This window comes from Rhineura floridana, chromosome 8 (genome assembly GCF_030035675.1).
Source record: "Rhineura floridana isolate rRhiFlo1 chromosome 8, rRhiFlo1.hap2, whole genome shotgun sequence".
Classification (NCBI taxonomy): Eukaryota; Metazoa; Chordata; class Lepidosauria; order Squamata; family Rhineuridae; genus Rhineura; species Rhineura floridana.
The window spans coordinates 118871572-118996118 of record NC_084487.1 but is presented as its reverse complement, the minus strand read 5'-3'; the positions used below and the strand labels follow the sequence as shown (position 1 = coordinate 118996118).

Genomic DNA, 124547 nt, shown 5'->3' with positions numbered 1-124547 from the left:
GGAAACTATTGTATAGTTTGATTTCTGACATGGATCCTACCCAGATTTTTCTTTAACAAGAAAGTGCTAATCTAATCTATCACTTATTGAATGGTAGATGTATGCATAACTCACTGGGGTGCTGAAAGAGCTGTAGCCCTTAGAGAGAGAAGAGAGAGCTAATGCATTACAAATAGTAATGCAGAGATAACATGCACTGTGTGCAAAGTGCTATGTCTACTCTTCTAGTGGATAATTCTATGCACAGCCTCCTTACTACTAGATATTCCAGATGCCAGTTACGATTAAAAGATTTGGGACAAGCTCTGGTGGTGGTAGTGATGATAACCTTCATACAGTGATTTAGAGTGTCTAAGCCATATCACATATTCTTTGTAGCGTAGCATTATTCAGGCATATCAAAATCTTTCCGAACTGAGTGAATGAATAAAGAACAAAACAGCAAATGCAGTTCAGTGTACCTCTACTTCACTTATGCACTGGTAGGATGCAGAACTAGCAATCACTGATTGGGAAAAAAATCTCAATTTCTGATTGCCCCATCTTAAAAGGCTATTGCAAAGTTGGAAATGGTGCGGAAAAGGGCACCCCAAATGATCAGAAGGCTGGAGCACTTTCTCTATGAAGAAAGGATACAATGTTTTAGCTGAGAAAACAGACAAGCGAAGTGAGACACGAGGGAGGTTTATATGTATAGTGTGGAGAAAGGGAATATATTTTTTGCCTTCTCATCATACAAAACTTGGGGTCTTACAATGAAAATTATTAACAGAAAATTGAGGATAGACAAAAAAGCACTTTATTCATACAATATATAATTAGTTTACGTAATTCACTGCCTCATGAAATGGTCATGACCACTAGTTTGGGGACAAAATGGACTGCCTTCAAGTCGATCCTGACTTATGGCGACCCTACGAATAGGGTTTTCATGGTAAGCGTTATTCAGAGGGGGGTTTACCAGTCCCTTCCTCTGAGGCTGAGAGGCAATGACCGGCCCAAGGTCACCCAGTGAGCTTCATGGCTGTGTAGGGATTCGAACCCTGGTCTCCCAGGTCATAGTCCAACACCCAAACCACTCATGACCACTGGTTTAAATGTCTTTAAACAGGAAATAGACAAATTCATGGAAGATAGTTCTGTCAGTTTTTAGTCATGATGCCTATATGGAACCTGCAGGTGCCACTGAATATTTTTGCTGTCTAGTAACAATGGCACAGGCTATTGCTGTTATGGCCATAGATGTTTCCCTAAAGCGTTTGATTTGGCTACTATGAGAAACAGGGTGCTGGACTGACAGCACAATTCTGAGCATGTCTGCTGAGACGTAAGTTCCATTTCAATAGGAGCATAAAGGATTGCAGACTAGGAGGAACCTTTGCTCTGATCCAGGAGAACTCTTCTTATGATCTTATAGGAGATAACTACCATAGTGAGGGGGAGACGAAGCATATAGAAAATAGCATCAGTTAGTGGATCAGGGGTGGATGATCACTTCATGTTATTGTTGACAAGGCTGATCTTTAGGAAGTGTTAACATGACCATTATTTCTAGTGGCATGCCATAATGGAACCCTGTTGTGTGTTCAACGCACATTCTCTTTTCAGCCTACTTTGACTCAACATCCAAAAGCACGTTGAAACAATAAAGAAGACAGGCTTCAGTAACAATGGCATACTCCATCAGTGGGGCTCTGCATGGGAGCTATGTTTATATCTCAACCTTACAAAGCTCAGCCTAAAAGCTCTGTACTAGTGACTGGCCCTAAAGCCCATTACAGTTAGCTTGGTAAGCCTTCCAGAAATGTCTGGTGAATATAATCTCAGGGTTTCGGAACTGTAGTATAACCCATACATAGTTTAATGCACACAATACAATGCAGCAAAAAAAGAAAAATGACCTAAAAAGAGATTCAACTTAAATAGCCACTTAAGAAAGAGAAATTACTTAACAAGAATGTAATTGCAATAATACAAAAAAGACAAAACCAGCCTTATTGACTATAATTTAAAATTATGTGAAAATAATATATAAGATTGTATGCTATCTTAATGGTTTGCATTCTAATAGGTAATAAAATCCATGTTTCAATTAATGTTATCAGTGCATGTCTTTCTTTACATCATTTATAATATCTAAGCTTAGTCAAATACTACCTCCCAGACATGGTCACCCTAGTTCAAGGTGAAAGGGACTTCAGATATATCTAATGTGAAGCTATTTGTCTCACTGCTATGAGTAAACTAGTTATCAATTCTAAATCTTCCCCATTAGTATTTTTCAATTCATCTGCACAAAAAGAGTCACTTTTTGAGCTGAAGGGATATCATACCTAACTTCAAGTACCTCTTTGCCAAGTTGACTGTCTTTTATGGCAAGGCCAGAAAACACATAATGAATCTGTTTCTAAGCTTGACACCCAACATCTGTCCTCATCAGGGCTGTAGATTTTCTTTAAGCAATTTGTGATGGATTGGGGGAGAGGGCTTGTAGAAGCCCCTCTTTGAGGACAAGAGTTCCCTTAAAAAAATAGAATTATGAGACCAGACAGGATGAACCTTTTGCTAGTACTACACCCCAACATTGTGCCCTTCAGATTATGTTAGACTACAGCTCCCATCATTCCTGATTATTGGCCATACTGGCTTGGACTGATGGGGAGTTGGAGTCCAACAACATCTGGAGTGCACCCCATTAGATCCTCCTGCCCTAGTCTGTCCAGCTATTTGGGAAGTTTCTGAGCCCTGTTTCCCAGGTCCCCTCCCTATAGCTCAGCTCTAGAAAAAAGATACATGTTGGATTTATGCTCCCAAATCCCCATGGGCACAGAATTTAACAAAACCTTGTGAAATATCCTTCTAACACAAAGGGTAATTTTAGCAACTCTAGAGTCTACCTCATGGAGAAGATTCCAAAGAGAAATTTCAATGAAGCCAAACATCAAAGTATAGGTAATTTTATTAGAGGAAAAGAGAAGGGGACAATCACACAAGCTTGCAAATGAAATAGGTCAGTCTAACTTAACTAGTTAAATGTCTGGCTTCAGACCTGGGTATGGTATCATAAGAGCTGTCTTCCTTTTGTCAGGAGAGAGAGATGGGAAAATGCTTTGTTTATTCTCTATCTCTGGCGCTTTTGATACCATCCACCATGGCATCCTCCTGCAACAACTCTAGAGGCTGAGGGTTAGAGGCAGTGTTGCAGTGGTTCTGCTCCTACTTGCAGGGCTGTTACCGAAGAATAGCTTTGAGGAACTGCTGTTTAGACTACTGGCATGTGTGCTATGGGTCCCTTGAGGGATCATCTTGCCCTCCCCCCCCCATGCTGTTTAACATCTATATGACAGTTGGGAGCTGTCATTCACGGATTTGGAGCATGAAGTTATCAATATACTGTTGTGCGCCTCCCCAATCTCCAAGCGGTGAGATTTCAGGGGTCTCTGCGCTCGCCCTGGGTTTGGTTTCCTTGGGAAGATGGTCAGTGGAGACTGTGGTGTCTTTATGAAATATGGTTTATTTATTTACACACATTCCAACCAGAGCTTAGGATGGAGGAGTTCAAGGCATCAGCAGTCCAATATCCAGCTTTTCCATCTGGGTTGCAGGAGGTACCCCAAATGCCATGGTGCAGAGAACCAGTCTCTCTGCCTGCCTTCAGTCTCCAAGCATTCTCTAGACACAACTAAAACTACAAGCCTCTGCTGTGCTCCAGGAAGGGGGGGATGCTCTCCTGAAGAGTTTCAATGACAAAAGGGTCTTTCTGGCCCATTCACCAGTTGTTGGGCACCTGAAAGACTCATTGGCAAACTGGCCACTCTATGAGCTTAACAAAAGAAACTCATCTGGCCAGCAGAGCCAGCCCCTCCCCCAAGGCACAGGATTCCAAATCAGAGGCTGGAAGGGGACTCGGGAATTATCCGTTCCAACCACCAAACTCCCAACACTATCAATGACATCCAGCTCTGTCTCTCCATTCAATCTGAATCAGGAGAGGCTGGTTCAGATGCTGAAATATTGGTTGGGAGGTAGCAATGGGTTGAATGAGAGCCAATAAACTTTGAAGCTAAATCCTGGTGAGAGGGCACTCAGGTTTGGGAACTGGGATGTCAATCTGGTCTAAACAGGGTACCACTTCCCCTGAGAGACTAGGTATGTAGCTTGCAGGATATTCCTAATTTCTAAGCTGTTGTTGGAGGCACAGTTGGCCTCAGTGGTTATGAGGTGTGTTTATGCCCAGCACTTCTAATAGAGCAGTTATCCATACTCAAATAACCTCCCAGATTAATGCAATGCACTACCCTTGAAGATGCTTTGGAAGCTGCAGCTAGTGCAGAATGCCCCTGCCCACTTACTGTGTGGTGATGGTACAGCAAGAGATCATATCATCCCTGTTCTCAGAGCACTGCCCTGGAGGTATGTGAGCTTCTGCACCCAATTGAAATGTTAGTACTGGTGCACAAAGTCCCAAATGACTTGGGGGGACTTAAGCACTCAAGAAAGTCGAGCCGGGCTGGAGCTGGAGCTGGAGCTGGGCTGGGGCTGGGGCCTTTCGGCGGGGCTGGGGCCATGGCCTGTCCCTGGGAACACCATGCTGTTGCGATGATCTTTTGGTGAATGCTGAGGGCGGGGGAGCACCCTTGCAGCCGCCACTATCTTACCATCTGACCTCTGTCTGCTTGCCCTTAATATCAGCAGTATTTACATCTTAATGCATTTGTTGTTGGCTTCTGAAGAGAACTTCCCTGTTAGTCGCGACTTGAAGGGGTTTGTTTGCCGTGCCCCACCCCCCTGCTGAATGTACTAGATGTTGGATGCTGAGATCAAGAGGGGGTGTTGTTTTTCGGTCTTGCATATGGACTCTCACTCACACCGGTCTTTGTGCAAGGGTGGGAAGACTCATATCACGAGTTTCCATCTGAAGGCGCACTTCTTGGACTATACAGATGAGAAGCCTTATTGTAACTGAGTTAGTCTCTATGTTATTGTTTAGCTTTCTTGTTTAGTGTTTGGTGTTTTTGATGTTTTATATGTTTTTTGCTTTGTACGTCGCTCAGAGTGGCTGGGTAGCCAGCCAGATGAGCGACTAAGAAATCGAATAAATAAATAAATAAATAAATAAAGAGCACCTTCTCCAGTATCTTCTAACCCAAAATTTGCTGTCTGGGGGAAAGGCCCTACTCATGGTAGGAACAGTATAAAAAAAAATGGGGCTGAGAAAAGGCGTATCTCATTGGTGGTGTCCCAACTATGGAACTCTCTTCTAAGGGAAATCAGGCAGTTCCCCTCTTTTTTTGCATTCAGGAAACATATAAATACTTTTGCTTGTATTTTTCCATGCTTTTGGCCAATAGTTTTACGAAGTTTTTATTTTGCTAGTTTTAACTACTGCCTGTAATATGTTACAATGTTGTTTTGAATTGTTTTATGTCTTGTTATTGTTGTAGGCTGCCCTGAGCTGCCTCTGGGGAGGACAGGTTATACATTTGAAATAATATATAAATTTATTGATCTACTTGAGCAGAACATGCGCAGAGTTCCTTGCAGAAAAGAGGATGTGAGAGAGAACGTCTTCTGGCGTTTGCTCAGATGTTTCAAGGAAGAAAAACTAAGGATAATTCTTGCATACTTATGAGAATCTGGAACTACTAAAAGCTGGCCACCTTCCTGAGGATTCTTTTGTACAATAGTGAGAGAAGCCCCACTTCTGTTGTCAGTGGTCTAGCTGGCCAATCAGAAATTAACTTAGAGGCCAGATCCACCTCTCTAATTACTCTGAAACTGTTAAAAAAGTCCAGTTGCAGCTCCACACATTTAAAGCACATTGCTTCCCCAAAAGAATCCTAGGAAAGGTTGCTTCTTAAGAGTGCTGAGAATTGTAGCTTTTTGAGGGATAAACTACATTTCCCAGGATTCTTGGGGGAAGTCATGTGCTTTAAATGTATGGTGTGTACACAGCTGAACAAACGACATGATGGATGGCTGTTGCAAACTTCCCCAAAGAATGGTCAGCTCCCAGCCACTCTAGGTGGTACTGTTGAGCTACATTGAAATACAGAGGTTCATAATAACAGCACTGGTGTAAGGTACCATCTGAACAGGATCTTGTAAGAATTTTTCTTGAAATTAGCAGATATAATACTTTACATCTAAATTTTTTACAGCAGATAATAAATTTTCTGCTCTAACAAGGTTGTAAATGGACCCATACGTCTGAAAAGGGAACAAAATGATGTTTCTTACTTGCAGACACTGCAAATACTAGAGACCTATGCTCTTTCAAATGATGTCTCAATTTGTCAAAGGATTGTTACTTTGCCAAAGATTTTTATCCTTTTCAAATTGATCCGACAGAGACATCTCTTATGAGCTCTATAGTTAAGAATTGTTCAGTACAAAAACTGAGCAAGGAGATTGTGATGGTGTAGTTCTACTTGCTACTGCTTTATTTCCTGCCATGTGGCTGTAGTGATGGGCCTGCTCCATGTGAGGGAACATTTAATATATGAACTTGGGCTATGATCACGAGACAAGTAACAGCCCTAGGCTGCAAAAGCATTCTTCCACTTGGTCCTATCACTCACTGTATAAAATTCTCCTTTAAGAATCCTTCACCAGCTTCTTCTGAATACAAGCGCAGAGCTTGGAAAAGTTACTTTTTTGAACTACAGCTCCCATCAGCCTAATCCAGTGGCCATGTTGCCTAGGGCTGATGGGAGTTGTAGTTCAAAAAAGTAACTTTTCCAAGCTCTGCGTAGTAGCATTCAGCTCCTGCTGGGGTAAGAATATAGCATTAGATGCAAGACTACTTGTGCCATCCCAGTTCTTCATAGGTTAGTAACTTGTACACAATTTTGGAAGGTGATAAGCACTTAGTTGTAACTAAAGTACTGGTTCATAAACTCTGGTTTCAGAATAACCAGAGGACCCTGCAGACTACAACAAAAAATAACAGAGGAAAATATTAAAGAGGCAGAAGAGCCCTTGAACACTATATGTTGAAAAAGCAATGCACTAGCATTAAAAATTAGAATGAAAAGCAGCTTTCCTCTTCAAGTCGTACAAGCAGCTGCAATTAAAACCTTGGCACTGTGTTTGTTTCTCTCACATGCATGGATAGTGTTTGTTGTTTGGAACACAGCCACAGAAGACAAGTTCAGCTTTAACCAGAAGCCTCTCAAGTGATCTTCCACTGGTGGCCATATGGTATGAAAATCTATGAAAATGTGGTGAACCAGTAATGTCCTTATTTTTTCCAAGGAAAGCAGAATCAAGATCCACCACAGTCACCATATTTCAAGAGCCACTCAAGTAGAGAAAATATAAGGTTCAGATCTGTCCATTTTTGTTTGATATGGGAACATTATCCTCAGACTCTAGACATAGTCAGTGCTGAACAAACTCAGTATTTTCTTTCAAGCACTCCTGTACATTCCATAACCTGATTGCTGCCAATGCAGCATTTGAGAACTGGAACGGTACTTCTGAACATTGAACATTTACATCTCAACTCGGCAGCACCCAGACAGAACCCTTTTTGAAAAAGAATGCCCTCTTGTCTAAACCCTTTTCCCGTGGTGGTGGTAGTGGTTGTTATTTTTTGGTAAAACAGCAAACTTGAATAGATGACTCAAAACTGAACTCTCATCTTTACCAGAATTGCTTTATGGTTCAAAGGGCCCATCAAATCCAGTTTTCTGGTTACCAGGAATAGGGTTGGGTTTTTTTATTTGCCACCATTTTGGAATGCTGCCCCTGGGGAGGCTTGCCTGGAGAACTGTCTGATACATTTTTGTGACCGGGTGAAGACTTTTTTTATTTCTTTGGATCTCTCTCTCTCCCCCTCTCTCTTTAAACTGCTTTGGCTTCTCTTCTAGTTTTAATGATAATTGTTTATTAATTGCTTATTGTTGCTCACACGTAAGCACTCATTCCCCAGGTTGCATGGAAGAACCATATATACTGTACATTATTTTTAAAAAAGAGAAGTTGTTTTATTCTCACCTCTGGTGTACGGTAGAAGTAGTTTAAACATATATTTGCTGCCTTGATTTCAGGGTACATAAAAAGGTTGCGTCTGTCTTCACTTTCAAGTTGTCTGAGACAAAAGTGCTCATCCTGGACACATGCTTCTCTAGTCCAAGTGAAAACTCATGGATGTCACTGACTGCTAATAAGAGAGACAGTTAACTGTTAGCCCAAATCTGATATTTAATTTTAACTGTTGAAAGGTTAAATATAAATGTCCCCCATCATGTGGGCTATATGGTACTCAAAACACCTGTTTCTCAAGATTGTTTTTCCTGTAAATAGTTTGCTGATGAGGGAGATTTAATATGAAGCATTCACTGAATTGCATTGTTAAAGCAAAATAATATCACAGTGAGATTGTCACATTTACAAAGGAATCAGGCCTTCATAAGAAATCACTCACACAGATCATCATCATCAGTATATGACAATTATTTACACCGTGGCTATTTGTCTCCTCTAATAAAGTGTATCCAGATTTTACTAATCTTGGTACATTTCTACCACTTCCACCTTCCGCCTGAAAACAGTGAGGTCATAAAAGTGAAAAACTTGCTTTTCCATTTATTAGACGAGCTTAGTTCAGTAAGTGTACCTATCTACCTTTTCTCTTAGACACAGGTTCAGAGTTGCAGAGAGGGTGGGGGGAAAGACAAAGTTATTACTCTCATGCTATGCTTGTCTGCTTTCCAGAAGCATCTTGCTGGCCATGGCTGGAGATTTTCAGAAACAAAATATTGGATTAGGTGGTACTTTGGTCTGATTCACAAGGCTGCTCACCTTGTGACTTCAGATGCAAATGAAAACTGGACTCAATCAGACACAAATATTGCCTCTCCTAATGGACTGAAGTGGCAGCTGCTGCTACACTTGCCATCTATATGCCTTCAGCAACAATGTAGGCTTCTGATCATTCCTTGCATCGGTCAGTGCTTCCTCATCACCATTTTTGCAAATAAGATGACTTGTCTCCCGAGATATCCCCACATCGCTTGGTTGTTAATAACTCACTTACTCCAGAGTGCAATGTGTGTGCCGACGAGTGTCACAGAACTGGCATGATACACAATTCTTTCCACATTGATGTTTCCATGCTCACTTGAACCTGCCTATAGAGCAAGGACAGGAGCTCCCAAATCAAGTGCCATCCGAGGTCCCTCCTCTCTCCCTCCCACCCTAAGGGAAGATCCTCACTTTCTGCTTCATTTCTTAGAAGAAGAACAGGACCTTTTTCTTTTTCTTTTTGCAAGCACCTCTCCAAAAGTCACAGTGACATTCATTACTGTGCCAGCTGGAACACAGCAAAGATGGACTGCAGACAAGTGCTTTTTCTTTTCTGTCTCATGACTTTTGGGCTTCTGATTGGTATGTATGATTTGCAGTAATATCTATGAGGAAAGGTTGAATTTCAGCAAAGAATAATCTAAAGCCTACTCTGTTGCTATAGGGTAATGGATGGCAGCATTTGCCAGTTTAATGAGACTGAGAGACTTCCCCATCAGGTTACTTATTGCTAAAGGATTTTCAGCATCCAGCTACACCAGGAACTATTTTTGAACTGTGTCCAGGATATGGATTGGATCTTAATGCATTTGCTACCTGAAGCAGGTTGAAAAGCGTAACTACCTTAGGCAGATTATAATGAAAGGTTGGCAGGGCTTTAGCAGGTAGCAGTTTTAAATCCACATCTGTGATTTTCTCCAAGATATTCTATACTAACTTTTTCACTAAATTCAAAAGCTAATTTGTACATTTGCCTTGTCTAGTTCTTGAAAGAGGTGATACTGTGGCTGTGGGTTCCAAGAAAGCAGCAGCTGGAGAATTGAGGAAGGGAAGTAAGTTTCAAAAGTCATTGCTTTTGGAAAGGGAGAAAGAATATGAATAAGACATATGCTTGTTTTTAACACTTTTATAAATAACCTCCACACTCCCAGTTTCTCACCAGTGGTCAGACCCATTTGTTTCTCTGCTTCCAGGTGTGAAAAAGAGAATCTTCATGCAGGAATCAGATGCCTCTAACTTTTTCAAGAAGCGAGGCAAAAGATCTACCAAGTCCAGAGACGAGCTCAATGGTGAGACTATTTGGAAGATGATTATGGAAAGCTGAGATTTATTTAATGTTCCTTTCATCTCTTGGTGTGTGTTTTTTGGCAATTCCTAAATTGTCTGCCACACTGTGAAAGAATTTATTAACTGATCAGAGAAGAGTGGTTTTGGATCAGAAGAGATTCCTCACTTTTCTGATTTTGATACTAGGGCACACACGTATGCATTGGTTACTCTGTCCATTACAGTTGAATAGGATGATTCTTGATAAATAGGCGGTAGGATGTGAAAGGCTGGTGCAGGGATGGGAAAAAATGATAGCAGAAGGGTTAAAAAATGTACAGATTAGGCATCAGTAAAGGAAACACAATAAATTTAAGTCTGCTAATGGAAGTTAGCATTTGAAAAAAATTCTTGGTGGCTGGGGTTTTCATTTAATTTCTTAATATGCATATTTACTGGCTGAATTTCTAAATTAGCCAGGATGTTGCTCTGAAAATGGAAACAGCATTATCTGCCAAATGTATTTGAAAGTGAGGGGTGTTTCTTAACTAGTTAAACCATATACTGGTCTAGGGAGTAATTAGGAAGATATAGTGGGAGGTACAGGACAACGTGGTGAAGTTGCTATACCTAGTTGCAATACAGAAAGACCTGCTCTGACTGCTTTTGCAGTTTACTTACAGAAGAAGGCTGAACAGGCAATAGGTCTCAAGCATCAAACTGAAAGACCTGTTTTATTTGTTTATTTATTATTTGATTTATATCCCGCCCTTACTCCCAGCAGGAGCCCAGGGCAGCAATTTCAGCCCTCCTTGGTTGAACTGCAAACAGCATTGAGAGAAATGCACACCTGATGTCATTTAAAATAAAAAACAACCAAACACCCTTTTTATTTCTCCTGCAGTTGGGAAGGGCAACCAATCTACATGCCCAGCTAATGTCTAACAGAAGGCAAAGCCTCACAGATCACTCCATGGTAATGACATTCTGTTAAGACATACTCATTCAGCTAGCATGAAAGGTTGAAATTTTTAGAGTTTTAAATTTAAGGGCTTTAAAGACTCTTGGTATTCTGTTTCTTATATGATCCTCTGTATATGCTTTTTGTAGAGAATGTTGACTATTCTGTGGATTAAAAAAAATCTAAACTATAGTGGATACAGCTTACAGACCTATAAACATAGTATTATACCATGGCTTCCCCCAACTAATTTTCTGAGCTGGTTGAGATGCGTATGTCAGATGTCCCTCGTTGTTGCACAGAACTATAGGGGGAGGAGGAATGGCTAAGAAGCAGTTTAAGTCTGTGGTGTAGAAATGCCGTAAGAGGTATTGCTTGAAAAGTATAATGATTAATTCTGCCTCCTAGCAATAAGGGCTGGCTCAGACAATGTTGCCACCTTGGGAGATGAAGTTTTTTCCATCTCTCTCCCCTCCCTGGGTTTTTGCAATTTTGTCATTAGCTCAGTAACATAAAGCAAGTAGTGTGCAGCACTCCCCCAGGGCCAGCATGTAAAAACATGCCTAGACAGCTTAAGGGGTAAGCAGCCAGATCTTCCCCTCCAAGTTCTTGCACGCAAATGGCATAGCATAGCATAGCATAGAGACATATGCACACACAGTGAGGCACAAGAATGATGGAGCCTGTAGTTCATTTTCTCAGCATCCCCAGGACATCAAGCAGCTGGAACTGACTACTAAACAGGGGTGGAAGGATCTTTCCATTTCAGATCTCTCATTTTCTCATTTTTTTCAATCTTAAGTTCTGTTCTCCACTTTCCTGCAGCAATTGGCAATTAAAAAAAAATCCTAATGAAAATTCTGCAGCATTTTAGGGCAAATTTCTCTAAATACATTTTTAAATGTAATTTTGCCACCCTGGGCTTCTACTGGGAGGAAGGGTGGGATATAAATAAATAAGTAATGTGCAAATTTTTGCAAGCAGTTTCTCCTAATGTAATATTACTTTTGTATGTTTTTCACTAATATATGTATTCTTTTGTGCATACTTGCCCCTAATATATGCTTTTGCTTTTGGAATTGCTTTTAATATGTTTTTAAACCTTCTTTTTAAAAAAACATATGTTTTTAAACCTTTTTTAAAAGATGTTTTTAAAGCTTTTTTATTGGTTTTTATTTCTATTTTTAAAAAAATGTTTTTAAAGATGTTTTGTTTTAATATATTTTAAAGTCTGTTTTTATGATGTTTTAAAGTGTTTTTAGTGCTTTTGTTTGCTGCCCTGGGCTCCCACTGTGAGGAAGGGTGGGATATAAATCAATCAATCAAACAAACAAACAAATATGCATTTTTGTATACATTGTTTGACTGGAGAACTGCATCACAAAATCTGGATAAGTGTGCATTTTGAAAGATGGCTGTGTTTCATTTCTCATATTGTTTCAGAAAGGGCAAATTTGATAGATTCAGATTTAAATGAAAACTGACCCCAGTTTCTCCCGCATCTATACCACCAAACATGTCTGCCACAAAAAAACCCCTTAAGAAACAGTTCTTTTCTGGTTCTGAGATAATCATATACTAGACAAGACTCTCTGTTTTCTTACCCATCATATTTGCACAGCCAGCACATAAATGCATGAAAGAAAAACCAAACATGTGGTTTACTCATTGTGCAGCATGCCTTGCCAGAGCCTGAACCCTTTCCTTTGCATCTCTTCCCCACTGATCCATAACCTCAACTCAAGAGAATTCTATTATAATACAATTATTTGTTGTTATGTGTCTTCAATTACTACTTATGAATCAGTCACCTCCAATAGCATCTGTTATAAACCACCCTCTTCAGATCTTGTAAGTTCAGGTCGGTGGCTTCCTTTATGGAATCAATCCATCTCTTCTTTGGCCTTCCTCTTTTTCTTCTCCTTTCTGTTTTCCCCAGCATTATCGTCTTTTCTAGTGAATCATGTCTTCTCATTATGTGTCCAAAGTATGATAACCTCAGTTTCATCATTTTAGCTTCTAGTGATAGTTCTGGTTTAATTTGTTCTAACACCCAATTATTTGTCTTTTTCGCAGTCCATGGTATGTACAAAGCTCTCTTCCAACACCACATTTCAAATGAGTTGATTTTTCTCTTATCCCCTTTTTTCACTGTCCGACTTTCACATCCATGCATAGAGATCGGGAATACCATGGTCTGAATGATCCTGACTTTGGTGCTCAGTGATACATCTTTGCATTTGAGGACCTTTCCTAGTTCTCTCATAGCTGCCCTCCCCAGTCGTAGCCTTCTTCTGATTTCTTGATTATTGTCTCCATTTTGGTTAATAACTGTGCCAAGGTTTGATAATCCTTGACAAGTTCAATGTCCTCATTGTCAACTTTAAAGTTACATAAATCTTCTGTTGTCATTATTTTAGTCTTGTTGATGTTCAGCTGTAGTCCCGCTTTTGTGCTTTCCTCTTTAACTTTCATCAGCATTCGTTTCAAATCATTACTGGTTTTTGCTAGTAGTGTGGTATCATCTGCATATCTTAAATTATTGATATTTCTCCCTCCAATTTTCACACCTCCTTTATCTTGGTCCAATCCTGCTTTCCATGTATAGATTAAACAAATAGGGTGATAGAATACACCCGTCTCACACCCTTTCTGATTGGGAACCAATCGGTTTCTCCATATTCTTGTTGGCATGAGGCCTAGTAGTTTTCCATCAAGTCTGCAAAACTGTAACTAGGGGGGAGTTATGTCTTTGCCAGTCTGGGAACGGACAGTGAAGGCCGTTGTTATGGTAACCATCAAGATATAGACTGGGAAAGTTCTAACAGAGTCTGTGAGTTGTGTCCTTCTGCATCATGCCTCTGACCTGAGAGGCTGTCTTACTTTTGCTTTCGGAGAGAAATGTGCTGTAGAGCTAGAGGGGGGGGAAACGGCTGAAAAGCCTTAATGTCTTAATAAAAGACTCTTAACATGCTCTGAAGAAGTTTCTTGCTCAACTTAACTCCAATGTAATGTATGCTGTTTCACGCAACAACGCACACACACCAACAGGGGTTATGGGCCCAGATCCACAGCGCATTACACGGGAGTAAGTTGCTGGTCTGAACGGCAGACGGAGTTCCAAAGAGGGTGTGGGCGTTTATAATCTTGGCTCTATCGGATTCTCAACTGATGAGTGTGAGAGATGAGCCGTCGGCAAAACAGATGTGGGACGCGTTGCAGGATTTGACCCAAGAATGGCAGCGGAGACGGGAGGCGAAAAGAGCCGAGTCTATGGAAGCTGTCAGGAGGCAAGAGGTGAAAAATGCCGTGCCGAAGGATAATAAACAGGAGCAGCAACAGAGGCTGAAGGCTTGTTTTATTTGCGGAGATCGACGGCATCTACAGCGGGAATGTCCAGTCAAGCGCAACTCCAGGGACGGAGGCTTGAAGCAAGGCAGTGTGAACTTTGTTTGTAAACAGAAGTCTCAAGATTTACGACCTGTTAATTGGCTTCTTGACAGTGGGGCAAGCCATATATTAATTAAAGACAGAAGTTTGTTTTGCACTTCAGAAGAAGTGCAGGATTTTGTGCAACTTGCTGATGGATCACATAAACGGGTAGAAGCCCGTGGACTGGTGAAGTTTGACAAGCTTGGGATAATGTCAGATTGTTTGTTTGTTCCTGAATTGGCTCATAATATTTTGTCAGTGAGCAAACTGGTGAGTTGTAATTATTCAATTTTGTTCCACAAAGACCAATGTTTTGTAATGAGGGGAAATAAAGTGTGCATGCAGGGAAGCCTTAATGATTCACAGTTTGTAATAAAGAGCAGTCAAGCAGGGTGTGCTGTGTTAAATGCTGAGGCACAGGTACATCAGGGCTGCGTCCATGAATGGCATCAGAGGCTGGGGCATGCAAACCTTGACACGATAAAGAAAACCCCTTTGCACAGTGAAAACATGCGTTTAAAAGACTGTGGACAGTTAATGGATTGTGATGCATGTAATCAAGCTAAAATGACTATTGCACCAATAAACCAGGAGGCTGAGAGAACCACAACAGCTCCCTACCAGCTAGTTCATGTTGATTTATCAGGGCCAATAAATGCTTCACGAGGAGGTGCGAAATTCTTCATGGTACTGGTAGATGATTTTTCAAGATTTTGTCATGTTTTTCTGTTAAAGCACAAAAGTGAAGCTGAGCAGAAGCTGAAACTGTTCATTAAGAGAATCGAAACTCAACACGGCATCACGGTGGGGGCTATACACTTAGGCCAGGGAGAAGAATTCATGGGTAAAGCATTGCATGAAGTGCTGGCAAGTAAGAAAATAGCACTTAAACCTTCCACCGGGGTTGCAGAGAACAAAAACAGGGTGCTTGGGGAAGCAATGAGAGCCATGCTGATGGATTGCAGTTTAGGGAATTCTTTCTGGGCAGAAGCAATTCTTTATGCGAATTACATTCACAACAGGGTGTTACACAGTGCTATTGGAATGTCTCCTTATGATAAACTTACTGGCAGAAAGCCTAAAATAGAACACATTCAAAAATTTGGGGCAAGGTGCTGGATCCACATTCCACAGGGAAAAAGGAGGGGCAAGCTTGCACCCAGAGCACAGCAAGGTTTTGTTTTGGGATTTCAGAATGCATATTACAGAGTTTGGTGTCCAGAAACACAGCAGTTACTTCTGAGCAGAAGCATTAAAGTCTCAGAAAAGCCTTGGGATCAAAGGCAGACAGTTATTCTTACAGGGTCAAATGACAAACAAACACGAACACAATCACAGACATTTAAGCCAGATTTTGACATTAAAGTGGAAGGTACACAAATTCCTCTCAGAGATGCTTTGAATGAGCTCATTTGTGGAAAACGCAGATCAAAGAAACGAAAAGCTGAGGAAATAGAAGATCCTGGGCACGTGGTGCCAAGCACAAGCACAAATGGGGGGAGCAGAGAGAGCCGAAGCTCTGGTTCCTTTAAGACGCTCTACAAGAGCAAATTTAGGCAAACCGCCTGAAATATTTACCGTGGGGTTAGTATCCAGTCCTGGAATGCATAAACTGGTGGAAATGGATGCTGACACTTTGTATTTGACATGTGTACAACCAAAGTTTGAGTGAATAAAGTTTTGAACTGTACTGAGATGTAATTTTGAACTATACTGAACTGAAAATGTATGATGCAATGTATTGAAATGTATTGCAAGAGGTATTGTAGAAATGTATTACTGTATGACTATGTATTGTGGAGATGTATTGTGGAGATTTTTTTGTAATTGACAGACATGATGGGAAAAAGGGGGGCTTGTTGGCATGAGGCCTAGTAGTTTTCCATCAAGTCTGCAAAACTGTAACTAGGGGGGAGTTATGTCTTTGCCAGTCTGGGAACGGACAGTGAAGGCTGTTGTTATGGTAATCATCAAGATATAGACTGGGAAAGTTCTAACAGAGTCTGTGAGTTGTGTCCTTCTGCATCATGCCTCTGACCTGAGAGGCTGTCTTACTTTTGCTTTCGGAGAGAAATGTGCTGTAGAGCTAGAGGGGGGGAAAACTGCTGAAAAGCCTTAATAAAAGACTCTTAACATGCTCTAATGCTCTGAAGAAGTTTCTTGCTCAACTTAACTCCAACGTAATGTATGCTGTTTCACGCAACAACGCACACACGCCAACAATTCTGTCCTTACAGTGGCCTCTTGTCCAGAGTATAGGTTGTGCATCAGGACAATAAGATATTGTGGCACCCCCATTTCTTTTAAAGCATTCCATAGTTTTTCATGATCTACACAGTCAAACGCTTTGCGGAAATCTATAAGGCACAGGGTGATTTCCTTCTGAAATTCCTTGGTCCATTCAGTTATGATCTCTGGTGCCTCTTCCTTTTCTAAATCCAGCTTGGACATCTGGCATTTCTCGCTCCATATATGGTAAGAGCCTTTGTTGTAGAATCTTGAGCATTACTTTACTTGCATGGGATATTAAGGCAATAGTTCGATAATTACTGCATTCCCTGGGATCCCCTGTCTTTGGAATTGGGATATATATTGAACGCTTCCAGTCTGTGGGCCATTGTTTAGTTTTCCATATTTGTTGACAGATTTTTATCAAACTTTGGACAGATTCAGTCTCAGTAGCTTGTAGCAATTCTATTGGTATGCCATCTGTTCCTGGTGATTTGTTTCTTCCAAGCATTTTAAGAGCAGCTTTCACCTCACATTCTAAAATTTCTTTTTCTTCATCATATGCTTCCTCCATGAATGAATCTGTTATCCTTGCATCTCGTTTATAGAGTTCTTCCAATACCAATTATAGCTATATTGAAAAACAACAAAATCAATGCACAGGATCACTGAAGTAGCATATTAGTAATCTTTTTTTAATACCTTTGACTTCAATCATGCAAGGAACAGCCAGTGTGATGCACCTTGATAAGGGATAGTTGAGCGGTGTGGAAACCCTCATGTAGTTTGAGGCAGCACCCTGGACAGGTCCTAAGCCTTCATTCCAGTACAGATCTTCCTACCAGATAGTGACAGACTGACATAAGAGGAAAGGTTCCATTCTCTCTTTTAAGAACATCACTCAGAGGTCAGTCTTCACTGAGCTGTTTATAGAATCTGCAGAATTCAGCATTGAAGCTTTTGCTGGATCGGACTGCTACAGAATAACAGAATGCAGGTATTGGTTTGCATATAGGATTACTCCTCACCCCCAAATAAAATCCTGCACATTAAAAAAAATGTACTAGCATTGTCTGGGAGATGGCCAAGCAAAACATTTATTCCTGACATGCTGTTTTTCTACATATCAGGAGTACTTTCTAAGAACATAAGAACATAAGAAGAGCCTGCTGGATCAGGCCAGTGGCCCATCTAGTCCAGCATCCTGTTCTCACAGTGGCCAACCAGGTTCTGGTTCTGTGGGGGATTATCTATCCATCCATCCATTAAAAAAAATAACTGGGTTGTATCCAACTAAATTCTACTCAGAGTAGACCCATTAAAATAAATAACCTCTGTTTTTCTTGTTCATTAATTTCAGTGGGTCTACTCTGAGTATGACTAACATTGGAAACACCTTTATGCTTTCAGTCAAACAAAACCTTTCCTATTTGATTCTGCAGACTGTATAAACTGGCCCTGAAGGGCCACAAAATGAGGAAGCATTACATTCTTCCCAGCACCATTGCCTATGCTCTGTTTGCCTTAAGGATCAGAGGACCATGCCACATATTACATATTATAAAAGTAAATCCAAGTTTCCCATAAAGTGTATGGCTGCAGCTCCCTGCTGAGGCAGCCTCCCTGGCTTCCCGAGTATAGCTGAACGTAATGTGTTTGCGAACACATTTGCCACATTCACAATTAACATTGAGGCGTATGTGCAAACATTTAACAGCCCAAACCCATAGATGTTCATTCACAAGTAAGACCCACTGAGTTCCATGGGGCTTTCTCCCATGTACCTGCACATAGAATTATAGCACTAGGTGCATACCTAAAAGTGTAGGGTGTGAAATGTTCCTTGCAGAGTCTTCGCATAGAACTATGAGAAAGCACTACCACTTTTCCAACAACATTATATTATGTGATGACTTTTGCTGAGCCTCCAAATAAGTTGGAGTAGAATTGAACACTCCTTCCCCGAGTTTGTGTCTCAGCAACAAATATACTGCAATGTAAACAATTTCAAGCTATTGGGGTCTCATCTGATGTGTCATTGTGATAGCTGCCTTTTAATGATCAACTGGGGTCATGAAGAGTGTCATGAGTATGCTGAAGTGCAAGTATTCCAATATACATAGAATTGCCTGAGGTATCAGAAGGCCACTCAGTTCTAAATCCATGCCACAATGTGGAATCATTTACACACTAAATCCTCTCAGATTAACCCCTCGCAATTCAGAATGCGTTATGTTAAAATCAGAATACAGGTTTATAAAAGGTATCGCAGATCAAAAACCTCCTGAGGATGAAAGTGAACCATGCAAGCCATGCTGCTCACTACAATGGGAAGCAAAATAAGGTGGCTGGTTTGGAAACTGTTAAATATTACAAGTTTGGATTGTTTTCGCATACTTATTCCGAAGACACATAACTCTTGCTACGTAAAGGGGTTTTTTGGATTTTACTTGGATTAGCTTTCAAATAGCTGGGGTTAATCCAATAATTGGATAGTGTTAGTTAATGTCATTTTCTATTTTAAAATATAAAAGTATATTGGGACTTGCACATGGCATGTGAGCTGGAGGCTATCCATTTTGGGTCCACAGTAAAGCCAAAGAGATGCCACTTAAAGACTTACAGTCAAGAGAGGTGATAGAAACTTTATATTGAAGTGATTCAGTAACAAAGCATCCTCCAGTTCCTTTTAAGGCCTGCTGGCTAATATTATGCATACCTTTTAATGCAGCGGAGACCCGCCAGATGCTGGCTGCAGATGAACAAAGGAGGGAGTACTATAAGGAGCAGAGGAACGCGTTTGAGAACTTTGTTGAGGAAGAGCGTGATGGTAAGACCACAGGGGGTTTAGCCATAACAACAAAAGGGGAGTTAGATGTTTTCCATGATTTTGGGGCACCTTTGATCATTGCAGTTCCCCAGTAGAGCAAAGTTTGTGTATTGATATCCTAGCAATCTGCAGGGCACAATGAAGAAAGGGGAAGATTAGGGGAGGCACCACTGTATCCCTTAAACCAAGGAATGGTCTTCCAGATGTTGTTGGGGTCCCACCAGCCCCAGCCACCATGGTCGGGGACGATGGGAGATGTAGTCCAGCAACATCGATAGTGTGTGCGGCTACAGGTTAGCCACGCGTGCTTGAAATAAATGCCTCCTGGATGCTTCCTTAACTTAAATTCTGGCTTGGAGTGACGATAGTAGGGTTCACTTGAAGTCCAAGTGTTGCTAAGGAAGGAATCTTTCTTTGCTTTCAGGATACTGTTGCAAGAGGCTCCATTTCATGAGATTTTATCTATAGTTTTTTAAGATAATTGTTCTTAACATGTGAGTTACTTAATACTGCTAGGATGCACACAACAAGCTCCTTCTTGTCTAAGGTTGCCAATTGTTCTGATTTCGTTAGGGCTGTTCAAAAGAACACAATCATGTCTTGAATTTTAAAAGGAACTCTGAAAGCATTTTGAGAGGTGGGCAGAGAGAGAGAGAGAGAGAGAGAGAGAGCAGCTAAAGTCTTCTAAATATTACCTTTAGCTGTTAAGTTCCAGTATCTTGTGCATAGGTAGTGCCCTGATGCGTTTATCTGCTGTCCAGAGGCAGTAGCTATTTTGTTAAATTGGCAAGGGTGGCAGTTCTGATTCAGTTTCGACACCCCTGTCAAAACGAACATTTGGATGGAGTTTTCTATTGCCGTTATCTGACTGTAGCTTTTCTCAGGCCCCATAAAAAATGCCTTGAATTTCCTGACACCTTCCCTCCCTCCAGCTCCCCAAAAAGCAATATAGCATGATGCTAATCAGTACCATCCTGGCTAGTGCTCCTCTGGATCCAACCAGTACTGACTGAACACCTGACAGTGGATCCTCTTCTGGCAGTTATATTACTAGCCCAATAGTAAATACAGTTGAGTTTTTAAATGCACCGGAGCCCTACAAGAAAATGAAATTAAGCTTGTTTGCTCTCTCCTACACTATGAAGTGCACAACAGACCATGGCTGCCTCTGCCATGCACCAGGGTGAAGCAACCTGCTCCAGGCAGTACCTGATAGATTTGTATTTATTTTATTTATAAGATTGATATCCTGCCCATCATCACACGTAGAATGGGTCACTCAGAACAAAAATATAAGTAATACAATTTTAAAACCCCAAACTGCAAAATATTGCAATCCTTCAATCCAGATGTACTATTATCCAAAAGCCTGCCGAAAGGGAAACACCTTCAGTTGGTGCCAGCAAACATACAGAGTAGGGGCCATTCAGAGATCCGAGGGAAAGAGGACTCCACAGTTGGGGTGTTACTGCCAAGGAGACCCTCTGGGGAGTCGTTGCTTTTTTTTTTTACCTCTACCAATAATGATATACTCAAAAGGACCTCCCTAACTGACCTCAGAGCCTGGACAGGATTGTATGGGGAAAGGCGTTCCTTGATGTACCCACGTCCCAAGCTGTTCAGGACTTTGTTCCTTGGCATTACAGCCTTGAATTGGGCCCACTGACTAACAAGTAGCCAGTGCAGATTTTTTTAAGAGCCAGAGTACCATGGTCCCTTGCCGATGTTCCTGTTAATTCTCTAGCCCAGCCTTTCCCAACCAGTGTGCCTCCAGATGTTGTTGGACCACAACTCCCATCTTTCTTGACGATGATGGGAGTTGTGGTCCAACAACATCTTGAGGCACACTGGTTGGGAAAGGCTGCTCTAGCCGCTGCATTCTGTCTTCAAGGTAGCCCTAGAGCAAATTGCAGTAACCCAAACAGGAGGTTACCAGGTGTCATGGCCCCGTCAGAGGACTCCTCAGATGAGGACGACTCGGGAGTAACAGCAGCAGACCCAGGAGCAGCAGACTCAGAAGGAGACACGGAGGAGCCTCCTGAGAATCCAGCTCCTTCTCCTCCTCAGCTGCAGAGCACCCCAGATACAGCAGAGTCCCTGCAGCCAGACACAGACAGTGAACAGGATACTCCCCCCTCACCTGCAGAACGTAGACAGCAGAAGGTCAGGCAGAAGAGAGGCAGGCCTGTCTCCTTAAGGCCCAAATGCTGAGGACTCACACCTGCTGTCAACCTTGCTCTTGATACGGCACACCTTGGCTGCAGCTTGTTGCTGACTGCAACGTCAGGCGTGGCTTGTGTGTTCCTAGTTTCCTGGCACCCTCTTTCGGACTGACCCCTTGGCACTTGATCCCGGACCTCTACTGACCTCACTTCTGGACTCCTGACTCGGCAAGTACGCTTCGGACAAGCCTGGCCCTTATCAGCTCCCCTCCTCCTAGACCTGGCAGATTTATGACCAGACTGCCGGCTAAGGACTTTGCTTCCCTGCCAACCACCCAGGAATTTCCAGCCCCCCCACCGGCACTGCTGATGCAGTATAGAGCTGACACCAGGCATGGATAAGTGTGGCCAGGTTATTCCTATCTAGGCACAGCCAGAGCTGGAAAAAGAAACTCTGAACCACTGAGGCCACCACAGTAGAACTGAGGAACAATTCTGGGACTTAGGCACACCATTCTGCCACTAACAGCCATCCAGCTCCAAAGAGGTGATGAAACTGGAACTAATCACAGGATAGGATACCCATAGCATATTAATATTGCCTAAATAACACACCTGTTAAGAGCATGGCCCTTAATAGCTATTATTTCCCAGCTTTGCAGAGCTTGAGTGAACATGGAAAGCCCTTAGCACAACATGTTAAACCAAACTTTTTTTTGTTAAATGAATTTGACTGTGTTTTGAGAAGGCTATGTTGATAACTCATCAGGCAAATCTGAAATTGAAAATGAGAAACTCAGTGGAAAACCCAGTGGGAGAGATGAGAAGCAGGACTTCTATCAGCTTTGCTGAAAGACCAGCTTCATCAAGCATCTCATGCCCCTGACCTATTTCCAGCTGCTCATTATACAAATTATAATTTAACTTTAAAAATTGGCACCTGAGTTTGTTTGTTTTCCTCTTTCCTTTTGCAAACCTGCAGGTAGGGACTGCCCTGTTTTAACTGAAGCCGTGCTGGGAGTCTTTTTGGCTGAAAAGTGGGGTACAAATGTTCTAAACAAAATAAAAAAATAAATAGGGAATAAATATCCTAATAAATAAGAAATCACACTTCCTTTAAAAGGGCAAGAATTCACATGCAACTTGCTTATTAAATGGCTTATTAATTGAAATAAGGTTAGAATAAGTGATGCCAACTTTTTTTCCTAATCAGGCTTCTGTGTGTTTAATGGGGTTGCCAGTTTTACTGGTTGCCACTGCTTCTCTGCAACAATTGGTTAATTAGGTGACATCAGTACCTAATGCCCTACAAACACGTTAGATCATGGGCAACTGGTATGACATGGAGTGGCTTCTGAATTCCTGAAAGTGAGCATCAAGATCCGTGTGAACAATTGCCTTATGTTTTGATTGCTTCTCTCAACCACAAATGAAAGTACTTCTTCCTATACCGATGTTTTCCTTCTAACGAAATTATGTTGCTTTTAACAGTACAGCCATGTCACAGGGGCAGGGAACATGAATATGAGAGGACATTTTCAGTCAGATCTTGTTCTCTGGCATTCCAAGTACTGACCAAAGAGAATGCTGCTCTTTCCATGGACTGTGCATGTCTGGTGTGTTAACTAAAGTGAAGCAGACAGGAAAATCCAGGTGTTTTTTCAGGGGTTCCCTTTCCCTATAATGGTGGATATTCTTGAAAAATACTGGTAGTGCCAAATTTCTAGATATTTTGAAGCTAGAGTAGCGGGAACTCATTTTTGTCCATGATTTTTCTATTCTAACAGCACAATCTCGTCCTTTTCTTCTCAGAAGTAAGCCCAACTTAGTTCAATCAGACTTACTCCCAGATAACTATGTATAAAATTGCAGCCTTAGAATATGAAAATGTGCACATAAAATTGTAATGTTTGATGTACTTATGAAATTTAAAAGGATGGATTTCTTAGTTTGAACTTAGTATACCATAAAGATTTTATTGTTATTAAATTATTAAAATTAGTAATAATTTAAATCTTAAGGTCTTAAAATGTGAAGACCAGAAAATCATAAATAATCAGGGACCTCACTGGTTTGAATACCCACGGATAACATATGTAACAAAGCTGCAACTTTTCCCATTTTTTAAAAAAGCCAACAAAATAGATGTTTGATTTCTATTGTATACATTTCTAAGAACTTTATTGTAAAATATAGCAAGTGAAGAACTTACAATAAAATGTGTACAAATTTGGAGGGACTCCATTTGGAAATAACTGTGCATTAATTTGAGAGTAAAATTTTTATGAAACATATATAATCAATACGAATCAAGTTATAAGAAGATCGATTTTGACTGAACATCAGGAAAAACTTTCTGTTACGAGTGGTATGACAATGGAACCAATGACCTAGGGAAGTGGTGGGTGTGACGTTCCCACCTTTGGCTCCCCCTGTCAGGTTCCCACCTGTTTGTGGCTACCGCCTTTCACTAGGCACCACCTCAGGACACCACCAGTCAGGATCGTCGTTTTTATTTTTTCTCACTCCGCTCTAGCACAGATCTCACAAGATCCCACTGCTAGGCAGCACCACCAGCCACTCCCTGTAAACAATACTGCTAGAGACTTTGCCTCAGTCTCTCTATAGCTTATTGTTACTTTGTGTCTGGGTGCCCTTGTTGTCCACAATCCCCCTGTATATTTCTCTATAAAGCATACAATCCTGGGTTGCTCTGGATACTTGACGATGTTACAATTTCTTCCTTCACCGCTGCCACCATTAGATACAGTTTCCCTTCACCCTTGGTAATTACCCTGCCCTCCCTTCTGGTCTGTATATCCCCAGCCAAGGATCAGGCCTTTGGTAAACCAAATAAAGTATTTATTTGATAACACTAGGAAATAACAAGATTACTTTAGGAATGTTTAACAAGCGTATGGTTTCATATAGTGTCACTCTTTATGTTTCTGGTCGTATATATACTGTCTAAATATCAGCCAAATATAATCCAACCCTCAACCAACTCATCCAAATAACTCTCCACAAACGACTCTCCAACCACTCTCACCAACCGACCACCCTCTCAACTCTCATCCTCCCATTTATACCTTGAATTGTCATGGGTCCTCACTTGTAGATGGTCTTAAAAATATACTGTTGGTGAAGAGCTTAACAAATGCCTCAATATTTTACAGCACTTCTCTATGGTTACATTTGCACATCATGATAAACTATGAAGTATGGTTCATCCTTTACTAAACCATACTATGCACAAGCCCTCCTGGGTCACTCCTCTGTTCTCCCATTCGGACAAACAAACCATGGACCGGCTGGCATGACATTACATCCAAACCCACAATCATAGCTCATTTGTGTGAAACAAACCACAATTATGGGTTGAGATGTAACACTAAGCCAGCCACTCTGTGGTTTGTTGCCCTCCTAGAGGAAGTGAGGAGTGAAGCAGGAGGGCTCAGGCTGCACGTACTTGCATGGTTTATCAAAGCATGCGTCATGGCTTAGTATTGCATGTGAATGCAGCCTATGAGGTAAAACAGGTGTTGAAGGCCACAACATAGTCAATATTTTCCTCAGTTTTCTTCTCTCTGTTGATAGGTAGAGTGGGGGAAATTGACATTCACTAGCATGAACAATCAGTGTATTTTTTCCATAGAATCAGGATCTGTTATTAATATCTGTTATCTCCATATGTTTGTTATGTTATGTTTTATAAGCCACCTCAACCCTGGGAAAGAGGAGGCTGGATATAAATAGATTTGTGATGGTTGCAGTACGTCCAATTCATAAAAAGGCATATCTACGGAATATATATTCATTTTATACCCATTGCTACCCCCAAAGAATCTTGGGAATTGTGGTTTAGTAACTTTTTTTTTAAAATCCCAATACCCTTTTTGTACTTAGACAGAAGTCCACTTCATACTCTCATACATACATCACAGAAAAGTCCTGTGGGCTGAAACATGTAAGGAGTATTACGAATGGCACATACACATTTTTTATCTGGAGTGCTTGTATGAATCTGCACCATGAAGCTATGTAATCATGCTTCCTCCACCTGACTCTGGCCTTGAGGCTGCTCTACAAGGAGAACTGGGCCTTAGTCCAATCTCTGTTTCAAGAATTTGGGCTTATCCACATGAGAGCATAACTTCATGCTAAAGATGCTCTTTTTACCTCTGTTTTCTGTTTACACCATCTACAGTAAGAGATCAATGCCAGCTGCAAAGTGTTTTCTAGTCACACGTGACGGAAAGCATCAATCACAGTTTCCTAAAGACCACGCCCTCTAATTTAACATTTCCACTCCCTCTGTTTATCAGGCAACCGAGCATGCTCAGTTTGTTCTACCAGTAAGTTTCATTTAAAACAACAACAACCCAGAAGTGTATTTTCACTGGTACAATACAGATGAAATACAAATCTTTGAGCAGTGTTATGCTTTTGTGCACAAGTTAGGGGGGGAAATAAAATATAGGCACTGTTTGCAGCAACATAAAAGAAGCTTGCAGAACGGGAGAGAGAAGCAGAAGTTTCTCTTCATCCCACAGGAAATTAAATGAAAGAAGGGAGGAGGAGGAGGGAGTGGGCGTGGAGAGGGGAATGATTGACACACCCACGTAAAAGCATCGGAGCAAAGCGTCTGCAAGCCCTAGAGATAGGGAGTGAAAACTTTTTTTCCTTCCCTTTTTGGATTATCAGAGGATTGAATTAACATGGATTTACAGGGGAGAAACTGTGTGATAGCTTCTGTTTGCCAGTAACATCATGTGAACCATGCAAATTAAAAGGGAATGCAAGTAGCAACAGACACACAGTAAAACACTGTGTAGATGAGCCCCAAGTCTTAAACCAGGCACCTTGTTACAACATGTGCTCTTGGCAACCTGAGTGTGTGAACTTGCCACCCACGTGTCCCATGAAACACACCTTCTTGAGAGGAGGGGGATCTTTTGCTAGGGATAAAACAAGTGCTTTGCCCTGAAGTGTGCCTAAATGGTGCATGTATAACCCAAGAAATGCAGCTCCAAACCAAAATAAAGCAAACCTTGATTTTATTGAGAGAAAGAGAAGAATAGCATTACAAAATTACTGGGTGCGTGGCAGCTTAACCATTAATATCCTAACCCATTCATAACTTTAAACCAAAGAGATCCCATTACTATAAAGAGTGACAGGTAGGACAGATGACCTATTCTAGGCCCAGGAGTGGGCAGTTGAATACAGCTGGAGTGAGGTGTAAGAGCTCTGAACTGAAGTCAGGAAGGAACCTGCTTGCCCTCAAGGATTGGGCCAAGGCTCAGGCTCCCTTCCTGGTTCCGTTCCTGCAGTCTTACCTTTTACATGTGATGGAGCGCAGATCACCATTTGCCCCCTGTGATGTTCCTGTATTAATGTATATATGGTAAGTGTTGTTTGTATAGAAGATATGTGGTAAGTGGAATGAAAGAGGGGGGGAGTAAATGAGCAGTAGAATGCTAGATGATTGGCTGAGTGTTTGGATGGCTGAGAGTATAAATGGAAGGATGACAGTTGAATCTAGGTGGACGTGAGTGGGTTGTTTGAGAGGTGTTTGGTGGACGTTAGTGGGTTGTTTTGGTGGAGTTTGGAGGTGGGTGTGAGTTGGTGTATGTCAGGAGAGTGTGGAGAAAGAGGGAGGTGGAGTTCGGATTAGTAATAAGTCAAATATCACAGTAATAGATGAAACCATAAGCTTGTAGATCACTATCAAAGTTATCTTGTTATTAATGTTATTTAATAAATACTATTTTGGTTTACCGAAGGCCTGATCCTTGGCTGGGGTTTCACAGACCAGAAGGGAGGGTAAGGTAATAACCAAGGCTGAAGGGAAACAGTAACAAATGGTGGCAGCGGTGAAGAGGAGAAGATAACATTATAAGTATCCAGAGCAACCCCGAGTTATGAGTTATCTGCATTGATACAAGGGGGTTGGGAACAGCATAGGCACGCAGTCACGAATGTAACCGGATAGAGAGACTCAGGTAAGGTCTCTGGGAACATTGGTTGTAGAACGTGACTGGTGGTGCTGCCTAGCAGGGGGATCTATTGAGATCTGTGCTAGAGCGGAGAGAGAAACCATAAAAAAGGACAGTCCAGACTGGTGGAGTCCCTGGTGGTGCCTAGTGAAAGGCAGTAGCCACGAGCAGGTAGGAACCTGACAGGGAGAGCCAGGGAAGGGTGTCACACCCCCTTCCTAGATTCAAGCCTCTTTTTAAAAGTCTTTTTCTCTCTCACACCCCTGCAAAGGTGGGGCCTGGGTATAAGGTGATTGTGTGTGTATATGTGTGTGTGTGTGTGTTTCTTGCTGACCCTGAGAAACTCAGGCTACTTTTTTGAACAATGGAATGATTCTGCTGCTCATGAGGGAACTCTGCCAAGGAGAAGATAACTTTATTTCAGTTTCTCTTAGTTATTTTTGTTGCTTCCAAAACGGCCTTGTTGTCCTTCCACAATACCTCAGGACTGCATAGCCAGCCATACGAAGGGGGGGGTATAGGGTGGGAGTTATAGTTCCAGGCCTTGCACCTCATAACAACCTCAGCTAATCTGCTGGTTTTTCTGATGCTATCCCCAAGCCTGGCATGGTCAAAAGGCTTTTGGAAATGTCTGTATCTGCATTTTTAAAAAGTTTGTCCATGCAGATACATAGAACTATCAGTAAACAGGCAGTGTAGCTTTGTTTGTTCTTTTTAAAAGAGCTTTTAACATTTTTCTCTCCTCTACAGAACAGGATGAGAGAAGCCGAGAACAGATTGAGCAGTGGCGTGAGTACCATTATGATGGCCTCTACCCACCATATCTATATAGCCGGCACATCGTTTAACGCAAATGGGAAGAATGGAGTCCACAAAACAATACAAACTGGAAACCTCTGCTGAGCGTGCAATTGGCAGTACTATTATCCTATTTGAAGTCATGGTCACATCGATCTCTCTCTATTGGCCCTACTTCATCAGTCCTCATATTAGTATCGACATGGCTCAGAGAGTGCTGCTTTGCCTCCATCATGAAGCACTAGTATGTAGACGCCTCTAGCCCTCAAAGAGCGGGGCAACGTTATGCAGGCAAGATTGCATCTTTCAGCCCTGTACACATCTAAGCAGCTCCTTTTAGAATAGGGGTAGCTAACCCTCTGGTTGTGGGGGCTGAAGCGGCCTGCAAGCACATTTTTCTGGCTCTCCAAGATCCCATTGATTGTAGAGACAGCAAAAAAGGGGGGGAAAGTACCTCCCCCCCCAATCTAGCATGCTGTTGGAGATGCAAATCACCCCCTTCTCAGTCATCAACTTGATCATTTGATGGGTGGGAGGGGGTGGTCACCTCTCCTCCTTAGCTGATCTGCAAAGATGAGGTGAGGGGTGTTGTGTGCCTGAGTACAAGTGTGCATGCCCTGTGAGAGTGTGGAGTGGCCCACCCATTGCTGGCTTGCAGTTCCCAGTGGGTTAGTCAAGGGTAAAAGTGGCCTTTGGGATAAAAAAGCTTAACTACCCTTGGTTTAGCAGCATTCTAGAATAAGCACTGTATGTTGATGGGGCCATTGAAAAGAAACTATGCCAGCTTCTGCTGTATCTAGAGCATTTCAAATGATTTTAGGCTATGGGGCAAAGAGTACTGTCTTACCATTGTATTCGTTTATTAAATATATATTCCCCTCTTGCAATCTCTTTCCTTAGTTACATTTGTTTATTACTACATTTATATTCCACCTTTCCTCCAAGGAGCTCATGGTAGTGCACCCGCTTCTTCCCCTCCCTAGTTTTTCCTCTCAACAACCCTGTGAGGTAGGTTAGGCTGAGAGACACTGACTGGCCCAAGGTCACCCATTGAGCTTCAGGGCCGGGGTGGGACCTGATCTATCCCAGCTCCTAGTACAACACTGTAGCTACCCCACCACACTGGTGCTCAAATAAGTCTTTTACTTATTTATCACTGCGTTCAAGTCATACAAAGCATGTCCTTCACATAGAAAACTAGATGTCAAAGAGAAGCGCTCTAGCCTAGCTTTCTCCCCAACATACCTGTTTTATACGTGTAAGGAATTTATTTGGATGGAGGGGCATTTCATCATGAAAACTCCCACCTGACATCTCAAACTGTTCAGCCCAGGCATGGGGTTACCACCCCAGCAAGAACAAGCTCTAAATTAGGTTTGGACACAATGTCTGATGGCTAAACCTCAGACAAATTTCACAAGTAGGCACTTTTATAAGAGACGGGGTGTGTGTGTGGGGGAGAGACATGCTGGTATTATGGTAACAGGGAGGCACATATTCCTTCCCAGAGCATCCACCAGAATTTCCCGTTCTCATCTAGGGCTGGGGGAGAAATTCAATTTAAATCCACATTTGAAGGTGAATCTGCCAAAAATGTGAACTGAAACACAGCCATCCTTCGAAATTCACACATCTCCAAGTTTTGCTGTGCAGTTCCTCCCCCAAGTAATGTATACAAACGGTCATATATTGAGGAAAGCGTGCGTACAAATGCATATATTAATGAAAATAACATGCAAAATGCATTATATTAGAGAAAATTACTTTGCAAAATGTGTTTACTAGGAGAAATTCACACGAAAATGCTGATGAATTTCTATGATTAAAAAAAACAAATTGCTGCAGAACTGTGGAGAACTAAATATAAAATTGGAAAATGGAGTAGCTAAGAGAACTGAAGTTAACAGATCCATCCATTCCTATTCTTAACTTAACATTATACTGAGTCTGGCACCAGGCTAGCCAGCATCTTGTCTCTTGATGCAGTAGCACCTGCTGTGCTAAAGCAAGGCAGCCATGGCATGCCCTCCAGTTGTAAACCAATGCTTCCTATTTATTTATTTATTTATTATTTCAATTTATATACCGCCCTTAGCGAAATAGCTCTCAGGGCGGTGAACAAACAAAATAAAATACAATATATCATAATAAAAATACAAAAACATATACAAACAAACAACGAAAAGCACAGCAAAAACAAAATAAATACTACAAAAATTAAAATACAGATTAAAAGATTAAAAATGTTAAGAAGATTAAAATGCCTGGGAGCATAAAAAGGTCTTTACCTGGCGCCGAAAAGATGGAAGTGTAGGCGCCAGGCGTACCTCTTTGGGGAGGCTGTTCCACAACTCAGGGGCCACCACAGAAAAGGCCCTAGATCTCGTAACCACCCTCCGGGTTTCCCGATGGGTTGGTACCCGGAGGAGGGCCTTAGATTCTGAACGAAGTGAACGGGTAGGTTCATAGCGAGAGAGGCGTTCCACAAGGTATTGAGGTCCCACGCCATGTAAGGCTTTATAGGTCAAAACCAGCACCTTGAATCTCGCCCGGAAGCAAATAGGAAGCCAGTGCAGACGCACTATGTACATATGGTGTTTTCAAGATTTATTTATTCATTTACAGCTAATGAGAAGAGCAAGAAATGTGAAAAGCTAATATTGTTAATTGTTCCTCTGGAAAGAAATCCAAAAAGTTCTGGGCAACTCTGCAAAGCCTCTAATGAAAACAAAGTTTGATGAGACATGCAGTTATTATGGAAGGAGTAGAATTCATCTTTGCTTTTGATAGGGGTGCTTGGCAGTTGGCGTCTAGAAAATAACCCAGCAGATAAGTAAACATTTCTTACCTAGAAATTCCATTAGCAGCTGGCCTACTGCTATTCCAGCAAGAAAACAACACAGCCCTTTATAAAGCACATTTTTAACATGCTGCATCAAATTCCAAACACCTTTATCTTAATGATTTGAAAGAAATGCCAGGCTGGTAATTTCAGTGCCCTTTATGTTACTCCTGCACTGATCTTTCAAAAGCATGCACATTGTTCTTTCTTCATTTCAACAATCCCCCTCCCTGCCCACTCCGTCTAGGACATTAGGTCTCCACCTGCAATTCTAGGTCAGCACCTTATTTCTCATGACCTTTGCACAACCTTCATAATCCCACTATCTTTTGCAGCGACAACTCTCGGGCAATTGCAATTACAAGATCAAAATCAATGGGGTCAGTACTGAATCCCCCCAAGCTGCATGACCAGACTGGCTGCAGAGTCATTTCAAAATCATGCACCTCCCAACCCCCAGGGTTAATCCAGTAGGTTAAAAAAAAAAAAAAAAAAAGGATGTGTAATGTATAAGAAGAGGTGCCTTTTCTTTTCTGTATTTTAGGGCAATGTGCCTGAAAGGGAATGCTGAGCAGCTGCTGTACTCAGACCGAGAGGACAAGAAATAGATACAGAGAAGTGCTAGCAAATGTATTTTTTCTCTCCTCCTTCAAGCCAGCAGTTGCTTTGATGCCTCCTCAGCCTAAGATGAAGTTAGGTTTTAAAGCAATGATGGTGTTGCTGATTTCAGCAGATTTGCTTAGATATTTCACCACAGGCAATTCCACATCATATGGGCACTAGTGGGGAAGGAATGTCCCAATTGAAAGCATTCAGATGTGTAGCACCTCTGAACAGTGAATGCATCATGACTTCTGACTTGCATTACACTGGTCAGGAAACAATTTAGAAATCAGGGTCATTCCTCCTTCCATCTCTTCACCTTTGCTGTAGCCAGGACCACCACTGCCCCCGCCATTTCTTAAGCAGCGCTAAGAAAGATGATGTTATTGAATTCTTCAGCAGTTACCCTTCACGCTATCATCTGTAGACAAAGCACAGTCTTCAAAAGCTCACAGCTAAATACGGCACTTGGGCAAAGTAAGATATTTTACCTCATTCACAAGTTCCAAAAGAAACAAGGGGAGGGGGGGAGAAGAGACATGCAAAACAATCTGCCACAGATTTTTATCATTGTTTATTGTAATATTACATACTGGCCTGTTTCGGCCCATTCCATACATTTACTATGCAGCATATACATAAGGTTCCAAGACAACTAGGTAAGATTTTTAATCACAACACTGTAGTCCTCAAGAAATTCCAGTAACATACCAAGCAGTTATACCTTGTTGAGTCACTGAAGTCACAAGTAACAAAAGGAAACAATTTTGATATTAATTGTAAATATGGGCAAACCTGAAGGGATACAAAGTAAGTGGTGAAATATACATGGGTAAGATTTTTGCAAATTCACAGCTCAAGCTACCAATCCAAATTATGCCACAAGGGAAGATAGGAGAGACAACTCAGGATTTTTTTCTGAGCTTATCCATTGTTTATGAAGTTTTAGTTCCATTTCACATGACTGTTATGTTCTAATTTTGGAGATCCCCTTGCTTCTTGCTGAGTTTTCACAGAAAATGATGTTTTAGAGTAGACAGTTCACTCTCTGAAACATTCTGCACCCTCCAAACTACTGATAAAAGCATCTGGGCATGATACAAACTTGAATAATTTTTAAATGTTAAGCTAGGGCAAAAGTTTGAAAACCAAATGCATTAAAACAAGGTAATTTGTCTTATTTAAATCACAAAATACTTCTTTCTTCTTCATTAGGAAAAGTAAGACTTTGAATGATAATTATTCCAGGTGTGTATTTGGGAAGATGCATTAGTGTGGTGAGCATATTACCAAGACAAAGTACAAGTAGCCACAGTTTGGTGCTAGTCCTAGAAAGAATTATTTTCAATACAGATAGTTGAGAAACATCATCTTTCCAGGTACTGTGAAACCTTGCTCTCTAGACAAAGCCTGGTAAATGTTTTTTGTGGCGCTGCTGAGGTAGTTTCAGATTAATAGAGCTGGATGTGGCCACAACCATATCTGCAGAAACTTTCTGAGAAAGTGCTTCTATTACACTTCCATTTCAAGGAAAACATACAATGTGTGATCTAAGAAAATAGGTACCTCTTCTGAAATCAAATGAAGGGTAAATCCTAAATTATGATCAGGTTCACCCATTCAGCATTTCAGACTGAATAAAGAAAGCCCAAAGCAAATGATCATTCAGACTCCACAGAGGAAAGATGGTTAGGTAACTAAGGCTGCAATCCTAACCACATCTACCTCACTGAATCCAATGGGGCTTACTCCTAGGTAAGTGGAGTTATGACTGCTGTGTCTTTCAGAAGGAACTTGTCCTTCATTTTGAAACTCTGACCCACTGCACCTTACTAGAAACAGGAGACAAATTCAAAAGGCAAGTGCAAAGGAGAGAAAGAACTTTTCATAGTTATTTCATGCTGTTGAGGAATTTGGCTTGTTCTTCCCCTCTTGGCAAAAGAGTTTCCGCGCCGATCTTGGGACCTTTCTTCTCCTAGAAAAGGGAAATTTACAATGAGGCTGTGTTCCGATACAGTAGAATAAATGACAACTACAATCAAGAAGCAAAACACAGGGATTTAACCTCCTTCAGGTACAATCCACCGAAAAGTTCATCCAAGCAAGCCCCATACATTTCAATGAAGCTCACGCAGGAGAACTTCCCAATGGATTTATACATGTAAACCAATAAAGCCATTTTATGCTTGATAACTAGTGTACAATAACAATCCCAAAAGTGGAACTACAGCTACAAATGCTTCTGAAAAGGTGTTTCTGCATTTTAAATAAAATCTTGCCCATTATACACTCAATCAGCGTTACCCCTTGAGCCTTACTATCCAAGTGCAGTGTCTAGTACACTTGCACAGCTGGAGGAAGTCCGCTTCCCCCTCCTCAGGCTGCTTGTTCACACGTTACACAGGCACAAGTTGTCTTGACACATGTACAAATGTTTGGGTGAAAAAGTGCACATTTGTTGATTTGTACAAATCAGCTATTGTATATGCACATACTTGACACTCACTGAATGTTACATGTGAACAACTGTACAAGTGTACCACTCAGTGATTTGTACAAGCTGTACACTGGCTGAAGGTAATGTGTGAACAATCCTAAAGAGAACTCTGCTGAAGTTGTTAGGTATTCTGTGGCTACAGAACCAAGGGGAAGGATCATCTCACCCTAGTTAGACCAAGGGCTGTTGGGAGATTGCAACACACCCCAACACAGTTAGTACATATATAAAAGTCAACTGCCACAGGGCAACAGCTGTTTTTGGAGGTACTCAGGGAACATTTAAGAAAATTGCATTTCTTAGTTTTCTCGTATGCTTAATGTAGGTCCATTAATTTCAACAGGTCTACTCCAAGTAAACCGTAGTTGGCTACAACCCCTGGCCTGGAAGACCTCTTCATCAGGCCCACAGACTCCCCTCCTTGCTCCACCCCCAACAGCAATTAGCTCTTAAAAGCTTCTCTTTGTGCCAATGGGAGCTTTTAAAAAGCCTAATTGCCATGCACATTCCAAGGGCTTTACTTGAAAAGCAGTATATAAATATTTTAAAATAATTTTCTTAGGGGGAGTTGTAGCACACAGGGACCATTTTGGGGGGGCACAGCAGTGTGTGGGGCCATTTTCAGGGAGGATCACAGAAAACAGGGAGCATTAATCCTTCCCTCCTCAGCTGCAGTTAGGCTCCTCCAATTAGACTTTATAAAAAGCTGAGCTCTCAAAAAAAGTATGTCATATTGGTCCCAGGAGGCTGGTCTACAGAGCTGAGGAGAAAAACCAAAGGAGAGAAGGAGATGAAAGAGAACATGGACTGGACTGCCAGAGGGTGGGCATGTGTGTGAGAGAGAGAGAGTGAGAGACAGAGAGAGAAAAACATGGGGGTGTCTCTGGCTCCAGCTTCACCCACCACTGACAAGTTTATTTATTTGTTCAATTTATATCCCACCCTTCCTCCAAGGTCAAACAAAAACAGTTAAAAACACGCTAAACCATCTTAAAAACAAAAGACTTTAAAACTTATTAAAACAAAACATCTTTAGAAACATTTTTTTTTAAAAAAGAAAGGTTCCTCATGATGGAATGTGACCCTTGGGCTGAAAAAGGAGCATAAAGAGATAAAATGCAGCAGCTTCTTGAGAATCTGAACGCTGGTAGACAGTCTTGGGTTTACTCTCACCTTGAGCATTCCATCACGTTCCCATTTAAATAGACCACAATTGCTAAAAAAAGGAAGATAGAAACATCAGGATCAGTTCCAGTTTCTTTTGGGAGTAGCAGCGCATCAGATGGTCGTAATGTCTCATTTCCTTAATGAACATTGCCATTTAGAGTCTAAGCAAAAACCCTAAGCTCCACTCCTTTATGTATCTGCTCTGCCATTACTCAAATGGGCATTCTTGACACCCCGATCCAGTTCTGCTTCAGTTACTAAACTATGTGCAACTAAGTTAAGAGTGAGGGAGCACTGGCCTGGTTGCCTTGGTAACAGGAACACATTCCCTCTTTTCCTGACACCAGCTCCTTCATGAACAAAGGAGTCAAAGGGGTGCAAAGGGCAACGGGGGGGGGGGTGATGTCTGCAAAAATCTCCCTCCCATTTTGCCAAGCACAAATGATTGTAGAAGGGAGACTTCTATAATGAAGGGCAAACCAATTTCTTGTTTAGTCTAGGAACCAGCCATCTTGCTAGGTACAATGCCTGCAAACAGCCCCCAAATCCCTTCTTGCCTTCAGTAGCATGCAAAGCATCACTGCTCATTAGAAGGACCACTTTGATGATAAAATAAGCACTTACATAAAAAAAGCCCTCAATAAATAAGTTAGTCTAAGTGGTGAGGCAAGGTGAAACAAAGGCAAATACATTCTATAGTATACATTCTATACAACAGCTCCTCTTACCTGCAGTGTTTTTTTGGCAGCTTATCAAGAGATATTGCTCTGTTTCCACACTGACACTTGAAAAATCGCTTGACACCATCATGCCAGTGATAATCGTGATTTTGTTCCACACACGAATCCAGGAGTTTGAAATAGGTATATTTACACTTTAGTGTAAAAAAAGAGAGAGGGAAATAGAGAGGGAGTCACACACTTTAACCAAGAAAATGAACGCTCTCCAACTTTTCCAAAGTCACTGTTGTAGTGAAAGCCTGGCACTCTGCTGCACAAGAAGAGCAAGTTACTCTAGGAAGCAGGAGGAAGCAGCTCTCTGTGATATTGCACCTGAGAGGACAGCCCTTTCTGCTCCCGATACTGGTCCCTCTTCCTCTTTATGACCACCTTTGGTGCCATGGTATACTTCCCTGTCAAAGAGCAGATCACATCATAGACTTCTGCATTAACAGTGAGACTCAAAGGACCCAGGCATTGTAATGGTGGAAAATGTCCACCTTCTACAGACATAAACACAAATGAACACGCCACATCTTAATACAGCGAAGAGCTACATGTGGCAGACAGAACGCTAGGCTTGAACTGGGATGATTTGGCTACTGCAAAGTTTGCTCTCTCTCACTCCAGCCTACCACATAGGGTTGCTATGATGTTAAAATGAGGTCAACTCCTGGTTAATTGGGAGGAGGATAGAATAGCAGTGTGAAAAATATATAAAACTTGACCTCGGCTTATCATTGTATCCAACAGGACTTGAATACACAGTTTTGGACTGATTGGACGTGCTGAACTAGGACCTGGGAGGCCAGGGTTCAAATCCTCACCCAATCATGAAGTTGCAGGGTGACCTTGGACCAGTTACCGTCTCTCAGCCTAACCTACTTTACAGGGTTGTTGCAAGAATAAAATGGGAGGGGAGAACCAGGTATGCTACCTTCAGCTCCTTGGAAAAAAGGAGGAACGTAAGTGTAATAATGAATAATTAAATAAGACCGGGCCTTTAACTGTGAATATTCCTTTCTAGAGACCAAGCTGGCCTGTGTATAAGGCCACAAACCAAGGTGGATTCAGCAAGAACATTGCCCCTCCTTTGGGTTTCAAGTGCTACAAATGCCAGGGCCGGTTTTAAAGGGTGGCCAGGTGGGGCACTGGCCCAACGGCCCCTGGAGCTACAGGGGCCCCCCCAGCTGCCTCTCCGCTCCCCTTCTGCGATCTGTGGCCCCCCCCATCTACCTGTCTGCTTTCTTTTACCATTGCCCTTAACGAAGATGGCAACCGCGGTTTCCCTAAGGTACTGAAGCCCCTGCCGCCATCTTAGTTGATGGCAGAGATGCGCACACATAGCATGCACGTGTACCAACAACAAAGATGGTGGTGGAGGCATCATCCCCTTGGGGAAACCGCGGCCGCCATCTTCATTAAGGGCAATGGTAAAAGACAGCAGACAGGTAGGTGGGGGGCGCAGCTGGGGCCCAGGGCAAGCTGATGCCCAAGGGCCCCAGCATTCCTGGAGACGGCCCTGAAAGAGCCACAGGCAAAGTAAACCCTGTTTCTTAGCACTAGAGGGGTGTGGATGCGTCAGTATTTTTCAAATGGTATGGTAACTTTTGGAAGGCTCACCTTCTGCTGACCTGGGCTGTCTTGGTTGCTTACAAAACTCAGGTCACATCATGATATGCCCAAGGGAGCAGCAGGGTTCCTCTTTCTGCTCAGGAAGTGGAGTTTAGCCCCCAGCATGATGTGTTGACATTCAGGACTGAATTATTTCAAAGTGTTTTATGTTTGCATCACAATTGTACAGGAGTCTGGAGTATGTGCAGCTGTGGCTTTAACCACTGAAGTGTGTTATGGAGTGACGGATAGGGAAGGTTCCAGTTCACTTCACATTTTGGAACACACCTACTCATTTTGTTCCCCCAACCCCTTGGACCCACACGCAGATCGCAATGTAGTTCTTCAGATTCAGCTGCGTCATTGACAAATTGATTCATGTACACTGTGCTTATGATGTGATCTGAGGGCTGATTGTTCCTTTCTGTAACATTTACAGCTGTTTAGAGCAGTTAATACCTCCTCCATGGCTGTGTGATTAAAAAAAGAGCTGTTTTAAAAGGCTTGTAGGGCTGCTAGCAACATTGTACGGGGAAAAAAAGGTTGCTCCTTAGGAATGTAAGAAGGCATCCATTCCCATTCTACCCTGTATTTATTGTGTGCAACAGTGTTTCAGTTCCGCTGCAGTTTGTCATCCACCAAAACCTGCTACAGTAGGGCCCCACTTTTTGGCATTCTGCTTCTCGGCGTTCCGCTAATACAGCGCGAGCCTCATCTTCCACCCCCTTCTTCTCCTCCTCCAGGAGCGGTGGCGCAGCCTCACGCAACAACAGAGCAGGTCCCCACTCACTTTTGTTTGAAGGCCTGTTCTTTTGGAGTGTGTGTGGGGGGGAAGGAGGCTGAGTGCGATCAGCTGTAATGCACGATCAGCTGTGGAGCGGGGAGCAGAGCGTGATCAGCTGGAGCGCGGCGCTTCAGGGGCCAAAGGAGGCTGAGTGCAAACAGCTGGAACGCACAATCAGCTGTGGTGCGGGGAGCAGAGTGTGATCAGCTGGAGCGCAGCGCTTCAGGGGCCAAAGGAGGCTGAGTGTGATCAGCTGGAGTGCATGATCAGCTGTGGCACGGGGAGCACAGTGTGATCTGTTGGGCTACTGTGACTTATGTGTTTCTCACAGAAAGAGATCCAAGAGAGGAAAAGCAAAACCTGAAGCAAAAGGGTTAAACAGTGTAAAAGCTGTTGCCAGGCTGCCCAAGGCCAGCAGCTGGTTGACAAGGGCAACCATCTAGATAAAGAGCTGAGTGCACGGCCAGTTCTGGTGTGGGGGATTTTGTATGGAGAGAGAACTGTGTTTCAATGAATCTTAATGTCAGTAAAGACTCTTAAGGAATACTTTGCCTGGTCTGGATCATTTCTAACCAATCTGCATTGGTACCAATCTATGGATCACACTCACACGCTACACGCACGCCTTCAGGGGCCAAGCGCTGTCAGCTGGACTGCAGTGAGGCGAGGCTGAGTGGCGGCGCAGCAGGCTTTGTGTGTGGAGCTCGCTCGCTCTCTTTCTGGGGACCCCCGGAGGGTGTCGATGGGCTATGTCCCACTTTTTGGCGATTTGGAACCTAACCCGCCATATGAGTGGGGCCCTAATGTATTTGTCTTGCTGCCCACTGTATGTAAATTACATAAGTTGCATAGTTATTACATTCTTCCACCCCCCATTCATTTCAATGCAAAGGAAATTCAATGCAAATTGGGAAAAAGTAATAAGTTGCATAGCATTTGCGGACTGAAAGTGACATCAACACTGAATGTCGATTGTATTCATTGGATTGATTTCCGTTACAGACATGGGATGAATAAACAAGCATTGGCAATGTCAGCTCCCATTTGCTTTAGTCAGAAATCTCCGACACCCCTACTGCTCTCGTAAGTACATGGGGTAGCCATATTTTTCTTCATACAAATTCCCCAGGAAGGAATTGCAAGTACAGTGTATAGTCCTTCCCTGGGAGCATTTTAGATTTTTTACTGTGTGGTCAGGGAGTGCTCTAAGCATCTCTAAAACATTAAAGAAAGAAAAAGGCACCCCACAGATCTGCCCCAAAATTTTATGGAAATTGGTTGATCTGTCCATCCCCAACTAGGGTATAAGTGTACCGCTTGTAAGAATTGTGTATGCTCTGTGTCAATACTGGTTCAGAGCTCATTAGTACAGGTTGCTCAGGGTCAGAACAAGTAGTTACCCTGATGATGTTCAAGCCAGACTTTGGGCAACAATTAAGCAGCCTCTTCACTCACTGTTTTGCAGGTTGCAACACGGCACTTCACTTCTCTGATACTCCGCATTTTCTCTTCCATTTGTTCCTTTTTCACCAAGGGCTCAAAATAGCGTTCCTGCAGCTCAGCTTCAAACTGTGACAGGAGAGATGAAACTTATGTTGGCTGTTTACACATCAAGATTAAAGTCCATGTGACTTGTGTTAACTTAAAAAAAAAAATTACATCTCTGGGATAGGAAGGAATATTCAGAAGCAATAAACAGTTCATCTCAATTGAATCCTTACCCTGAAATTATAAAATATATAGTAAAAAATAAACATGCCATTGTAATTTTTTGAAACTGTTCAGGCTCCTTCTTACCCTAAATTAATTTTCCTTGGTCCCCAAGTCTACCACCATTTTGATAGATATCAAATAGAACCAGTTATAACCTATTCTTTCCTCCCAGCCCATGAATAAACGCTACTACAGGCGGGCCCTGCTTATACGGCAGGTTCCGTTCCGGACTGCTGCTGTAAAGTGGAAATAGCCGTAAAGCGGAACCCATTGAGTATAATGGGGCGCATCGCATGAAAATGCCACAAAAGCAGCTTTAAAATGGGGAATTTCCCCTAATTGAAAGCCGCCGCATTAGCGGAACGCCAGAATGTGAAGCGCCGTTAAACGGGGCCCTACTGTATCAGAATATACTTCTGGTACCCTGCTTTTTGCTTCAACCAGGAATTGTGTGCTATTTCATGGTAATAACATAATGATACAGGGCACAGAATTTAGAATATTGAAACTCTCAGCCTTAAAAACAAAGTTTCCAGCCCTCAAGAGAAACATAAATGTATGGGGGCAATGACAGATGAAATCTGAAAAGTTGGGCAGAGGAGAAAGAAAGACCGGTTTACAATGCCATTCATAAACCTTTTTCCTATCCCACAATTAGCAGAATGATACAAACTAAGCATGTACAACTTCTATATTTTTTTTATAGGTGGGAGAATCCAGCTTATTCTGTTGCAACTATTTGCTTTGCCTTAGCACAGAATTTTGTTTTTAAGCATGGGTCTGATATAGCTCCTCACGAAAATCCACTTAAAGGCAGAATAAAGACCAATTCCAATACAAGTTGTAACAGTCATGGGAACACTGGGTTTATCCAATATGACCATTCAACAAGGGGGGGGGGAAGGATTTATGCCCCTTTGTGAGGAATGATGCAACCATCAACAAAATTCCAGCATAAATCACAGACCCTGTTCATGAGGTAGCTGAAAGGTGGTAAGGAAAAGGAAGTGAGGAGAGAGCTTATGGAAAGTTTAACAAGAACCCAGGCTGTAAAAAGTGATTGTAGAAGCAGTAGAAAGCTAAAGGAATGCTCTATTCTAGGAGAGGCTGGGAAGGACCTGGGGAGGAATTTGAGGAGCTGCCTGCCTAACTCCAACTTTGTCATGTGGCTCTGCCTGTCCCAAGTGGTGTGGTGGGAGTTAACCCATTGTCACCCAGAGGCCTTCTGCACACCAACAAGGGACACAACGGAAAATATAGAAGCATATTTGAAAACTGTCAGTGGGCTTTGGGCATGACAAGGCAGAAGAGCCAAGAGTTCTGCAGCAGGATCAAAAAGCTTGTTTGTGTCATCCTAAGAGGATCTTGCTTAGGAAAACGATAGGAGCAGAAAGAACCTATGCACCTTTCCTACTGAAGATTCTCTTTGGGCTGGACAAAACCACCACAAGGATTAACACAGAGCACCTGTGCATCAGGGCTGCCTGTGCTTCTTTCGTAACATCCGACCCTGCCTCAGAAACCTAAGTGTGCTTTGGGAACAGCTTTTTATGTCAGAAACCTCCATCTAATCTGTGTACCTTAATTCTATTGACCTCTGGCTAACTTCTCTCTTCCTTCCTCCTCTTCCGGCGAATAAATCTACTACTGCCTAAGTATTGCATCAGTATACCAATCTAGCCACGGTGTGGAACAAGCCCACTCTCAACTAGCTTTGGCTGCTATCCCAGCCTCACGCAGGCAGCACATCCACATTATGGCCTACACACAATAAAACCTGAGAACTGAACGTACACATACACATGCAGGCTGTAATTCACGTGGATATGCACAAGTGATGGAGGCAGAGAAGGCACACTGCTCCATCCGATCGGCTGTATCAGAGTCGTCTAACCCAGCCCTCCGGTTTTTGAGTCTGCTGGCAAATCCACTCATATGCCTCCTGCAAATGACTAATGGGTTCTGACTGGACATTTGGAAACATTTTCATCCCTGAAATACACTCTGTTAGGGCCGATTCAAGCATTTATGCAAAACCACTTGCCTTTTCATTGCTTGAATACCCAACATTTCCAGCTGAATTTGATTCCATAGAAAAGCATTGCATTTGAGATGACCTGAAAGTTCTAACTGTGGTATCTACCCTGCGATGTCACATTCACAGGGGCAAGTTGTGAGGTAGTGTCCAATAATGTTCAACAGGCACATGTGCAAAAGATGCATACATATACAAAAGGACTTCAAAGAGACTTTTCTAATGAATATAACTGAATTAATACACCTTTTAAAAGGAATACTACACTTTTAAAAAGGAATATTGCAGAGCCTTTGATTATTAGAACTTGGTGTAAAAGGTCTATAGCAACAGGCATCTCCAGAAGAACTGAAGGGAAGTGATTCAGTGTTGACTCAGAGGAAGAGTGCCATCTACTGAACCAATAGCAACATCACTGGTCTTTTTAAAAACACAAGATTCAGTTGTTCAAGATGAAAAGCATATATTTGGGACATTGCATGTTATCACTCAACCTTGGCTAAATAGAAAAAGATACGCCTCCCTCTGCAACAACAAACAAACAAGGCAAATATCTAATCACCAAAATGAAGTTGTGTAATCACTTTACAGATGGGGAGGGAAACCTTTTTCAGCCCGAGGGCTGCATTCCCACATGGAGAACCTTTTGGGGCTGGAGGCCAGTGGTGGGAGGGGCCAGAGGCAAAAGAGGGTGGAGCAACAGGTGACTTTACCTTTGTACAGTAGAAGTCAGAGGATTCTACATACACCCACACATCTCTCCCAGGGCCAGCACCAGCATGCCCTGGGCCCCGGCACCTGCCCACATTCCCCACCTACCTTTCCCTTGAAGTGAATGCTGGCCACGCTGTGCACACATGCCTGCCATTTTTTATTTATTTTATTTATTTATTTAGTTTAATTTATATACCGCCCTAAGCCCGAAGGCTCTCTGGGCGGTGTACAAAAAGATAAAAACAAGCACAATGTATGAATACAATAAATACAATAAATCAAGAAACAAAACAAACAAACAATAAAAGAACCAAACAACGTCCAAAATACAAAATAATGATGAAAATGCTATTAAAACACACTTTAAAATGCCTGGGAGTATAAAAAGGTTTTCACCTGGCGCCGAAAAGATAGTAGCGTCGGCGCCAGGCGCACCTCATCTTAGTTGATGGCAGCATTTACTTCAAGGGAAAGGTAGGTAGGGCGTGAGGGTGGGTGTTGCGGTCCTGCACAGTAGTATGAGGGTGGCTGAGAGCTCCCTCTCTGCAATCTGCGGCAGGGTCAGGAGCGCCCCGCTGCTGTGGATCATGAAAGGAAGCACTACCCACCCACCCACTCTAAGGAGGGGCCTTTCAGGAGCCCTTGGCCAGGGCCTGACCTGGTCACCCTCTGGCACCGGCCCTGATCTCTCCATTCTCCGTCTAAGCAAGCAAGCGGCACTATCTCAGTTCAAGGACACATTCCATCTGGAAAAAGCACTCAGAGAAGGTGCAGAACAGGGCCACTGATGGGTGCAGCCTGGGGATAGCTGAAGGGCCAGATAGAGAGACGGGGGATGGGACTAAATGAGGTCCCCCAGGCCTCAGCTTCCCATCCCTGATTTACAGATTTGCAAAGAATTTCTTTTTTGCCCTAGTCAGGAAAACATTTTTCTGTATTCAGACTCTTCTCCTTTAATCAGTTACTAGACTTTCCAGCAGTCTGCTTTGAGAAGGTGGCAAGTGTTAAAATGTCACACTGCTAAGTGTTGTTGCCATTGCCAGTATTCTCCTGCCACTTCTCCCCTTCTTTCACTCCTGCATTGGCAGCTGGGGAGCCTGGGAATGCTCCAGAGAATCAGATTTGGCCTTGGGGCAGTCTATTACAGTCTCTTCTTCTGCATTAAAAATGGTGAATGCTGCCTTTCTAGGAGTGCAATTCGACACACAACACATGAGAGATCAAGAGTAGTGTCTCTCTTACGAGTGTTCTCAATTGCAAAACTATTAGGCACGTAACTTGAAAGCCACATGGTCCTGTTTTCTGCCGCTGGGCAGGATACATCCGCCCGTTACTTGCAAAGACAATTCCAACTACTGATTTCAGCCGTAGTTAAGCTAGCCTTGATTTTGCTAGTCGGATGGTTTAAAAAGAGCTAAGAATTTGTACTGTCCCGATTGCCTGATATTAAGCATTGACGCCCAGGTATTCTCAACCAGTCCTCTTGCAGACAATAGGTGCTTACCTCCTTAAGGACACCCATATGCTTGGATTTAGCATTCAAGATCTCTTGAAATTCATCGGACTCCAAGTATGCAAGCTGCTGGCGCCGTTTTTTTGGGGCAGGTTCTGCTGCATCAACGTCTATAGAAACAAAGAGAAACATAGACAGGCTCAGCCATTAAGTCCAATGAATATTCTACTTCAGCACACAGTAGGGTAATGCACTCTCTTGATTACAACTGCTATGTAGATATCATGCCATTAAAATCAAGATCTTCCACCTTCTTACCTGCGCCTCTGGCGTATTGGATTGGTATGCTCCAAACCAAAAATGGGATGGCTATCATCGTATCCTACCTGCAAAATCCCTCAGGTCATCTGGGTAGCCACTTCTAAAGGCAAGGGTTAGGTTAGATGGGCCTTTGGTCTGCTCAAACAGGGAAATCCTAAGACTATGTTAACAATATACATTACATAAGCTGCAAAGTCCCTTCATTTCTCCAGCCATCCCAATGACTGGACCCATCAGCAGAGAGTTTTGTGGGGTTTTGCCTGCATCTCAACTACAGGTGTCATGAGGCTTGCCAGCTGACAGAGGAAAGGGGAATAAGAGGTCTGTTTGGCGCAGGGGCTGGTTGGTCAAAGCTAGTGTTAGGAAAGGAATTTTCTAAAAGTCCTTCACTAATAGTAAGGAATAACGAATTCAAAATATGCATAAATATCTACCTGCAGGACAAGCTATGAAAAAGTAGTGAGTTATCTTGAGGGGGCTTTATGTACATGTTATGAACCAAGCAGGCTCAAGCTGGCTTTAAATGCAGCAAAATAAGGGAAAGGAAGGCAGGGTAGCGATGCTGAAGCCAGGAGTCCCATTCTATTTAGTTACCTCAACCCTACTCATATAAAAAACAGTGACAAAACTTCCATGTATTTCCACAGAGCAAGCCTGTAGCCCAGGATTCCACATCTAACGTAAGGCCTGTGTGAGACAAGATGGAATCCCACTGCCAGTCCAGTCCAGTCTGCCTGTCCATCGCCTCAGGCAGCAACTTCAAGCCAAACCATTCAGCTTAAAAGCAAACGGTGGTGTCAGATCGCAGAGGCCAGCTTGTTACAATATTGGGTCAGAGCCAAGCCACCTAATTTCAACACAAGTCTGTGGTGAAACAGATTGACAAAGGTAACCAAGGTCTATACTTTGCATACCTTCAGATAGAGGGATATTTTTCTCAACTTTCTCGCAAATCTCCAGAATATTAAGATCAGATCGTTTCCGTTTTATGCTGTTTGGGTCCACTTTAGCGAGAACCCGGCCTTTTGTACGCAGTTTATTTATAGCTGCCATCTAAAAACGACAAAATGAAAACCTAATACATGGAGCAAAGGTGACTTAAAAAAAATCCCCAGAATTATAACGAAGGCAAATAAAAATAAGTAAAATATAAAACAAAAGTCAGTAGTTTGTCCGATTATTCTGTCTCTCTGTAAATTCCATAGTGTGCAGTACAGAAGTCCCAAGATACTGGTCACTGATTTTCCATGTCAAATCTTTAGCTATTGGCGAGTTCCATAAACTTGCATAGCTTGCTGCTGTAAGGTCACTAATTAAGTAAAACTGGTATGAAAAGCCAGCAAGGCTCACTGGAGCTAAAAACCAAACTACCCCTTCTCGCCTCTCTACTTTGCTCGTTGAAACTCGGGTATATCTTCCATTGGGCAGATCAGACGTTTAACAAATTGCCATGAGTGATCCTATCAGGACACAGAGAAATCCCAGTGAGGCATAACAGAATCCTATCTTCCCTCTTTATCGTGTGACATGCACACATGGGCACTTGGCATGCCAGGCTGTAACAGGTTAAGGGAAACCAGCACAAGGGCACCTCTCCTATCTCTACATGCTCTGGAGGGATGGAAGATGACAGGATGCTGTTATGCCCTATGTGGATTCCTCAACTTATGAGCACAGGGCAGACAGCAGGACTAGACTGAAGCCACAGAGGTGGCTGAATACAGTTTCCAGTGTTGCACTTCAATGCCCTGCACAGCTCTTTGTCCCACTCCATGGGCTGGTTCAGACATAACAATCTTGGTCTAACAAGCCATAGTTTATTAGTCTGAGAACAAGGTGGAGGCCACAGGCTCCTTCTTCCCCTTCTCTTGCATGCTAGAACAAATAATGCTGGGGTTAATTAGACCACTGTTTCCCATTACATCTAAATTAGGAAACAGTCATTTAATATTGGACTACAAACCATGATATGAAACAGGATCTGTTTAAAAACAGAGACAGTGTTCCAGTAGGGCTATAACAGGAAACTGTGGTTTGATAAACCATGATAGAAGTGCGAAAGCCAGGTATGTGAGAGAAGGAGGAGAGTGAATAGAGCATGTGGCCACAGCACTCATTCTTGCCCCAATAAACCATAGTATATTAAAGTGAAATTGCTATATCTGAAGTTGCCTCATCACTAGCAAATCATCATATACTAGGAAAAAGTGAATAAATAAAAATGTTTAAAACAATGCAAGATAGGAGGATAAAAATAAAATTGTACTCTCAGGGTTCTGCAACTTTTGCAAATTTCAATTTGAATAACTTATACATGTTTCAGAATTCTAAGAATTTTTAATATATTTTTGTATTTCTATGCTATTTCTCAGCTAAATTGGCTGAATGTCTATTAAAACTGAATTTATAGAGGGTTAAAAGTGACAATCAGATCAGTTTGAAATAACGTCCCATTATTGTGTCTTTTGGCAGTGAGTATGCCCAGCCCTGAAAAACTCCCATAGTTCTTTATGCGGCCTAAGAAGTTGGCAATCAAATCACAAACTTTCACCACCCAGTGGTTGGTCTCCAAGCTAGTCTGGAATGATGAATTTAGAAGCTTACAGCAGCTTGACTGAACACTACACTATTATTCTGTATCCTATCCTGGGGGCAGCATTCAATAAGAATCTGAGGAGCTGTTACCTTCTTAGCTTCTGCCAAGCCATTCAGTTTGGGTGCTGGAGGAGTCACATCATCAAAAAAGAGAACATCATCTCCTTCAGAGAAGCCTGTGCCAAGTCTGGGAGTTTGGGGGCTTGATAATTTGGCAGCTTTGGGAAACTCAGCCCCTGGAGTTGGAGACCGTAGCACACATGGTTCTGCGGAAGACGGTACTGCTGGCATGTTCACACTGCTTGTATTTTGAAGAAACCTTAAATGAAAGGACAAAAGGCATTATGGTTGTGTTTTGGGGTGGGGGTAGGAAAATAGAGTTTCCCCACAAAAATTCAGACTGTGAAAGTAGTCTTAAGACTGGCTTTCAGACTGTGTTCTGGTCTTGGGGTCCTTCAGAAGCTTATCGGGGTTTCTCAGTGAGAAGATTGGTAATGGCAGACAAGCTGACCTGAACGACAGCTTGGTCATCAATTCAACGTGTGTCTGCATATGACTGTTGAGTGTGTTGTTAGCAGGCCACACTTTTTCAACTCGCACATGGCACAGAATCCTTTGCAATGCATTGAGGTTTCGTGGAAGAGCTATGGGAAGTGGAGGTAGAAAGTTTGAAAACCAATATGGTAGAAGAGGTTTCAATACCCCAAGGAAAGAGGGTATCTTGCTTTCATACAGCCATGGGAGCTTCTAGTTTGGACAATCTCCAACACACTTCTATGCAGTGGGGGAGGGGCTGGGGGAACAGCAAGGAAGTAGCACATGAGCCCAATGCCTGCTCCCAGGTTCATTGCAAGAAGAGAGTAAGGGGCAAGCAAACACCCTGCCTCCTGACCAAACATGCCATGGTTAGAAACTAAGCAGGGCAGCATCAGGGAGGTCTTTCCACCTCCACCACCAGTTCACACCTGCATCCAAATGAATTCATCTCACACGAGACCAGGTTTGTAAACAGACACTCTCCTGGTCACCTATGATGACGAAGAATTGACTCAAGGTGACCACGTCGGGAAGCTTTCAATAGTTGAGGGTCCCATCCCTCTCCCCTGCCTCCAATCCTGTTTAGCTACACAGATAGGCTGGAGCTAGCAGGATAGTAAAAAAATAATAATTAATGGTCGGCAAGCTCTCCCAACCTTGATTAAGATAAGGCCCAAATTAAGTTTGGTTGGATGTGGATTGGGCTTGGAAGTGCTCCATGTGCCCCCAACTGCCACCGACAAGCTCCCAGCCCAGCCCTTTTCCCACCCAAACTTGAGTTTGCAAGAAGTCCTTGGTACTGGAACAGGTTCAGAGGAGGGCAACAAGGATGATCAGGGGACTGGAAACAAAGCCCTATGAGCAGAGCCTGAAAGAACTGGGCATGTTTAGCCTGGAGAAGAGAAAACTGAGGGGAGATATAATAGCACTCTTCAAGTACTTGAAAGGTTGCCACACAGAGGCTGCCAGGAATCATGGCAGAGAGATGTAGTTCCCATTTGTCCCCCGTACACCAGCCTCTGGAAGTTTGGAGCAGACTAGTAACTTTTGCAGACTTGTTTGCAAAACATAAAACCATTAGCTCTACTGCATTATTCAAGATTGCCTGCCTGTGTCCTTGAACTGCACGAATGTCTCGTTTGCCTGAATGGAGAGGGTGTTGGTCTCAGGGCACGCACACACAGAAACCTATGACTTTTGCATGGCTGGAATATAGCCGATTGTAGCAAAAGCAAGGGATAAATCCATTTCCCCACTCACTTTTGCCTCTGGCCCCACCCAACATGACCATGCGATCCCCGCAAGGCTGCCCGGAAGGGAGTGCAGTTGGAATGAAAATGTTTGTCACCCCAATCTCATAAGACAGAAGGCTCTCTGAAGGTTTTCTCATATGTGGTACTCAACTCCCAAAAGACTGAATAAAGTCTGTAATACCCATCTGGGCTATTGAAGAGTGGCAGTTTAAATGCCAATTTTATGCGTACAATCTATATCAGTCGATCCACTGGTCTTTCTGCTTTGCTATCTGAAAAGCTCTTTACTTTGGAGGAAGTTGAACTGGTGTCAAGAATAATTTGCTTGGGGGAAAACAGAGATTGCTTAGAGATAAAAATGTCAGATCCTCTAACAAAAGTGGAAATTCACTGTGAGTTATGGACTGTTGGACTTTCTGAAAATAACAAAATTTCATCTGGCTTAGAAATGGCGATATCCATGTGAAATGGACAAGGCATGATATCCAGCTAAGTCACACTCAGAGGCAATTGATTTCAGTGGGTCTACTCTGAGTATGAGAGAAATGGTAGTAACTTATTCACTTTTGGAGGCCGCAACAGGGATCCTCACTGGACTATTTTCTCACCATCATTGTCAAGAACGCCTGGTTTGTAAGGTTATCAGCTAAAATAGTTCTGTGGCAAGGAATTGTGGGGGAAATACTTTGCCTGACTCTGGAAGGCCATGAGACTGTCAGTTCTCACAGGTGAACTGTTAATTAAGCAGTAAGCAAGAACACCTGCTTATCAGTTTGAGACTGGTACCTCAAGGCCACAGGCATGGGAAGGTTCCTTGGAAGGCTGGAGAAGCACGAGACTGTTAGGCGCAAAAGCTCCAGAAGATTTCATCATCAGAAAAACCCCTGATTGGCTAATTAATTCCTGGCTGTTGCTGGGCTTTTCCCCATAAAAAACAGAACCAAGACTTTAGGACTTTGTTGCTACCTGATGTTGGGTTCCATCTTCCATCTGCTATCCAGGCTATACATCTCTGAGATGTGGAACCATGACATTACTCTGCTGGTTTACCTATATTGTGTGGGTATAGATTAGGCTAGACAGCTTTGTTATTTTTATCTGTGACTTGAACTCTTTGCCTTTTGTATTTTACCTAACCCTTGGGGTGTTTGGTTTAAGGAATTATTTTACTGTTACATTTTTTGCACTTATATTTTATTTGAATAAAGCTACCTCTTATTTACCAGCATGTGTTCATTTCAGGGGGAAATTGACTCTGAATTAGCCACAGACTACCGTATAGTTGGGTATTTTGCCTTAAGGCTCCAGGACAAGGAGTGCATCTTTGGATCTTGTCTTTTGGAATCCTTGGCAGGTCTATTTCTGGCACTTTGGGTTTCCCCTTGGCCCAGAGTGGGTGACCAGGATTAAGGGGTGGGGGCTGTCTATCTACCTTGCAGGGTTGGTGTTGGTTTAACTCAGCCCTGGTAAGGGAGGCATGGGTTGTGCCTGGCTGGGATCAATTGCTCTGGGCTTGGGAGTTGACCCTGGTGGGAACTTGCGAGTTCTTGACAATCATAAGCTTATATGATCCTCAGGGAGGGATAGAAAAGACTCTTATCTGAAACTCTGGAGAGGCACTGCCAGTCAGCAAAGCCATAGAGCAGGGGTGAGGAACTAGATTTGGCTGGTGGGCCTGATCGTGGGATCCCCACCCCTGACAGGTCACTTTGACAGGTGGGCAGAGCCCCACCTACTTATCAATCACCTGACATCACTATGATGTCAGGTGATCCATTTTTCCTTTGCAGCACACCCAGCCAAGCGGGGCTTGAAGTTATTGCCAATCAGCAGATCAGCACCATCTTCAAGCTCTACTTGCTGCAGGGGTCAGAAGCGCACTCTGTACTGCACCTAATCCTGGCCATGGGCTTGAAGTCAGTGCCTATTGGATGATCAAGCAGTAACAGTAAGCCTCTCTGCAGAGCTTGGAAAAGTTACTTTTTTGAACTACAACTCCCATCAGCCCCAGACAGCATGGCCACTGGATTGGGCTGATGGGAGTTGTAGTTCAAAAAAGTAACTTTTCCAAGCTCTGCGTCTTGCCAATGAACAATTGAAAGTGCACTTTATGGTTCTCAATACTGCATTGGCAGCTGTGTCTCTACCTACCCAATACCTGATCTCACATGCGATATCAGGAGTAGGGTAGGCAGTTTGGTGGAAAAGGGCCTCATGGGCCAAACTGCGACATGTGCCGGACCTAATCAGACTCAAAGACTGGAGGTTTCCCATGCTGATAGACAATATTGAGCTAGACGGACCCACGGTCTGATTTCATATAAGGCGGCTTCCTATGGTCTATTTTGTATTTTTAGAGGGTTTCCCCCTTTTTTTCATGATATGCCAACTTCGATTTTCCTTCTATTTTTTAAAAATTTGATTGTATATTGTATTTTATTTTATAAATCACCTTGAGACTTCCGTGTGAAGTGATCAACAAGTCAAAATCATCACCACCACAACCAGTTCTATAAGCTAGATACTTAATATTGGTTTTGTAATAACATAGGGTGGGATCCAACTAAGTCATACTCAGAACAGATCCACTGAAAAGCAATAGGTTTGAGTTACTTAACTGGTCCTCATGTACTTCGAACAGAACTAAAAAGAAGAAGGTTGGACTATGGAAACAGGGTCCTCGCATGACAATCCTATAATGGTTTTACCTCTTTTGCATCTCTTCAGATCTCCTTTTCCTTGCTTCCAGCATTTGGTGCTTCTGTTGCTTAAGCAGAGCTGACGCAGGGATGGACTGGAAAGCCGGGCTTTGCTTCCCAACTGACACTGGGGAGGAAAAAATAAAGTTGCAGATGAGTCAGCTTTTGCGCAACAAGAGTCAAAATGTCTCACATTTTCCTTTCAGCCATACCTGGCGCACTGGCTTTGGCTAGATGTTTGTTTAGGTTCCGTGCTCCAAAAGAGGGCATTGACAGTAGTTCTTTGAATTCCTCTGAACATGGCAAAGGTTGCTTTGACAAGCCTGAAACAGAACATACACTGTAACAGACTCAACGCTGCATGTTATACACATCTACTCTTTATTGCTTTCTCTTAAAAGAAATACCAAAACAAATTTCTAGCCCTTATAGCTGCTAGGTGGGCAATGCCTGGTAAAACTGCAGAAACAGGTGCGATGGCTAAATAAAATTTCCACTGGTTGGAGACACTACGGCAACACAGCTTCAAGTAGCACAACTCTAGCAGTGTACTCATATGTACTGTACAGTCAAAATTATAGCATTAGTTGTGCACACTCAAAAGCCCCAAACTAGGATGAAATCAGTGCACAGACTAACCCTACTTTGCAGATTGGGAGCCTGCCTTGGGATCATGCACTTTTTTGGCCTTAGCCAGACTCAGGGATGCCTTCTCCCTCCCTCTCTCTCCAAAATGTTCCATCTCTCTTCCCTTGCAAATATTAACCATGCTCTTTTGTTAGCCTGTGCACCAACAGCAACCACGGTTAACACCAGCCACGGTTCCTTCATAAGCCACAATCTGAAATAGGTTAGCAAATCATGGTTATGAGGGCACATGACTGGCATCAACCATGGCTGTGCATCAGTTACAAAGCCCTGGTTGAAGCTGATAGAGAAAGGGAGAGGGGGAAGGACTGTACATGCTTAAGGCTGGCTCCCAATTGCAACTCATGGTTTGCAGGGTGCTACTGTTACATTAATACTAGGCCCGTAAAATGTTGCACTGAAGAACCCTCCTGAGTAATCTGGCTGTGGGCCTAATCTGCATCAAGGGTCTTCTCTCCTTCCCACCCCAATTTTTCCTCAGACATCCACAGATCTCCCCATCTCCCATTATCTTGAGATCTTGGTCTATGGGTCTCACTCTCATGCAGTGATATATTATAAGTGATCACATTCAGTCTAGAGAAACTCTAAGCAACTGGACTGCTGGTCATCTCAGCCAATAGTTGCCTGCCATTATGATTTTAGCAGGTGGATGGAAGCTTAGCTCATTTGGGAGACTTAATGCATGTATTATTATTCATTAGACTTGTTACTCGCTTGTTACCCAAAGGTCTCCAAGCGTCTTACAACATGTTATAAATACAAATACATAATACCATGAAAGCAGAACAACCCCCGTAACAGCCACAGGAAGTCTGACATGCACTAATAACAACACATCATCTCAATCTATCAAATGCCTGGGGGGAAAAGATGTTAGGTGCTCTTGCTTTTTCAAGACACTTTACAGCAAGGGATCATTTAAGAAAACAGAAAAGAGTTACCTAGCTTTTGCTTGGCTTCCTGCACAACGGCATCAACTCCTTTCACCACCAAATTGGACAGGGTGGTTTGGATTTTCTTCTTTGGAGCAGCAGCTGCCGCACTGAAGGGAGGAGGCAGAGCACAAAGGAACAGGTTGAAAAAGGGCCACCAAGCTCAGTCTAACCTTTCCTAAATTCGTTCCCGGGGAAGAAGGAGGGATCCTGGGCTACGAAGTACAACAGGCAGCCACTATTTGCTACTTCTCATTTTTCTAATAGGAAGGAACCCTCCAACTAGGCTGAAAAGAGGGGAAGGCATCATCCTTACAAGCCCTGAAAGGGCAAGGTGTGTGTGTGTGTTTGTGTAGATTAGATAGAGAGGGAGGGAAGCAGGTTCACAGCATGTTAAAACCAATAAACCAATACAGTAGGGCCCCACGCATACGGCGGGTTACGTTCCAGACCCCCGCCGAAAAGCAAAACTCGCCAAAAAGCGGAACTCTTGCCCAACCCGAAAAATGCCATAAAAGCGGAACAAGCACCGTATGAGTGGGGCCTTAGTTTAATTGAAAACCGCCGTATTAGCAGAACGCCGAAAAGCGGGGCCCTACTGTAATTAAGAACTCTCAGCCATACCAAATATTTAAAACAGCATGGACCAGCAGCTAGACATTCTGGACCAGCACAAGCCCACAGGGGTAACTTTAATACAAGATCCAAAAAGTACAGTTAAAAGGCCTTCACATGATGCCTAAGAGAGGAGGTGCTGGGGAAACATCTCTGGGGAGGGCATCCCAAAGATGGGGCACCGAAAACTCTGAGAGCCACCTGCCATATCATGTTATCAGTAACTAATCCAAATTAAGCAACCTTGACTATGCACCTCAGGAGTCCGAGCGCCTTCACTGTTCTTAACTCCTAATCCGTCTGCAGAGCCACTTTTCCCATGAAGCTGTAGTTTAATTCCCCTCCCCCCATTAATTTTACACCAGTGGAACCGAAATTCCTCTTATGCATCCCCATGCCGCCCTTGCCTCTTCCCACTGCCAAGTTCTAGACTATAAGCTCCTGGTGTCAAGAGAGACCAGGCAGTCTTTCCACAGATTTGCCTCGTCTAGAAAAACATTCTAGTCACAGCTTTTGCTCTTTGTAGGAAGAGAATGGTAGCTACCCTGGGTTCAACACAGCAGACCGTGGCTATAAAGCAAGAGCACAATTGTGCTTTTAAACCAGGGGTGGGGAAACTCAGGCCTTCTGGGCCTTTTTATCTGGCCTTCAGAACTCTCCTCAGACCACACTCCCTCATTGGCCATGCTCCACACCTTCCCTGTTTTTGCTTGGCTTGAATGTATCCTTGAACTCTGACAATGACACTTGTTTGGCTGGATGGAAGATAGAGAGGGGTGAGCATGTATAGAAAGTACCCTACTGTACAGAGGTAAAACTGACTTTTGCCTCTGGTCCTGCATGCCACTTGCTTGTGGCCCACGGAACATTTCCTCGGAGAGAATGCAGCCCTCGAACTGAAAAAGTTTTTCCGCCTTATTTCAAACCAATTTAATCAAGCTCTGTTCAGAAAAACGTAAGTGAACAACATTCAAAATCATCAGGAAGGGAACCTCCACAAAGAATGCATTTTACCATCTTCATCTGGTAGCCCAACTACGCCCCTATCTGGACAGGGACGACCTCGCCTCCGTTGTTCATGCTCTGGTAACTTCAAGATTGGATTACTGTAATGCGCTCTACGTAGGGCTGCCCTTGAAGACAGTTCGGAAGCTTCAGCTGGTGCAGAACGCGGCTGCCAGACTATTGACGAGGACCAGTCGGTCTTCGCATATAACACCTATTCTGGCGCGTCTGCACTGGCTCCCTATTTGCTTCCGGGCGAGATTCAAGGTGCTGGTTTTGACCTATAAAGCCTTACACGGCGTGGGACCTCAATACCTTGTGGAACGCCTCTCTCGCTATGAACCTACCCGTTCACTTCGTTCAGAATCTAAGGCCCTCCTCCGGGTACCAGCTCATCGGGAAGCCCGGAGGGTGGTTACTAGATCTAGGGCCTTTTCTGTGGTGGCCCCTGAGTTGTGGAACAGCCTCCCCGAAGAGGTACGCCTGGCGCCTACACTTCTATCTTTCCGGCACCAGGTAAAGACCTTTTTATGCTCCCAGGCATTTTAATCTTTTAATTTTCTTAATCTTTCTACTTTTAACATGTATCCTTCTTAATTTGTGTTGTATTTCGTTTTTGTTGTGCTTTCTGTTGTTTGTTTGTACAAGTTTTTGTGATTTTTTACTATGATATATTGTATTTTATCTTGTTTGTTCACCGCCCTGAGAGCTATTCTGCTAAGGGCGGTATATAAATTGAAATAATAAATAAAATAAATAAAATCTTACGCTGAAGCTGCATAAGCTGCTGAGGAAACCCCTCCGTAGTAAAAGCCATCTTGACAAAGCCTTTCTTTCAAACCGAGGTTCTTCTTTGCTGTCCTTTTTGGAGCCCGCGAGCCCGAGAAGGTAGACTGCAGCTCTGCCCGCTTTGAACTGAGCCGTCGGTACTGGGATTGTACATGATACTGACAATATTCACATTCGTTCTGAAGGAAGGGAAAGACAGCAAGGCGGTCCTTACGTACTAGTCACAACAGAGCAAAATATGAAAAACAAGACATGCTTCCATTTGTAGCTAACACCGGGCTCTGGTGGGAACCCTGGGAAATCAACAGCCACCAACAAGCCGACAAACGTAACTCCAGTGGTGCCTGATAGGGTGGAAGTCAGAGATCCCAGACAGGAGGTGGAAGCAGAGCCAACGACTTCTAGGTTTGTCTCCTTCCGCTTCCCTGCTGAGTTCTACAAGGACAACACTGAGACTGAGGAGGAGGAGGATGCTGACTTCCTGGAAGTAAGAAGACAGGCAGGTAGGAGCTGGATGAGGGCAGACTGAAGCTGGTGGGGCAGTCCCCTGTTTGCTCCGATGGACCAGCCTCTGCTGCATAGCTCACTCATCACCTTTGAGATTTCTTGGGGAAAATGACTAACATAGTCCCCCAATGTTGCTGGACTACAGCTCCCATCAGCCCCAGCATGGCCAATGGTCAGGAATGGTGGGAATCGCAGCCCAGCAACATCTGGGGACCCAAAGGTTGAGAAAGGCTGGACTAACGCATTAAATATATAATAAGATTATTAAAATATGAAGACCCAGAGCTCCTTAAGGCAGACAAGAGTACATACCCACGCCCCGGCAAAATTTTCTCAATGAGAAAGATTTTGATCAAATTGATCTCCAGCATGCTCCATTCCAAACCTGCAGCCAAATGGCTGCTTTTTGCAGCCTTTCAGGGTTCTGACAGCCCCCTTCCTCTGTTCTCCCCCCCCACAGCCTGAAAAGCTGGGTGTATTGAGTGCTTGGCATACAAAAAGGGCTAACCTACACATGGCTATTACTACACACACCTCAAAGCTTGCATCTGCCCTGACCTCCACAAAATTAGCAGTCAATTCGTATCAAAGCAGAATGGGCAGTTGACCAGTGCTGGTACAGAGGGAGACTTGGAAACAGGAATGCTTAAGCTGGCAGGGCAGGTGGTCTGGTGTGTTTTGGCATATAAGGGGAAGGCAAGCAGAAGGACACGGGAAGATGGCTGCTGCAGGAGGATGTGCAGGCCCGTGTCTTTGTGTGCGAGAGTGGATAAAAGAAACAAAGAAGCTGACAACTGGAAGCCAACGTGGTATTGATCACAGGATTTTGGCAAGCACAACATGGAAGGGGAACATGAGTTTCAGAAATCTTATTACTGCCCCCTCTTTTCCATCAAAACCAGGCAGTTTTTCAGTGGGGGGGGGGAAATGGTGAGTGTGATCTTTAGCCATTTGCTGAGTGGGTAGTGTGGCTCACCAACCTATTTGAGGGCCAACAGCCATGCTATCCATCAGGGGTCACCAACATGGTACCCATGGGCACACAGAGGCCTTCTTTGGTGCTCACAGGATCTCCTCCCCTCTCTGAAGTTAGGCTTGAAAGAAGCATTCTACTACAGCCAATAGAATAGGTTCTGGTGTGTGGTGCCCACAACAGCTTCTCCCGTTTGCATAAGCTCCCAAGTGCCCACTGAATGAGCTTTCCCCAGGCACACCCATCCATGAAATGGCGGATGAGATATACATACCAGGTTAACCATCTGTGTACAGGGCTCACCATTTTTCTTCCTAGCTTTACAGGTTCCCAAGTCCATGGCCTCACCCAAAAGTAAGATCTTTTGGGGATGATCAACAGATATGCACACCTACCAAGAAACAATACAACAGGTTCCAGTATGCAAAGAGCTGGAGACTCATCTCAAGGTCATTGGCTTTCACTGGATATTCTGCTCAAGTGCCATCACTGAGAGAAATTTTGTGTAGCAGATTTTATGAGAAATCAGAAGAGGTCCACAGGTTTTGGGTCTGCTTGGTAGCCAAATAATTGTTTTTAGAAGCCAGTGTGGCTTGGCTTCACTGTTTCCTGCTCTAGAGAGAGAGGGGAAAAGTGTTGTCCTTTATCTAGCAAGTTATTGTTTTTGTTTTAATAGGGGAAGAGTGGTAGGTAGTGCTTGTATTTGTATCAGTCCCACCCCTCTGCAACTCATGACAATGATGCAGACCCCAGGACAAGATTTAGCCTGGTGCCTTTTTAGGAACAGGGACTCTCTGCCCCGCTTCATTGCCATTTTTTTTAAAAAAATTATTATTATTATTATTTATTTGATTTATATCCCATTCTTTCTCCCAGTAGGAGCCCAGGGTGACATTTAGTAAAAAAGGCTTTTAGTAAAAAAAACCCACACAACGTCAATCTACTAAATAAATAAAAAGCTTATTACTGCTATGCTGGTGCATATTTCCCTGCTAGTCACCAGAAATAGGTTTATGGTCAACAAAGACAACCCATCGACCATATTGGTAGACCCCTGCCTTTTCTCTCTATCATCACCTCTCACCCACAGGCTAGAGAGCTGCCATCAGCTGAAAAGAATGCCGTATTTCCTCAGAGTTTTGTTCCTTTGGCTTTAAGAATGACAATTAAGAAGATCATGGATGTACAAGAAGGGACTTTATCTTTAGACATGTTTCAGAAAATAATGAATGGGATTAAGTCAATAAAACAAGAACTAAGAAATAATAGTCAAGCGTTGAGAATTGAATTTGACGAAATGAGACAGGAGCTGAAAGAAATTCAGGATTCTATGAGAAAGGAGAATAAAGATAGATCTGGAAAACCAAAAACGGATGAAAGAGAAATTAAAGGCAAGGTTCAAACTATGGAGATTGGATTAAATATGGACATGGAAAAAGATTTGGATTTCCTAGCTGTGATGGATCCTGGAGATAAATATTACGCTTTGGAACTCAGCACTGTCCCTGAAGGAATTGAAGAGATTGGAGATAAAGATATTATCGGTTCAAAAAAATTCCTGGACTGGAAGGACTTGATGGAACTTGAAATGGAGAAAGTTAACAGAATTAATCCCTGCTTTGTGTCAATGGAAAAATCTTCAAGAGATGTGCTAGTGTATCATGTAAAAAAGAGGAACAGAGATGCGGCTTTGCAACAATACTTCAGTGATACGTTTGGAATTGATGGCAAGAAAATATCTGTGATAAAGGAAATTCCTATCAGACTCTTATTATATGACTATGACAGCAAGATTATTGGGTGCGTAAAGAAGGAAGATGGAACCAATACGGATAAAGGAAGAAGAGTGATCTGTAATTACAGGACTTAGTAGACTTGATGAGTTGGATTAATTGACATGTTTATCTAGAAAAAAAATTGATGGACATATATCTCAAGGATTGGAAACTTCTCTTTGACTTTTTGTAGAAGAATAAAATGATATGATGTTAATGAGATTTAAAACCAATTAAGATAACCGCTGGAGGAAGGTGTTTTTATAATCTATTAAGAGACAGGCTTGTTATATATTATAGATTTATAGCTGAACTATGACAAATAGGAAGTCAATATTTTTTATATATTTTTTTCTTTTTTTATTGTATTAGTTATTGATTTGTGTTTTTTCTTTTTGTATTGTGTTGGTTTTGAAAATTTGAATAAAAATTAATTGGAAAAAAAAAAAGACTTCCTGCAAACGTTTGTTACAGCTCTGTGTCCTCTCAGCCAATCTTGACAACTGCCTTCCTCAGCTAACTGCCACCAGGCCATGTTTCTGTAACAAAATTTGAGCTTTAAGCCAGCCAATCAGATCAGAGCTACGCTATTCAACTATGTCAAGGATGGCCACCCCCAATCCCACTGGGGTGGGCAGAGCCCAGCACTCTGATGTGAAAGCAAATCGCCCCCTCCATGGTCTTCAGGTTGTTCATTTGATGTACAAAGCAGGGCTGCAGGCGCAACAGTGACCCTGATGCTCTGTAAAGCTATCTGGGCTAGGGGTGGAGTTTGGAAAGCTCTGTAAATGTTGGTATTCTCCATAAACTTTATAGACAGGTTTTTACCTTGATATGTGCCCTCCCTACAGGGAAATACAAACTGTTCCGCAGCTGACTTCAGCTAAGGCAGAACATTTTCTGGCCTTGAAGCCACAGACACACAAGACTGAGTCACCATCAAGCGAGACAAGCGTCTGCTACTTCATTTTAAGACCTAGTTAAAGAGAAGCACCCAAAGGCTTCCTGTGTGATAGAAGCTATTGCAGCTGAGGAGTGGGAATAGTTATACAGGAAGACACAACAAACAAAGGATTTCCTCATCTTTTCCACACTAACCATGTCTACTCAAACACATTATGCAAAATGCATGAAAAGAGTTCCTTATGGAGAAATCAAAAGGCTGTAGTAAAACTCCCGTATTTTTAAAAACATGTTTATATGTAGAGAGATATTGACACACACCTCATCCGATCCTTCTTTTGGTTTCATGAGATTAGCATTGAGTAACCCTATGACCATGCCTTGGTCTGTCTTCCAGTGATCTTTGTGAACATCACCGAACAGAAACAATGAGACACATCTGCTGAAGTCACGTAGGTCATTCAGTCGCCAGATGCTGAAGGTTTTCCCCTGGAAGCGACATGCAGAGGGCGAGCAAATAAACACGACAATACACCCACAATTGTTTTGAGTCACCCTTAAAATTATTACCATTGTCACAGAACATTATACACACAGCGAAGTGTGCAGTTTGAAGAAGGTTAACAGCACAATCCTACGCATGCTTACTCAGAAGCCAGCCCCACTGTGTTCAATGGAGCTTGCTCCCGAGTAAGTGCGCTCAGGATTGTACGCTAAGTGTACAGAACAGCAACTTTAAATGTTGTAACCTGCTTGCAGCTTCCATTGTTTGTTTTCAGCCAGATACTGTATACATTTCAAATGGTTCGTTTTCAGAAATATGCTGAGGGACATTGAAAACATTTTTGTAGAACATGAAACTAAGCTTTGAGTTTTAATACAAAAGGAGTGCACAGCACAGTGCCAGATTCTCTTTTTGTAAAAATAAAGACAACAAACATGTGCACAGCATGTTTCGAGCATTTGAAGTACTTCACATGCATAATCCCAGTAATCTTTACAGCAGCTCTGTAAGTTAGGTCAGCACCATGACCTCTTAGAATAGAGGTGGAGACCCCTTTTTCAGCCTGAGGGCTGCATTCCTTTGAAGAGAACCTTCCACTGCACTATGGGTGGGGCCAGAGGCAAAAGTGGGTGGAGCCATGGATGGGACTCTTATCTTTGTACAGTATAAAATCAGGAGACTTATAGACACACCTCTCACCATCCAGGCAGGCAATGGTGATCAACACCACATTCCAGCCAGGCCATAGCAGTCAAGGAAGGCATGCAGCAGGATTGGTCTGGGGAGGTTCATGGCCTAGGGAGAGTCCCAAGCGCCAAACAGAGAGGCCTGGAGTCTGCATTTGTCCTCCAGGCCTGAGGTCCCACCACTGTCTGAGAAAGAGCCTCCCTGGTCACAAGTGCTGCCCTTTGGAATTCATTTCCCTGAGAAAACTCACCAGGCGCTTCCTTGTTATCTTTTCAGTGCAAGATGAAGACCTATTTATTTCCCCAAACCTTTGATATCTGTTAGTCATTTTAAGGAAGATGAATTTGCTGTTTTGAAATGTTCTATTACTATGGATTTTTATGGCTATCTCTATGCTTGTAAACTGCCCTGAGAACTTTATTATTACTGAAGATGCAGTATATAAATGTGCAAAATAAACTTAAGATTGCAGCAGGACGTAGGCCAAGGGAGAGTGGCCTGCTACGGCAACGTCAGGTGTTTATGCGGCAAGGTACTACCTGGAGACTTCTCGGCTCTCAGGTTACACTGTGTCAATATGCTAACTCTTTGGAAGGAGAGGATGCTTCTGAACAGCACAATCAGAACTAGCCTCCATGTGATAAACACTATCATTCTGTACAGTTAGGACAGGGGTGAGGAACCTGTGGCCATCCAGATGTTGCTGGATACCAACTCCCATCATCCCTGACCATTGGCCATGCTGGCTGAGGCTGATGAGAGTTGGAGTCAAACAACATCTGTAGGGCCACAGATTTCCCATCCCAAAGTTAGAAGAAAAGCAGTTCTGTGTTACAGTTTTGATCTAACTGCCTGCAATGACAAAGGAGCCCTCTAAAACATTAACGATCTACTCATTTTATAACACATAAGACATCACAAAACCTGTATTCCAAGATGTTCATATATTATAGTCAATATGAACAGGGTGGTTTATAACAGATGCTATTGGAGGTCACCGATTCTTAGGGTCGCCATAAGTCATAATTGACTTGAAGGCATATAACAAAAACATAGCATTTCACTAAGAAGAATTGCAGCCCAGTTACCTAGCTGGCACTGAAAGCAACATGGAACATCTATAACCAAGATCTGTAATACACTATAGCAGTGAGAAGCTGTCTCTGATGTTCTAGGAAAGATCTGTTCACACCTCTAGCCAAATGGTTTCTCAGGCATATGGAGAGGACTGTTCCACATGTGATGGCTTTTACAGCACCACCACTACGGTGGGGAAGAGGGTGCAATTCCAGATACACAATAGGAATGTAAGCTTATTCAGACATTAAGAAACCAAGAATTTTGAGATGGTAAATGCTAGTATATAGAACCCAATTTTCACTTCAGTAAAAATGCCATACTTGAGAGGAGAAAGAAAATTATGAAACAATTTACATTATTGGAGCTCTGAGGAGTAACTTTCTTAATGATGACTCCAAATGTTACCCAGTCTGTTTCCTCAAGATTCATTGAAGCAAGTTTGTCTTGCAATTGGGAAAGTCTAATAAACTTCCGGCCTGTCATTTTTCTTTCCATCTCAACTGAGGATATACGGGGTTTTCTAAAACGAAAACAGAGGAAACTGTTAGAAAGACAAAGCCATACGGAACTTGATATCACGTCCTGGAGGTCAGTGCTCAGGGCAACAAGAGGGTGTTCATCAAGTCACTGTACACTAGTCAGAGTAAACATTTCCAGCCCAGAGAGAGAAGAGGAGCAGAGAGTTTCAAAAGTGTACAGAGAGCCCAGAATAAGGCATAGAATGCAAAATTCTTGAGCATCTCCACTTTCATTTTTTAAAAAAAGGACACAAAGAAAGGTTTCTAGCCCTTAAAACAGAAAAAAATATGAATGAAAGCATGTGGACTCTGAAATCTCAGAAAATGACTTCTAAGCTTTTCAGTGGCTGTTGTTTAGTGCCCTGAGGAGTCCCTTGCCATGATAAAATTATGCAAAAGAAGAAATGATGTACTTAATTTGCATCTCTTGTGCAAATTATCAAAACCCATCTTTTCTTGGTGCAGACTTTTTAAAAAAAGAATTAATTTTAGCAAGGGTAAGTACTACTCTTGGGCCACAAACCATACTCAAAGAGCAAACCCAACAAATTTCCCAAAAGCTCACTGACCTTAACCTGAGCCCAGAGAAGGTTTCAAAAGAGACATCTTGATTATTTACACCAGCGCTTTTTGGCAGTTGAGATCTCAGACTGATGCCTACATCAGGTCTGTTCCCAGTCACGGACTTAAGAGGCTGAGGCAACAAACCTGAAGCTGGCTTTGAAGCATGGCTTTTATTCTCTGTAAGAGGAACAGGAAAAAGAAGGAATAGTCATATTTTGTGAAAACACAGTCTCTCCTTATATTTTAGACATTATGTAAAAGATAGAAAATTCTATCAGGATCAGAGAGTTCATTTAGGCGTGGTAATGCAGGCAATTTGTCACAGTAGATTTTAAGACTGCAAATCTTCATAAAAGATAGTTGCTGAACTTCTTTCAGAAATTAGCAGTTGTCATAGAATCTTGGCAGAAACAGTGTCTCTGGCCACAGAACAAAGACAACTAATTCAGCACTAAAATATTGTTTTGACCTTTCCCCCTGAAAGCTAGTCATCTTGAGTAACAGAGGTCAAGCTAGAAGCAATGGCTCACAAAAGTCATGATGGCTGTGTACTATCAGTAGTTTGAGTATCAGTTGCTGGGCAGAACAAGCAGGGCACAAGCTGTTGTGCTCATGTCCTCCTTGCAGACTTCCCATAGGCATCTGGTTCACCACTCAGAAAACTGGATGCTAGACTAGATGGGTCTTTGGTCTGAGTTGGCAGAGCTCTTATGTTCTTCCTCAGCATCGGTCCTTCTTTGACACACACATCATTTACAGATATGCAGGCTTCCCATGCTCAGCATAGTTCCAATCTCCATTTTACATTCTTGTTGCAGAATTTCTTGTTGCCCATTTCCTTCAGGGAAAAAAGAACCACTCTCATATACTAGCTCAAAAATATAAAAGGCCCATATTTTAAGTAAGCTGGCAAAAAATACAGCTCTTAAGAAACTTCACACTACATTTGTAATGGAGGACAATTTTTGACAACTATACCCGACAGTGAAGGTTTCGTCTTCTGGCCATGGCCTTTGGGTGGAGGCTGCGCAGGACAGTTGAGCTGGGCCAAGAAAGAAGGTGACTCATGAAGCTTCCTTTCCTTTAAGGGGGCAGCAGGAGATTTGCCTGATTAACAAAACAAAGAATATTTAGAAGACTTAACAGTGCACTCTTATACGTACTTACTCAGAATAAATAATGGGGCTTATGATGTACTTCAGTGCATTTTTCGACTGCAACCATAATGGTTTATTTGATAATAAATGAGGAACTGACCCCAACGGTAAAACAGTGCTTGCATATTTAGTTAGATTTGGGTGGGCAACCTATTGGACTCCAACTCCCATCAGCCCCAGCCAGTGGGGGCAATAGTCAGGGATGATGGGAATTGGGAGTCCAGCAACATCTGGAAGGCCTCATGTTCCCATGCATTTGAGCTAAAACACAGAAGAAACGAAGCATCTTAAATAAAATGTCCTATGTACTAATAACAAACTCAATTCTCCAAGTGCCACTTCTTATGCAGCCAAAACAGCACCACCCACGAAACGGGAAGAGGGATTAGCGTGCTTGGGGGAAACCCCGAGATTTGCAGGCATACAAAAAGATGGTAGGTACCAAGTTTTTGTTTTCTAGCTAGAGTAGAAATACAGTGTGCCTCCAGATGGATAAGCTATATCCTCCATTTTGAGGGAAACATTTTCTTTCTTTGCAGTCTTTAATAATGATTGCCATGATAATTTAGCAATAAACCTGAGCTTGAATGCTGAATAGTTCATAAAGCAAACTGCCTAATTACCAGAACTTTTCTTGCTAGGGGCAGTATTAGCAGACTGTTCTATTGCTGTCATCTGTAGCTGTTCCTGTAGTTTCTTCATTTGTTCTTGCAACTTCCTCAACTCACCTAGGAGACAAAAAGAATAAACAGACATGAAAAAGTAGATCCCATCTAAATAGGTCCAATGAAATGCTTCCGCTAGTGCAAGGACTTTTGGATGCGCAAAAGAACTTCCCGTCCTTCTCCTTTCCCTGAGCCTCCCCTTTATCTGTTGGAGTTTCCCCCCAACTTTCTGGAGCAGATTTGGGGAGAGCATGGAGGAAGATGAGAGGGAGGGGAAGTTTGTTGTGCAAGCAGAAATCCTTGTGCTTGCGGAAGTGCTTTGCTGGCATCGCCCGAGATTAGGCAAACAGTTGTCTTTCTTCAACAAACACAATTTAGACAAAAATGAGAGCAAACAGGTGTATTCCACACAATCCGTGCAATGACAGAAAACAGGAATATTTGAGTCTGGTGACTCTTGTGATTCTTTCCCCATGCTCTTAAAAAAAAAGGTAAAGGTGTCCCCACACTTGTAGTGCGAGTCGTTTCCGACTCTTAGGGTGATGTCTTGCGATGTTTACTAGGCAGAGCGTATATATGGGGTGGGATTGCCAGTTCCTTCCCCGGCCGAGCAGAGCGTTACCGCCGCTTACCACTCTGCGCCACGGAGGGTCTTACTTGCCTTCAAATCAAAGCTTTTTGTTACAAAGTGTAGAAGGAGTAGCGGCTGGTGGCTTCATGTGAGTGGGGCAGTGGAACCCGCTCTGAGATTTAGTCCGAACTTTCAAGGAACTGTCCAAGGTGCTGACATGGAGTCACCAGCCACCCCTGCATAGAGGTACATCTTTTGAAAACAGAGAAGCTGAAAGCACAGCACAGAGAGCTTCCCATGATCCAAGCACACAACATCTGGGCTCTGAACAGCTCCAGCTCCATCAGCATTGCAGAGCCTCCTACCTGCTACTCTTTCTTCCACAGCCTCAACTCTGGTCAGCTACAAATCCAAACAAATTTAAACACTGAAATCAACATAAACTTAAGAACCCACTTTTCACATCCAAGGAAAAAGACAAATGTGGGAGAGATGGGAGAGCACTGGGCCACGGCTAGATTAGATTATGCACTGAATCCCTTTTGAATTTGCTAGATATGCTTACGACAAAAGCCTCAAGCTTGACAATGAGAGCAACTTTAAACCATCCAAAATATGATGGTTTTACCTTGCAGATGTTGATTGGTCTTCTCCTTTGCCTGATCAGCAGCTAGAGAATGAGGTGTTCCCTGCACAGCTTTCTCCTCCTCCTCCTCCTCTGACAGGTCACCCACATCTCCAAACAACTCAGCCACATTCTCTTTGTGGTCACTGGATTCTCCCTCATCAGCGTCCACATCCTCAGTGTAGGATTCATCATCTTCTGCATCAAAGAGCTCATTATACTCATCTGGCTCTCCATCTGCAGCCACATTAACTCCATTCTCTTCAGACTCCTGCTCTACAGCTGCCTCATTCTCTTCCAACAGGGAGGCTAACAGGTCTAAGTCATCATCACCTGGAAGAAAAGGGTCAAACTTAGCAGTGCTCAGATGGCAGAAAACAACAAATCCAAGCTCAAACACTATGCAGGGTACACTGAAGCATATATCTAATGACAGCACTAATTAGAAAACAGACAGCGCTCAGAAATTCTACTTGCTCTGAAAACAAATGGGGATACAGCACAATGGCAGAGCACATCAGGTCATTTCGAACAGGAATTCACAAAGTTCAAATTAGCCCAAATCCCTACATCTGCCATAGCGCCGTCATTTATCTGGCTGCGAAGAACAGCATGGGGGCTGCTTCTAAGATTACTGGCAAGGACCTTGGCAAGTATTAACCTTCTGTTCCCAACTGGTTTGTCAATGCAGCAGTGACAAAAATTTCAAGCCTGGAAGAAGCCGTATGGCTTTAAAAGAGGACTACACAAATTCATGGAGGATCTGGCTATCAATTATATCCATGTTGGTCCTAGATTACTTGCGGTACAAGTGTAGGTGTCAGTGCCATCAAAAATAAATAAATAAATATCTAAGCATGGAGCCAGCCTGAAGCTTAGGATAGTTAGATAGCTGTCTCAAATGAGGAACAGGCATGCGATGTAAAGGGCTGGTGTGTCTTATGAAGAGGTAGAAAGCATTGATCGAGATTAGACTCATGAATGCAATCAGTATGTTCAGATGGGTTAGCCAGCAGCCTTGCCACAAAGCCATTCATATCACATTAGGAAATATTATTTATGGGAGGTTTACAAATGGGGGAGGGGCAGAGAAGCATGAAACAGAACAAAATGAAGAAAGAACAAGGAGGAATGAGAGTAAAAAGGGATAAGAAATGAGGGAAGGAAAACATTGTTTGGCTTAAGATGTTCAATGTTGATGAACAATATACAAAACTATGTACTTCACTCTTCCCACCCACAGATCCATAACAAAAATTAGCATATAGTCCCTTAAATACAAAAATATAATAATTCAGGGGAGGGCGGAGAGAAAAGATTAAGTTAGCTGATATATATCAGTCCAGATATACCTATCTACATGAATGAGAAAATGAATGAATAATACTATTATTATTCAAGTCATTTAGCTGTAGGGTACAGAGCACTTAAAGACTCATCTTAAAGCAGTCTGTAGAGCAGTCCAAGACCAATAATGCCTGTTAAGACAAAATTAGGTTTGCAGTTCACATATGAAAGGAAGCTGGATGGCAATGCTCCATGCAAAGTACAACTAACTTCTTTCCGAATAGGAAAGATTAACAGTTCAGATCCAGTAACTAGAGCTGCCTCGCTTTGAAGCAGGGAAGCCCTTCAGGTCCTCAGCTGAGGATTGACTGAAGTTATTGTAGATGACTATCTGGCATACTGAGGCTTTAGTTTCATCCAGATCAGAGGAGAGCGGCAGGGGGAGGATCTGGTGGAGTCATGTATGGCATTCTAGATATAAACCTGAAGCTCAAAAAACACAAGTCAGCTAGGGCGGAATCAGTCAAATTGTCCACAAAATGGGATTTGAGGGATACAGATATGGGAGTACCAGTGAAACAAAAGCAGGCAGTTAGTCATATACAATACCAGAGGATTTTTTTAAAAAAGGAAAGCAGGGTCCTTGATTTCAGTTTGGTTGTTTTCCTTGTGGAAAGAAACAGTTGTCAGCTGTCATTGGGGTGCTAAAGCAGTGGGCTGCTTTTCATTTACTGATTTTTATTCAGAGAAGCCAATTAGCACATAATGATGATTAAGGTGCTTCTCCCTGGCATGAGTATATTTATTACTATTATTACCTTCACCCTTCAGCAGTCTGATCCTATTTTCTCTCCATGAAAAGAACCACATTACATTGTCCTTTTAAGATTGTGATGTATGATTTTCTGTTCTTAACTGCAAGACTACAAAGGCGTGGGGTGGGGGAGAGAATTGGGTCATTTTCTAAATCTGAGACTCTTGATTCTGCTTTCCCTAGCCTCTTGCTGCAATATCATCTTTCAATTCTGTATATCAGAACCTGTGACACTCCAGATGTCATTGAACTACAACTCCCAGCATTCCTGACCATAGGCTATGCTGGCTGTGCCCGATGGGAGTTGGAGCCCAACATCATCTGGAGGGCCAATGGTTTCCTATCCCTGCTACAGTGAGGATTTTGAGGTAGGCCATTTAAGTTCTGAAAACTTTTTGATCAAGATCATTTACTGATGCTAAGCATATATGAAAATTTAGGTCCAGTGAATGGCTGAGAGTACCCAATGCTGCAGAGTTGCTCAAGCTAAATGTACCTGATCAGAAATCTGAATGGAAGAGCACAAGTCGCATGTAAGAACAGAACAAATTTAAAAGTCATAAAGATTCAAAACTCACCATCCATATTTTCACCAGCAGAGACTTAAGAGTTCTTCTTGTGTCCAAGAAAAATGCAAGAGCAATAATACGAAATGAGACCTAGTAAATAAAATTAGTTTCTGTGGCTTGTCATAAAATTAAAGGAATAGCAAAAGTTGAAAATATCACTAACATTCAAGGCTACAGAGAACTAAGACTTCTTAGCAGAAAACCAGAAAAGAGTACATCACACAAAGATAAAGTGCTGGGACTCTCGCCAGTGTTGCACTGTCCAAAGTAACAGGCCTTTTCAGCAGAAAACATGGCAATAGTAATATCCCCAGAGTTATCTATTCACAGAAAACTAATTTAGTATAATAGCTGAGAGCAGGAAGTCCCCAGTTCAAGTGCCAGTTCAACCACAAAGCTCAACCTTCTTCCAACTACACATTATAGTACCAGGCTTGTGTGTTTAAATCTGGTGTGCCCCCTAACATTTAAAATGAAGGGAGAGCGTTTTAAGAACAAAAGGGACCTGCAGATCAGAGTGCAGAAATTTCCCCCACTTGCTGCCTCTTACCTTTACTAGGTGCTTTCCCCTCACCTGGATTCACATCTGGTACTGATGTCCGGCTGAAGGAATACTGACGTTAGCGGACAGGCTACAGAGAAGGTAAGCCACAAGTGGGAAGGAAGGGTTGAGCAACCCCCCAATACATATCTTTAAAATCAGATACCTCCCCATCCCCACACTTTATACATGATTGGGAGCAGACCCAATTTAACCACACGGATACGTTGTTTAACTGTTAAGCAAGCTACTGTCTGTCTATGCTTGTTATTATCCACAGCTGTAGGATTTTCATGAAAATGGAAATGGACTGCCTTCAAGTCAATCCCGACTTATGGCGACCCTATGAATAGGGTTTTCATGGTAAGCGGTATTTAGAGGGTTTTACCATTGCCTTCCTCTGAGGCTGAGAGGCAGTGACTGGCCCAAGGTCACCCAGTGAACTTCATGGCTGTGCGGGGACTTGAACCCTGGTCTCCCAGGTCGTAGTCCCCCACCTTAACCACTACACTACACTGGCACAGGATATGATTTTCATACTATACACTAGAGTGCAACTTTCTGTAGTTTAGGGTTGGGATGCTGATCAACTGACTATTTCGTATTTGAACTTAGTGAATGATTCCACAAAGCCATGCAATCTCTTGAGTAGGTGGTGGCCATTGTTTTCACTTCCCTGTTCATAACAGAAGGTCATAACAGGACTGAGAGCCATTTGCTCCCTAATTGTAATGGAGAAATGCACAAATCATTTAGGAGGCATCCATTTTTTGCACTGTAACACTATACTTAAAAACTGTCTTGTATCTTTATAGTTGCTATGCTTGATCTTTTTGTTACATTTTATTTTTAAACACATTTTAGAACTGTTTGATATATCCCTAACATTTCAACTGTTTTAATAGTGTTCACATATGAATAACAATTTATTACAATAGTTTAGAATTTAATGTCAGTGGTGAGTGGGCTTGCATGTCCCAATGAACCCTATGAGCGATGCCGTCGGGAGTCATGTACTCCCAGCAGGGTCACCCATGGCAGTAAGGTTGAGGGACAGGAACCAGACAAAGAACGATCCAAGAATGTCCTCAATGTCAGAACAGGCGGAGGATAACAATGTGTATGTTACAACAGCTGTGAAGGCGGATGAAGGCTGCAGCAGATAAAGGACTTCCAATTGTCATGGTACCCATGCCATTGGATCAAAGCCTTTTTCTGTCAAGATTGTGTGTTGATCGTGGTGCACCGATCTCCCCACATAAAACAAATTCATGCACAGGTGTCTTCCATAACAAAAGTCCCATGGCAATTGGCAACGGGGGCAGGACTGTGAAATCCAGAAGCCCCTAGTCATGGTCTGGTACATCGGCGGTGGATACAGATTCAGACGGATCCATTGTTAAAGACTATATTTTGGAAGACAATCTTACTTGGTCATGAGTGATCACCAAGAAAGACTGTTGTCAAAAGGCAGGATGGAAATCTTCAAATAACTTTTAAAAACTGGAATTTGATACATTTCTGCATCAGTTCTAATAAATTAAAGTTTGACTATTTGCCCATAACTTCACAAAATTTGACTGGGTTAACATTTTTTAAAAACAGGAGTAGCATTTAAAAACAAAAACAGTCAAATTCTCATACTGACTCCAATTCTTATGCTTCCATGCAGGACTTGTATAATTATCTATGGGTATTGTGAAGGCTGTTAGTGTAGGGCAGAAAGCAGGGAAACCATTTTAAAATTCAATTTCATTTAAATTTCAAATGTAGCTACTATATTTTAATTACAGAAGCAGGAGAGGCAAAAGCCTATTTAAGCAGTATGAAAGAACAGTTAAGCAGCACCCCAGCTACACCCCAAAACTCATAGTCTGTGCTCCCTCTCATATCATTAAACTACTTCTTTTTCATCATACATCCCCGTGTTCTTTTCCATGTATTCACACAATTAATTTAATTGTAACAAATTAAATTAGTAACAAGCATTGTTAAATTATAACGAGTATTATTAATAAGTATTAGATCCCAGTTGTACTCAAATCGTAAACCATAACCCCTGGCTTCTCCTCCCTGTAACGACGGACTCACTGATCAACTCCACCCGAAGTAAGCATTCTCTTTATGGGTAAATCCAGCCTGTAACTACCGAATTGCATCCCCCTGGGTGCAACATGCCCTTCCTCCATTAGGATCCTTTCCCTCCACCTTGTGTTTCAAACACCTTCTTCCCATTTATAACCAGAAGCGTCTTTCTAGGAGGAACTAAGGCTTTCTTACCTTTTAAATCTCACCTTTAAAGTCTACGCCCGCCCGCGCTTACTGCTCTTTTCTTTCTCAATCACCCGCCAAAATTCTAATTTGAGTTCCGTCCATCCTCCTCTACGCTCCGCCCCACCAACGTGATCAAGTTATCGCTCAAACCCGGAAAGTAAACTATAGATCTTCCTATCTCTATCATACTACGGGGGGGGGGGGCGCGGCGGAACCGAACAGAGTTGTACAATGCGCATGCTTAGAGGAAGTTTGTTGGTTCGCTCCGCGGTCCGCAGGCCCATAAAGATAGGAAAATAAGAGAGAGACTAAAGATTTCTAGAGAAGAACCTTCCTAATTCCTTAAGAACTTAAAAAAAAAAATCCTCTCCAGGGCGGAAGTGCCCATAAGAAAAAATGGAGAAATCCAGGATTTTATAAATAGTTGTGTTTGTACAGTAGCGTATCGCACTGCTAAAACAAAAGTCAGCAGCAAAGTGGTCTTATTTTAAGTGGAAATCTTTTAAGAATTACCTCGCCAATGTCAGTATAGCAGTCCATTATCCCCATACTGCAGGGAGAAGGGCTGAATTTGTAGCTGAGACTCCTGCAACGTAGTCCACTTACTATTTCAAGTTAGATATATTTTGATTATTGTTAGTTTGCATAGATCCGCTTGAGTGTGCCATGCATACACTGGAAGCTGTAGGGATACATGGTGGGATACATTAGCAGCTCGTGGAGGCTCTCCTGTTTTGTGCTATTCCAAAGCACATTTTGGGGTGGGCGCTCCCAGTTACTTATTTTTTTTGCAACATGTTTTGGCTATTATTGGTTTGCATGGATGCCCCTGAGTGTGCCATGCATGCAAAAGAAGCTCTGAGCCCGGCAGGATCTACTGGCGTCTTGTAGAGAACACGCTCTTGTTTGCTTGGTGTTATGATTTGTGTGGGACGGTGTAAAAGCCGGAATGGGCCCTTAATAAAAGAAATTGATGCCAAAAACACTGGGATGTGTTAGAGACGCTTAAGAACAACATTTAGGAACAAAAACCATTCCGATAGGATTTTTATTAACCCTTTAACAACCAAAATGCCCCCCGGAATGGAATGAAACAGCCCGGAATGGCAACTTCCCAGTGAGCCAGACCTCTGAAATTCACAAGTCCCACATGGCTACATGGGATGCACGCAATAAGACACAAAACTTCCACGCAAACCACATTCTGATACCCATTCCGGGCTATAATATGCTTTTATGTAAAACAGCCCGGAACGGCGACTTCCCCGCGAGCCAGACCTCCCAAATTCACCAGTCCCACATGACTACACGGGATGCATGCAGTAAGACACAAAACTTTCACACAAACAACGTTCCGATACCCGTTCCGGGCTATAATACTATAAACAATATAGTACATTGTTGTTTTTCTTTCCTAGCAAGGTTTTTGTAGTAAGCTATACTAGTATTGAATGCAACTACAGATAGCTTTTGGTGCTAGAGAATAGCTGCAGTTTACTCTTCTTCCCACTAGGGGCACTATAAGATCTGTTGGTCTCTGCAGAGACAGGATGATCCCTTCTTTTTTCAGACCAAAAAGGCAGCAGCCCAGGTATGCTATATTTGTACTGTGGAGGTGGCTCAGTGGCAGCAAGCAGTGTCTTCTCTCATTACCTACAGCAGAAAAGCCATGAGTGTAGTATACATGCGTAAGTTTGAGCAACTTTCACCATATGAAGCTCTTGAGATTTTGGAAAACCCAGTAGCAGGGAAAATATCAACTCTCCCAGCTGCTAAGCCAAAATGTGGGCAGCTGTTTGTCTATAGCTACGAAGGCCACAAACATAAAAAAGATGACTGGAGATGCGATCAGTACAAATGGATTCAAAAAGGAAGGCATTTGTTGCCAAGGGGGATCCTCTGGTACGAAAGATATACTTTCAAAGACTATTTAACGCAGAGCAAGTGTTGTTTCACAGATACGCATATGAAGTGCCTGATGGAAGTGTAGGCAGAGTAATTGTCCATTACCTTGGACAGGATGAGAGACCTGAACCATCTGTGCCTCATGGAAGTATGAAAAAATATCCCCTGAAATGTCAAAGAAAAGACTGTAAATCAAAGACTATGGAAGGTCTAGCAGATTTAATTGTAAAGCAAAACCACATATTCTTACAAGCACAGTCTGGCTGTTTTCTTATCAGAGGATTACGTGAGAAGGAATATGTGGTGAAATTATTTCCAAAAGAAACATGTTCTTGCAACAGTTCCAGGACATGCTATCATATTATGGCAGCACAGATGTCTGTAGGAAAAAGTCTTCATCGGACAAAGGCGATGTATTCTCTGAAGAAATTGAGGATGAGTGGACGAAAAGGAAAATCTGGAAGAAAGAAACCTAGACAGAAAGATGAGTTAACCATATTGGCTGCATCAGATTCCCTTCTGATGCACGGTTATACTACAACTGATGCCTCCCAACAGAGAAATGAGAAAAATGAAAATCAAGCTGCTAGCAAGGAAAGGCAATTATCATCCTTTGCCTTTGATCTTGAACAGGAAGCCCCCTATTTTTCAAGTACCACTCAAAAGCCTACTCAAGGAAAGCTGATGGGGAAAAAAGAACATATTCCATGGGAATCTATAACATGCTATCCACGCATGAGAAATTCAACCACACAAAGGGTCTACATCAATGCAGATGACATGAAGTCTCTTCTGAATCAAAACTGGCTAGTTGACACTGTAATTGAGGGATTCCTAATTACTAGAACAAATCTAGAGACTGTGACAAGTACAGATGTTGACGTGTGTCTTCAGCCCATTTATTATGCGGTCCATGGAATTACAGGGATACACAACAAGTGTTCATAACTTGGGCACAAACTTGGATGTTGTGATGAAGGACATCTGCCTCATCCCCACCAATGTACACAGTTCTCATTGGGTACTAATGATTGTGTTCTTGAAGTGGAAAATTATTCTGTATCTTGATTCCAAACATGGCATCTGCACCAAGTACACCAACATGCTGCAAACATTTATAGAGATGCAGTCAGCTTCAGCAATGAATTGGTCTGAGTGGATCATTCATGCACCTCTTGACATACCAGTTCAAAAGGACTCTTCCAGCTGTGGGGTGTTTGTATGTCTTTTTGCACATGTGTTGTGCAGTGGCTCTCCAATCCCTTTCCCAGTAGACATGGTCCCTGTACGGCAGTGGATTGCTATGGAACTGCTCAGCAAGAATGCATTACTTCCACAACAAAGTGCAACTCAGAGACAGCAGCAGAGAACAAAGGAACAAATAAATCAGAAAGTCATGACCAATTTCAACACTCCTGTCTCAAGAAATGTGCCTAAAGGATCATTGTCTACAATTGCATTCTTATCTTCAGCAGTACAACAGTATTATAATTCATCTTGGTCATTGTGTTTAATGGGTAATCTGTGCAAGAAACCCAAGGAGGACACAATGATTCTCTGCCAGGGAGTCTGTCAGGCTGGTACCATCTGTCCTGCCTTGAGATAAATCAAGCTCCTCGTGGCATATTCAAATGTCCAAAGTGTTGTGACAAATGAAGAATCCATGCCACAGGCAAAAATGTTTTCTTCTATAACATGATCTTGTCTAATGTTATATGATTATTTTCAGTGTTGATAAATACTGTTCTATACTTGAAATGATCTTGCACGCCTACCTGCACTAAAGAGTACATTTGTGTCCTATTTATTTTGCAAAATGTTTACGAAAATATTGGTTGAGTTGCTGCTATTTATATCATGTTACATTTATATCCTAATGTTGTTTTAGAATATATACATATTTACACATATTTGTATACATTGTTTTAGTTCTTGCTATGTGTGTTTATTTTTTACTGGATTCATATTTTTCCAAAGAATATAGCTAATGATGCTATATGTTCAAATATCTTTAGAAGAATGAAAAATCATTACAGTATTTGAGAACTACTCTTTATAGTTATATTTCTTTATTTGTGTCATCGTAGCCATACATAGAACAGGTGTGCTAAACCTTTTCTGGGTGGAGGAATGGATGCTTGCCCCACCACTTTGTAGGCCAGATAATGTCAGAGGGACTGACCTCAACCCTGACATCCGATTGCTTTCTTTTGTGATTTTGTTGATATACACTGGTACAGTGGTGTGGCATTTTCGGCAAAGGAGGTGGTACAATTATTATTATTATTATTATTATTATTATTATTATTATTATTATTATTATTATTATTATTATTCCCCAATGTAAATAGCAGGTGCAGGGACTAAAGCCTCCATGTCAGGACCCCACTAGGGATCAGCTGCCCTGCACCTTCAATTTAGTGTTGCAAAGCTCATCGTGCAATTGTTTATTGCATGATTGGTATCTCATCTAGTTTGACCTTAGACTGGCAGTGGCTGTCCAAGGTCCTGTTCTCCAGCCTTCTTGCCTGAGAGCCTTTTGACTGGAAAGTTCTTCTGCCTCCACCTCATGTGCTCTGCCCAATGAGTGGGAGTCCCTCCCACAGGTTCCAGACTTTAATAACCTTGATTTTGAAAGTAGTTGTGTCAGAAACTCATTTCACAGAAAGCAAACTGCTGAGGTTTGGCCCAGAACTTGAATACAAGGCAGAGGTGGAGTCTGAGCCCAAGCACACAAGAGCACTTCTTTGAACCCAGTTTTTTTCCCTGTGATAGCACATCTATTTCACAGAAGGAAAACTCTATTTCTCTCCCCCTTCTGCCAGCCGACTTGCCCCTCCAATCTCTCTTTCTCTCTCTCTCCCCAGGTCACCAGCCATTCGCAACCCGGTAGCAGCACCAATAGTGCTGCTTAGTGGACCTACAAACAACAAGAAAGGGTATCGCTGATCACCCCTGAGGTTCCTGGCTCATCCTGTGTTATCTCCCATTTCCCAACAAAAGGAGACGCAGCAACATGTGTGGTTGGTGAATTTTATTTTTTTTTGTAATAATTTTTATTATTCAAATCTTCATAAAACAAACACAACAAAATCAAACAACAAAAACAATACAACAAAAATAAAAAAGAACTTGACTTCCGATTTGTTACAGATCAGCTATAAGTCTATAATATATATCAAACCTGTCCCCTAAAACATACGAAATTCACTTTTTTCCATAGTCTATCTTAATTAATCGTCAAATCCCATTATCATCATTTCATTTTTTCTTTCAACAAAAAGTCCAAAAGAGGCTTCCATTCCTTAAGAAATGTATCTGTCGTTTTTTCTCTGAGAAGGCATGTCAATTTGTCCATCTCAACTAAGTCCATTAATTTCAATAGCCATTCTTCCATTGTTGGTATTGATTCCATTTTCCACTTTTGTGCATATAATAATCTTGCTGCCGTAATCATATATAATATTATTCTTCCATATTTCTTTTCCTTTTGTTTATCCATAAAACCCAATAAAAAAAATTCTGGCTTTGACTGAATATTTATCTTTAAGATTTTTTGCATCATCCTACCTATCTGTGCCCAAAATAATTTTGCCTGTTTACACGACCACCACATAAGATAAAAAGATCCTTCTTGTTGTTTACATTTCCAACATACATTAGAAACATTACTATACATTTTTGACAACTTTTCTGGAGTCATGTACCAACGATACATCATTTTATAAAAATTTTCTTTAAGATTATAGCATAATGTAAATTTCAAACCTTTTTTCCACCTATTTTCCCATTGATCCATTTGTATATTATAACCAAAATTTTTTGCCCACTTGACCATACACTCTTTTACTTGTTCTTCTTCCATGTCCATTTTCAATAAAAATTTATACATTTTTGCAATTATACATTCATCATTTGTACACAAACCTATTTCAAAATCAGATTTATTTATTTCAAACCCATACATTTTCTTATCCATTTTGTATCTTTCTAACAATTGTAAATAGGCAAACCATTGAGAACTATATCCTTCCTTTATTAGTTGTTCTCTCTCTTTCATTATATATTCTCCATGCACATTTTCTAATAGTTCTTGGTAAGTTAACCATTTCTCTTTTCCAGACATTTCTCTTCTATAAAATGCTTCTTGACTTGAAACACATAGTGGTATTTTCAAAAAAACCCTTGTTTTGTATTTATTCCATATTTTCAACAAAGGACGTCTTATGAAATGATTATTAAAATCCACATTAACTTTTACTTTATCATTACCATAGATATCCATGCCATCCCCACTTCAGGTTGTGACCCTCCAAATCCAATAATCTTTTGTTCCTCAATACAATCCATTCCTTTATCCAGACTAAGCAACAAGCAGCAAAATAAAGTCTCAAATTTGGTAATCCCAGTCCTCCTCTTTCTTTGGCGTCTTGTAATAATTTAAATTTAACTCTTGGTTTTTTCCCCTGCCAAACAAATTTAGAAATATCTTTTTGCCATTGTTTAAAAGGTAAATCAGAGGATATTACAGGTATTGTTTGAAATAGAAACATCATTCTCGGCAATACATTCATTTTTATTACAGATATTCTACCCATTAATGACAACTGTAATTTATCCCATCTTAACAAATCTTTCTTAATCTCTGTCCATAAATTTTCATAATTATTATGAAACAACTTTGAATTTTTATTAGTCATAATAATACCTAAATATTTCACCTTTTCTTCTATTTTAAAATCTATCTTCTCCATTAACTCTTTTTGATCCCTTAAAGATAAATTTTTCACCAACATCTTTGTTTTTTGGTTGTTGATCTTAAATCCTGCTAATGGTCCAAATTCTTTTAATTTAAAATTCTTTTAATTTATCCGTCAATACTTTGATTCCTTCCAAGGGATTTTCTAATACAATTATCAAGTCATCAGCAAATGCTCTCAGTTTATATTCCTCTTTTTTTATCTTTATTCCCGAAATCCTTTTGTCTTGCCTTATGTCTCTAAGCAGCACTTCTAGAACCAAAATAAATAAAAGAGGGGACAGCGGACATCCCTGTCTTATACCCTTTTGTATTTCACATGAGTCCGTTAAATCCCCATTGACAATTATCTGTGCTTTCTGTGATGTATAAATCGATCTGATCCATTTTATAAAATTATCTCCAAAATCCATTTGCTCTAGAACCTTAAACATAAATTTCCAATTCAAATTATCAAATGCTTTCTCAGCATCCAAGAAAATCAAAGCTGCTTGTATGTCATTTCGTCGTTCTAGATATTCCAACACATTCAAAACATTCCTGACGTTATCACGTAGTTGTCTTTTAGGTAAAAACCCCGCTTGATCTTCCTGAATGAATTGTTGCAATATTATTTTCATTCTTTCTGCCAAAATCATTGTAAAAATTTTATAGTCATTATTCAATAAAGATATTGGGCGATAATTTTTTGTTTTAGTTAGGTCCTGCTCCTCTTTTGGTATTAATGTTATATTAGCATTTTTCCAACTATCCAGTATCTTCCCCTCTTGCAAAATTAAATTCATTGTACATTGTAAAGGTAACAAGAGTTCCTCCTCCAAACATTTGTAATACGCTGCCAATAATCCATCCGGTCCTGGTGCCTTTCCTAGTTTAATTTTACTTATTGCATCAGATATTTCTCTTAACGTAATAGGACCATTAATAGCTTGTCTCTGAAAATCTGTGATTTTAGGCAAATTCTGTTTAGATATATACTCTTCTATTTTTTCAGAAGGAATTTCCTGACATTTGTACAACGTTGAATAATATTGATGAAAAGCTTTTTGGATTTTTACATTGTCTGTCAACATCTCTTCTCCTTCTTGTATCTTTAAAATGAGATTTTTTTGTCGTTCTTTTCTTAATTTATATGCTAACCATTTCCCCGGTTTATTTGCAAATTCAAAAATCCTTTGTTTAGCAAAATTTAATTTCCTTTCAATTTCTCTAACTGTCAACATTGACACTTGTTTCTGTAACATTTTAATTTGATTTATAATGAAAACTTTAGTTGGATTCTTTTTCAATTCTTCCTCTTTCTGTTTTATTTCTTCCAAAATTAATTGCATTTTCTGTTGTTTCTTCTTTTTTAGTTCAGAATTACATTTAATAAAATATCCCCTCATAAATGCTTTACTTGTTTCCCAAACAATATTTTCATCTGTTCCTTTGTATAAATTATGTTCAAAAAACTCTTTTAATTTCTTCTTACATTCTTGCACTACTTTATCATTCTGTAATAAAGATTCATTTAGTCTCCATCTAAATCCAAGACTTTTTTTTTTAAAGTCAATATCACAGGGTTATGATCCGAAAAAGTTTTTGGTAATACATCCATCTTGGAAATGTCTTTCACTAAATTTTTAGACATCCAAATCATATCAATCCTCGAAAATGTTTTTATGTCTTTCTGAAAAGTAAGTAAATTCCTTTGCATTGTCATTTATATATCTCCAAGCATCCAACAATTCTAAATTTTCCATCAATTCGAAGCAGATCTTCGGCAATTTGCCCTGTGTCTCTTTAATATTTTTCTCAGAAAGTCTATCCATTTTTGGTGAAATTACCCCATTCCAGTCACCCATGACACACCAATGATCATATGCAAACTCTGATAATTTTTCCATAAGTCCTGTATAAAACCTTGTTTTATCTTCATTGGGGGCATAAATGCCCACTATCAAAATTTTTGTACCCTGTATGGTGATTTCAACTCCCACAAATCTGCCACTATCATCCAATAATATCAATTTAGGAGACAATTGTGAGTTAATATAAAGAACAACACCATTTTTTTTTGAATCCTGCCGAAATAAATTCTTCACCCAAATTTTTACAGATTAAATATTTAGAATCTTTCTTCTTGATATGAGTTTCTTTAGACAAATTATATCCAATTTTAATTTTTTCAAATAATGAAATACTTTCTCTTCTGCGACGTGTTAGCTCCATTTATATTCCAAGTTAGATATTTGTAATCCATTTTTAAGCATGTATTTTAGAAAAGTCTGTACCTGTTGCTCCCTTTAATTCATCATCATCCTTTTCTTCCTCTACCTGTTTCTGTTGACTTTGTTTCCCAGGAATTATGTCCATGTCTTTGAGTTTGTCTTCTTCCATGTCTTTTGAAGCTTTTCTCAAGAAATCCCTTGCTTTTTGAACAGTATTCAATTGATACTTCTGTTGTCTAAATGTAAAAATCACTCCCTCTGGAACATCCCATCTAAATTGAATTTTACATTGTTTGAGTTTTTCTGTGAAGAAAGCGTATTCTTTTCTCTTACGTAGAAGTCTAATAGGAATTTCCTTCATCACCTGTATTTCTTTACCGTCAATTTTGAAGACATTGTTAAAATGATGTTGCAAAACCATATCTCTGGTCCTCTTTTTTAGAAAGTAAACAAGCACATCTCTTGGGATTTTTTTCATTGTTGCGTATCTGGAATTAATTCTATAAACTTTATCTATTTCAAATTCCATCCGATCTTCATCCCAGTCCAAGGATTTTACCAAGGCATTAACAATTTTCTCTCTGATATCTTCACCTGTTTCCTCAGGAATTGCACGGAATCTCAAGCAATGTTCTTTGTCTCTGAGTTCCATGACAGCAATATAGTCCAATTTTTTTTCCAATTCCACATTTAAAATATCTGTTCTATTCTCTAAGGTTTGCACCTTATCTTTAACATTTTTTACATCCTGTGTTAGTTGCCCAATGTTATCTTTAATCTCATCCACTTCTGTTTTGATATGATCTTTTAAATCTTTAAAATCCTTTTTCATATTGCGAAATTCATCTTTAAAATCTTGTCTGTCCTGTTTCATCTCTTGTTTCATCTCTTGTTTAAGATCATTAATCCCCTCCATAATTTTCTGGAACATGTCTATCCCTTCCTGTGTATCAGTTGAGCCTCTTCGCTCTAAAACTTTGGCTGCTTTCCTGGTTGTCATTCTTGAAAAAAAAACCTTTTCTATTATTAGCCAATGTTCCCAAACTTAGAGGCAAACTGTTTCTTTTTTTCCCCCAACAACAAAAGAGTTAATATTCCAGGCCTGGTAATTGATCTAACCAGCACGGTTCTTATCTCCAGCACATTCAGGAATGTAAAACAAATCCAGTTCTCAGCATCCAGCAGTTAGTAACATACACGAACAGCAGATTCGTTCAAAAAAATAATCCATAAAAAAAGGAATAAAAAAATAGTCTCAGATATATTTCCTTCAAATAATCAAATCATCTTATCTAATAAGTTGCCTCTCATCCGTTTTAATCTTTATAATTCCAAATTTAGCCAGCTTTTTGTCATAAAAAAATAAAACAAGTTCTTTGAATTGCTCCCTTCTTCCTTAACTTTATATAAAGAGAAAAAAAGTGTGACTCACCCAAGTTTCTGAATTGCTGATTCGTAAACAAGTCTCTTTTACGGTAGTAATTTAAGTCAAATGATAAGATTTAGACAGAAGGAGGCTCACTCGTTAAAAACGTTTTTTGAAAGAAAAAAAAAGTCTCGCTTATTTTCAGCACAGCTTGTTGGAAATCCGGACTCCGTCTTCCGCTGCTAGATATGCCTTCTTATCTCAGGGGATTCCTGATCAAATCCAGCCATCTACAGCTCAACGAAGTTTCTTGGATAATCTCTTCGGTTCCCCTTTATCTTGGAGAACATTTACGCCAGTCAAAGATTCCTCTTGACTGGCTTTTAACTGAAAAAAGCTTCCTCTGAGACAGAGCTCCCTCAGAGACAACCACCAGCCAGCACTCCTTCCGGGAAGTCGTGTGGTTGGTGAATTTTGGTGGGTCTGGCTCATTGGGAAGTCGCCGTTCTGGGCTGTTTTACGTAAAAGCATATTATAGCCCGGAACAGGTATCGGAACGTGGTTTGCATGGAAGTTTTGTGTCTTATTGCATGCATCCCATGTAGCCATGTGGGACTGGTGAATTTGGGAGGTCTGGCTCGCTGGGAAGTCACCGTTCCGGGCTGTTTTACGTAAAAGTGTATTATAGCCTGGAATGGGTATCGGAACGTGGTTTGCGTGGAAGTTTTGTGTCTTATTGCATGCATCTCATGTAGTCATGTGGGACTGGTGAATTTGGGAGGTCTGGCTCACTGGGAAGTCGCTGTTCCGGGCTGTTTTACATAAAAGTGTATTATAGCCTGGAATGGGTATCGGAACGTGGTTTGCGTGGAAGTTTTGTGTCTTATTGCATGCATCTCATGTAGTCATGTGGGACTGGTGAATTTGGGAGGTCTGGCTCACTGGGAAGTCGCCGTTCCGGGCTGTTTTACATAAAAGTGTATTATAGCCTGGAATGGGTATCGGAATGTGGTTTGCGTGGAAGTTTTGTGTCTTATTGCATGCATCTCATGTAGTCATGTGGGATTGGTGAATTTGGTGGGTCTGGCTGATTGGGAAGTCGCCGTTCCGGGCTGTTTTACGTAAAAGCATATTATAGCCTGGAACGGCTATCAGAACGTGGTTTGCGTGGAAGTTTTGTGACTTTTTGCATTAATCCCATTGAGTCCCATTGATAGATTGATTGACAGAAAGATGTGTAACCTCCATACAAGCAAATCAAGATGAATGCTCATTGTTGTATAATCTTCCCTTTATTTAACTGTAAGGCTTCATATCCAAGCCTCAGTTAATGTTCAGGTAGGATACTCTGGAGAATTATCAAATAGCATTCCAATCTCTAGGGGAGTACAGAAAGATAGTTTGTTGTCCCACCCCCTCCCCCATGCAATTTGTACATAAACAATATTGCTACTATCCAGAGCTGCTGATAGTCCAGTTTATCTGAGGGATAGGTGAGTTTCTCTCCTGCTGTATGGTGATAATTCAGTCTTCCTTGTGTCCTCCTCACCAGTGGGATTAAGGAGGATAATAAGGGATTTTTATATTTACTGTAACTCTGAATTATTAACAATCAATTATGGTAAGTAAGGCACAGATTATGGTTGTTAGGAAAGATAAGAGACAACATAGGTGGACTATGATTGGGAATCAAATTGCGCAAGTTAAGCAATAAATATCTGGGGATCACCATCAGTAGTACAGGATCCTTCAAAGCCCATGTGGAGTCAGCTACAGAAAATGTTGGGTGAACAATTAAGGGATGGTGAAATTTTATTTTGGCAAAGGAAGCCAATTCAGTAGCGGGGCAGCTGCTCTGTGGAGTGCGGTTCTGGGATAATCTTATATGGATGTGCAAAGGATTTAATCCAGTCCCTTCTTGGTTTCTTACATTCACATTCAGTACATTATTTCACATTGGAAGACACTTAGGGTTTGTTTCTCTCCATCTCCTACTAATCATAACTATCCCTATGGTCCCTGTCTCCAAGATAAAAAAATTATTTGAATAATAAATTCCAGGAGGAGTTGCCTATTTATTTATTTATTTATTGCATTTGTATACTGCCCCATAGCTGAAGCTCTCTGGGCGGTTTACAACAATTAAAAACATTAAAAACAAATATACAAATTTAAAAACACATTTTTAAAAAGCAATTTAAAAATACATGCTGAGATGCCTGGGAGAAGAGGAAAGTCTTGACCTGGCGCCAAAAAGATAACAGTGTTGGTGCCAGGCACACCTTGTCAGGGACATCATTCCAGAATTTGGGGGGCACCACTGAGAAGGCCCTCTCCCTTGTTGCCTCCAAGCTTCCCTTGGAGTAGGCACCCGGAGGAGGCCCTTTGATCTTGAACGTAGTGTGTGGGTGGGTTCGTATCTGGAGAGGCGTTCCATCAGGTATTATGGTCCCAAGCCGTGTAAGGCTTTATAGGTCAAAACCAGCACCTTGAATCGAGCTCAGAAACATACAGGCAGCCAATGCAAGCGGGCCAGAATCGGTTTTATATGTTCGGACCATCTGGTCCCTGTTACCAATCTGGCCGCTGCATTTTGCACAAGCTGCATTTTCTGAACCGTCTTCAAAGGCAGCCCCACGTAGAGCGCATTGCAGTAATCTAATTTCGAGGTTACCAGAGCATGGATAACTGAAGCCAGGTTATCCCTGTCCAGATAGGGACGTAGTTGGGCCACCAACCGAAGTTGGTAGAAGGCACTCCATGCCACCGAGGCTACCTGAGCCTCAAGTGACAGAGATGGTTCTAGGAGAACCCCCAAACTATGAACCTGCTCCTTCGGGGGAGTGCAACCCCATCCAGGACAGGTTGAACATCCATCATCCTGTCAGAAGAATCACCCACTAGCAGCATCTCAGTCTTGTCTGGATTGAGCCTCAGTTTATTAGCCCTCATCCAGTCCATTGTCGCAGCCAGGCACTGGTTCAGCACATTGACAGCCTCACCTGAAGAAGATGAAAAGGAGAAAGAGAGCTGCGTGTCATCAGCATACTGATGGCAACGCACTCCAAAGCTATGGATGACCACACCCAATGGTTTCATGTAGATGTTGAACAGCATGGGGGACAGAACTGATCCCTGTGGAACCCTATATTGGAGAGTCCAGGGTGCCGAGCAATGTTCCCCAAGCACCACCTTCTGGAGCCGACTCGCCAAGTAGGAGCAGAACCATCGCCATGCAGTCCCTCCCACTCCCAACTCAGCAAGTCTTCCCAGAAGGATACCATGGTTGATGGTATCGAAAGCCGCTGAGAGATCAAGGAGAATCAACAGAGTCACACTCCCCCTGTCAGGGCCGGATTAAGCTGAGGAGGGCCCCTAGGCTGATTGGTGTTTGGACCCCCCTATCCCCGTGCTTCACTTACCTTTCCATTGTTTTTTGCAGTGCTCGCAGGTTTGCCATCAATCAAGATGGCGGCCGAGGTTTCCCTAAGGAGCTGAAGCCTCTGCCGCCATCTTTGTTGATGGCAGCAATGCGCACATGTAGCACGCATGCGTGCCATCAGCCAAGATGGTGGCAGAGACTTCAGCCTCTTAAGGAAACCTCAGCCGCTCCAGGGGCCCTCAGGCCAGTGCCCCACTGGCCCCCAAGAGCTCCGGGCCCCTAGGCTTCAGCCTACTAAGCCTAATGAATAATCCGGCCCTGCCCCCTGTCTCTCTCCCGACAGAGGTCATCATACAGGGCGACCAAGGCTGTTTCCATGCCAAAACCAGGCCTGAAACCCGACTGAAATGGATCCAGATAATCAGTATCATCCAAGAGTGTCTGGAGCTGGCCATGTCGCGCTGCGATAGTGCGTGTGTGGTCCAATACAACACCAAAAGCAGGTTCAGGTATAGAAAAGATCCAGTCACAGGCAATGATTTCTTTTAAGAGTCTTTACTGAGACATTTAGAGTTACAACCAGCTTCTTCCACATAAACGCTACACCCCCACGTCCTTTCGGTTTCTCTCAAGCCTTAAGTAGATAAGAGTGCCCTTGTATTGGCACAGCTGCCACAGACGGCCTTGGTATTCTCCCTAGCCAGATTAACCCCATAAGATCAGGTTTTTCAGTTGCTTTCCTCTCTGTGAGGAACACACACATAACCTGAGAGCCCAACAGGCCAGCCACCACTTGTTCAAGGACCTTGCCCAGGAATGGAACATTTGCCACCGGCCTATAGTTATTAAGATTTTCTGAGTCCAGGGAGGGTCTCTTCAGGAGTGGTCTCACTACCACCTCTTTCAGGCGGCCAGGGACCACCCCCTCTCGCAGAGAGGCATTAATCACTTCTCTGGCTCAGCCAGCTGTTCCATCCCTTCTAGCTTTTATTAGCCAAGAAGGTCAAGGATCCAGCACAGAAGTGGTTGCACGAACCTGTCCAAGCACGCTGTCAATGTCCTCAAGCTGTACCAACTGAAACTCATCCAAGAAATCGGGACAAGGCTGTGCTCTGGATACCCTGCTTGATTCACCTGCTATAACACTGGAGTCTAAGTCCTGGCGGATGCTAAAGATTTTATCCTGGAAGTGCCTAGCAAATTCATTACAGCAGGCCTCAGATGGTTCTACCATGTCCCTGGGGCCAGAGTGTAACAGCCCCCGGACAATTCTGAAGAGCTCCACTGGGCAGCAGATTGATTATTTGATAGTGGCAGCAAAATATTGGTTTTTTGCTGCCCTCACTGCCCCTAAATACAGCTTACCATAGGCACTTACCAGTGTGCAATTGCATCCACCAGGAGTTTGTCTCCATCTACACCCAAGCCATTTCCTATATTGTTTCATCGCTCTCAGCTCTGGGTTATACCATGAGCCGTATGAGCTCTACACAGGAGAGGGCTCTCAGGAACAATCATGTCAACCACCCGGGTCATTTTTGTATTCCACAATTCAATCAGGGTTTCAACCGGAGCGCCAGCCCTATCAGCTGGAAAACTCCCCAGAGCCCTTTGGAAACCATCCAGATCCATTAGTCTCTGGGGGCGGACCAACTGAATAGGTCTCCCACCCTTGCAGAGGGAAAAAGCCGCTGTAAGTCTAAACTTCAGCAAGCAGTGATCTGTCCACTGATGTAAGGCCCTCACATTCAAATCACCATCTCCATGTCCAGTTGCAAAAACCAAGTCTAGAGTATGCCCTGCTTCATGTGTTGGGCCAATGGCATATTGGGACAGTCCCATGGTTGTCATGGAGACCATGAAATCCTGAGCCGCCCCGGATAAGGTGGTCTCAGCATGGATGTTGACATCCCCCAGAACCAACAGTCTGGGGGATCTCAACAGTACACCCGAGACCATGCTTATGGAGAGCAGTGGATCCCTTGAACCTCCATTTTTATTTTATTTCCTAGTTTTCCCAATGGATTAAACTACTAGCCAATCAGGAGCCCCTCAGAAATGCATTGAAAGTTCTATAGCCTTTGGGCAGGATAATAAATGACCTCCTCAACCAATCAGATGCATGCATTTGCAACCTGCCTGTTGCTGTTCTCTGAGGTTACTTTGCTATTCCTTCATTTGTGCAAGCAGGCAGTATGTAATGCTTAAATATACTTATGAGGTATGACTGTGCTATGATTACTATTGCAATCCTGTTAATTTTACTTCGAACTAAGTAAGCCCGACTGATCATTAAAGTGGATACGAGTTTTGAAGTGAATCCCTTTGTGTGTGTGTGTTGCATTTTGGATTGTAAGTTCCTCAGGGCAGAGACCTGTCTTCTTGACAGGCACCTCAGGGCGGAAGGTAACAGCTCAGTCATTTGGTTGTGTTGCATGCTGCTTTATTATAATGGCACAATAAATGTATTAGTTGCTGTTGAACAATTATGTTATCATCACCACCATCATCATATGTCATCATCACTATAATCTTGAAGGACTCCTTGGCTCCGTACCCAGCGGTTCCCCCCAAGTCTAGGATCTGCCAGCTGCCACTGGAAAACAGTTCTTTAGGACCTCAGGGATTCTACTGCCTGTTGTCCAAACAACTCTTGAGTCACAGCTGACTTCGTTCATTGTCCATGCACAAGTGACATTGATTTGAGGCAAACCAAGGAAGGACCAAGAGAGCCCCCTAGGCCTGGCTGGCAAGTTCAGAAGTGGCTCTCAGTCCTTTTGATATCCCAGCTTTTCTGTAACACAGATATTGCTCATTGCCTGGAAGGTTTTTGGGGGGGGGGGCAGGGAGAGGAAATGTTTCTGTCACTGTCATCCCAGGACACTTTGCTGCCAGAAATGGAGCTCAAGTGTTAACTTCCCATCCCTGTGAGGGCCAGCACTTCCAGTCTTGTTGCACCAGACAGACATCCACTTCTGCTTTGCTCTCTTCCTTACCCTCAGGGTGCCACCAAAAGAAAGTCCGTTCACCCAAGTTCATGGCAGGGGTGGCCCTGGGAAGTCAGACAGCCAAGGCAATGGTTGGCATTTGTCCGGTAGTCTTTCTGAGCCCTTCACACTCTTTCTTTTCAGTTGCTTTGACATCTGGATGGAAGAGAATTCTGTCTGTGGCAAAGTACTCCTGGATGAGCTGCTGCCCGGAGAAGAGAAGCCCACAGCACTCCGTTGGCATGAGGTGGGGATGATGTTCCCAAGACTTCCTCTCTCATTTTGGGAAAACGAAGCGTCGCTCATCATTGCAGCAACAGAGGAACTTTTATTTATATTTGCCTTGAAGTCTGCACTGAATTCATTATCAGGCTGCAGCACCCTCTTGTGTCTTTATGCGGTCCCTGCTCTTCTCCAATGCCCCTCCAACCCTTTTGTTGTCCTCATGGAATAACCTCATCAGAATAAGACCTTGGCGTCATGAAGGTGTTGGCCCAGTGTGTGGTAACTGTGAGAAAGGTGAGTTCCATGATGGGGATCATTTGGAAAGGGGTTGAAAATAGAATTGTGCCAATATCATCAAATCTATAGCGTGACTACACTTGGAATACTGTGTAAAGTTCTGTTTGCTGCACCTCAAAAAGGGGTACTGCAGAACTGAAAAAGGTTCAGAAAAGGGCAAGCAAAGTATCAACGAGTAGGAGTGACTCCCTCATAAGGAAAGGTGACAACATTTGGGGCTTTAAATTTTTTTAGTTTAAACCAGGGATGGGGAACCTGTGGCCCTCCAGATGATATTATTATTATTATTATTATTATTATTATTATTATTATTATTTATTGCCTGCCCTTCACCGAGGGCGGGTTACAAAATCTAAAATACAATATTAAGAAGAATTAAAACACATTTCTAGACTCCAACTTCCATTATCCCTGACCATTAGCCATGCTGACAAAGGCTGATGGGAGTTGAGTCCAGCAACATCTGGAAGGCCACAGGTTCCCTACCCTGTCTCATTGGAGAGGGGGGGAAGCACCGTCTGGTGGACAAACACACCCACACCCACCATATGGCATCTTTCCTGGAACAAAAGTCGATGCAGATCCCTTCTAGCCCCACGTTCTACAATCATACCCACCCAAACCATCATAATCTAACAAGGCAACTCAGAGCACAAGGAAGGACAAATGCAAAATTGGAAAAATGTTGTTCTATTATATATATAACAGACAAAATATATAAATATAAGAAAAACAATGTAGTCTACAACCATCCACATAGAACAACAATGGTAGCTCCTAGGAGTCAGTCTGGGGGATTCAGATATCATAATTGTACAGTTCCAAATTTTCGGTGAAGATTTTCTCTGGATGGACTATAAAAGAAAAGAGACTATATAATGCCAGCTTTATTTATTTACAAAATAAAATGTATTTCTTTATTCAAAGGTTCCAGGTTAGCAATACACGAAATTTAATATTTTATTTAGCAGCCAGACTCACCCTTGCAGAGCTGCTGGCCTCCCCATTCCCCTGTTACTACCGACATAGGATCGATGGATCACTTCCAGCAATGGCTGCTGGGCTCTGCCATTTGGGACCGGCAAACATGGCACCTCACAGTGATGCTCCCCCCCTTTAGGACTTGGGTTTTATGTTGCGGATCCTGACTACTGCTACTGACTGCAGTTTGGCTCCAGGGGCTATGTCAGGGAAAGAACCACGCTTGCTTTACGCAGGGCTGGGATTTCAGGACCCTATGGTTCCAGAGGTCTGTCACAGGCACGCATCTTACACCTAAGGTGCTAGATGCCAGTTGGCGTTATTTTGGAAAGAGAGTCCTTTCAGCTCCTTCCGTGGTGTGGATGTTAGTTACCTTCTCTGTTTCTTGGCCACAGACAGGCCTGCTGGAGAGGAAAGGAAATGCTCAGTCAGAAGTCTTTTTATTATAATGGTAAAAGAGAATGTGGCAGGTGAAGCAAGCCAGAGTCAGAATGTGAGGGGAAGCAGGAGTGGCCCCGGACTAGCTGGCAGTAACTGGCGCAGATCAAGGGCAGATCTAGGCTGAGGTTTCTGGTAAACTGGGAAACATCTTGCCCCTATATTTCTTTTAATGTTTTAAAAGTGTATTTACTTAAACAGAGGCAAAATTATTCAGTTTGTCTGTCTATTATCTGTATAACCAATGTTTTTGAGATCAGATAAAACAGTTAATAGATTTGTACACAATAGATAGGATATTTTAGTCTGATTTCAAATAAAAATGCATTAAAATGTTAATAATTTTTATTATTACAAATCCATAACAATCTATTATGCTGTCCTGCTTTAAATGCTAGTACCACCACATCCAATACATAAGGAACTAAGAAAACTCTTCAATGAATTTTAGCCTGTAAATACAAAATACTCTAAATCAAAAACACGCTGTGCTCTTAAACAATGACTTTTCTTGGTTAAAGTTTTGAAAATTCTGTCACTAGTTCTTTTCAATCCATTTTCCAGCTATTTCATGTTCTATTGACATTGTAGCAAATCCAACAAGTCTCTTTTGAACCACTGTTGAATGTAGATGCTTTTTCATTAATTTTAACTTTGAGAAGCTATGTTCCCTGGAGATTGGAACAAATGTGGAATTGGAAAAAGATCTGGAGTTTATGGATTTTAGAAATAAAATCTACTGTTTGGAATTTAACGTTATCTCTGAAGAAATTAATGAAGATATTAGAGATAAAGTTATCAATGGCTTGGATAATCTTCTGGACTGGAATGATGTGATGGAGCTTGATATAGAGAAAATCTATGGAATTAACTGCAGCCATGTGACAATGGAAAAACTCTTAAGAGATGAGCCAGTGCATTTTGTAAAAAAGAAGAACACAGATATGACTTTACAACAGTATTTCAGCAACTTATTCAGAATGGATGGCAAGAAAATATTTGGGATAGAGGAAATTCCCATCAGACTCTTATTATATGACTATGGTTACAACAGCAAGATTATTGTGGAATACTGATAATGGAAGATTGGACACTGAAATTACTGGACTTAACAGGACTATTGAAGATGGAAGATGGAACTAATAGGGATAATGGAATAATGGCTATTGAAATTATTGGACCTAACAGATTCTGATGAGATGGATTAATCGAAATGTTTATTTGGACTATGGTTATGACAATAAGATTATTATAATTATTAACGAGATGGATTAATTGACATGTTTATTTGGAGAAAAATTGATAGATATATTTCTTAAAGAATTGAAACCTCTCTTTGACTTTTTGTGGAAAGAATAAAGTAATGTTTATGAGATTTGATGATTAATTAAGATAACTACTGGAGGAAAGTGATTTTATAATATGATTTAAGAGACAGGATTGTTATATATTGTAGACCTATAACTGATTTGATATGTGACAAATGGGAAGTCAACATTTTATTTTTTTTGTTTAATCATTTTTGTTTTGTTTTGTTTTTTGTCTTTGAATGTTTTATGATTTTGTTTTCTATGTTTTATGAAAATTTGAATAAAAATTATTGTCTAATTACCAATTACAGATAACAAAAAAAAAAAAAAAAAAAAAAAGAGAAGCTATGTTCCCCAGTAGGGGAACTGGCAAAGTTAAAGGAATCCGTAGAGCTACAAAGATGTTTGGAAAACTGTCTGAGTTTATTTTCACAAATAAACTTCATTATTTCTTCAGGAGTGGAATTTTTAAGTCATCTTGACTTTGTGGACACTGCCACAGGTAGGGCAGGACCAGTCACCAAATGGCTGCCATGGGGTGTGAACAGTCCCAATGTGTGGTGTAGTGGTTAGAGTGTTGGACTATGACCCGGGAGACCAGGGTTCAAATCCCCACACAGCCATGAAGCTCACTGGGTGACCTTGGGCCAGTCACTGCCTCTCAGCCTCAGAGGAAGGCAATGGTAAACCCCCTCTGAATACCGCTTACCATGAAAACCCTATCTAAAGGGTCGCCATAAGTCGGAATCGACTTGAAGGCAGTCTACTTCCACTTCCACTACGGCAAACAAAACATTCACAGAAGGCCTAAAGACAAGTGATTTGCCCAACAACCTTAGTAAAAGGCTGAGGTGGGGCATATGAGCCCCCAAACATAAAGCCACTCCTTTGAATCTTCTGCTCCAACATAACATCCATTTCATAGAAGGCAAGTCATTTCCCCAAATCACCTCTAAATAAAATACACCACCCATACCCACACCACACCATCTTCCTCCCACACATTTTCTCTCCCTCCCCCAGCTCGACCTAGACCCTCCCATTTCCCCCTCACCCCCAGTAACTACATTTCCTTCTTCCACTCAGGCACAAGTGCTCACCTGCTATCTCCACTCCTCTCCTTGGAATCCACATGCTGTCCTGCTGCTAGTGTCATCCCCCCCCCCAAGCAATTCCTATTCGGAAATAGCATTCTTCATCTTCCTGCTTCTACTTTTTAAAAAGTTGTCTAACAAGAGGTGGAGAACCTCAAGCCTGCGAGCCAAATACAACTCTCCAGACCTCTCTATCTGGCCCCTGGGACTCTTGATATTCTTTTTATATTCTTATGGCTTTGGGGTATCTGAGCGCTAGCTGGCCCCCATCCTATACCCTGAGCTGCAATCCTAGCCTACTCCTCCCCTCTTTCCCTTTCCCCAAACAGGGAATCTGCTCACCTGGATAGAAGGGGAGTTTCTTTCATCTAATACTGTAACTTAGGGTCATCCAGTATCATTGATGGGGAAGATTCAGCACAGACCACGCAAAGGGCTTCTACGCATAACATTTTAGTAACATGGAATTCACAGGCACAAGATGTAACGAGGACTACTAGTTTGAAGGGTAGTAAAGGGGATTACACAAATTCATCCAGGCAAGGAGAAGTCTTCCTCTGGCTATATGAATGATAGCTCTATTGAACCTCCAGGTTCAGAAGCAGCAACAGGAATGGCTATCGTTTCTGGGCTTTCTGGAGACATCTGGCTGGCCACTGGACTAGATGGGCCTTTGCTGTAATCCCACAAAAGGGCTCTTCGCTCTTTTATGCAGATGCAAACACCTACCTGTTTTCCACAGGGGCTTCGTCTCTAGTGCCTTGTGGGTGGATTTTTGTGCACATGTCGGTGTGCGAAGCCCTTTTCACTGCTATGACACCCCACATAGAGGGCTTCCAACATTCCACCCCAAAGAAAAAGGAAGCATTTACAGCCTGTAAAGGCATTCTCAGTGTAACCTTTTTAGGATAACCCTGCCCTCTGTGGAGAGGGAGGAGGCCTCTAGGAGTGTCCTGGAAACATCAAGGTGTAAGAGAAGATAAACATAAAAATGTTGGTCAGCCCAGAAGTGCAGTGGAATCTTGGGCCACATTCAACAGTCATGGCTTCCCCCAAAGAATCCTGGGAAGTGTAGTTTGTGAAGGGTACTGAGAGTTCTTAGGCGACCCTTATTCCCCAACACAGACCTGCAATTTCCAGAGTTCACTGGGAAGAAGGGCTAACTGGTAAACCACTCGGAGAATTTTAGCTCTGTGAGAATAGGAGTCTCCTAACAACTCTCAGCACCTTTCTCAACTACACTTCCCAGGATTCTTTGGGGGAAGCCATGACTGTTTTAAGTGGAATGATAGTGGAATAAATGTATAGTGTGAATGGGGCCCTGGTTGGAGTCAAGAGTGACTGGAAGGCAGGTGGAGAGAGATTAAAAATGGAGGTGAGGGAATGAGCTGGGAGGGAGAATGGAAACACAGGAAAAGAGCTTGGAGGGGCAAAGCTCTTCAGCAGAGGAGTCAGCTAGCTTAAGTCAGGATATAAGAATGCTAATCTTGTGCAGATATACCCAAAAAAGTCTAGTTCAGGAGGTGGTGGAGGCAGGCATTGTGTGGAACATGAAGAGAAGCCCCTGGATTCAGGAGAGCAACTGGCTTATTAACCTCCACGGAGACCAAGGCCATGCAGGGGGCTCTGGGCCCTCACCCCAGGGTATAAATAGAATCAGAAGAAATCAGACTTACAATTTGAACATGATGACATTTGTCCTTGGAAATATAACTCTTTGCAACAAATCCCCCAAAGCCCAATCTAACTATCTAAATACCCACCTAAATTGCCTCAACCCCTAATCCTACCCCTACGCCTAACCCTAAAGATCTATAAAAATATATACAAAATATGAAAATATAAATAAAATATAAACAAAATAAATAAAAATATAAACAAAATAAAAATAAAGAAAAATAAGCAAAATAAGGCATAAACAAAATATAAAGAAAAAAAATTAAAAACCTCTCCTGTCTGATGCTTTCCCGCTCTCTTAACCTCCACTCCTGTCTCTTCTCCTAACTCCCAAAATGGATGCCTCTGGTTGGCAACTTTTAAGTCAGCAGCAAAAGATGTCATAAAGGAGGGCGGGTCACTGTTACCTTGACAACCCTACCTTGGCCCTGGATATTGATGCTTTTTCAGAACTTTGAGGCACCTGCTGTTCTGTCTGCCAACTTCCTGAAATACCTCTCTTCATGTTCATCTCTGTCTCTCATAATTGTGTTTTTTCTTCATTGAGCAACATTTCTAATTTATTTAATTTCTTACATTTATACCCCAAAGTGGTGGCCTCATGGTCTGAGAGACCATCCCAAATTCCTTTTAAATACAATAGATATATGTCCCAAGCTGAGGGATATCTGCAGCACAGTACTAAACAATCTGCATTGCAAGCAGAAGGTCCCAGGTTCAGTCCCTGGTATCTTCAGGTAGGGATGGGAATCTCCTGTCTGAAACCCTGGAGAGCTGATGCCAGTCAGTGTAGGCAACACTCAGCTAGATGGATCAATTGTTTGCCTCGGTATGAGGCCACTTCCAATGTATATTCCTTTTTGTCATTTATCTTGAAGGACAAGCAACCTCTACAAGACATGAGGATTCATTCCTTTCTTTAACATACAATATAGACAAGCTCTTTTTTTAAAAAATAAGGCAAATACAAAAAAAAAATCTACCTCTGCAATAAAGCCATTGGTGCTCCTCCACAAAAATCATCCCCCCCCCAAGCAATTCCTATTCGGAAATAGCCTTCTGATACAGCGGCATAACCCAGCACCCTCAATTTAGCCTAATTTTATGTTGATCGTGTATCCAGTTATGAATCTTATTTCTGAGGCTCATAATTCTTACTCATGTATCCCACTACACAAGTTAAATCCCTTAGGCTGTGTCATGCTTTTGTTGCAAAAATGCTGTTCAATTTCCCTGGTAGGCTGTCTCCAATAACCAACCAAGAATGAGAAGTTAGTCGAGGGTTCAACTAAGTTTTTATTCTCGAGAATAGAGACACTCTTACTATGCTTATGCATCAAAGTAAATTGTCTGGCCATCACTGGCACAGGTCTGCTTTTATACATTATTTTACTATGTTTTTGCACACTATGTTTTTTAGAAGATGCAACAAAATGAAACTTAGAAAAGGCTACTACTTTTTGGCTGTATGTCATTCTCATCTGTATCAATAATATCTACGTCAATAACATCTACCATTTACATCAATAACATCTAACATCCGCGTCAATAAGATAGCAAAATATGTATGACAACTACGTCAATAAGATAAGATACATATTTTCAAGCTAACATTGTTCTTCTAACAAGATACAAGTATCTAAGCTAACCTGTTTTTCTTTGCCAGTTTGTCAGCATATTTCATTCCAAGTTTTTATAAGGCCTTGAGACCTCTAACATAGCTATACTTTGGTTCAGCATTACATATCAATACATATTTTAAGTATAATTATATTCTAAGCATAATTATGACCTGGATTTTCTCAACACTTTCATTAGGTAGAATACGGCCTGCAAATTTTTCTTCTCAGCAAGCCAACTGGCAAGAGCCTTGTCTTCACAGTTAAAAAAAAATAGTCCATCAGAAGATCTGGAGGCCTAATTCAAAATTCTCTGTCACAGGCTCATTGTATGGTACTGAGTATGTTACTCGGATAATTTTCAATCAAATGGGTATGCAACTAGCCATGGCTTATGTTAATTGGAGATCCAATCAAAGCCCATTTACATCATGCCAAATCTTGGCTAATGTATTAACTTTCCCTGGATCGTTCAGTCATGGTTTGATCGGCTCAGCAGCAACCCAGTGGAACAAGGAGTAAAGCATAACCAATAAAAAGCAGACTCAGAGTTGTAACCAGGGTTGTGGAATCAGTTCGTCAAACCTTCAACTCCGACTCTGACTCCTCTATTTTTCTACTGTCCGACTCCTTCATAAATGGTAATTGTATATTAATATTTTGAAGCCGGAGTCGGTACATTTCTACCAACTCTGACTCCACCCAAAATTGCTTCCGACTCCAACTCCACGACTCTGACTCCACAGCCCTGGTTGTAACTGAAACAATACATTGGTTTATTGATGTACAAACCTTAATGCTATTATAGAAAATAAAACAAGGATAATATTTGAAACTGAAGCAACTTTAAGTAATTTAGACAGTAACTTAAAGCAATGTGATATTTGTATAAGCTAAATACTTGTTAACAATGGCATGAGCTGATAATAAAGTAAGAATATGAACTAATAGCATTGACAAGATAAATTAAAGATAGTATTGGCAAAGCAAACATTGTATTTATATTCCTCCTCCCTCCAGTCAATCCAGTTTTATATTTGCTCTAAATCCCCTAGCATATTAGATCAAGAAAAGTCATAGCTACCATTCCAAGGTACGTGGCTAGGCCTGTACCTTTAGCTAAGCTAACCGTGCCAAGCAGAGCAGACAGACAGAGAAGAAGAGTAATTGAAACGACAACACCCCCTCCCCATAATAAGAACTACCCTAAAAGACATGAATACTTTTATATCAATCAGGAACTGGCCCAGGAGGCTGGACTTTTCCATTATGTTTCACGTTAGTTTCTGTAATTATGTGGGTGGACTCACATAATATGTAGACTAGGAATTACCATTGTTGGGCGAGATCTCAATGGCTATCTCACTGTGGCACCTTCCCCAGGTAGGACATGAGCTGCAATTGGACTCTGAATCAAGCGGGGAAGGAAAACACATCCAAACACAATAGAACTTTGATCAAAGGTTCTAACTGCCCCAAAGAAGCTCTCAGTCCAACCGAGAGTGCAACCTTGGTCAGAAAGAAACTTTATTTAGGAAGAAGCAACAATTTATAGACCACTATAAGACAGAGTCATCAAACAAAGCTGTAAACAGACGTAATAAAGGAACAAAAGGTGCGTTTTCACTCTTCCTGTCTTCCTGTTCTTAAAGTTATCACCCCCTTCAAACAGACACTTCGTGACCAGTGGTTAAATGCTTCTTTGAAATGCGTCTCTAAAAGGAACATTCTCTGCCTTCGTCCTAGATAAAGTAAGGCAGTTTCAACAGATTATAGACGTCATTGCTTTGCTAAGAATTAACACATACTTAGCACAAGCCTAAAAGTTTAGGGAGAGATACATTTTTTTATAACAAACATAAACCTCAGAAGAGGGAGAATTTTCCACGCCAACACCATAACCTGTTTCGGAAGGGGGAAAGAAAAGTAACTGAGGCCCCTTCATCAGTGATTCCCCAAGCAGGCCACTTTGACGCACTTCAGCACTGGCTTGCAAAAACATGTTATGCTTTTGCTTTGGTTTCACAACTATTTCCTACCACTCTTATCAGGATGCCAAGGATTCACATTCTGCTCTCCAGGAAAGTTTTTGTCTCTGTTCATTTTTAGCTTCTGACAACTAATTGTTTCCTACATTCATTCATTTCGAAAGCTAGGTGAAAAGACTATTAGTTGGTTAGCCTGAGTTTCTCTTCCTTGGGTAGCACATATTTCCAGGGCTGGCCCTAAGATAAATAGCGTGCTGGGCAAGAAATGCCTTTGGCGCCCCCCCCCATGCTGAGTTTTGCAGGGCCATCCAGAGGGCTTATGGGGCCTAGTGCAGGTGCAATGTTGGGAGGGTTGCTGCTGCCACCTACAAGGATGCATGTGTGTGTGTACAAATGTGAGAATTATTGAATGCACAGACTACATGTGAAAATTATTGTCTGCAGCTCCTCCTTGCCTTGGGATCAAGAATGACAGATGTGCTTCATTTTTTTCTTACTTGTGGATAAGACAATAGGGATTGGGTTGTGCTTTCCCCAAGTACCTCCTACAAATTCCGATCCCCTTCTGGCAGAGCTTCTTTCCGATTCCTGGGGCTCGGTCTCACAGAACTTCTGGTTGTGCCCTGCTGCTGGACCTTCTCCACTATTTACTCTGGAAGGATTCCTCCCATAAGGTCTGGCCTCACACCATTCTTCCACCTTTCCCTGTGGAAATTGCCACAGGAAATTACTCTCCAGTGGCACCTTGCCCGGAAATTGTAGGAAGCATTCACTCCCTCACTCCTTGAACTCTTTCTCTGGTGGGCCTGGAGTTCTTTCTGTGACAATAACAGGCTGCCCTGCTCTGCCACAGAATCCCTCCTTAAAGTCTGCCCTGTTCCTTCTCTCCTTACAGTCAACTCTGTAACCTGGTCTGCTTGGCCTGGGCCAATCATAAGCCTGCTTGAGCAATCTTATCTCTGTTGTTGCCCAGACATGTGAGAGGCTCACATCACATACCCATTGCTCAAATCCTTGATCTCTCAGCCACTGTGCTAGAGTTTGCGCATGCTCAAGCTTGAAAAGCTACATTCTGTGCCGTGTCAGTGCAACATGGCAGAACTTTCACAGGATTTACTTTTAATATTTTTGGTTGTATAGTAGTTCCTATTTTTTGGTAAGCCCTCTGTTTAAAATATCCATTACTTTTATCTTTAAAAATGATAAAGGAAGGTTATAATTAAAAAAAGGTATTCAGCCGACTTCTTACAGCTTAATTTTATTACTATATAGTGCTTATAGTGTTTATAGTATTTAAGTGCTTGGTAATGTTGCCTCAAAGTAAAGCTGTGTCCCACTTATTTTTACCTAGTACAAATGACATCAATGTGGAAACTGGAAAAAAACCCTTTTAAAGCTAATTGAAGAAGGATCATTTTTGTAGTTGGTACCCAAACCACCTGTAGAACCTTGAAAAAAGGGTTAGACACTTGCTTTTTTGCCACCCTAGCTCACTGCAGACCATCGATTAAAAAACAGCAGCCACTGAGTTCAGCTTGCCGCCCCACTCAGCTTGCCCATCCCTAAGGTTGGCCCTGTATCCAGAGTCTGATTAACTAAGCTCACTAGTAGCATTAGAACGTTAACTAACAGTTCTTTATTTCCTCGCTCGGTTCCTAGCTGCCTCACCACTCTTGTACTCTCCCGCAGTTGTCTCAGAATCTTCATCTTCATGCCCATCTTCTTGGGAAGGTGTCATCTTTTTAGATCCCCAAATTCTAGCTCCCACATTGGCTTACAGGGCCAACATTTAGCTTGTGGCTCTCCAGACATTTCTTGACTCCAACTTCCATTAGCCCCAGCATGGCCAATGGTCAGGGGTGATGGGAATTGTAGTTCAACAATATCTGGAGGGGCAGATTCCACACCCCTGGTTGACCAGTTACTTAAATGGTTTATGCCAACCCATAAACAGTTCTGCAGTGAAAACTTCATATATAGTGTAAGGTTATTCCTAGAAAGCAGCAATATGGAATTGGTCAAGGAATACCATGTTTAGTTTATGCACGTGCTGGAGCCCTTCTGTCTTCCACCTAATCCAAATTAGCCCCAAATCACAAAGGCAACTCACAGCAAGCAACAAATGATGGGATTAGTTTAAGACTTAGAATCATAGAATAGTAGAGTTGGAAAGGGCTTATAAGGCCATCAAGTCCAACCCCCTGCTCAATACAGGAATCCAAATCAAAGCATTCCCGACAGATGACTGTCCAGCTGCCTCTTGAATGCCTCCAGTGTCGGAGAGCCCACTACCTCTCTAGGTAATTGGTTCCATTGTTGTATGTCTCTAACAGTTAGGAAGTTTTTCCTGATGTCCAGTCAAAATCTGGCTTCCTGCAACTTCAACCTATTATTCCATGTCCTGCACTCTAGGACGATCGAGAAGAGATCCCGCCCCTCCTCTGTGTGACAACCTTTCATATACTTGAAGAGTGCTATCATATCTCCCCTCAGTCTTCTCTTCCCCAGGCTAAACATGCCCAGTTCTTTTAATCTCTCCTCATAGGACTTTGTTTCCAGTCCCCTGATAATCCTTGTTGCCCTCCTCTGAACCTGTTCATTTGTCTGCATCCTTCTTGAAGTGCAGAGACCAGAACTGGACTTTGTGAGCAGCTTTTCCCCCCCCCAGGTTCCTGCTGCCAAACGTGAAGAAAAATCATACGAAGAGTGTTTTGCAACATTATTTTATTTTTCTTGGATTACAGTAACTTAGTTAGCAATTGTATCATTAAATCATCTTTTTCAAGCATAATGAAGTCAGGTAAATTAAAAAAAATGTTAAACAACATATCAACATGATAGGTATTTTAGGACCAGTTAATTTTATTCTATTGTTTAAACAGCAAAGTCCACAAGCCACTGAGAACTTTAGGTCATTAAGGTGCCTTTTTTGGGGGGGGGGGTAGGATTTCCTCCCCATTCAATTACTAAAATATATTATTAAATCAGTCAGTTTCCAGATTAGAATGAAGTGAAACCACAAATGATGTCAGCATAACTTTTGCATCCTTGATATTCCCTCTCAATATCTTTCTCAGTTCCACTCCAAAGCTATGCAAGTCATAGCTTTCACCATCTTGAAAAGTGCTGGGCATGCACACCAGATCAAGTGCAGCCACATTTAAGCACGTAGCAAACACATATTCTAGGAGAGTCGCTGCCTTGTAAATATGATCTTGATAACAGTTGAATTCAAGCATCTAGCTCTTCAGCATCTTCTTGGCCCATCTCTCCTCCTAACTGAGCTAAGTTTCGTCACTTTCATTTACATATCTGTACCATATGTAAATACTTTCATATGTGCAGGTACATGTAAGTGCAAACATGCATTGGCAGACACATGGACATACGAGGCACCTCAGATTATGCAACTACACACATTGGTACATAGGCTTAGTCACACTTGAAGGTGCCCACAAGTCTGCAAAAATGTTCACACACATGTTCATGCACATACATAAATACACATCCTCATACTCAGTAGTATTAATAAATACCTTGGATCAAATAAGCATTGGAGTGTTAGTATCCTCAGCTTTAGCCAGTTGGAAGGAAAAAAAGATAACTGGCTTTTTAAAAGAAAAAACACACTATTTTTCCCATGGGTAAATTTCCAATATATAACAAAACCCTAAACATTCTTATTGAAATAAACAGAACAAGACTATTACATTTCATAGATCAGGCTCTCTACTAAAGGGTGGGGGTGGCCATATTTTGCTTAGAAAGTGCAGTTCTCATCTTTGAGAATTTTTGAGGTCAGTACTTAGATGATACAGTCCATAACATGAATCTGAAGTGTGTCCATATCAGGAACAATCATTCCACACTTTGGGCAAGAATGTACTGGGATATTCCTTTGTTGCTGCTGCCAATCCCAATCTTCTGTTCCTACAGACAGAAATTTCACTTTTGAGAATGAAAGGAAAAGACAGGAATATTAAAGTATGTTAATTAAGATGGTCAGAATGTCTTGGTGAAAAGTCAGGGTTGCTAATCTGAGCTCATGGACACATTTGGAATTTTGAGAGCGTGCTGTGGGCCCCACTCCCTCTCATCATTTTTCTCTCCCCCACCAACAGACAGAATGAGATAAAACATATACACACTCCTTGTGCTCCCATTGGATCTGAAGAACATGCCCAACTCTGTGTTGGACCATCTTCAGCCTCTCTCCACGATTTTTCACTGTCCTAGCATTCATAGTTCCTCAGAACCTCACAGGATGACTGAAACCATCTACAGTAGAGCCCCGCATATATGGCGGGTTCCGTTCCGGACCCCCGCCGTAAAGCGGAAAACGTCGTAAAGCGGAACCCCATTGACTTGAAATGGGCCGCGTCACGCGAAAACGGCGTAAAATGTCGCAAAAGGGGGAAAAAACCCTTTAAAATGGAAAACGAAAGCTGCCGCATCAGCGGAACGCCTTAAAGTGGAACGTCGTAAAGCGGGGCCCTACTGTACTGTTATAAAATTATACTCACTGTAAGCACCTATTCATTACAAAAGTGTACACATAAAAATGAAAACACAGAAAAGAGATGGAGCCCTACATAAACTGATTGCTCATTTAACACTATGCTCCAGCATTCAAAAAAAAGTCCTTGCACACAAAAATGAACTCCCTATATACAGCCTGAAGCCGTACAGCCCAGAAGTAGATTTATCTCTTAATCTGCTGTTTGTGAGACCTAGGCCTATGCAAGAGCCTCCAAAGTTTCAACATACAAGCATACCCCGCTTTAATGTTTGCAATGGGACCGGAGAGTATACTTTAAGCAAAAATAAACTTTAAGGGAAGCAATTGTCTTCACTTGTACTGCACGCAATCACCACTAGATGGCAGTGACGTCATGCCAATAAAGTGTACGTTATTGCGACGCGCACAAACGTTAAGCGGGGTACGGGGACGAATGGAGCATGTACGTTATAGCGAGGCAACGTTAAGTGAAGCGATGTTAAGCGGGGTGTGCCTGTATATAGCTACATGAGGAACTATTTTTGGATGTGTCTAATAATCCTCATGGTAGCTTCCTGAACTTCTGCAAGGAGACACAGCCAATGAACGCTTAAAGTCAACCCACAGCTGCCAGAATAGGTGTGCTTGCAAAGAGAAGGTTCTAATGAAACAAGTCTGAGTTTGTTGTGTGAAGCAAGGACTGCCCCTGTGGCAAGTTCCTTAGTTTACCCTTTTAATTTTACCTCCTTGAGAAAAGTGAGATTTGTCCTGATCTGATGGAAGTCTAGTTCTATGACGAGTTTGCATTTCTGCCAGCGTGTTCCTGGAGAGAGAGAGAGATTGTTAATAACACGTTCTTGTTTTCTGTGCACAGGCTTTTTTGGTCAAATCAGCATAGCACTGAAGAACTGAAAATGGAGAGAAGAAATGTTCCAGACAGAAACGTTTTTAAAAAATTGGTCACATTGTCCCCCCTTTCCCCCCCCACTAAATACTGAAAACATTTCAATATTGGAAAGTTTCCCCTGATCCATCTCTTACCTCCCGAGATCTTCACGGTCTTGCTTTTCTGCCAGCAAGTATGCCAACTGCGTAGCTAATTGCTCCTTTTCCTCATGGATCTTCTCCCGTGCTTCTCTTTCAGCATGGAAGTCAGAACAATATACCTCCATCTAATCAAGGAATAAACATGAATAATTATCTCAATTTACTTTTATACATATTTATTACATTTATATCCCACCTTTCCTTCAAGGAGCTCAAAGTGGTGTACAAACATGGTTCTCTCCCTCCTGCTTTTATCCTCACAATGACCCTGTGAGGTAGATGACTGGCCCATGGTCAAGCAGTGATTTGAATCCTGCTCTCCCAGGACCCAGTCCAGCATTCTAACCGCTGCACCATACTAGCTCTCTTAACACACTAAATGAGTCAATCCAAATTAATATACTGCTAGAATTCTGGACTGAAGCCATGGTGGCTATAATAGCTAAAGCAGGTTAAGGATTCTTCCTCAGACACATCTGTTTACATAATCAAGACTGTAAAATCTAGAAAAGCAGAAAGATTGAATAATCATAGCACTGATAAATTGGATTTATTAAAAAACCAAAAACTGCAATCAAATACTAAATGCCTGATTGTATAGTAATATTGCAGGCAAACCAGAAACAATTGGCAGTTATCTTACTCAATGTGGAAAAAGCTTTTGAGCATGTGAAATAGAATTTTTTCTATAAGATTCTTGAATCAGAGTCTTGATGAATGTAATCTAGGAGGGCAGTTTAAAAACTGGATTAACTTAATAAGTGCTTTTTTGGTTAAAAAGAAACAAAAGGAAAAAAAGAGGTTCCTGTACTCTTATGTTGGTAAAAGTGCCATAGGTAGCAAAAAAAGTGATGCTGGTATTCTGTTCAAGTGAGTACCTACCATCAAACAAAAAACACTGACTTTAATTTACTAAAATCGTAAGTAAGGGTCTCAATAACTGGCAAAAACTAGTAACAAAATTTAAACAGCCAAATAATCCACAAAGAATTGCCAATAAAGTAACATTTCAGAAAGATAAAAAAGGAAGCCTAGAACACTCAATATCACACAGAACTATTATGCTACAAAACTAGCTTCTCTGAAGCACAACCAGTGAAAATTTTACCAAAAGTACTTTTTCTATTTCTGTATATTCCTTTGCATGTGCCATATCACATTATTGTTAATTGGCAAAAAATGTGTTCCAGCTTTGTATGGGCACGAATAAAACCGAGAGTTGTACAAAACACGCTACTAAGGCCAATAAAAGACACTGGGTGAGAACTCTTATCTATAAAAGAAATATTGTGAATCAGTAATGCTGACTCATGCTTAGTTTAACCCAAACAAACCCTAGCAACACAATATAGTAACAGAACTAAAAAATGTACTGTGAAACTGCAATATATTCAACAAGGAAATAAACAAAACAAATCCTGTTTAAAGTCTGGAACAAATACAAAAGTATTTTAAGCCAGAGCTGCCACTACTCACAGTCATTTATTATAACACAGAATTACAGGACCAGACCATATTGGGAGATTTACAGCTGTGGAATGATTTTGGTTTGACAGAAGTGAGGGAAATGCTAAAAGATGGTATCCTTAGATCTAATGCAGAAATATGTAATGAAATGGAGCAACAACCTCCCCAATTGTTCCAATACTTTCAAATCAGATATATAATTAATTTCCTGCTGAGGAAATATGGTCCTCAGATCTAATGAAACTTGAGAATTTAATGATAAAAGGACAAGTGCAACACCTTTTAAGTAAGATCTATAAAATACTTATGGGTATGGATATACTTTTAAAAACTCATCTCAAAGTAATGGGATAAGGAACTAAGACAAGTCATCCCAGAGGAAACATGGAAATGGTATGGCAGCATGTTTCACAATAGACTATGTCCAAATTTAAATGAAAAGTTTCTACAAATTAATATTCCATGGTACTTAATACCTGACAGGCATTGAAACATATAAGGTGGTGGCACAGATTCATACTGAAGGTGTAAGACAGCTAACATCAATATGCTTTATATCTTCTGGTCATGCCTAAAATGCAGTTCTGTTAGAAAACCACCATAAATGAAATTTACAGTAACGACTTCTGAACTTCTAGTAGCAGACCCACTGATCATTCCATGCAGGTATGATAAAGATGCAATTTTATTGGCGGATACAGAACTGGTAATTTGCCTGCTTGCAGCCACATGTTATAAATGGGGGAAAAGAATATTTGCTCCCTTGCTGGGAGCCTGTATAATAAGGAGACAGGAACTAACCTATCTGGTTAGCTTGACTAAGGGTGACAGAGGAAACCATATATCTTATTTATTAAAAAATGGAACAATTTCTTCACATACTGGTGCAATAAGACACAGAATAATGTTCAACCACATTGTTGGAAACAATATAGTAATGGCTTAACCTCACTTCTGCTCACTCAAATGAAATATTTATGTATTTGATTTCTCTCTACACACACACTTTTATATTAGTATTTATTTGTTTATCTATATATCTAAGATCAATTCTTGCATGTCTATTACAATCAATAAAAATCTTGAAAAGGGGGGAAATAAATAATGGGTAATACCCAATGTTACTCATACTTAAGAGCAGACCCACTGAAATCAATGGACTTAAGCATTTTATGTCCATTAATTTTAATTGGTTTACTCCCAAATACAATTCAGCTGGATCTCGCCCAATCATCATATTGACAGGTGTCCATACCATACCTGAGCTCGGAGGATAGCCATGGTTTCAAGTTCTTCCTCCTGCTTGGCAATGGTCTGCTTCATTTCATCTATCTGGAACTGTTTGGCAGCCAGGGCTTTCTCTGCCAGATCCAGCCTGTGAGCTAGTTCCTCTGCTGTAGCCTTATCGACCACTTCGGCCTGCAGTGGGTTTAAGCAGGCCGGGGTTGTGGGGAGAGAACAAAGTGAAATAAGAGCCATCTGGTAGCCCAAAGCCATGAATCAGCTGCTGCAGAACAATCAGCTGCTTTTAGTGCAAGAAGCCTGGACAGTATTCAACTAACTTGTCCCATCAGTGCAAGGACTTTTGGCTAGGCAAATGAACTTCCTCTCTTCTCCCCATCCACCCCCCCCATCAATCCATTCACGGCATGCATGGGGAAAGAAGGGGGAAGTTCTGTTGCACAAGTGGAAATCTTTGTGCTAACAGAACAAATGCACCGGATAACCCCCTTTGCATCCAACTTTGCTTCACTTGCCTTGCAAATAACATATTAAAGAATAATAGTGTAATGTTACCCTGCTGTTCCAGACTGAGGAGATTAGGAACCATCCTCAGGAAACCATTTAGACTAGAGGGACCACAGCCACCCCTCCCAACTTCTGCTCCCGTATCAAGAAATAAGTTTATTGGGCAAGGAAATGCTCTAAAGCAGACCTCAACATGTTCTGCCCTACCCCTCCTGCAGCTGTTGACCTTTATCAATTGCTTTCTTTCCCCCCTTCCCCCTTTTGTCTTCCTTCTTTTCTCTCTTCTACACTACTTAAATTGTAAGTTTTTAATAAAACATGGACTGGGAAAGGTCAAGGAATTGAATGGGCTGAGCCTCAGTACTGTCTACCGTTGTTATTTTTAGGCACTCTAGTTGCATTTTATTTGTATTGAAAATGTAAATGGGGAAAAATGTAGCCTGTGCAATGCCACTGTACCATGCAGGGAGATGTGCCACAGCAGTGCTGAGTGCTCACCGAGACCAGCATGTTCTGAACCTCTTGAGCCCCTAAGAAAACCTCAAGGAGAAAAAGAGCCATAGCGCCTTAGAGCAACCTTACTGCTGTTGCCTGCCTTGATTAAAGAGCTCGTATGTAACAGCCAAGATAGTTCCAGTACAGCACTTCAAATCACCAGTAATTTCTACAGCTACAGAGTATATGATAAAGGTACTGAAAATCTAGGGGTATGCATTCATTTCTTAAATGTATGCAAAACGAAATGAATCCACAACCACCCTGATTCAATTATAATTCATTTTTATGAGAAACAAATGAAAATCCCTTTGTTCTCTTTCTCCCATTCCTTTCTCATAGGAGGGACTCTTGAAACTGACGAGATGCATATTGATCCATATTATTATATCCATGGAACACATGTGTGAAAAAACTGTCCAGTCTGAGGCATAAAGCAATGTGGAGTTTAGTGAATGAAACCCCTTTTTAATTGCTTATAAACTGGGCATCCTTTGTTCAATCTTACTGACATTTGGCAGTTCTGATGCCTTAGGGAGATTAGTACAACACCTAATAATTTCATGCCATTTGGATGGAAAACTCAAATTACAGGCATCTGAAAACAGGCTGCATCTCCACTGTAATCAATGTAGGAACAACACAAAGGAGAAAAATGAGAAAGGGTATAAAATAGTAATGAGAAAATGAAACACAAACAGGCCAGCCATAAACTAAAAAATACAAAAATTCTCAAGTGTGCATTCCTACTGGAAACTGATATGTTAATGGATAAGAGTCTTAGCATGTTAAGTAAAAATGGCCAGCATTTATTTCATACTGAAATATTTGGCAAATATTCCCTAACATCATAGATCAAAATAAAAATGTCAAAAGTGTTTCATTTTAAAAACTAACAATATCAAAAAATTTAGCTAATGACGTTAAAGAACAACCTTTCAAAGGATCACAACTATATAGATGTCATTGTTTTCTATGTGCAAAAGAAGGAACATGCTGCATAAGAATTCAGGAGTATAACCAATATTAGTCTGGGTTAGAGTCAGAGGAGACCCACTGAAATTCATAGACAGGACTAACTTAGGTCCATTAATTTCATTGTGTCTACTCTGAGTTCAATCTCGTTAGATACAATGCACAGCTTTCAAAATCCTGGGTATTCCTTGCATATTAAGAGTGCACATCCTATGTATATTTGCTTGGAAGCAGATCCCACTGAAATCCACAAGACTTACTTCAGAGTAAAGATGTTAGGGTTGAAGTGCAGGTTGTTGCAGTCACTCATATGGTGTCAGTATTCTAAAGTCCTCAACTGCATGTACATTTTATGCTTTCAGAATATGCAGGCTAGCTGGAAATCACTAAGTGGTTGGTCAAACAGCACACTGTTTATTCCCCTTCCTTACATTTCACTAGGATTCCTCTTTAGAGCAAAGCTTACCTCTTTTTCTTTTAATTCTTCAACTGTTTGCATTGCATTGGTCAGTTCAGATACGAGCTTGTTATAAGCATCCTGTAGTGTATTAAATTTCTGTCTGTTTGGAGACAAGAAAGGTAGATATGAAAAAAGCTCTTTCTTTCTAAAAATGACTTATTTAATAATTTTCCATTTCATTCACTTGTTTCCTACCAATAATCTTACAATCCTTCAATATAATATTGATTATTTCTCAGTGTAATAAATTTCAACAACAAAAATATATACAGATCGTCCCGGGCCTTAGGACAGTGTTACACATTGTATCCAATAAACCAGGACTCATTGCCTGAACAGAGAACTATAGCAAATCCTTGTTTCCTGATGAGTATCGTTTTCATATTTTCTCTCTCTCTCTCTGTGCATGTGTGTGTATGTTAAGTGTGTACCTAGTAAAATGTAATGGATGAAGAGGTCCTTATACCTTTTATACACACAATGAGTAACTAATGTAAGGAGATTGCAGCTGGAAAACTTAATCAGCACCAAAACTTTGCCTAAACAGGAGGAAATTCTACTCTGGTCAGATTCTTCTCTAGAAACTCAGTTTAGCTGATCAGTAGCGAAACACGTGGGGATAAAAAGGGAAATGTATCACAGTCACACTGGAGACGCAGCTTTTCTCACTACCCTCTTCTGAGCCCTTACTCACTTTTCATCATTTGTTTTGGCTTGCTCCAGCTTGATCTCCGACTGCATGCTCTCCACTTGAAGCTCTAGCTTCTTAATGGTGTACAACAGCTGCTGCTTCTCATCCATGTCTCCAGCACTTGCACCATGTTGTCTTTCAAGAATCTGACATCTGATGAAAAGAGGAAAGAATGTAATCTGTTTCACAGTACTTGCTCATGACAGCAGATGTCACACAACACTAACTGTCAAAGGTTTCAGAGCTGCTCCAGTTTATGCAGCAACTGCATTTGTCACATAACGTGTGGAGATGCTCTTAGTAAAGAGATCTGCCAGTTAAAAATCTAACCATGGTGTAAATCAGGGCTGCTTTCTGCCACGGTACTGGTTAATTCCTCTTGCAGAAGGCTGATCAGAATAACATTGCTTGCCTCAAATACCTTATCAGCAACTTGCTGGAGTCGCTTTGAAAATGGAGAGGTGTGCGTTGCATACCAAGGAGCCAACCAGAATTTCCCAGAAGAACTTGCTGCCAAGTTGTGTTGCCACAAATGTTGCTCATTAACACCTGTTTTGTCGTAGGAACTGATAATTCGGAGGCAATATGGTACTCCATGGAGGAGAAACTCTAGTAGCTGACTCCTAATTTAATACCTCTTAATCTTCTCTTTCATGTGAAGAAAAGTATTGATTTCACAGAAAGTATTCACCCCTGGACAAACAGGGAAAAAGTATTCTTCATCTTGAAGGGATGCTTTGGATCAGAACTTAAGATATTATAATCAGAATGGGAGACACTCTCAAATTTTGTCACACAGAGGCTTCCTTCATTAAATTAACACTGGAGGATTCTCCCAAGAATTTGCAAAATTCATGTTTGTTAAGATTTGAAGAAGATGAGTACTGAAAGACAAAGTCTGGGATCCAAGGACCTACTTGAGGATGCCCACTGGGATTCTTGATATTTACTTCGTGCAACCCTGACCCCATGTCCATACTCTATGGCAAACTGCTTTTGAAACAGTGGGGGCCAGATTGCAATATGGCACAGTTAAAAGGGGGGGGGAGAAGCCCCCTGGGCATACTAAGCCTTTTCCCAGCTAGCCAGGAAAGAAAGGTCTCTCTGTGTGTGTTCGTTTTACTTTCGGACCAGAAAAGGTAAGGAGCAAGGGCAGATCTACTTTCTCTCCCCAGGACGTCTTTTTCCGGTATACAGTTTAAGTAATCAGGCACATTTTCTCCTGGTTGGTTTCCATTCATAGATTTGCCATAACCAACTGGACTTTGCCCCCAAATGCAGCAAAAGCTGCTGGGCTCCAACCATAACTTCATTCCCTGATCCAGATGGTTCTACCCCGACCTCCCGAATGTTTGATTTCAAGAGCTGACAATCCTATCTCCTAGGCAGGTCCAAGAATAGCAAGACCTACATGAGAGACTTAGCTTTGGGCACTCAAACTTTAGATGTGAAGTGAGTGGTTATCAGAGACAGCACCTCCTCTCCTGTGATGTCTCACTTCTGGCACTCTCTCCCCATAGTCATCCCAGTGCTGCCTACTCTTTGGATTTTCAGACACCAGACAAACCCTGGTGGTCTTTGCCTGGGCACTGAATAGCATTTACCATGATTCGAGTATGCTTTTCAATTTGCTGGTTTTTAGCATAGATTATTTTTACACGCAAGCCACCTTGAGAATTAATAGTTGAAAAGAGGGAAATATATATTTAAATTGAAGTTTGGATCCAGCCAAATGAGAGGAAGCCGGACCCACTGGGACCACAACATGCATTCTTTAAGAAAAGGAGCCCATGGGGTGCTTTACTAAGTAGCCGGTGAATAAGTAATGGGTGAAGGGAAAGAAATGCAAGAAGAAAACTGGGTTGAAAGACGGCTGAATCTTTCCCAGCAACTGGTTGCAACCCTTTAGGGATGCTCTGCCTCAAGTTTCAAGATGTTCTAAAGTGATGTGTATTTTAATAGCACCCTCACTTTTCTTGCAGCTTCTTCTGGATCATCTCAGCTTCTTTTAGTTTGGCATGTGTCTCCTGAAGTTCTCTGAACAGGGCAGACACTTGCAGGTTTAGAGTTTCTACTTCATCGCACACCTGCAAGAAACAGACAAAAGCACCTAATAACACAAGTCGATTCCCTACCCTTACTCCAGATTGTATGTTTTGTACATTTTTTAATATATATAACAAGTCAGAAAAGCATGTCACTGTAGCAGATCTGAGTTGAAATAGTCTGAATTTACATCAGTCCCTTGTTTGCAGTAGAGGCAAGATTGGCACAAGAGCCGTATCTACATTGTGGCAAGCTGCTTCTGCAAAACCAGTATACATTCCCAACTGATTCTACCAAGCATACAACTGTTCCTTGCTTGAGGGAAGATAAACCTCTTTAAGGGGGCTACATGGATCCTGACCTGCAAGGGATCCATGCTGACTCCCTTTGCCTCCCTCGTTTGGTGTCTACACAGGTGAGGCCGGATCGTTTGGACCATTGGTGAAATATAGGTGGTACCATCTGTTGTTCAATGAGGCCACAGGACCCTGCCTGTCAAGTTTCACAGAGGCACATTTACAGCATCACCCAGAATGTCACAATGAGATATTCTGAGACACAATGCACCAGCATTTGCATTAGTGAGCAGTTGGGTACAACTGAATGCTTGAGAATCTTTAGGAAATCCGTTCTGTCTATTAGGTTCCAAGCATTCCAGAGTCCAGCAGTAGGAAGGACAATTCTACCCCAAAACCACTGGCAAGCATGGTTGGCTTGATGAATGAATAAAAGAGCAGTACTTACATTTTCTCCTCTCTCTTTTTCTTCCTCCTCTTCATGTTCTGTTTGAGTGCCTTTCTCTTCTGTTTTATTTTCTGACAGCAGTCTGTGAAATGCAAGGATCCAATCCCAACTTATACATATTAGCATGTAAAACATATTGCTGTGGATTTGCTAGAGGAAATGTCATGAGAACATAGTGATCATCGGCAATGATTTCTGGACGCCCTTCCTCACTCCCTAAACACACAGGATTCACAGCTAGATCCTTTCACCGGTGGCATTGGAACACAAGAGAACTCCACTTCAGGAAATGAGAAAGCGGTACAGATCAAAATCACTACAGCTACAGGGCATGTTCTCTTGCAGGTATGAGTAGAACAGACAGCTGCCAGTGAAACAGCAAGAAAATGTTATGCTATGAAAGCTTTTAATGTTAAATAAGGGGCAATGGGTTGATCAGTTGCGAAATCTCTTTGAAGCTGAATTTTAAAAAAATGCTCTCAAGCTGATCCCACCAGGTTGTACAGTAAAAAGGGGCAGGGTTTGACTAGTATCATGTACCCCCGTTTTCAGGAAAGAAAGGTAGAGACACTCTGGACCCGGCAGAACAGCGAGTGTGTCTCTACCCTATAAGTGGAAATCCTTAAAATCTTAGATGCAATTTTGGTCATTACAAAAAATAGGACCGTGCGGTTATACAGATTATTGAGACAATGCGTGTGAAATGTTTCGAACACTCAAGATATACAAATGATAAGCAGCATTTTGATTCTACGTACAGAACTTTACAACCTTGTTTGAGCTCAATGAGATGAACGCCGAATAAGGGATTGTTTCCAACATTAGCCATGCTCAGAGTAAATAAGGGTCTCCTAACAACTTTCAGCACACTGAACTACATTTCCCAGGATTGTTTGGGGGATAGCCATGACTGTTTAAAGTGGTATGATACTGTTTACAATGGTGTGATACTGTTTAAAATGTATAGTGCAAATGGGGCCTAACTTGGGTTCATAAACTTCAATGGATCTATTATGAGTATGACTAATGTTGGATACAACCCAATTAAGTATACGCTATAGATTGGTGGTACCTGTCCTTCTGTTCCTGCAGCTCCTTTTCCAAAGCTTCTCTCTTCTGAGTCTCACTCCTGAGGGAATGAAGAAGCTGGCTGACAGTTAACTCTTCAGTTTCCTTTTTTTTGTTCGCTTCATCCACAGATCTGCTCCTCCTTTGATAAAACAAGAGAGCAGTGCAGTGTAGCAGCAGGGTGCTGTGCTAAGCTTGAGGGTCCTACTCCATCAGGAGGCTCACTGGATGAAATGTGGCCATGCCAGGGTCTTATACAGTGATACTTATTTTATCCTAATTCTAAATCCCTGGGTCCAATAAAGGACTTTGGGCCAGGAAGGGCAGCACAAAACAAAATCAAGTATTAGAAATAGCCCAGGAGCTTTACTTACATGTAGGTAGCTGTGTCATCCACTCTTTTGCCATTAAGATCTTGAATTTCTTTTACACTTCCATTTATTTCTCCTTCCTGTGGAAAGTAGGGGTGGGAGGGAGGAACATTACAACTTTGATATTTATGCACTGCAGTTAAGCAACATTTGAAATTAATCTCTTTCATCGCCTAATAAAATACACACTGACATAACAACAACAACAACTAACATAGTCCAATTCACAACTCAGTTAAGCCTAGGATTTCAGGCTGCAACCCTATACACACACACATCTGGGAGTAAATCCACTTGAATTCAATGGGATTACTTCTGATTAGATATACATAGGACTGTGCTGTCAGTAAGACCCTTTCTACGTTCTTCCCTTTGCCCACATGGGAGTTTATTATAGAAACAAGGAGAGTTAGGAATCACTTCAGTGCAAAAAAAAAAAAAAAAGCTTTGCCAGAAAAGCTCTAATCTCCTAAGCCTAGAATGTTGTGTGTTGGAATTCTAGGCCATTTATCCGGCCTAGGTAGTGTGGCGTTTCCCTTTAAGACCTCTTTGAGACAGCTGAGAGTTATGGCCTGCTGAAGGTCAGCTGAAGGGATGTAACTCATTAAAAAGAGGTAGGAAGTGATAGTGAAGTGTGTCTGGGCCTACAGTAAGTATACTCATTATGCTTGTTTTGCTTGTACTTAGAATATTTTTTTTTATTACATACCTCTTGCCTTGCCTCTTGGACACAACAGGTAGCCAATGTGGTGCTCTCTAGATATGTTTGGACTACAACTCTCTTAATCTCTGCCCATTAGCTCTACTAGTTGGTTTGATGGAAGTTGGAATCCAACATCTGGAGGGCATCATGATGGCTACCCCTAGTGGTACTACATGGATATTATGCAAAAACATATTTTTCAAAAACTGCTACTAGACTGAACAAACATCAGATTGCCCGGAATGGTAATAAGATCTTATGAGAAGTTATCAAAACACTAAAACTGTCCCATTTGGGGAAAGCAAAAGGAAGACCATTCAGAGGGCTGAGTTTTCAAAAAATACATTTGGGTAGTAGAAACCAAAAAGGGTGCAAAAGGAGGCCAACACTAGGATGTGCTAGTATTCTGCCCAATTTGGATTTGGTACAAAATTTCCTACTAATTCACTTATTTGCTATCATTGCAGATTGGATTTTTATGTAGTGATTTTCAGCAACTATTTTCGGAAATGGATTTTTTTTAAAAAAATCTGTGCCTAAGATATTGATGTTAATATCGATATTTCCTTCAATTTATCGATATTTCCTTTAATTTATCAACATTTTCTTAAAAATATCAGTATTAATATCAATATTTTTTCTGAAGGAAAAAAACGAGATTGGTAAAAACAGTGGCTTGCGGACAAAGAACAAACTCGAATTGATACTAGCCTGTTAGGTCGATGGAATGCTCTCAAACTGGCACCGACCAACAATCCCATCCTTAGCCAATGCATTTCTAAGGAGGAGGTACTTCAGCAAATGACTTATTGTATATGCAAACCACAATGTTCTCTTCTACAGGCAAAACACTGCATTCAAAAAGTTCAGTTTTCCCCTTCTAATGTTGCTTCCTTCACCACAAGTGTGTATGCTTGTTTTGTTATCTCCTCTGAACAACGGCATTCTCTAGAGTAGACATGGCCAACTTCAGTATTGCCAACACATTTTGAACTAAGTGACAAATACACATCACCATCTAAAGACGGGGGCACCTTGACCATTCAGCCCAGAGATTACCTAACTACATAATTGGCTCTAGGTCCGTATCCTAATGAAAAAGCCTGACAGCACTTCCTATGTTGTTTTTCTTTGAGGAAGGGGGCAGCTGGTAGCTTACGTGCATCCTGATTTCAACAAAGGAGTCTTCAGCTATGGTACTGTTGAGTTTAAGCTGCAGCTCTGAAATTATGGCAACCAGATCAGCCTTCTCAGCCTGGAGCTTCATCACCTGGGTCTTCAGCAGCTCCACTTCCTGCATCATCTCCTTTTTGGAAACTGTGCAAGCCTAGAAGTGGTAGTAGGCAGGGTTAGACATGTCCAAGAGCAACCAGGAGCTACAGAAGTGAACAACGTGTGCCATGCCACATATTAACTGGAGGCTGCCTCCACATACGTCCAAGATCTTCAACAGAAGACCTTCTCTGAGCGCCCCTGCTATCTTATTTATATCTATTAAAATTTCTCTATTCCAGCCTTATTCCCGTCTTCTGGTGCTGATGGACCAAAAGACGGTCTTCATCTGTCCCTTTTATAATACTGCAGGATGAGCACTTTTAGTAAATCATGTTTTATTCTTTTGATGTTGTTTTAAACTTAGTATTGGCATGTTTTTTATAATTGTCATTTTGAGATATCTGATGTAGTAAGCGACAAATGTAAAAAATAATAGTATTAGTTATAATATGTACTACTAAGGGTGGCTTACAATTATTTTAAATCACAATATCACACAAAAATTATACACACATTTTTTTAAAACAAACAAAACAATGAAAATACAATAGAGGCAGAAACTAGAGATAAAATGCAGCTGTTACAATAAGGTACCGGTACTTGGCAGGCAACTGTCTGCCAAAATAAAAATGTCTTCACCAGATGATGAAACAGAACTAAGAAGGGGGCCATCTACACTTCATGGAGCAAAGCATTCCTCAGTGTGGGTGCAGCTACTGAAAAGGCCATATCTTTTTATCTTCATCAGCTGTGCTCTCATCCTAGGCGGGATACAGAGGAGGACCTTTTCAACCAACCAAGGTGCAGCGGATGGTTACTGGTGGAAGGGCCTTCTCAATGTCCCAACTTTGGAATGCTCTCCCCAGGGACACCACACGGTGCTCACCTCCATATATCAATTATAGTCAGCATGGATTTTTCACATTCCGCAATGTTAAACTGGAAATACCCCCATGCCATTCTGATGCTTCCCATAAGCTCATTTCAAAACAAAACCTTACAAATCTTATAGTCCTGAACTCAGGAACACTTGCTTAATAACCCTCTAAATTTTCATGGCAATACACAAAACAGTCAGAGAGAATCAAGAGTTCAAAGTGTAAAAACAGAGAAAAAAAACAGACCCCTTTTGGACTTTTTTCTGTCAGAGTTCTCATAATCTTTTGAAATTACTTAAAAACCAGCCATGTTGACAGAGTACCTGTAATCCTATGACTGACCTTGCCCCATACTCTGACATTCATCTTCTGCAGCTTAAAAGTTAAAAAATGCCTGATTGATTTTTAATTAATTTAAGAAATTTTGCATTGAACTCAATGATGATGTTGGGCATGCTCAATAAGAACCAACTGTCAGTGTTCTAAAAGCCAGACCTCACAGCTGCTTGGCTTGGCTAATCAGGGGGCCACGCCCACTCCAGCCTTTGATTTCATTTGAGACAGTCATGGATTCCCCCAAAGAATCCTGGGAAGTGTAGTTTGTGAAGGGTTCTGAGTGGAGACTCCTATTCCCCTGAGCTCCAGTGGCCAGAGTGGTTTAAGAGTCCGAGCGGTTTAAGAGTATGCTCAGAGACAAGAGAAAATGATTTCCTATAGGAAACTCCACTAAAATTGCAAAGTAAATCAAACATATTTAAAGTGACTATCTGAACTAGTGACTATTCCTCCCTGCTAAAACAGGATCAGCACAGCACATGTCTTGTTTCTCTTATTTGGGCTGATTGCAGGTGTTGCCACCACTCACCATATGCTCAGAGGCACATGTTACCAAATTCTTCAAAGCTACACTGGAAGTGGATTGGACTGTGAAAGACCAACCCAAATGGTGTTTGCATTTTGACAAATTTGTAGGGCAGTACAGTATCTCAAAGAGGAGTTCAGTTCTCCTGCTCCCCTGGTGCATTCACTATAGCTGCCCAATTTCCCTGCTTTTTAAAGTTTGATAGAAATATCTCTTGGCTATATGTACATTCTTAAACTGCAAGGCTTTTTACCTATTAGTGAATATTCATAAGATTCAAGGACAAAGTCCAAAAGTTTCTTGTCAATATTGTGCATAGATCTCATACGAAACCTTGTGAAAATACAGTGCCATTTTATAGATTCTATATAGAGTGCAATTTAGCCAGATGCTAAGTCCCTCTGAGCATAATGGGGTCTAAAGCCTTCTAAGTGTGCTTAGGATTGCATCCTTGGACAGTTAGTTAACTGTAGTGTATATTTTGTTGTTTTTGTCAGGCAGTACAAAAACAATGGTTTGTATTCTGTGCTTCATGGTTTTAAACTTTGTATGGTTTTTTAAAATTGTATATTTGTTTTTCATGTTCAGTGTTTTTAATTTTTGTAAACTGCCCAGAGAGCTGGTATATAAATGTAATAAATAAATAAAATATTCAGCTAAGTTCTACTCAAAGTAGACCCATTGAAATTAATGAACCCAAGTTAGGCATGTCCATTACCTTCAATGGGTCTACTCTGAGTAGGTCTAGCATTGAACACCACCCAGTTTTTCTAACTCTGTTACCGCTTCTAGACACAAACACACACATACTTTTATTTACGTTTGTGAGTTCTACCTCTCTTTCCTCTAGAGTCTGGAGTTGCTTTTTAAGTGCTTCATTCTCCACACATTTGGTTGCCAAGCACTGTCTCGCTGTTTTGAATTTAGTCTCATAAAACTCCCGATCTTCCTTCAGCTTCTCTCTCCATGTGGAAAGCTCCTCAAAGCGATCCTTCATAGCTTGATTACGTTGCCTCATGGCTACTGTTTGACATGCAGAAATACAGCATTAGCATAGGTCAATATATTACAGCCACCACTTCCTCATAAATTTGGACTCAGGCTATAAGAAAATACATTGAGGAGAGCACTGATGAAACTGCTTTTTTAAAAAAAGATAATGCCAAAAGTACTTGTAGGTAGACTGCAACAACATCTTTGTTTCTGGGGTCAAAATAGTTCTTTATGAGCTGCTTCACATGTCACGCTAATCTAAAGCTTGTTTTAAACCATGGCTTAGTCATGAATGTGTTCCCTACCCTATGGGTGCTGCATGTAGCACAAACCACAATACAGTTTGTCATGCAAACCTGGATCATAGTTTGTTTTATTCAAAGAAATGGTAAGGAACGGTAAGCCAGAAATAAGTCAAGAACAAACCTTTGCTTATTTCAGGTTTATCACTTTGGTTTGTTTAAAACCAACCAACCATTATCTGGGTTCACCCAACAGGCCATACCATGCCTTGTCTGTGCCACCCAACAGGGCAGGGGGAAGCTGTGCTATTTTTACCTGAACTGGGGTTAAACTTAACTATGGTTAGTTTAAACAAGCCAGCTTCCATGACTATAGTTTGAAGTTGGCTCATTTGAAAGTAACCATATAAAATGTTAACCTTTGTTTGCTGGTCCAGACAACACAACAAACTACAGTTAAGCAAAAGTGGAATTGAAACTCTTCCTCCCGGAGATGGGGGAAGAAGAGAGGGAATGGGGAGAATGACTGAACCCAAACCTTGCTGAAACTTGTTCCTGCTTGTATTCATGGTGCTAAACTATGTGAGTGTGATGTTCCTATATATTAGTGTATATATGGTAAGTGCTGGTTGTTTAGAGTATACATGGTAAGTAGTGAAAGAGGAGGGGGAGTGAATGGGCAATAGAATGCTTGATGATTGGCTGAATGTTTAAAATGGCTGACAGTATAAATGAAAGGATGACAGGTAAATCTGGGTGAATGTGAGGTGGTGAATTGTGGAATCTGGGGGGAGAAGAGAAAGAGTGGATTGCTTGGTGGGGTTTAGAGAGTTGTTTACCAGGAGGGAGGTGGAGTTCGGATTAGTATTGAGTAAAACCATATGCTTATGTGCCTTAAGAAGAAATCTTGTTAATCTTGTTAGCTTTGTTATCTGTAATAAATACTTAATTTGGTTTACCAAAGGCCTGATCCTTGGCTGGGGTTTCACAGACCAGAAGGGAGGGTAAGGTAATGACCAAGGCTGAAGGGGAACTGTAACAAATGGTGGCAGCGGTGAAGAGAATAACAATACCAGTATTCAGAGTCTCTGGGAATACTAGTATTGGGATGTTACTGGTGGTTGCCTAGCAGGGGGATCTGTTGAGATCTGTGCTAGAGCGGGGAGAGAAACCATAAGAGAGAGCGGTCCGGACTGGTGGAGTCCCTGGTGGTGCCTAGTGACAGGCAGTAACCACGGGCAGGTAGGAACCTGACAGGGAGAGCCAGGGAAGGACGCCTCACACACCCCTATGAGGAAATGTGGTCTTGTTTGCTGGTCCAGACAACACAACAAACTACAGTTAAGCAAAAGTGGAATTGAAACTCTTCCTCCCGGAGATGGGGGAAGAAGAGAGGGAATGGGGAGAATGACTGAACCCAAACCTTGCTGAAACTTGTTCCTGCTTGTATTCACGGTGCTAAACTATGTGAGCATAGCCAACATGTCTTACGCCATTGTGATGTTTGCAATAGTCACTGAAAAAAATACTCAAGGGACATGTACTATCTATCACTATGTAATGTTGGGGTGATTGTCTTATATACTTACGCAAGATTACTGCTTTGATAACAGAATTTACTGCTTTGTGCTGTTCTTTGGTTTTAAGCAAATAAAATGATTAATCAACTGACCAAAAGTCAACTTACGGGAAGCATAGGAAGACAGCACTAGAGGCACAGACTTGGATTGTGCCACTGATCTTGATCAGGGCCTGCTCCAGGCCACTCTGCTCCCCTTCTGCGATCCGTGGCAGGAGCGGCGGATCGCAGGACAGGAGCTTCCAAGCCACCCACCATCCCCCCGCTATCCCCCCGCTTCACCTACCTTTCTCTGCTGTTTTTTGTGGCTGCGCGCACTGAGTTGCCATCAATCAAGATGGCGACTGAGGTTTCCGTAAGGGGCTGAAGCCTCTGCCACCATCTTGGTTGATGGCACACGCGCACGTGCATTGCTGCCATCAGCCAAGATGGTGGCAGAGGCTTCAGCCCCTTACGGAAACCTCGGCCGCCATCTTAATTGATGGCAACGCTGCACGCACTGCAAAAGACAGCAGAGAGAAAGGTAGGTGAAGTGGGGGGATGGCGGGCGGCTCGGAAGCTCCTGTCCTGCAATCCGCGGCTCCTGCTGTGGATCGCAGAAGGGGAGTGGAGGGGCCCCTCAGGGGCCCCTGTAGCTCCAGGGGCCCTCAGGCCAGTGCCCCACCTGGCTGCCCTTTAGAACCGGCCCTGATCTTGATGGTTGTTTGGACTAGCAGCAAACAATATTGCGGGTGAGTAGAGTCAATGTGTGGCTTGGAGGCAATAGGTGCCTTAATTTAGCATGCCTGACTGTTTTGCAGCAGCCAGATAACTGGCTGGGGTTTCCTTTAGATCTCATATAGCTCTGTTTTAAAAGGTATTCAAGTTAGTGTTTAAAGCCCTAGTGACTTAAGTCCCAAATATCTGAAAGACTTCCTCCTTCCCTACAGACTCTCTCAGGTGCTGAAATCAGCAGAGGGGGCCCTTTTTGGTAGTTCCACCTCCCTCAGAAACTCGTGTGTGTGTGTGTGGCAGCCTGGGAGAGGGCATTCTTTCTAGCGGCACAAGCTGTGGAACTCCCTCCCCACCGACGTGCAACTGACAACTTCATTGCAGTTTTACATTAATCCTCTTTATCCTGGCCTTTGACACCTGAGACATATTTTTAGGACCTATCCTATTTTGTGATTTTTCATTGTTTTTAATGCTGTACTGTAAAATTGCGGATTGCAAAAGCTAAAATTATTTCACTCCCTAAGAACAAACAGGAACATCAGAAGCTGCCTTCTACCAAGTTGAACTATTGGTCCATTTAGTTTAGTATTGTGTACACCGATTGGTAGTATGTCTCTAGGGTGTTAGACATGGGACAGCCCTATCTGGAGATGCGAGGATTGAACCGGGGACCTTCTGCATGCAAAACATTTGTCCTACCATTGGGCTATGGCCTTTTCCCAAATAAAAAGCCAGTAACTCCAGTGATCAGAAAGCATGTTCTGGTCTCCTTGAGCCCCAGATTGTTTTATTATTATTATTACTATTATTCATCTCTCTCTTTTTTTCCATCTTAGAAGCAGGTGGTCTCCATCCAGGCACTGACCAGACCCAGACCTGCTTAGTCTCATGCGCTTTCAGACCATGCCCCAAGCTGAGCACTCAGCACCATGTGAGAGGGTAACTGGCTCAAGCAAATGTGCTTTCAAGGTGCCAGCAAGTTAATTGTTCACCTTTAAGCTCATTGTTCTCAGTGATGAGCTCTTTCATCTGCTGGACCATTTCTTCAGCTGTGGTTGTGCCAAGTGAGGGAGGTGACACATTTGGATGGCCGTTTTCCACCTCAGTCTTGCTACACTGCCCATTTTCAGCAAGACAACTGAACGGCTTCTTAGACATTGCTACAGTTACTTTGTAAAGAAAGAAAAAACAGATTATAATATATCTTTCAATGGACTGTAATCTATATGCGTGAGGAGTTCTCTGGACTATGACATTTTGATGAAACAAAACATGTTACTAATTAGAACAAGTAGCTAGTCCTCATCAGCGCTTCTCCACACAGTGGTCAGAAAACTGTGGGACAAAGTTCTTGGCTGGTGTATGGACAATTATGCACCGAATAATGTGTGTGTATGGGGGAGACATCAGGATCACACCTGCTGCCAACACCGTGCCCCCCCAAGTGCTGACAGCTGACTAATCTCAGCAGCCCAACATCTGGTGTTAATGAGAAAGTGCTGATATTGTGTGACTGGGAACCCTGATTGGCCCAAGGTTTGCAATTAAGTGGAAGATTTCTCATTAATGCTGTACACACAACTCCGGGAGGAGCCCAGCTCACAAGTGTATGAGTGTCAGGGATGCAGCTGGCCAGCATGCCTTTGCTCTCCCTTCGTGTGTTCTGTGAAGAGTGGGGAGTTCGTACAGACACCGCCCTTGTCCTACAGGACCCAGAAAAGCTATGCCTTCACTAGTCAAGAGCAGACAACTCTTCAAGGCGGAGGAGGTTTGTCCTTTTCCCTACGTCACCTTAGCTCCCCGCTTGGCTCCACAGAACAACCGCGAAGGGCCCTGTTGCCATTTTCATCGTAGCTCACCGCGAGTTTACTTTCAGTTTCCCAATGACAAATGAATATGCCCCGCTAGATCCTTTGCAGCTCCGCTCCGCGCGACACGGTCATGTCTAAAGCTGCAACGCCCGGCCCCCCAGCCCCCCTCCACGCTTTACATAGGAGGAAGTCTCGTTTGATTCAGGAGGACGCGCTTCAGAGTGAGCCCCTCACAGATCGGGTGGCTGCACGCGAAGGGTCTCTTTCCGCCTCCCACACCCCCTTCACCTCGGCTTACCGAGGCAGCGGCAGCAGCAATCCGAGCGCTTCTCTTACTAGAAGGAGAAACAGGGTTTCGCCTCCATGGCGTGGATTGCAGCAGCAGCCACCGGGCTTTTCGAGCACTGGTGGGAAGGCTGATGTTTCCTTCCGCTGCTACAGACGTTGCTCCGGCAGTGAGTAAACAGCAAAACGGTTGAGAAGGACTAGAAGAAAGTGGTTTGTTTTGGAAGTCCTTTCGCCCTCGCCTTATCCCGGTCAGCTGACTGAAGCGACGCCCTCCTCTTTTCCGGGGAATGCCCAGCCCGCGCATCGAGGCTTTCCCTTCCGCAAAGGCAGAGGAGGACTGTTAGGGCGTCGCTAGTCATTTTTTCTGCCCCCCCCCCCCCCGGCAGTCTGCATAAAACAGGCAAAGTGGCTTCTGCGCTGTATAATCTTCCAATCCGCGCCTGTTCCTTGCATTGTATGAAGAAGAAGAAGAAGAAAGAAAGAAAGAAGAAATAGTGGCGGTCAATATTGATTACAAAAAACGGGGGTTCAAAACCCAAAATGACCAAATATTGCAAAATGATTCATGGTTCTAAAACTGAGTTGCATCCGGACACTATAGGTCTTCCTGGAGGTGGTATTTTGTTCTTATGTATTTTCGGAAGTGTGTAAAAAACTGGTGTTCGTGGGTTTGTATTATACAAAAATCTTTTTTCTTCCTCACTGATATATCCTAAACTCAGGACTCAGAACAAAATACCACCTCCAGGAAGACCTATAGTGTCCGGATGCAACTCAGTTTTAGAACCATTATCACAATATGTTGATTTTTTTCTTAAACCTTTTGTACAGGAAATTCCTTCTTATGTAAGAGATTCAGTAGATTTTATTAACAAAATACAACATCCGTATGTGACACCAGAAGATTTGTTAGTCACTATGGACGTTCGTTCTTTATATACTAATATCCCACAAGAATCAGCATTAAAGATCATAAGAGAAACTTTGGAAAAAAGATTAGACAAACATCCACCATCACATTTTTTATGTACTTTGGCAGAAATAACTCTGGAAAAGAATTATTTTACTTTTAATCAAAAATTCTATTGGCAAACAACAGGTGTAGCCATGGGTTGTCCCATGGCACCAGAGGTGGCAAATTTGTTTATGGGAGATTATGAATGGGAAATAACTAATTCTAGTCCTTTTAAGTCTAACATGAAATGCTGTCTTAGATACATAGATGATGTATTTCTTATTTGGACAGGAAAGAAACAACAGCTATCAGACTTTTTGATATGGGTAAATAATAGACATCCCAGTATAAAAT

General features: G+C 41.8%; 3 protein-coding genes across 13 annotated transcripts; 1 reads left to right on the top strand and 2 right to left on the bottom strand.

Moving 5' to 3' along the window:
• Positions 1-9255: 9255 nt before the first annotated feature.
• Positions 9256-29375, top strand: UCMA (upper zone of growth plate and cartilage matrix associated). Of its 2 annotated transcripts, XM_061637869.1 has the most exons (5): positions 9256-9393; positions 9795-9863; positions 10005-10100; positions 19431-19529; positions 28441-29375. In XM_061637869.1, exons 1-5 carry the CDS (start codon positions 9336-9338, stop codon positions 28536-28538), a joined length of 420 nt encoding a protein of 139 aa, XP_061493853.1. In that variant the 5' UTR covers positions 9256-9335; the 3' UTR covers positions 28539-29375. The 2 variants fall into 2 exon arrangements, with proteins under 2 accessions (XP_061493853.1, XP_061493854.1); XM_061637870.1 differs by lacking the exon at positions 9795-9863.
• A 3115-nt stretch (positions 29376-32490) lies between these two features.
• MCM10 (minichromosome maintenance 10 replication initiation factor) lies at positions 32491-72208 on the bottom strand. 6 transcript variants are annotated; one of them, XM_061582266.1, is made up of 21 exons: positions 72048-72208; positions 69801-69858; positions 69236-69316; positions 66560-66889; positions 65319-65423; positions 64517-64645; positions 63544-63715; positions 62811-62976; positions 60506-60673; positions 57781-57897; positions 56006-56205; positions 53627-53727; positions 52247-52357; positions 52044-52161; positions 47636-47864; positions 45865-46003; positions 44681-44799; positions 40170-40283; positions 36326-36471; positions 35604-35646; positions 32491-33908 (listed from the first exon to the last, which is right to left on the bottom strand). In XM_061582266.1, exons 3-21 carry the CDS (start codon positions 69240-69242, stop codon positions 33825-33827), a joined length of 2598 nt encoding a protein of 865 aa, XP_061438250.1. In that variant the 5' UTR covers positions 69243-69316; positions 69801-69858; positions 72048-72208; the 3' UTR covers positions 32491-33824. The 6 variants fall into 6 exon arrangements, with proteins under 6 accessions (XP_061438250.1, XP_061438246.1, XP_061438247.1 ...); XM_061582262.1 differs by having other exon boundaries at positions 69777-69858; positions 72048-72207; XM_061582263.1 differs by having other exon boundaries at positions 69777-69858; positions 72062-72207.
• Positions 72209-101216: 29008 nt separating this feature from the next.
• On the bottom strand, positions 101217-123566 carry OPTN (optineurin). 5 transcript variants are annotated; one of them, XM_061582257.1, is made up of 14 exons: positions 123287-123566; positions 122132-122308; positions 118432-118634; positions 115756-115923; positions 113897-113973; positions 113527-113664; positions 112455-112536; positions 111636-111751; positions 109668-109817; positions 108980-109073; positions 106555-106713; positions 103822-103952; positions 103524-103603; positions 101217-102230 (listed from the first exon to the last, which is right to left on the bottom strand). In XM_061582257.1, exons 1-14 carry the CDS (start codon positions 123540-123542, stop codon positions 102088-102090), a joined length of 1974 nt encoding a protein of 657 aa, XP_061438241.1. In that variant the 5' UTR covers positions 123543-123566; the 3' UTR covers positions 101217-102087. The 5 variants fall into 5 exon arrangements, with proteins under 5 accessions (XP_061438241.1, XP_061438244.1, XP_061438243.1 ...); XM_061582260.1 differs by having other exon boundaries at positions 101217-102212; XM_061582259.1 differs by having other exon boundaries at positions 118447-118634.
• Between the last annotated feature and the right edge of the window lie 981 nt (positions 123567-124547).

Coding starts and splice junctions, on each gene's coding strand:
- UCMA (XM_061637869.1), top strand. CDS start 9,336: ATGGACTGCAGACAAGTGCTTTTTCTTTTCTGTCTCATGACTTTTGGG. Junction 9,394..9,794: donor GACTTTTGGGCTTCTGATTG/GTATGTATGATT, acceptor TGCCTTGTCTAG/TTCTTGAAAGAGGTGATACT. Junction 9,864..10,004: donor TGGAGAATTGAGGAAGGGAA/GTAAGTTTCAAA, acceptor CTCTGCTTCCAG/GTGTGAAAAAGAGAATCTTC.
- MCM10 (XM_061582266.1), bottom strand. Junction 47,865..52,043: donor TCTGAAGAGATGCAAAAGAG/GTAAAACCATTA, acceptor CTTTCATTTAAG/GTTTCTTCAAAATACAAGCA. Junction 46,004..47,635: donor GCTTGGCAGAAGCTAAGAAG/GTAACAGCTCCT, acceptor TGTCGTTTTTAG/ATGGCAGCTATAAATAAACT.
- OPTN (XM_061582257.1), bottom strand. CDS start 123,542: ATGCGCGGGCTGGGCATTCCCCGGAAAAGAGGAGGGCGTCGCTTCAGT. Junction 112,537..113,526: donor CTGCAGGAACAGAAGGACAG/GTACCACCAATC, acceptor TGCATTTCACAG/ACTGCTGTCAGAAAATAAAA. Junction 111,752..112,454: donor AAAAAGAGAGAGGAGAAAAT/GTAAGTACTGCT, acceptor TGTTTCTTGCAG/GTGTGCGATGAAGTAGAAAC.